The following is a 114814-nucleotide window of genomic DNA, read 5'->3' on the forward strand; positions in this document are numbered from 1 at the left end:
TTATGCTCCTTTGACACCCCAGGTGGGCAGGAAAGGGCACCCCACTACTCTTGTACAGGAATGAGGGTGAGGGTTCTTTACCAGCCTCTACTGATAAGAGTTGGGAATACCAGAGCACCTGACCTGCCTCTTGAGAAACGTATATGCAGGTCAGGAAGCAACAGTTAGAACTGGACATGGAATAACAGACTGGTTCCAAATAGGAAAAGGAGTACGTCAAGGCTGTATCTTGTCACCCTGCTTATTTAACTTATATGCAGAGTACATCATGAGAAACGCTGGGCTGGAAGAAGCACAAACTGGAATCAAGATTGCCGAGAGAAATATCAATAACCTCAGATATGCAGATGACACCACCCTTATGGCAGAAAGTGAAGAGGAACTAAAAAGCCTCTTGATGAAGGTGAAAGTGGAGAGTGAAAAAGTTGAGTTAAAGCTCAACATTCAGAAAACGAAGATCATGGTATCCGGTCCCATCACTTCATGGGAAATAGATGAGGAAACAGTGGAAACAGTGTCAGACTTTATTTTTTTGAGCTCCAAAATCACTGCAGATGGTGACTGCAGCCATGAAATTAAAAGACGCTTACTCCTTGAAAGGAAAGTTATGACCAACCTAGATAGCATATTGAAGAGCAGAGACATTGCTTCGCCAACAAAGGTCTGTAGTCAAGGCTATAGTTTTTCCAGTAGTCATGTATGGATGTGAGAGTTGGACTGTGAAGAAAGCTGAGTGCAGAAGAATTGATGCTTTTGAACTGTGGTGTTAGAGAAGACTCTTGAGAGTCCCTTGGACTGCAAGGAGATCCAACCAGTCCATTCTGAAGGAGATCAGCCCTGGGATTTCTTTGGAAGGAATGATGCTGAAGTGAAACTCCAGTACTTTGGCCACCTCATGGAAAGAGTTGACTCATTGGAAAAGACTCTGATGCTGGGAGGGATTGAGGGCAGGAGAAGGGGACGACAGAGGATGAGATGGCTGGATGGCATCACTGACTCGATGGACATGAGTCTGAGTGAACTCCGGGAGTTGGTGATGGACAGGGAGGCCTGGCGTGCTGCGATTCATGGGGTCGCAAAGAGTCGGACACGACTGAGCAACTGAACTGAACTGATACCACCTGAGTTGGGAGGCAGAAGGGTGCTTCATCATTACTCCACGCAGCCTCCGCTGGAAGAAAGTCAAAATTCTGGCTTCGTGCTCAGTCTTCTCTTACATCATCCTGGAAGAGGGTTGGAGTACCTCTTTATAACCTGGCATGGGTGAAGGCCTAGATTTCCTACTGGGCTATTGCTGACAGAGGTGATAGAACCACCACTTTCCCTGTGATGTTTGCCTGGAGTGTGTCGATTTGTCAGCAGTCTCCAAGAACACTGCTTTGTTCAGTGATTCACCTGAGGACTCACAGACTCAGTTTGTTGTATTCACAGTTGAGATTTACAGCAGCAGGTAACAAGGCAAAACCAGCAAAGGGAAAACCTTCATGGAATGAAGTTCAGAGGAAATCAGGCACAACATTCTAAGAGTTCTGTCTCAGTGGAATGGCCCAGGCTGTGCACAGTTTTTCAATCGTGAATTGTGACAACACGATGATGTGTTTTTTCCCTGGGAAACTCTAAAAACAGTACCCAAGGTTTTTTGGAGGGCTGATCATGTAGGTACTCACTTCCTAATACTAATTGCAGACTCCCAGAAGGAACAGAGGGGAGCATAATAAACCACATGGTTTCCATGAACAATCTAGGCACAATGAGACACTCTTCTCATTTAGGAAAGGTTTAATATCCCTTGTAGGGAACTTCCATGTAAATTCCCATGTAGGGAACTATCGGTGCAGTTCCCAAATGTCAGCAAAGGGCCAACCTTGCAAATAGACTTTCTGCAGACAACAGGCTCAGGCTTTCAGTGTTTACTCTTCTTGCACAGGTGGTTATTAGCTAAATGCTTTCTCCCTTGCTAGGCTCTGGCTTTCCTGGTTCTTTGTCTAGAGAATACAGGCTTTTTTGTCTGAGCCCACTGGCATTTCTGGGTTGCCTGTATCTCTAGCAACCCCATCTGAGAAATATGAAATAGAAAGAAAACTCATAGAACTCACTGCCTTGTCTTTCCAGGTAACTAGCCAATCTGACTTCTCTCCACCTTTCAGTTTTCTTATATTTGTTTTATAATGTCCAGGGTTTTTAGCTGTACTTGGCAGAAGGAATGGGGAGAAATGCAACTACTGTGTCTCATCTTGAAGCAGTAAGTCTCCATTACTTCTATAATTAAGAAAAAGTGATTTAAATTTTTTTTCATTTTGAAAACAAGTTATATATATATACAAACAAAACTCACATGTATGTATACATATATATATTAAAAATAGGTTTAATTTTTAAGTTGAATTAAGAACACTTAACATGAGATGTATCCTCTTAGAAAAATTCTAGGTCAGACAGTACGGTATCCTTGCAGACGGTTACCCATGCAGAGTGTTAACTGTAAAACCTTTGCTTCTGGTTTACAACCAAAGTCATGTGCATAGGAGACCATATCGTCTCAGTCACAGAAGAAATAATTATAAATGTCCCTAACCAACAAATTTTAGACTAATGAACTATTTCTGAGATGAAAAATTTTGTAAGATATACTGCTGTTGCTGCTGCTGCTGCTGCTGCTGCTGCGTCGCTTCAGTCGTGTCCAACTCTGTGAGACCCCATAGATGGCAGCCCACCAGGCTCCCCTGTCCCTGGGATTCTCAAGGCAAGAACACTGGAGTGGGTTGCCATTTCCTTCTCCAGTGCATGAAAGTGAAAAGTGAAAGTGAAGTTGCTCAGTTGTGTCCAACTCTTAGTGACCCCATGGACTGCAGCCTACCAGGCTCCTCCGTCCATGGGATTTTCCAGGCAAGAGTACTGGAGTGGGTTGCCAACTGCTACCTAATAAATATTCAATTTGAAGTCTTAAACAAGAACATCAAATTGTTATTCTGTTGCAATATTTCAAATTATGAGGGCAGTTTGATTTGTTTTTTATATCCACAGTGACTCATAAGTAGATAAATTAATATTTCTCAAACTTGCAATAAATGTTAATGAAATATCTAGGCTGTTGCAATCCAAACATTTACAAGCAAGCTTTGATTACCAGTAAGTTGTAATGAATAGGTTACCATTGTTTTGATCATTATACTTCTAATTGTCAGGAAACATTTCTTTAACCATGTATTTGTGCCCAAAGAGCATTAGTCAGGGTTCTGGAAGCAGGCTTTAAATTATCCTCCTGACTTTGAGGTAATCAATTTCTACTACTTCAATCCCTGTTTACAAAAATGAGCTAATTGAATAACCAAAATATGCTTTTAAATTCTGTATTTTAAATCTTTAGTTTTTAATTCAGTAGTTCTCAAACAGCCACCCATGGACCTATGTGTGTCATGATTTCTATCAATCTTTCACTTTCAAAATTAGAATTATAAGGATCACCTACTGCATTATCATAAAGCTTAATGGAAAAATCATGTTCTTTTTTATTGATAGCTTTTATTACTTCTCTCATGTCTGTTTATCTTTCCTGGAATTTCCAGAACTCCAGTATTCATATTGAAGTAAGTGTCATAGAGTATTTACATTTAGTATTTAAAATTTCATTGATGACATGAAAGTGGTACATTTTTTTCTTGATGGTATATAAATATTACCTCAAGTGATTTGTTTTGAAATCTCATTTATGGTTTTACCTAATAGAAGCCTAATCAGGCTAGCTTGTGCTACAAAAGTGGGGACTGGTGTGGGGAAGAAGCAAAATATTGCAAGGGCGTAGTACCTGACAGAGGGTAGTAATTGAATGTTGCTGAACCAGGTACCAAGGCAAGTTTAAGATCTTTTGCAATAAATTCATGGACCTTTATCCTTAGAGTGTTACTATTCATATAATTTTCAGTCTCTAATATCACTTAGCTTCAAATTCCAAAATCCTGGGATCAGATCTTGATGGCATAACTTAGGTCACATGTCTATCTCTGGACCAGTCAACTCCTTCAGGGGCATCAATTTCTGCCTAAGCCTGCCCCTGGCTACTGGGGAGGGTTCTTAAGGAAAACAGCCTCCCTGTAGGTCAAACAGCCACTCCTGAAGTATCTTCTACACTGATTTTTAAGGGTGTCAGTTCTCCTCCCAACAGGTCTCAATATTGTTCTTTTCCTCTTCTTAACATTCTGGTTAATTTAGTATTCATTTATCTACTCTATTCTTCAGTAATAGTCACATTTTATCAGTAAGCAAATCATTCATTTTCATCTTCTCTATCACCTCTTTGGATATATCTAATTTTATTTTATTTTATTTGAATGAATATTTACATTTTTTAACACCATAAAATTCACCATTTTAAATTACACAATTCAGTGGATTTTAGTATATTCAAAACCATCACCACCATCTAATCTGAAAAACTTCCATCACCCTGAGAAATTTTGGGGTTGGGTTGTTCTGTTTCCCCCTACCTCTAGCCCTCGGCACCCACTGATTTGCTTTCTGTCTCAATGGGTTTGCCTATGATGGACATTTAGTATAAATGGAATTATGCACTGTATGGGCATTTATGTCTGGCTTCTTTCACTTAACAGTGTTTTAAAGGTTTATCCATATACTCATGTGTATTAGTATTTTGTTCCTTTTTATGATTCCATTGTGTGGCTATGCCACTTTTTGTTTATTTATTCATCAATTGATGGACATTTGTGTTGTTTCCATGTGTTGACCATTTAGATAATGCTGCTATAGACATTTGTGTACGTCGTTGTGTGGACATACTTATTTTCAATTCATTTGGGTAGATGCCCAGAAGTGGAATTTTCTGGGTCATATAGTAACTCTATGTTTAACTTTTTGAGGACCTGCCAAACAGGATTTACACAAATTTTAAATTCTACCCCCTGCAAATGTATTTTATGCTATCACTGTTACTAACATAGAAAGAAATATTAAACAGTTCCAAATTAGTTCACAGCTCTCAAATATGGATATATTTTAAATCAACATAAATCTCTCCATTATTTTTTTTTCTTAAAATTGCCCCTCAGAATTTGATTTCATGTGAATAGCTCCAGTTTTGAAGTGAGTCACATTACTATTCTCTTTTTGATGTAGTGAATCTATAACTCTTCTTTCTCTTCATTAGTTTCCCATAATAATATTCCTAATTAGCAATAACAGTGATAACAGCTATTATTTATTCATGTAAACACCTTAGGTACATTATTTCATTTAATTCTCATAACCTTATGGTCAGATTGGGGTTTTTTTGCCCCAAAACAACAAAGAGCAGAATGTATATTCTGCATTTTGCTCATTGTTTGAGAAAATCACTGGCAGCAGTCTGTTTAAAAACACAATTCATTACTTGATGTTCTACATTTAACCACAGTTTAACTCAGTTTTTGCCTCCTCAAAGGCTGGAGAATGAAACCTTAGGACTCCAATAAACAGTCTCAGATGTATCATTAGCATTGCTTTTCAGTCATATTGATTTTTATTTCTAAGCAATGGTCAGCACATCTGACATCTGGTACTATTCCTTCTAGATGTCTTCTGTATCCACTGACTTGAACATGACGCTTTCATGACCATGAGAAATGAATCTTCAAATATTGCTTATAATTGCTCTTTGGTTTTGTTTGTTTGCTTTAATAAGCTGCTCCAATGATCCTTCCATTTCTCAGTTATATCCAATTTCTGAGTCTGTTCTCTGAAGTGCTCACTCTTTGATCATTCTGCTGTTTCCTTTAATATTAAGTTACTCATCACTGACACATGCCCATATCAATATGTCTAAGAAATGCCTTTCCCAGGTTAAGTATTATCATTACCCCTGTTGTGCAGATAAGGAAACGGAGACATAATAATGACACACCAAGGGATTAGTAGATTTGCACACAAGCAGTTTGACTCTAGAGCAGCATTATCCAATAGAAACATACATATTTTGAGCCATATATGCATAGTTTTTAACTTTCCAGTAGTCACATAGAACCAGTAAAAATAGGAAATATCCATTTTAATAGTATTTTTATTCAACCCAGGGTATCCAAAATATTATCATTTCAAATGTAATTAATATAAAAAATTAAAGAGATATTTCTTTTCTTCATACCAAATCTTCATACCATACATGCTTTTCTTCATACCAAGTCTTTGAAATTCATTGTGTCTTTTATACTCAGGGCACATCTCAGTTCTCATTAACCATATTCAAGTGCACAGTAGCCACATGTAGCTCGTGGCTACTGAACTGGACAGCAAAGCTTTGGAGTGTGCCTTTTTAACCTTTTATTCTGCCTCCTCCAGTGTTCTTCTATACTGTTATGTCTTCATTATGAATTTTTAAAGTTTCTTTGTATTTCCTCAAATTTTATCATATTAGAATTGAAATAATCCATAACTTGGGCATGGAAATTTTTTAAATCACACCATTCAGAAGGAAAATTTTAAATACCCCTTCCAAACACTTAGAATGCTATTATTGCATTTATAATTCATTTGTGGGGGGAAATGTAGTTTTTGGTATCTTTTAGTCTTTAAAACATCGTAAAAAATTAATTAGTATCTATGGGTTCAAATTTAGTATCTGTGGCTTTCCTGCTGGTTCATTAGTAAAGAATCCACCTGCAGTGCAGGAGCCGCAGGAGACATAGGTTCGATCCTTGGGTCAGGAAGATTCCCTGGAGGAGGAAATGGCAACCCACTCTAGGAATCTTGCCTGTAAAATCCCATGGACAAAGCAGTTTGGCAAGCTATAGTCCATGGGGTCGCAAAGGGTTGGACACAACTGAAGCAACTGTGCGTGCACGGGTTCAAACTGGAGTTTAACTCACTCAACATCTGTTGGACACCTGCAGTGACACAAACTACCAGTTGGTGGAAGGAAGACAAAGATTCCTTTGAAGGAGGGAATGCATATGGGAGAGATAGAACCTGAGTGTAAGCACATCTGTTGCCTGCTTCTCCCAACTCTCCTGCAGAGGGAAATTCCAATCTTAATTGTCACTGTGCATGGTAAGTCTTTGAAGTACATCGCAGGCAGACATTTTCCCCCTTCATTTTAAAGGTATATTGTGTCTTTAATCAGAAAGTAAAAGAAAACCCAAATCCCCAAGAATCTATTTAGCATAACTGACATAAGAAAATTAAGAATGTAGCTGTTTCCTAGATTACCTCTTGTAAGTCGTACAGAAGAGGAAATTATTTTAGCACAGCTTGTTTTTAGCCAGAATTTGTTTTGATAAGTGCATGAGTCTTTCACTAGAGTAAATTCAGCCACTGGTATAGAAAACTAGACTTTGAATTTCAAATGTCTTTATGTGTTGTAATTATACAACACATAATTGCGTACGTAAAACTCAGTTGTAACTGAGTTTTACATAAGCAATTACAACTACAGTTCATGTTATCAGGGACTTTAAAGTAAACTTGTACAATGGAAATGTCTTCATGCTGTCTAGAGATAGAAAAAAATGGCATTCACTTTTACATAAATTTATAAACACTAATTTTAAAATTATAGTTCTGTTGAACTTTCATTTGTGCAATTGTGTAATCACATAACTATAGCAGAAAAACTAAAGAAAACACTGAAGAATACTTTAGGGGACAAAATTATTGTGTTTTTCAGTATCGATAGAAGAGACTTGTTAAACAGCAACATCAAAAAATAGCATACTTTATGTAGAAATTGGAAAAAAAGGAAGCAATTTACTAATAAAATTCCTATTCATATAATATATATTTCTAAAACATCCTGAGAATTATATCATGCTTCCACATGAGCACTTCTATGCTGCTAAGTCACTTCAGTCGTGTCTGACTCTGTGCGACCCCATAGACAGCAGCCCACCAGGCTCCCCCGTCCCTGGGATTCTCCAGGCAAGAACACTGGAGTGGATTGCCATTTCCTTCTCCAATGCATGAAAGTGAAAGCAATGAAACTAAAAGAGAAATAGTCAAATTATTAATATACTAGATTGAGAGCAAATCACTGTAAACACAAAAACCAGTGGCCAATGAAAAACACATGGAAATATCCAGCTCTTTACTTGGGGCTAAAAGAGATACTCTGAGGATAGATCTAAGCATTAGGAACAAGTTTGACATTACAAGAGAGACTTGATCTTTGAAAAAATGCACCAGAACATATTCATTTGAAAGTAGCTGCAACCAAAACAGCCTTAAAATATACATTTGCTAGTGCATAATTCAAGGCGGCAATAAAAGATGGTTTGGATCAAAGCGCCTATCCTTAGGAAAGCATACCGTACTTTCATGGGAAGCTAAAGAATGAAAAGAAAGAATAAATGAACTTAATAAACAGAAAAAGGTAGAGAGGATGAGAGAATGGGCTGCTGTTATAGAAAAAGAAAACATGGACAGGCTATTGGGACTGAATATAATGAATGCTTCAGACAATGAGACTTCACAGTATATTGACAATTTTTTTTATTGAGGTGAAGTTCAAATAACAAAATTCATTTTAAATATAATTCAGTGTCTTTTACTAATTCACAGTATGGCCCAGCCCATCCTTTGCTGTAACAATAAATATCTCTTAGATAAGTTCTGGATTTTGGTTTTTGTCAACACAACTCGAAAACAGAAGTGATGATGCACCTTCTAATGAGTCTATTTTTGAAGGTCAGAATCATAGAAAAAATGCATCTTTGGCACCCCACTCCAGTACTCTTGCCTGGAAAATCCCATGGACAGAGGAGCCTGGTAGATTGCAGTCCATGGGGTCGCTAGGAGTCAGACATGACTGAGCGACTTCACTTTCACTTTTCACTTTCATGCACTGGAGAAGGAAATGGCAACCCACTCCAGTGTTCTTGCCTGGAGAATCCCAGGGACGGGGAGCCTGGTGGGCTGCCGTTTATGGTGTCGCACAGAGTTGGACACGACTGAAGTGACTTAGCAAAGTAATTTGGATATTTTCTCTTTTAGTATCTTTCCTATTAAGCAGTCATTCTAAGACTCAAATTTAAGATAGAATTATAATAATAATTATAATAATTCTTAAGGTATTGTTTTATAACTTTAGACTATTTAAATATGAAAATGAAGTGTTTACTTTTTAAATTTTACAAATTAAAATTTGTAATTTATAAATTAAAAGTTAATTGATTCCATTTCATTCCTTTTGTTAGGTAGGGTAATTACGGTATTTTTGTTGTTGCCGAGTTCACTAAAACAATCCAGAAACACAGAATTTTACCTTCTAAAATATTGCTATTAATAAAGAAGATTGAAAGCCTCCAAATTCTATCTGAATGAGACTAAGCTTGTAAAAGTATTGATCTTTCTTTTAGGGGTGCAAAAATTCCAATGATCAGTCCTTTGTTTTTAGTTGCATGAAGTTTTATTCTTAATTATTAAAAAATCTATGACTGCAGTTACTGTTGTATCTCACAGCAATTGATGGGGATCTGTGCTCCAGTATGAGAAGCATTGTTGCAGTTAACTTCGTTCTTCAGCAAGCCACTAGGCGCCCTTACCTCAGGTAGGCTTTTATGAATTCACTTAACTCAGGTCCTTGATTATGAATTCCAGAGAAGCACAGTCCTTTCCTTTAGAGATTCACTGTAGTTTGTAATCACCTGCCTATTTCCACCCAGAGGTAGCCATCCTGAATTTTGTGTTAAGAACCCATGCTTTACTTTAGAATACCGTATTTGTGTGCACTTTTGATACAGAGGTAAGCAGTAAAGGACAGGGAAGGGATCTAAGCACTAAACATTCTCAGCATCCTTTAAATATTGGGGTTCCTAGGATTCTGCCCTTGGTCCTCTTTCTATCTCATGTTTCTGGGTGACTTTAGCAGATGATTTCATCCATCTTTATGAGTTTCAACTTCCACTTTAGTAGTGATGATTCACAAATTTATGTCTTTCCTAAACTCCAGACCCACACATATAGCTACTGAGTAGACATTTCCACTTGTTGGTTCCATAATGCTTCAGACTCAGTTTCTCTAAAGCGTAATCACCAAGCGAACTCCTTCTCACGGTATACTTTTTCTGTATTTATTCAGTTGCTCATGGCCAATATTCAGAAATCACCCAACACTATTCCTTTCTTCTGATCCCTTTCCTGATTATAATCAGTCACCCCAAATCCTGGCAATGCTACCTCGTTTACATCTCTCAAAGATGCACTCTAAAAATTTATTAAACATATATTAAAAGTATTAAAGATATGATGTGGGTTGAATTGTGTCCCCTTAAATTTGTATGTTGGTTTTCACATCTGTTATCTAAATGTCACCTTATTAGGAAATAGGGTCATTATAGATGAGGTCGTACAGGAGTAGGGTGGTGGCCTAGTGCAATACGACTTGTGACCTTATAAAAAGGGGAAATTTGGGCATGAACAGGCATGCAGGGAGAGTGCCATGTGGAGATTAACGCCAAGATTGGGGTGACAGAGCAGAAGCCAAGGAACACCAAAGATTGCCAGCAAACAAGCAGAAGCTAGGAGAGAGGCATGAAGCAGATTCTCCCCGTGGTCCCCAGAAGAAATCAAGCCTGCCTTCATCTTGGACTTCAGGCCTCCAGAACCCTGAGACAGTACATTCTCTTGTTTAAACCATTCATGTTGTGATACTTTGTTTCAGCAACCCTAGAAAATGAATGCAGTATGTGTACCTCTGACCAGAATTTTCACACCTGATAGTTGATCATATGCAAATTATTGCACAAGTGAACAAAGGAAAACAATAGTGTTTATAATTGGGTAAAAAGGGAAACTGGAGAAGGAACTGGCAACCCACTCCAATATTCTTGCCTGGAGAGTTCCACGGACAGAGGAGCCTGGTAGGCTACAGTCCATGGGGTCACAAAGAGTCAGACACGACTGAGTGACTTCACTTTCTTTCTTTCTATAGTTTCGTTTGGAGAAGGAAATGGCAACCCACTCCAGTGTTCTTGCCTGGAGAATCCCATGGACATAGGGGCCTGTTGGGCTGCGGTCTATGGGGTTCAAAGAGTCAGACACGACTAAGCAACTAACACACACACACACACAACAAGGGAAACAACCCAAGTGTCTTATAATGGAAACAACGTTCATAAATTATAGCATATTCAAACAGTGGAATACCATGTAGCTCCTAGAATTGCTGATGTGCATATAAAGCCTAAGAGAGAAAGACATTCATAATATAGTTAAGATGCTTGAATGTTGAGGGGCTCCAAAACTATATATAATTTTACGAGGTCATTTTTTGTCATTTATATGTTGTGTGTTATAAATAGGGAAAAGTCTGAAGGTATATCAACATGTTTACAGGAGTGGAATTTCAGGTAATTTATATCTTTCTCTTTTTGCTTATTCATATTTTCTTGAGATGTGGTTAAGAAAGTATTTTTATTTGTTAATATGTGTTTATTTGGCTGTACCGGGTCTTTGGCCCTCGGGGTCTTTGTGGCCGCATGTGGGATCTTTAGTTGTGCCACATGAACCCTAATGCAGCTTTTGTGATCTAGTTCCCTGAATAGAGATCAAACCAGGGTCTCCTGCACTGACAGCGCAGAGTCTTAGCCACTGGACCACCAGGGAGGTTCCAAGAAATTAACCTTTAGTTTTCTATTTCCCGACTACCCTCTCATAAAGAGGTTGCTCTCTTTGCCTGCATAGATTCACAATCCTTCTCTACCTTGGGAGGGAGGAATAAAGAAAAAAGAGGAGGAGATAAAGAAGGAAAGGGAAGTTAAACAAATCTATTAAAGAACTAAGTTAGAAAGATTAGGGAATTTAGAAAGTGAAATATCAGTGCAAACTGTAGGAAAAAACGTTTTGGGTAGGTAGAAGTGTAAATGAGAGGATCCAAAGTACTTCAGGGTGTGAGGAGAATGTAGAACAGAGAAGAGGGCAGAGGAAGAATGTTCCTGGGAGTTAGAAATGGATCCTCTATGAAGATTTTTGAGCAGTGCAACTTAAAGCTCAGAATTTTATTTGCATTCTTTTTAGCTGTTTGCATTGTACTTATTTAAATGAAATATATAGAGAAAAACCCAGTGAGTCTCAGATTTACGAAGTTTATGTTGTTATTTTTCTATAATAATAAACATACAGACTCCATTTTACAGAGTTAAGTATGTAAGAAATGTGACTTTGTTTTTCTATGCTGCTGCTGCTAAGTCACTTCAGTCATGTCCGACTCTGTGCGACCCCAGAGACGGCAGCTCGCCAGACTCCCCTGTCCCTGGAATTCTCCAGGCAAGAACACTGGAGTGGGTTGCCATTTCCTTCTCCAATGCATGAAAGTGAAAAGGGAAAGTGAAGTTGCTCAGTCGTGTCCGATTCTTCGCAACCCCATGGACTGCAGCCTACCAGGCTCCTCTGTCCATGGGATTTTCCAGGCAAGAGTAATAGAGTGGGGTGCCATTGCCTTCTCCATTGTTTTTCTATACCTGGAACTTAATTTTTATTTTTTGTTATTATTCTACCTGGTGACAAAAGCTTAAATAATGTGAGTTTTTCTGAGATTTAAGTGGAGGCAAGGGTTGAGGGCACAGTCTTAAGTAATGTTGAGTCACATGTGAGGCACATCCGGGCCTCACCCCTTGGAATAATGGCATCTTTGAAATGTGCCTCATCCCACCTGGTCTTTGGTCATTATCCAAGACCCTGTCTTTACTGGTCTAGTGAGTCTCTTCGCTGGGCACATGCTGTTTTTAAGTCAAGGGGGACTCTTACTGGGTTCTTGAACCACACTGGCCATGTCTGCTTTACTCTCTTACACACTGGGCTGAGGGTAAACTCTGAGATCTTGTCACCTCCCTAGCTCAGTATGGGACTTGGGTAGCAAAACCACAGATCCACTTAAGCCATACTATGGGAGTCTGTAATTCACAAGTCCTTCTGGGGTTTTGCTGTTGAATTCCAACAGTCTAGCTATCTCATCCCCCAACACAGATACAACGAGTTTGACTTCTTTCCTCAGTTCAATTCAGTTCAGTTGCTCAGTTGTGTCCGACTCTTTGCGACCCCATGAATCTCAGCACGCCAGGCCTCCCTGTCCATCACCAACTCCCAGAGTTCACCCAGACTCATGTCCATCGAGTCAGTGATGCCATCCAGCCATCTCATCCTCTGTCGTCCCCTTCTCCTCCTGCCCCCAATCCCTCCCAGCATCAGTCTTTTCCACTGAGTCAACTCTTCGCATGAGGTGGACAAAGTACTGGAGTTTCAGCTTTAGCACAATTCCTTCCAAAGAAATCCCAGGGCTGATTTCCTTCACAATGGACTGGTTGGATCTCCTTGCAGTACAAGGGACTCTCAAGAGTCTTCTCCAACACCACAGTTCAAAAGCATCAATTCTTCGGCGCTCAGCCTTCTTCACAGTCCAACTCTCACATCCATACATGACCACAGGAAAAACCATAGCCTTGACTAGATGAACCTTTGTTGGCAAAGTAATGTCTCTGCTTTTCAATATGCTATCTAGGTTGGTCATAACTTTCCTTCCAAGGAGTAAGCGTCTTTTAATTTCATGGCTGCAGTCACCATCTGCAGTGATTTTGGAGCCCAAAAAATAAAGTCTGACACTGTTTCCATGTTTCCCTATCTATTTGCCATGAAGTGATAGGACCAGATGCCATGATCTTCGTTTTTGAAGGACACTTGCTAATATTTAACTCTTTGGAATTATCTCAAATTCTCTTTCTCCCCTTGGTCCTGGAAAGTCTTGCCACAATTTTGTGCCATCCAGATTCTTCTTAGGCCTCTGAGTATCCCTTTACTATCTCTTACTTGAACTGTTGTTCCATCTTTTACCTATGAAATATTCAGCTTCCCAGTGTTCCATCTTCAGCCCACTGTCTTTCTCAGTTTTCCCAGGTTACCTCTTCCACTCCCAAAGATTTGACTACCATCTCTAAGCTGCTACTGCCTAGTCACTTCAGTCGTGTCTGACTCTGTGTGACCCCATAGACGGTAGCCCATCAGGCTCCCCCGTCCCTGGGATTCTCCAGGCAAGAACACTGGAGTGGGTTGCCATTTCCTTCTCCAATGCATGAAAGTGAAAAGTGAAAGTGAAGTCGCTCAGTCGTATCCGACTCTTAGCGACCCAATGGACTGCAGCCTACGAGGCTCCTCCATCCATGGGATTTTCCAGGCAAGAGTACTGGAGTGGGGTGCCATTTCCTTCTCCAGAGAATCTTCCCAACCCAGGGATCAAACCTGGGTCTCCCACATTGTAGGCAGATGCTTTACCATCTGAGCCACCAGGGAAGTGGTAATAAAAACCTAACTAGTCCCAAACTCTGTTTGTATCTTCTGGAAGCCTTTCTCCTGCATTTTTGTTTCTTTGTCCCTCTCTCATTCATTTGGTAGACATGATTATAAACTTCTAAAGTTATCAAGGAAAAGTGCTTAATGCTCTGAGAATGTTTACTGGATAGGATGGAGAGTGAAGATATAACAAAAGATCCTCTCACTGAGCTATTTTTGCCACCAGCATCTGGTATCTGCACATACCAGGAAGCTAAGTATGTCATTTCCTGGCCCCAGATTTTCAGGAAAAACATGCAGAATGCGTTCAGTGGAGGTGCCTACCTTGACAGAGGGGAGTGTTTTATTACTGCTTAGAACTGTTGCCAATTTAGTCATTATTGCTTTCAAATACCCGACAGAAAGTACACTCCCTTTTTGCCTGCACCTGGGGCAAAACACTCCAGTTGCCCTCTCCTTAGTATACCATTGAACATTTGGAGGTCTCCAACTTCCTCGCCTTATTCCCTTCTATGATACCTTTCAGGTAAGGACCCGAGTTAGGGGCTACCTTGGTGGTCCAGTGGTTAAGACTGTGCACTCCCAGTGCTGGGGACACAGGTTCCATCCCTGATGGAGTGTCCCTGCTTGGTGCAGCTAAATAAAAAATAAAGCTGAATCACTGTGCCACTTCTCACTTCTGTGTCTTTTGTCATGCTCTCCCTTCTGCCTGAAATTCCCTCACTCCATGCACACACTTCATCTGGTTTCCTGCTATCCATTAAGCTTCAGATTAATATCATTCCCCCAGTAGCTGCCTCTGTTCCTCCAATACTGAGTTGTGTGCCCTCCTTGAATTTCCATAGCATCTTCAAAATACTACTGAATTCTTGCATTGTCCAGTTTGTCCCCTAATCTGTTTTTGACTTTATCTGCCCCAGCTGGTCTTCCCCAGTGGCTCAGAGGTGAAGAATCCACCTTCATTGCAAGAGACACCGTAGCCGTGGGTTTGATCTCTGGGTTGAGAAGATTCCCTGGAAGAGGAAATGGTAACCAACTTCAGGATTCTTGCCAGAGGAGCCTGGCAAGCTATAGTTTGTGAGGTTGCAAAGAGTTGGACACGACTGAGTACACATGCTACCCCAATGACTCTGCCCAAATTATTCATTTTATCTCCAGAATCTAGGGAACTACTTGTCACATAGAATGCCTTCAACAAAGGTTTGCTGAAGAGTGGAAAATAATGAAATCATTATTTTATTTCATTATTTTTTCCCCAGTTCTTTTGAGATATAGTTGACCCACAGTACTAAGTTTAAGGTGTACAGAAGGATGATTTGACTTAAATAATCATGAAATGATGACCACAACAAGTTCAGTGAGCATCCATCATCTCACATAGATGCAAAAGAAAAGAAGAAAAATTCCTTGTGATGAAAACTCTTAGAATTTATTGTTAGCAACTTTAATGTGATGAGCAATGCTCATCATATTAATCACCTTGTGCATTATATCCCTAGTACTTAGCTTATAACTGGAAGTTTGTACCTTTTGACCACCTTCATCCAGTTTCCCTTTTCTCCCTGCCTCTTGTAATATCTTTTTCCGTGAGTTTATGTTTAAAGTATACTTGATCTACCACACTATGTTAGTTTCTGATGTACAACATAGTAATTCAACATTTCTGTACATTACAAAATGATAACCCTGATAAGTCTACTTATCACCTGTCACCATTCAAAGATAATACATTATTATTGACTGTATTCCCCATGCTGTACATTTCATCCCAATGATTCATTTATTTTATAAGTGGAAATTTGTGTCTCTTAATTTCACTCACCTATTTCACTAACCCCCCTTTATACCCGTCTCCTCTGGCTACTACCTGTATGTTCTCTGTATCTATGACTCTGTTTCTGTTTTGTTATGTTTGTTCATTTGTTTTGTAGATTCCACATGGAAGTGAAATATTATATTTGTCTTTCTCTGTCTTATTTTACTTAGGATAATACCCTATGAGATTCATCCATGTTTTTCCGAATGGCAAAGTTTTATTCTCTTTTGTAACTAAGTAATATCACTACAAACAAAGCTAGTGGAGGTGATAGAGTTCCAGTTGAGCTATTCCAAATCCTGAAAGATGATGCTGTGAAAGTGCTGCACTCAATATGCCAGCAAATTTGGAAAACTCAGCAGTGGCCACAGGACTGGAAAAGGTCAGTTTTCATTCCAATCCCAAAGAAAGGCCATGCCAAAGAATGCTCAAACTACTATACAATTGCACTCATCTCACACGCTAGCAAAGCAATGCTCAAAATTCTCCAAGCCAGGCTTCAGCAATATGTGAACCATGAACTTCCAGATGTTCAAGCTGGTTTTAGAAAAGGCAGAGGAACCAGAGATCAAATTGCCAACATCCGCTGGATCATGGAAAAGGCAAGAGAATTCAAGAAAAACATCTATTTCTGCTTTATTGACTATGCCAAAGCCTTTGACTGTGTGGATCACAATCAACTGTGGAAAATTCTGAAAGAGAAGGGAATACCAGACCACCTGACCTGCCTCTTGAGAAATCTGTATGCAGGTCAGGAAGCAACAGTTAGAACTGGACATGGAACAACAGACTGGTTCCAAATAGGAAAAGGAGTACGTCAAGGCTGTATATTGTCACCCTGCTTATTTAACTTATATGCAGAGTACATCATGAGAAATGCTGGACTGGAAGAAGCACAAGCTGGAATCAAGATTGCCGGGAGAAATATCAATAACCTCAGATATGCAGATGACACCACTCTTATGGCAGAAAGTAAAGAGGAACTAAAAAGCCTCTTGATGAAGGTGAAAGTAGGGAGTGAAAAAGTTGGCTTAAAGATCAACATTCAGAAAACGAAGATCATGGCATCCGGTCCCATCACTTCATGGGAAATAGATGGGGAAACAGTGGAAACAGTGTCAGACTTTATTTTTTGGGGCTCCAGAATCACTACAGATGGTGACTGCAGCCATGAAATTAAAAGACGCTTACTCCTTGGAAGGAAAGTTATGACCAACCTAGATAGCATATTCAAAAGCAGAGACATTACTTTGCCAACAAAGGTTCGTCTAGTCAAGGCTATAGTTTTTCCTGTGGTCATGTATGGATGTGAGAGTTGGACTGTGAAGAAGGCTGAGCGCTGAAGAATTGATGCTTTTGAACTGTGGTGTTGGAGAAAACTCTTGAGAGTCCCTTGGACTGCAAGGAGATCCAACCAGTCCATTCTGAAGGAGATCAGCCCTGGGATTTCTTTGGAAGGAATGATGCTAAAGCTGAAACTCCAGTACTTTGTCCACCTCATACGAAGAGTTGACTCAGTGGAAAAGACTCTGATGCTGGGAGGGATTGGGGGCAAGAGGAGAAAGGGACGACAGACGATGAGATGGCTGGATGGCATCACTGACTCGATGGACATGAGTCTGGGTGAACTCTGGGAGTTGGTGATGGACAGGGAGGCCTGGCGTGCTGCAATTCATGGGGTCGTAAAGAGTTGGACACGACTGAGAGACTGATCTGATCTGAATATGTATATACATACATATATGTATGGGCTTCCTATATATGTATATTTTATATATATATATATATAATAGATAAAGGAGATGTGATATATATCCATTCATCTATTGGTGGACACAGTTTACTTTCATATCTTGGCTGTTGTGAATAATGGTGCAATGAACACAGGGATGCGTATCTTTTAGAATTAGCATTTTTGTTTTCTTTGGATAAATACCCAGCAGTGGAATTGCTGGATTGTATGGTCATTCCGTTTTTAATTTTTTGAGGAAACTCCAAGTGTTTTCTATACTGGCTGAGTCAACTTGCATCCCAACAACAGTGTATGAGGATTCCCTTTTCTCCTCATCCTAGCCAACACTTGTTTGTTGTCTTTTTGATAATAGCCATTCTGACAGATATGAGGTGATATTTCATCATGGTTTTGATTTGCATTTTTCTGATGATAAGTGATGTTGAGCATTTGGTGGTCACCTGTGTGTCTTCTTTGGAAAAAATGCCCATTCAGGTCCTCTGCCCATTTTTTAATTGAGCTGTTCGGTTTTTTTAGTATATTGTATGAGTTCTTTATACATTAACCCCTTATCAGATATATCATTTGCAAATATCTACTCCCATACAGTAGGCTGCCTTTTTAGTTTTTTCTTTTTTTGCTTGTTTTTTAATATTTGTTTTTATTTATTTGTTTGGCTGCAGTGGGTCTTAATTGTGGCATGCAGGACCTTCGATCTTCATTGCAGCCTGTGGGATTTTTTATTTGCAGCATGCAAATTTAGTTGTGACATGTGGGGTCTAGTTCCCTAACCAGGAGTTGAACCAGGGTCTCCTGCATTTAGAGTGTGAGTCTTAGCCAGTGGATGCTCAGGGAAGTCCCTGCCTTTTCTTTTTGTGGATAGCTTCCCTCACTGTGTAAAATCTTTTTAATGTGATGCAGTCTCGTATGTTTATTTTGGGTTTTTTTCACCCTTATCTGAGGAGACATATCTAAAAAAATATATAGCTGAGGCTGCTGTCAAAGAATATATTGACTATATATTTTCTTTTAGTTTTATGACTTCAGGTTTTACATCTAAGTCTTCAATCCATTTTGAGTTTGTTTTTTAATTTTTTATATATTTATGCTTTTATGTAATTACCTTTTTAATATTGATTAAGTGTTAAAAGACATTTAGTATTTCTAAATGCTAAATGTATGAGCTTATAATAAAGGGTATTCAGTATTATTCTTGGGACATAAGTTTTCAATCCTACAGACTACTTATTTTCATGTAAAAAAAATATTTGGAGCAGTCCCTCAGTATCTCCTTCTACTTTCTTTCCTGATGCCCTTTAGAAACCCTTCTGGGAACTTATCACATGTCTATTGAAAGCCAGGGTTGGTCTCCACCCAGACTGCCTTGATTCTGCAACGTTCAAAAAGCAGAAGATGTTTTTTAGTTTTAAAGATCTGTCCTTCAGATCTCTGCAGAGCTTTTGTCTTGGCAAGACAGTTATACTCAGTGACTGAGAGTTTGGGATTCAATGATAATTCCATTTATTTAATTCCACTAATAAATAGTGATAGAATTCAGAGCTACAGTAACGTGGAATTTTAAAAACATACTTGAAATCTTTGACAGCTGAAGCAGGAACATTTAAAATACATATGACAGGGAACCAAATTGTGAAATGTTCTCTGTTATCCTCACCAAAGAGATGTGCTCCAGAGATGATTCCTTATTCCAGCAGAGAAAATACAATCTGCTCCTCTCTTCCCATTGCTGCCATTTATAAACCGTCAGGTCCTACAGAGTTTTTTCTTCCCTGTCTCTCTCATAACTGTCTCTTTCATTTTAACTATAACAGCCTAGTGAATGTTCCATAACTTCATACCATATAATTTGCAGCGGTTCTTTAAATAGTATTCTAGAGTTGAAATGTCAAAAAGAGCCAGTACTCTGGTAAATATATCACAACCAACTCTCTGGAGAAAGAAGCTTTCTTTGTAGCACTTGCCAGTTTTCATGGTTTAAATACTCCTACCAAGGCAGATTTCAGACCATTAACTTGGTGTCACTGAATGATGAATTAGGGAGAGGTGCACACGATCAGCTTTTATGAGCCTGAGCATGGTGCTGCAGGTTAGCTCCAGCTTGCTGCTGGCTGGAAGACTGATTCTGCTTGAGCACCATTTAAATCAAGCTGCTCTCAGATTTAGGAATCTACCTGAGCCTCTGCTGCTTACCATGGAAACAGCAAGCATGATCTGTCCGCAAATATTATGCTAGGACACTTGATTGAAGACTGGATTAGCCATTTAAATGATCTCCCTGCTTCCACTCTGGCTATAATTCTTCTCCATGCAGCACCCAGAGTCTTCTTTTAAAAATCTACTTTGGGGACTTCCCGGATGGTCCAGTGGCTAGGGCTTCTCATTCTCAATGCAAGGGGCCCCGGTTCGATCCCTGATCAGGGAACTAGATCCTGCATGACCTGCCACAGCCAAATAAGTAAATATTTTTTTTAAATCTTTAATTTGATTGTGTCATCTGCAGGGAGGCAATGTTATGCCACACTAGGAACTTTGTCAGCAGTGTCTCATGGAGCAATGCAGTGCCCATACTCAGGACCTACGATCTCTCTTTAAAATCCTCAGTGGTTTTCTGTAACACTTAAGAACTTGTGTCATATTTGTATTTGTATAATAGATGACATAATATGACCTCTGGGGGGTTGTATGATCAGACCCAAGCTTCCTCTCCATCCAACCCTATCTGTGCTACTCTCCCTTTGATTCCTTTTGTTCCAGGTATACACTGGACTCCTTCAGTTCCTCTACCGTACGGGCTCTTTTCTGGGATCCTACCTGGAACTCTTCTCTTCCTTCCCTTGTTCTTCCCTTGGTAATGCCTTTTTCTGAACTCTTTGCTCACCAGACACTGTCTTAGAAAAGGTTCCTTAAACCCCTAATCGAAATTAAGTCCCTTCAATTAGTCTCTTTCATGGCATTGTATTCATTGCCTTCAAGGTACTATAGTGGGTACTGTCAATATGAGTTTTTGGTGGCAGTTTTTATGTCTGGGAAAGTTTAGCAATGATTGGTTTTAAAATTTAATACTCTGCCAAATGTTATAATATCAAGAATCTATTCATTCTTAAGTCTATTGACTTAAGAAAAATACACAACCTAAAAGTTGAGAGTTACGTTTTATTTGGGGACCTTCCTGAGAACTACAGCCTGGGTTGACAGCCTCTCAGGTAATTCTGAGGAACTATTCAGAAGACATAAGGGAGGAGCCAGGGTATATAGGAGTTTTGACTGGAAAAAAAGAAATAGTTGCCAAACATCAAAAAATTGCTGCTAATCTTAAAAAACCTCCAGACATTTAAAAAGTTAGTGTTGTATGGGAAGATGCAAGAGTCTGAGCTCAGTGAAATCATTCCTTAGATACTTAGATATGCATCTTAACTGTCTTGGGCTGGTATCCTGTTTATCTCCATTCTGAATTCCCCTCAGGGCATATCAGAGGCAACTACAGTGACTGATGGCTTGACGGTGACAGCATTTGTAGTTTACTGAAATGGCAGACAATATTTTTTATCCACAAGCCTCTGAATCCAAAATAAAAATTACATTGTTCTCTTTATAAGTAGATAACACATTTCACTTTTAAGGAGAACTTCATTAATGCATGAGGCTATTTACAAACTCAATTTTAGTTTCTTAAACATTTAAAATTGCACTTATAAATCTAATGTAATTGTCTTTAAGTTGTCTTAAAAAATTGTCTAACAAAAATAATTTAAGTAACTGTAATATATTAAACACATAAATATGGTGAATATTAGATTCTCTTAAATATGTCAATACTATCTTTAACTTCAGTAAAATAATCTTATTAATTGGACTTAAAATGCAAATCAAGTGATTGTTCAATTTATAGTATAAATTGAAATCACAAGGCAATTCTGTTTGATTCTCCAAAACAAGCACTCCAAACGACAAACATACCTCTATTATTCCTCTACTTAAAGATCCCCTGGAGAAGGAAATGGCAACCCACTCCAATATTCGTGCCTGGAAAATCCCATGGACAGGTGAGCCTGGCAGGCTACTAGTCCATGGGGTTGCAAGAGTAGGACACGACTTAGCGACTAACCCACCACCACAAATATATCAATATTATAAGTTTGAATTAGTTATCATTATTTACTCCATTATCTGTAATCTCAATTGTAAATCTTCTCGGAGTTAAAATGGACAGATGAAGCAGACAGTAATATTAAACCAAACAACTTGGGGTTATCTTTCAAGGCAGATGGCAATGAGGATACACACTGACACGTGATTTGGCTGAAGCTTAGTATTTTGTGTTCTCTCAACACACTAAGGCCTGTTTGTTCATAATAACAGGAATTCCATAGCCAGAAAGGGTCCCATATTTACTGCCCTGCGGCTGCTGCTGCTAAGTCACTTCAGTCGTGTCTTACTCTGTGCGACCGCATAGATGGCAGCCCAATAATTCTAGTCAAATTCACATCTATAATCCTTCACCTAGGTTGTTTAACTTTATAACTGGATTTATTTAATCTCTTAAATTATCTTCTAAGTTAAATTATTTCTAAATTAGCTTATTCTTCCAAGCTGCTCCAGCTCATCTCATATTGATATTTAAATAGCATACAGTTGAATTTTCATGTATCTCTTATAGTTTCTATAGCCCTGTTTAATGACAGAGATGGATCTGAAGCTACAAACTCAGTTCTGCAAAAACTGTTACTTTTTAAAATTATAACTCACCTTAATTAATAATTTGCACCTCCATTCAACCAGAAATTAAAAACAATATTAGAATTGGTACTCACTCTCATTTTCTTCCTGGGGTCCCAGATACTTAGTGCCACGACATTAGGGGAGAGGGAGTATGGTTCTTGATTGTCATTCATTCAAGCTGATGTCTGCTGTGAAGTCCCTTGTCCCCTCAGTTTCCCAGGGACAGCCTACACTGGCCTCTTCTGTCACCTTCTGACTCTCATCTGTAGGACCCTCCAGGTACAGGTCTGCCTTGCTGCTTCCATTTATCTCTTAGGCCGGGGGCAATCCATACTGCTGCTCTTGCACCATGCTGAGCTTTGGACAACCCTATGTGTTTTATAATACAAAACATATATATTTGGTTTTTGTTCTTGATTCCTGGCAGGAATTGTTCCTGGTTCCTATCTACGATAGGAATGTCTTTAAAAAAATCCCCAAACATTATTTCTTTGTACTGTATTTGGCAGCCCTTGGTCTTGGTTGCCGCTCTCAGGCTTTCTCTAATTGCGTCTGAGGGAAGGAGGGGCGCTATTCTTTACTGCAGTGTGAGACCTTCTCATTGTGGTGGCTTCTCTTGTTGTGGAGCATGAACTGTAGAGCATGGGCTTCAGTAATGTGGAGCACCAGCTTCTTGTCTCACAGCATAGGGGATCCTCCCAGGTTTGAACTGTGTCCCCTGCTTTGGCAGGCAAACTCCCAATCACTGGACCACCTGGGGAGTCTAATAATGTCTTTTGTTATTCATAACAAGCCCTTTTCATTCAAACCTGAATTTATGCTAATGAGGTGATTCTTCAGTTCTCAGACAGCTTCAGGAAGGGGGCTGGTCACTAGAGGTACCAACCAGAATTGCTTAGTGGTTCAGTCGTGTCCGACTCTTGTGACCCCGTAGACTGGAGCCTGCCAGGCTCCTCTGTCTATGGGATTCTCTAGGCAAGAATATAGGAGTGGGTTGCCATTTCCTTTTCCAGAGGATCTTCCCGACCCAGGGATCTAACTCAGGTCTCCCGCATTGCAGTCAGACTCTTTACCCACTGAGCTGTGAGGGAAGCCCAACAACAAGATTAGAAGTTTGGAACTTCTAGCCACACCTCCACCTTGGGGAGGGGAGAGGGGCTGTAGATTGAGTTCAGTCACCAATGGCCAGTGATTTTACCAATCACTGTGTAATAAAGCTATGTAATAAAGCTTTAATAAAATCTTCAGAACAGTGAAGTTTGGGGCTCTTCCAGGTTGGTTAACAAATACATCAATCTGTTAGGAGGCTGGTGCACCCACGGATGATATGGAAACTATCTACGCTCCCTACCCAATTGCCTTGTGTATCTCTTTAACTTGGCTATTTCAGAGTTGTAGCTTCATACTAAAACTGTAATGCTAGATATAGCACTTTCCTGAGTTCCATGAGTTGTTATAGTGAATTATTGAACCTAAGGGAGGAGGAATTGTGGGAATTCCCAAATGTGTAGTCAGCTAGGCAGATGCGAGCAGCTTGGGGATCCTGCTTGTGACTGACATGCAAAGTATAGGCATTTTTGTGGGTCTGAGCCACAGACTCTCTTAACTTGTGTGTTGGCACTACTTCCATGTAATAGGATCAAAATTGGTTGAATTGTTGAACACCCTGTTGGTATCAGAGAATTAGAGAATTGGTTGTGGAAAATTATAGACTTGCTGCCTGCAAAACAATACCAAGCATTTTTGGAATTTTACTCCTCTGTGCCCTTGGATCACTTTACACTTTCTTTACCAAAGAGAAGCACTGGTGACTCTGTGGGGCTTCAAAGGTCAAGTGCCTAGACCTATCACAAATCCATGTTTACTCTGAGGCTGGTCGGCTTGCTGGGCTGCATGTGAGAAGCGAGCTCCATTCTCTGCTTTCATGCACCACACGCCTGTCATTCACTGGAGCATGGCCTGGCAAGTGAAAGAGGATAGAGGCTCCTTTTCCCAGAGATCCAGCAGCACCTAAGCTCTAATCACCTCCCTTCTGACGCTCCTCTTCTCCAACCTGGAAATGTGCTAGTCTCTGGGCCGGGAAGATTTGCTCTGACTCATTGGGTATTTTCCAAAAGTTCTCTTCATGCCAGAGTTACATTCTGTACCTCCTGAAGACTGGGATTTTAAAGTCAAGAGCTGGGGCAAGATTCCTATTAGTTATTTACTGGGTTCTGTTGTGTTGTACTTTTCTGAGTCATTACATACAGAATACTAAGCTGAGTGAATAAGTAAGGGCCAGAGGGGGACAGCAAATACTGGAAGCAGAAACCACATTAATTCATGTTACGAGAATATTAACCCAGTACACACTTTGGTTGGAGAAGGAAATGGCAACCCACTCCAGTATTCTTGCCTGGAGAATCCCATGGACAAAGGAGCCTGGTGGAATACAGTCCATGGGGTCGCAAAGAGTTGGACACGACTGAGCGACTAACACACACACACTTTGGTAGTTTGCTTGGCAATTGCAGATTTTTATGGAATGTTATTATTTAATGTCCTTCTTCCACTAGATTGTAAACGCCAAGGGAGCAGAGATTATATCTCTCTTGCTCATATTGTATGAAAAGCACCTAGATTGTACTTGCTGCTGCTGCTGCTAAGTCACTTCAGTCGTGTCCGACTCTGTGTGACCCCATAGACAGCAGCCCACCAGGCTCCTCCATCCATGGGATCCTCCAGGCAAGAGTACTGGAGTGGGGTGCCATTGCCCTCTCCAGTGCATGGAAGTGAAAAATGAAAGTGAAGTCGCTCAGTCGTGTCCGACTCTCAGCGACCCCATGGACTGCAGCCTACCAGGCTCCTCCATCCATGGGATTTTCCAGGCAAGAGTACTCGAGTGGGGTGCCATTGCCTTCTCCGAGATTGTACTTAGCACCCAGTAAAAACTTGATAAATATCTGTTGAAGGTATAAATGAATTTAAACTTCTTAAGTTGACATTCAATATTTTTAACCAAATAATGATGACTCCCTGCTCTGATAAACTAATTGTACTGTGGTATTGACCAAGTTTCCACATCACCTGAATTAGTATAGTTACTGGCGTCTGTCCCTTATTCAAGACTGGATCATCTTGTTGAATATATTCTTTGCTAATGTCTTTTCTCCTCTCTAATAATTTATCATCTCTACTTTCAGACTGTGTCTCCGAACAGCCTTCCATGATTGACTTTACTTGTGTGTTCACTCATTTTCATTCATTCATCTATTAAAAATATATACAGAACAATTGCTATGTATTGGATACTCTAGGCATTGAGGAAATAACTGTAGTTAAGATTGAAGTCTCTGCTCAAATAAACGAATACATAAATAAGGTATTTTCAAACAGTGACAAATGCTATTAAAACACAAACATAGGGCAGTGTGATAGAAAGTGGTTGGGGAACAATATTAAGTATGGGTTCAGGAAAGGAATCTGAGTTGAGACCTGCATAATAAGAAGATGTGAGGGTGGAGCATTTATGACAGCATTTCCAGGTTGAAGACAAACAAGTACAATGGACGGTACAGGCACAAGGTTAGGGTATTCCGGGAAAAGCAGAAGTGAGGTCATGTCCAGAGCTATGTGAGCAAAAAAGGAGAGTGGTAGGAGTGAAGGCAGAGAGGTGAGCAGAGCCAGATCAAGCAGGGACTTGTAGACTAAGAACAAGAGTATGCATTTTATTCTAAATGTAAGCAGGTACTTTGAAGGCTTTGAAACTGGGTGTGTCATTCTGGTTTATGTTTCAAAAAACTCATTTAGCTGCCGGGTTACAGATAAACTACAAAAGAGAAAGCAGAAAGACCAGGTGGAAGGTAATTGCAGTAACTTGAGAGATGATGATAATTCAATGTGAACTAGGAAGGTAGTGAAAATGGAGAGAAATGGTCAGATTGGGGATTTATTAATTTATTAATTGGCTCACTGATGGATTTATTGGGGATGGGAATAGAGGCAAGGATGGATGAAGGAAGAGCAGAATCAAATTTGATTTCTACACATTTTAGTTTGAGCAACTGGGTATTGGTGGTACCACATACAATACTAAGGTATGGAAACAGGAAAGGAAAGATTAAGGTGGTAGTTTAAGATTAAGGGATATTCTATTAGTTCATGTCCAGACATTTCAACATCTAGTTGCAGATATGAAATATGTAGTTGAATATGTGATCCAGGAGCCCAGTAAAAAACCAGAGTATATAGTGGTCAAGAGAGTAGGCTTTGGACCCAGTTTACCCAGTTTCAAATCCTGGCTCCTCTTCACTATGAGGGCTTGAACAATTTATTTAACTTCTTTGTGCTTCAGTTTGTTCATCTGTGAATTAGGGATAAAAACAGAGCTCAGCCTGTAAGCTTGTTGTAAGAATTAAATGAGGTAATACATATAAAGCACTCTCTATGTGGCCTGGCACATGATAAGTATTCAATGAGTGTTAGTTACCATTATCAGTGTGTGGCTAGGATATGGGTGTAGGTGAGGACTGGAGCATAAATTTTGGGAGTCATCAGTGAAATTTCAAAATCACGATACTATTAGATGGTTTTTCCCTCAGGAGATAGTGGGTTTAGGCCCAAATAGATAGGCCCAGAGAGGGCCTGAGGACCCTGAGCCAAACCTTGGGTGGTTGCAACATTTAGAGGGAAGGCAGGGAAAACAAAGGAGCTTCAAAAAGAAGAGAGAGAAGGAGCCAGCCAGGAAACAGGAAGAAAGCCAGCAGTGAGCCATCACAGAAACTGTACTGTGTTGAATAATGTATTTCCCGCTCCCTGGCCCCTACCCGCTGGATTCATGTCTACCTGGAGTCTCAGAATGTGATTATATTTGGAAATAAGGTTTTTGCACATATATTCATTAAATTCAGATGACATCATTACTGGTTTATGGTGTACCCTGGGTCTAAAGACTGATATTCTGTATGGATGCCCTGTGATGATGGATGAATCATCTATAAACCAGGGGACACCAAGGATTTCTGGAAACTGCCAGAAGCTAGAAAGAAGCAGCCTGAGTCTTCCCTAGAGCCTTGAGAGGGAGCATAGCCCTCTTAGTACCTTGATTTTGGACTCTTAGCCTCCTAAACTTAGAAATAAATTTTTGTTGTTTCAGTTCAGTTCAGTCGCTCAGTCCAGTCCGACTCTTTGTGACCCCATGAATCACAGCACCCCAGGCCCCCCTGTCCATCACCAACTCCAGGAGTTCACCCAAACTCATGTCCATTGAGTCAGTGATGCCATCCAACCATCTTGTCCTCTGTTGTCCCCTTCTCCTTCTGCCCTCAGTCTTTCCCAGCATCAGGGTCTTTTCCAATGAGTCAGCTCTTCGCATCAGGTGGCCAAAGTATTGGAGTTTCAGCTTCAACGTCAGTCCTTCCAATGAACACCCAGGACTGATCTTCTTTAGGATGGACTGGTTGGATCTCCTTGCAGTCCAAGGGACTCTCAAGAGTTTTCTCCAGCACCACAGTTCAAAAGCATCAATTCTTCGGTGCTCAGCTTTCTTTATAGTCCAACTCTCACATCCATACATGACCACTGGGAAAACCATAGCCTTGACTAGACGGACCTTTGTTGGCAAAGTAATGTCTCTGCTTTTGAATATGCTGTCTAGGTTGGTCATAACTTTCCTTCCAAGGAGTAAGCATCTTTTAATTTCATGGCTGCCGTCACCATCTGCAGTGATTTTGGAGCCCAAAAAATTAAAGTCTGACACTGTTTCCCCACCTATTTCCCCAAGACCAGATGCCATGATCTTCGTTTTCTGAACATTGGGCTTTAAGCCAACTTTTTCACTCTCCTTTTTCACTTTCATCAAGAGGCTTTTTAGTTCTTCTTCACTTTCTGCCATAAGGGTGGTGTCATCTGCATATCTGAGGTTATTGATGTTTCTCCTGGCAATCTTGACTCCAGCTTGTGCTTCTTCCAGTCCAGCGTTTCTCTTAATGTACTCTGCATATAAGTTAAATAAGCAGGGTGACAATATACAGCCTTGACGTACTCCTTTTCCTATTTGGAACCAGTCTGTTGTTTCATGTCCAGTTCTAACTGTTGCTTCCTGATCTGCATATAGGTTTCTCAAGAGGCAGGTCAGGTGGTCTGGTATTCCCATCTCTTTCAGAATTTTCCAGTTTATTGTGATCCACACAGTCAAAGGCTTTGGCATAGTCAATAAAGCAGAAATAGATGGTTTTCTGGAAGTCTCTTGCTTTTTCCATGATCCAGCGGATGTTGGCACTTTGATCTCTGGTTCCTCTGCCTTTTCTAAAACCAGCTTGAACGTCTGGAAGTTCACAGTTCACATATTGCTGAAGCCTGGCTTGGAGAATTTTGAGCATTACTTTACTAGCATGTGAGATGAGTGCAATTGTGTGGTAGTTTGAGCATTCTTTGGCATTGCCTTTGGGATTGGAATGAAAACTGACCTTTTCCAGTCCTGTGGCCACAGCTGAGTTTTCCAAATTTGCTGGCATACTGAGTGCAGCACTTTCACAGCATCGTCATTAGGATTTGAAATAGCTCAACTGGAATTCCATCACCTCCACTAGCTTTGTTCGTAGTGATGCTTCCTAAGGCCCACTTGACTTTACATTCCAGGTTGTTGTTTAAGCCACCCAATTTGTGGTAATTTGTTACAGCAGGCCTAGGAATTCAGTGCAGAAAACAAGAAATGGAAGTGTTTTATGAAGGAGGTTTAATGGACCCATGGTATGCTGGCTGAGAAGGAGACTAAGGTTAGGACTGACAAGACTTTGATGACCTTTCTGGGAACAGTTTTAGCTGTATATTCGGAATAGAATTCTTATTAGAGTGAATCAGGGCAGGTGGGGGGTGGGGCGGAGAATGAGGAGAAAGGAAGTTGAGGCAGTGGCTATAGACAACTTTTCAGAACATGTTCAGAGTGTAGAGGATGGTTGTGGGGTACGAAGTCAGGGGAAGATTCTTTTTTTTAACGATTACCATCCTAAGTATGTTTAAATGATAGTGGAAGTCATCCAGTAGGGAGAAAAGTTGATGGTACAAAGGAGAAAGGGAATTACTACAGATTCAGGTCTTTGAGAAAGCCAGAGAGGCTGAAATTCAGATCACCCAGTGGAGGATCTGGTCTTTGACAGAAGAAGGGAACTTTCTCCTACTGTACAGGAAGGAAGCCACAGAATATTATTCTAAATACTGTTAGATTCCTGGTGGAAGGAAGAGGAATTTGACAGACTGCTTCTGTTTTCTCAGCTACGCACTTACCTAAAAGTGAGTGGAGGAGAGAGAGGATGGGTGGTATTGGAGGTTGGAGTAGAAAGTAGAGTGAACCACTCTTGGGAATGGAGAACAAACTCATCAGGACAATGCAGTGGGTTTGTGGAGCAGTGCTGAGGGCTAAGCTCTGAGATTTGTGATCAGTTGTGTGGTTTATCCAGCCATATCAGCCTTGCAGGTGCAGGGCAGATACAGGAGAAAGAAAGTTCAGGACATTTACAAGCAAGACATTTAAATGGTAGACTATAGAATCTGTGGGCTTCCCAGGTGGCTCAGTGGTAAAGAATCTGCCTGGCAAGCAGGAGACGTGGGTTTGGTCCATGGGTCAGGAAGATTCCCTAGAAAAGGAAATGGCAACCCATTCTAGTATTCTTGGCTGGGAAATCCCATGGACAGAGAAGCCTGGCAGGCTATAGTCCATGGGATTGCAAAAGAGTTGTACATGACTTAGAGACTACACAACAACAACAATAGAATCTATGGTGGGCAAAGACAGATGTAAAGACCTAAGAGGGATATGTAAAGAATTGATAGGTTCAGTGAATTGGAAGCTTGGTACTGAGAAGAACATGAGTGTGGGCACTATAAAAAACAGAATCAACATATTTGTAGGAGAGACCAGAGAGAAAGATGCTCAAAATAGAAATTTTAAAAGTTGATGTTAAAAGACATTTTGAGAGGTGACTATGGACATAGATGGGTTGGAGGAAAAGATTGTTTAAGTGAGCGGGTTGAACTAGGAGATTGAGGAGGGAAGAATGGGAGACAATTGCTTAATCGGTACAGGATTTCCTTTAGGGTGATGAAAATGTTCTGGAACTAGGGAGAGATTAGTTGTACAACATGGTGAATGTACTACATGCCACTGAATAACTTTAAAATAATTAATTTTATTGTATGTAAATTTCACCTCAGTAATAATAAAGAATAAAAAACACATGAATTTTCTATGTGGTTGCTAAAGTCACCAAGATTGAGGACACAAGCAGAGACAGAGAACTTAGTGAGCCAGGTAGAAGGTTGTTAGTGAACTGGGGAGAGTGACTAAGCATGAAGTCATACCACGCGTACTGTTGCAGCAGTGTGTCATCCTGTACATTTGTTTCTGGCTTGCTCCATGTTCACTCAACCAGATTTTAAAAGACTTAACTATATACAGTATGCTAAACAGAAGGGAATGAAGGTAAGAGGGTAAAAGAAAAATAAACATTGACTCATACCATGAAAGCATTTATAATTAAGCAAAGGAGAAAATACACACAAAGCAGCTTTAAAACAAGGCAGTATAAGTAGTCCATCCATCTAACATCAGAAGAGGTTTGAAGGCAGGAATTATCTGTTTCATTTATATCATACTTAACATCTTCAGAAACTATGTGCTCCGATTCATTTAGCATCTAACATTTATCTAGCATCTAACAAATGCTAATAATGTGCTTTATAAATATTAACTGACATTTAGTCTCTTTGTTATCCTTGAATAGTGAAGTTATAAGCATGGTAAGCCAAAGTAAAAACAGCAATAATAACAATAGGTAATGTTGCTTTTCTTGTGCCCAGAATTGTTCAAAGCAATATGTGTATTGTGTGTGTGTGTGTGTATAAAATGTAATCTATGAGTAAGGTGTTATTACATGGGAAATTAGGCACAGGAAGGTTGAAAAACTTGCTCAAACTCATACACCTAGGAAGTAGCAGGACCAGAGTGTGAACCCAGACAGAGTAACTCCTGGCTCTACTCTTTTAGCTACCATCTCCCTCTTCTATCTAAGAAAAGGAACTTTTCCACACTGTGCTCTGAAGTCTGTGTCCCAAAGCAAACTTTCTCATTTTGTGCAGTCTTGTACAGACATCAAAGAATGCTCACAGGAAATATTTCTGAAGAATTACTCTCCTTCTTGTTTGTATACGTAGTTCAGGGAAAAATAATGACAATGTATTCATTACCAAAGGGAGACCAGTGGAGTTTGAGTTCTAGGCTCTGAGAGGTGGCTGTTTGTACAAACTCATTACCTCTCTGGAATGGTCAGTCTGACAGAGGGCAGGATACAGTAGTCAGGGATGTAACGCAACCAACCCAGATGTGTTTTCGTTTAATCTGAGCTCTGCTCTTGACTAGTTAGTTGTGTGACTTCCGGTAAGTTACTTAACCTCTCTCTACCTCAGTTTCCTCATTTTAAGGATGGAGATAATTATTCTACCTACTTCCTAGGGTTTTTTGTGAGATTAAGTGTGATGATTCATGTAAACCACCTCGTACAGAACCTAGAGCAGAGTGAAGGCCCAATACAAACTACTCTCTTGCACACACTCTTCAGTGCTGCTCCATTTCTTGTTAAAGTCTGAACTCATTAGTATGGCCTGGAAGGTCTTTCCTTAACTCCTAAACCAACTCCAGCTTACCTCATCACTATCCACTTTCCCTCTGTAAATCTGTGTGTATGTGTGTGTGTGTGAATCGCTCAGTCATGTCCAATCTTTTGCGACCCCATGGACTGTAGCTGCTCAGGCTCCTCTGGAGTGGGTTGCCATTCCCTTCTTCAGGGGACTATAAAGCTGAGATCCTATCATAATTGTATGCTTGTCATTCTTGCATGTACTTCATACTCTGGGGGTACCTAGCAATATCCCTAATGTAGTCAAAACACAATCCAATTCTGTCACCCACTAGCCCTTTGCATTTTTATTCAGAACAGGTAATTTTGCCCTGCCCTTCAATGTAAACATGGGAAGATCCCAGGACTTCTTAATTAGTGTGGAGTGCTACTCATTTTATAAGTCACAAATAACAGTCTTGATTTGTAGTAAGAATGTGTATAGTTAAGGAATTGGTTGAATGCCTTCATCTCTGTTCAAAAAGTGAGAGTTCTGTCCATGTGTGAAGGCCTGTGGTCATCTTCTGTTCTCCCCTCACTCCCTCCCTCCCTGTGCAATAGCAGCTGCATCAGACTCTACCTGGGTGGAAGCCACCTGAAGCAGGACAGGTCAGGGAGAGGCTGTTCTTACTTGTTAACATGTCTTCAGTTTCTCTGGATCTGGCAGGTGGCTAAACTTGAATCTTTCTTTTCTAGTGCCTCATGTACATCCTTTTTTTAAAATTATAATTTATTTTTTGGTTTTTAAATAGCAGCTTATTGAAAAGGATATTTGCAAGGGTCCTCAACCTCGGGGATCTAATGACTGATAATCTCAGGTGAAGCTGATGTAAAAATAATAGAAATAGAATGCACAATAAATGTAATGCATTTGAATTGTTCCAAAACCATCCCTCTACCCCAAGTCCATGGAAAAATTATCTTCCACAAATTTTTCTGTCTTCCATAACCAAAAAGGTAGGTGACCACTGGATATATAGCAGAAAGTGATGTAATTGATAGAAGAGGACCCACAATGTCTGATTACTCTAATTCCTCTGAAAACTACTCCATACAGTGACTAGAATAGAGCCCTTATTGCAGAGTGCACAAGCTCCTTCCACACTGGTTACTAGTTTTGTAGAATCTGAACAATCAGCACCCTACTTCAAGTAGTGGAAGCTAGCTGACTTTTTTGTTTTGTTTTTTAATTGACGTATAGTTGATTTACAATGTGTTAATCTCAGGTAAGTGCCTAATGAGCTATGGAATGAGGTTCGTGACATTGTACGGGAGACAGGGATCAAGACCATCACCATGGAAAAGAAATGCAAAAGAGCAAAATGGCTGTCTGGGGAGGCCTTACAAATACCTGTGAAAAGAAGAGAAGCGAAAAGCAAAGGAGAAAAGGAAAGATATAAACATCTGAATGCAGAGTTCCAAAGAATAGCAAGAAGAAATAAGAAAGCCTTCTTCAGCGATCAATGCAAAGAAATAGAGGAAAACAACAGAATGGGTAAGACTAGGGATCTCTTCAAGAAAATCAGAGATACCAAAGGAACATTTCATGCAAAGATGGGCTCAATAAAGGACAGAAATGGTATGGATGGCAAGAATACACAGAAGAACTGTACAAAAAAGATCTTCATGACCCAGATAATCACGATGATGTGATCACTGACCTAGAGCCAGACATCCTGGAATGTGAAGTCAAGTGGGCCTTAGAAAGCATCACTATGAACAAAGCTAGTGGAGGTGATGAAATTCCAGTTGAGCTATTCCAAATCCTGAAAGATGATGCTATGAAAGTGCTGCACTCAATATGCCAGCAAATTTGGAAAACTCAGCAGTGGCCACAGGACTGGAAAAGGTCAGTTTTCATTCCAATCCCAAAGAAAGGCAATGCCAAAGAATGCTCAAACTACCGCACAATTGCACTCATCTCACATGCTAGTAAAGTAATGCTCAAAATTCTCCAAGCCAGGCTTCAGCAATATGTGAACCGTGAACTTCCAGATGTTCAAGCTGGTTTTAGAAAAGGCAGAGAAACCAGAGATCAAATTGCCAACATCCGCTGGATCATGGAAAAAGCAAGCGAGTTCCAGAAAAACATCTATTTCTGCTTTATTGACGATGCCAAAGCCTTTGACTGTGTGGATCACAATAAACTGTGGAAAATTCTGAAAGAGATGGGCATACCAGACCACCTGACCTGCCTCTTGAGAAACCTATATGCAGATCAGGAAGCAACAGTTAGAACTGGACATGGAACAACAGACTGATTCCAAACAGCAAAAGGAGTACATCAAGGCTGTATATTGTCACCCTGCTTATTTAGCTTATATGCAGAGTACATCATGAGAAACGCTGGACTGGCAGAAGCACAAGCTGGAATCAAGATTGCCGGGAGAAATATCAATAACCTCAGATATGCAGATGACACCACCCTTATGGCAGAAAGTGAAGAGGAACTCAAAAGCCTCTTGATGAAAGTGAAAGTGGAGAGTGAAAAAGTTGGCTTAAAGCTCAACATTCAGAAAATGAAGATCATGGCATCCAGTCCCATCACTTCATGGGAAATAGATGGGGAAACAGTGGAAACAGTGTCAGACTTTATTTTTCTGGGCTCCAAAATCACTACAGATGGTGACTGCAGCCATGAAATTAAAAGACGCTTACTCCTTGGAAGGAAAGTTATGACCAACCTAGATAGCATATCGAAAAGCAGAGACATTACTTTGCCAACAAAGGTCCGTCTAGTCAAGGCTATGGTTTTTCCTGTGGTCACGTATGGATGTGAGAGTTGGACTGTGAAGAAGGCTGAGCGCCGAAGAATTGATGCTTTTGAACTGTGGTGTTGGAGAAGACTCTTGAGAGTCCCTTGGACTGCAAGGAGATCCAACCAGTCCATTCTGAAAGAGATCAGCCCTGGGATTTCTTTGGAAGGAATGATGCTAAAGCTGAAAGTCCAGTACTTTGTCCACCTCATGCGAAGAGTTGACTCATTGGAAAAGACTCTGATGCTGGGAGGGATTGGGGGCAAGAGGAGAAGAGGATGACAGAGGATGAGATGGCTGCATGGCATCACTGACTCGATGGACGTGAGTCTGGGTGAACTCCGGGAGTTGGTGATGGACAGGGAGGCCTGGCATGCTGAGATTCATGGGGTCGCAAAGAGTCGAACACGACTGAGCGACTGATCTGATCTGATCTCACTATTGGGTCCTTCTTTCCTTGTGTTTAGTCCTATGGTATAGGACCCTGGACAAGCAGAACCAGCCCCATTTCTCACGTGGCATACATCAGGTCCCTGGGAAATCACACACTGACAAACTCTAGCAATGCTCATGAATCCCAAAGCAGCCACTTCTCTTCTGTAGCCGTGGGTAGCTTTCACTTTCACAGGGGGGCACCAGGCACCAGCCAAATGCAGGGAATACATTTTAGCCTCTGTGAATGGTCCCTTGAAAGATCACGTCATCCCTAGACTAGAGCAGGAAGTATTATCTCCCCCTCCCCCGCCAGAAGACTACTTTCCTCAGAAATACTGACAGCAACAGCTCCCTCCAAAGAAACCTTTCCAAATTTCTATCCCCGCACACCCTTTTACACCATTTGATAACCTTATCTAGCTAAAGGAGCCCAGAAATCTTGGAACTAGTTTGCTCACATTCCTTTTATAAATTATGGCCCCTGGGGAGCTTGCCTTATACAGGTCTCTGAATCAGATTTTTTGGCGCTTCATTTGACACTGAGATTCCATCTTATCATCTGAAATGTGTGTGTGCTCTCCTCCCCTCTGTTTGCTTGCTCCTGACTCACCTAGCTGACCCTTGTCTATTTTCAACACTTGGAATGTCTCTCCCTTCCTCCCACCCTATAACCCCACAAAATGGGTTGATCTCTTCTGTTTGTATTTCCATGGTAACCTTTGCCCACCTTTATCATAACCAGTCCAGTTCATTCTGTATTAAAACCATTTCCATGTTTGTCTGTAACCTCATGGGACTGGAAGTTCTGGAAGACAAGAGATTCTTAAAATTTACTGTTACATCCTCAAAGGCTAACAAAATACAATTTAAATTCCCATTAGCAATAGCATAAAAATCCTCAAATATCTTAGGAATTTATGTAATAAAAAAGATATGCAAGACTTCTATGTCAAAAACTAAAAATCTCAGTGGAGTCTTGGAAAACTCAACAAGCCAAAATTTCAAATCTGATTCCATAATCAATAAGAAAATGCAAAGAACCAGGATCCTCTTGAAGAAAACAAAACAAAAGAGAGAAAACCAGGAGGGGAGACTTGCTCTACCATATATTAAGACTTCTTATTTAGTCAGAGTAACTGAAATTGTTGTTATTGGCACAAGTAAGGACAAACACATCAGTGCTTTGGAATAGAAAGTTCAGGAACAGATCTCCTCACACACATTGATTTATGACAGTGAAGCCACCACAGAGCAGTAGGAAAAACAGGCTGAAAACAACCATTAAACAAAAAACATGAAATTTAAATTATGAAATTATGTTCATCAGAAAAACACTAGAGAATGAAGAGGGAAGCTGTAGAACAAAAGAGTTTCGCAGTATATATAATTTAAAAGGGGTTTGCATTCAGAATATATTGGATTGGTCAAAAAGGTCATTCAGGTTTTTTGGAAATAGGTGTTACAAAAAAAACTGGATGACCTTTTTTGGCCAGCCCAATACTAAGGATTACGAAACAAAAAGCAAAAGGTAAATAAGACAGGAGAAAATTGAGTAACAGACTAGAGCGATTCACAAAAGAGGAAGTACAAAAGGCCACCAAACATGAAAACGTACTTGACCTTGTCAGCAATTAGGGAAATGCCAAGTTAAAAATTCCACAAGAATGGCTAAAATTTAAAGGACTGACAATCTTAATTGCAGGCCAGAATATAGAGCAGTAAGAACTCTGATAGACTGCTAATGGGAGTGTAAATTGGTATAAACATCTTGGAAGACATTTTGGAGTTATCTGAGAAAGTTGAATACAGGCAGACCCTTAGGCCAGCAGTTCTCTTCAAGAGAAATATGTGCACATGTACACCAGGAGACAAGTGCAGAAGTGTTGATATTAGCGTTCATAGTAGCCTCAAACTGGAATTTGGTTTGAACCAAAATTGGAACCAAAACTGGAATTTGTTCATGAACCCAAAGGTTCATAAATAGAAGACTGAATAAATAATAGTGTTATTTTCATAAGATTGAAATCAAGACTGCAGTGAAAATGAACTGCAGTTTCACACAAGAATATAATTGAATCTCAAACACAATATTAAGCAGAAAAAGCTCATCACAACAGGATAGTTACCATATGATTTCATTTATATAAAATTATATAAAATTCAACAACAGGCAAAAGAAAATACAGTATTTAGGGATTCATATTTAGGTGGTCAAACAAGCAAAAAAATAAAACAAGTCACTATATTAAATCAGAAAAATGGTTACCACTGTGGTTAGTGAGACAGTTGTGAATAGGTAAGAGTATGTGGGAGACTTCTGAGAGTATTATCAAACTTTTATTTCTGGATAGTAGTTAAACCAGGGGTCCCTAACCTCTAGGATATAATGCCTAATGATCTGAGGTAGAGCTAATATAATAATAATAGAAATAAATGCAATGTGCTTGAATCATTGCAAAAGCATCTCCCCACCCAGCCTTCCCTGGTCCATGGAAAAATTATCTTCCATAAAACCCAACCCTGGTGCCAAAAAGGGTGGGGACTGCTGAGTTAAATGGTTGTGTTTTATAATAACTTGTTCAGTTGAACAGTTGTGTTTCTTTGTGCTTATCATCGTAATTTTTTTTGTAATTACTTCCTCATCTTCATAACAGCATATTTTACTGACTAGCAAATTTAAAGGATTGAAGGCCTTGGGACTCTTTTAACTGCAGATAACAGAAAATGCAACCCAAACTGGCTTAAGCAAAAAAGGTAATTTTATTGGCTAACATAATTAAATATAGAGTATAGACATGCTAGCTTCAGATGAGGCTTAGATTGGGGCTCATACATGGTGACCAGGTCCTGGTTTCTTTTTATATCTGAGGTTCTTTTACTTCCTTTGGCAAATTTTCAAATTGGCTCTTCCCTTTTGGATCTAGGATGGCCTCCTATAGTCCATGAAATTACAGGAAATAATTAATACATATGACAATCAATAGCCATTTGTTGGGATGGCCAAAAAGTTTGAGTTTTTCTGTAGGATGGTATGGAATAGCTCAAATGAACTTTTTTTTGGCCAATCCAGTATTTAGTTGGATATCATCATGCTTGAAAAGCAACACAGTTTTATTTTACTAACCATCTCAGACTTACTTAGAATCAAGACAAAGAAAGTGACTGGGCAGGACAGAGGGACACCAGTGTAGCTTAAATCTGAAGACAACAACAAAACATTTTTTTCCTTTGCTGATGTGAGAGATTCAAAATAGTCACAGGCACTCAGACTAATTAAAAACAAATAAGACATAACAATAACATAATGAGTGAAACTTGATTGGATTTTGGTTAGGAAAAAAGTTGTCTGTAAAAGATATTTTAAGGAGAATTGGGGAAAATGGAGTATTGGCTGGACAATAAAAAGATTTAGGGAATTACACTTTGTTTTCTTCAGTGTAGTAATAGCATTTGGTAATACTGGAAAAAGCTCTTATTTTTAGAAGAGGCAGGCTAGAGCCTTTAGGGGTGCAACATGTTGATGTCTGCAACTTACTCTCAAATAGCTCAACAAGAGACACACACATAGATAAAGCAAATATTCAAAACTTTAACAAGTGTTGAATGTTGAATGAATCTAGATGGTGAGTACATGAGTGATGATTCTAATATTCTTTTAATTCTTCTATATATTTGAAGCTCTTCAAAATAAAAAGTTGGTGAAATAAAAAATGTTTGGGGGGGAAAGCTAAAAAATGCTGACCAAACAAAAAGCTGACATATTTCTATGTTTTTTCTTCCTGAAGTCTAGGCATTACTTGCACAAGAGGCAGAAAAAGATAAATTTATTTTGGTATTCAAGCACTATACAAGATCTATTGCTTTTCCAATTATCCATGAAAATATTTATTCAACACTAACTATGCATCTCATTGTTAATAGGGAGTTATAATTTTATCTCTGTCTGACTTTATTACAGATTAACTGTTGCCAACCAAATACCAAAGATGGGAGGAAGAAAACTAGAAACGGCAACCCACTCTAGTACTCTTGCCTAGAAAATCCCATGGATGGAGGAGCTTGGTGCAGGCTACTGTCCCTGGGGTCACAAAGAGTCAGGCACAACGGAGTGACTTCACTTTACTTTGAAACATAAACAGTAGCCTACATCATTTATTTATTTTTTGTTATAATCCTGTGAAGTAAATACTGTCATTATCACTGTTTACAGATGGTAGATGGACTCATTTGTATACTTGGCACAGACAGGATCCCTCATCTAACAAGTGGGGGACATCTGAACCTAAGAGTAAATCTCTCATCATACATTGCTGGTTGGAATATAAAATGGAGTGGTCACTTTGGAAAACAGTCTGGCAGTTTCTCAAAAAATTAAATATTGAGTTACCATGTGCATGCATGCTAAGTTGCTTCAGTTGTATCCCATAGATCCTATGAACTGTAGCCTTCCAGGCCCCTCTATCCATGGGATTTTCTAGACAAGAATACTGGAATGGGTTGCCACGCTCTCCTCCTGGGGATCTGCCCGACTCAGGGATCAAACCTGCATCTCCTGTGGCACCTGCACTGCAGGTGGATTCTTTACTGCTGAGCCACTAGAAAAGCCTTTTAGTTACTGTATAACCCGGCAATTTAATTCTAAGTTTATACCCAAGACAAATAAAAATATTTTCACACAAAAGCTCATAGTACATAAATGTTCATAGCAGCACTATTCATAAGAGTAAAAAAGTAGAAAAAACCCAAATATCCATCAGCTGATGAATGGATAGACAAAATGTAATATATTCTTACAATAGGATTCTATTTGGCAATTAAAAGAAATGAAGTACTAATACATGCTACAACATTTTTGAAACTTGAAAACACTATGCTCAGTGAAATAAGCCAGACATGAAAGATCGCATCTTGTATTACTTCATTTATATGAAACATCTAGAATAGGCAAATGTGTAGAGACAGAAGTTGTTGCCTAAGGCTAGAGGAAGGGAAAGTGACTGCTAATGGATACAGGGATTTTTTTCTTTAAAAGGGGGATAGTGATAAAGATGTTCTAAAATTGATGGTTGTACAATTCTGTAAATATACTAAAACCCACTGAATTTTACAATTTAAAATAGGTATAATGTATGGTATGTGAATTATATCTCAATTATATTTCAAAATAGTGACTACTAAACCATGCTGCCTAAGAAAACTATAGATTTTCTCTTAGAATTGGCTTTCAAAATCAAACCATGGAGGTAGCCAGGTTGAATGCGATTTTATATCTCTCAGTTTTCATTCCAATCCCAAAGACAGGCAATGCCAAAGAATGCTCAAACTACCACACAATTGCACTCATCTCACATGCTAGTAAAGTAATGCTCAAAATTCTCCAAGCCAGGCTTCAGCAATACGTGAACCATGAACTTCCAGATGTTCAAGCTGGTTTTAGAAAAGGCAGAGGAACCAGAGATCAAATTGCCAACATCCGCTGGATCATGGAAAAAGCAAGAGACTTCCAGAAAACCATCTATTTCTGCTTTGTTGACTATGCCAAAGCCTTTGACTGTGTGGATCACAATAAACTGTGGGAAATACTGAAAGAGATGGACATACCAGACCACCTGACCTGCCTCTTGAGAAACCTATATGCAGGTCAGGAAGCAACAGTTAGAACTGGACATGGAACAACAGACTGATTCCAAACAGCAAAAGGAGTACGTAAAGGCTGTATATTGTCACCCTGCTTATTTCACTTCTATGCAGAGTACATCATGAGAAACGCTGGACTGGAAGAAGCACAAGCTGGAATCAAGATTGCTGGGAGAAATATCGATAACCTCAGATATGCAGATGACACCACCCTTATGGCAGAAAATGAAGAGGAACTCAAAAGCCTCTTGATGAAAGTGAAAGAGGAGAATGAAAAAGTTGGCTTAAAGCTCAACATTCAGAAAACAAAGATCATGGCATCTGGTCCCATCACTTATGGGAAATAGATGAGGAAACAGTGGAAACAGTGTCAGACTCTATTTTGGGGGGCTCCAAAATCACTGCAGATGGTGATTGCAGCCATGAAATTAAAAGACACTTACTCCTTGGAAGAAAAGTTATGACCAACCTAGATAGCATGTTGAAAAGCAGAGACATTACTTTGCCAACAAAGGTCCATCCAGTCAAGGCTATGGTCTTTCCTGTGGTCATGTATGGATGCAAGAGTTGAACTGTGAAGAAAGCTGAGCGCCAAAGAATTGATGCTTTTGAACTGTGGTGTTGGAGAAGACTCTTGAGAGTCCCTTGGACTGCAAGGAGATCCAACCAGTCCATCCTAAAGGGGATCAGCCCTGGGTGTTCTTTGGTGTTCTTTGGAAGGAATGGTGCTAAAGCTGAAACTCCAGTAGTTTGGCCACTTCATGCAAGGAGCTGACTCATTGGAAAAGACTCTGATGCTGGGAGGGATTGGAGGCAGGAGGAGAAGGGGATGACACAGGATGAGATGGCATCACTGACTCGATGGACATGAGTTTGAGTGAACTCCAGGAGATGGTTCAGTTCAGGACTGAACTGAACTGAAGATTCTTCTGTTCTAGAGAGTTAACTCTTTTTGAATTCAACAGAGAAAACCTTCGAAGTACCCAGAAAATAACTAGGAATGAATAGATAGATGACTGAATAAATGAATTCATGGAAATGCTCCTTTCCCTATATTTCCAATGTTGGCTATCCAGGTTCTTTGGATTTTGGCCCCATTATGTGAAGTCTGGTATATGAGATTTTATCTCTGGATCTAAAATGTGGTACATAACTGGCCACCAGTTATCTGCAGATTTGAAACAAAGGACTGTTTTTATGTGATCATTCAGTTCAGTTCAGGCACTCAGTCATGTCCGACTCTTTGTGACCCCATGAACTGCAGCACGCCAGGCCTCCCTGTCCATCACCGACTTCCGGAGTTTACCCAAACCCATGCCCATTGAGTTGGTGATGCCATCCAACCATCTCATCCTCTGTCATCCCCTTCTCCTCCCGCCTTTAATCTTTTCCAGCATCAGGGTCTTTTCAAATGAGTCAGCTCTTAGAGTTTCAGCTTCAGCATCAGTCCTTCCAATGAATATTCAGGACTGATCTTCCTTAGGATGGACTGGTTGGATCTCCTTGCAGTCCAAGGGACTCTCAAAAGTCTTCTCCAACACCACAGTTCAAAAGCATCAATTCTTCTGCACTCAGCTTTTTTATAGTCCAACTCTCATATCCATATATGACTACTGGAAAAACCATAGCCTCGACTAGATGGACCTTTGTTGGCAAAGTAATGTCTCTGCTTTTCAATATGCTGTCTAGGTTTGTCATAACTTTTCTTCCAAGGAGTAAGTAAGTGTCTTTTAATTTCAAGTCTGCAGGCACCATCTGCAGTGATTTTGGAGCCCCCCAAAATAGTCTGCCACTCTTTTCACTGTTTCTCCATCTATTTCCCATGAAGTGATGGGACCGGATGCCATGATCTTAGTTTTGTGAATGTTGAGCTTTAAGCCAACTTTTCCACTCTCCTCTTTCACTTTCATCAAGAGGCTTTTTAGTTCTTCACTTTCTGCCATAAGGGTGGTGTCATCTGCACATCTGAGGTTATCGATATTTCTCCCGGCAGTCTTGATTCCAGCTTGTGCTTCTTCCAGCCCAGCGTTTCTCCTGAGGTACTCTGCCTAGAAGTGAAATAAGCAGGGTGACAATATACAGCCTTTACGTACTCCTTTTCCTATTTGGAACCAGTCTGTTGTTCCATGTCCAGTTCTAACTGTTGCTTCCTGACCTGCATATAGGTTTCTCAAGAGGCAGGTCAGGTGGTCTGGTATTCCCTTCTCTTTCAGAATTTCCCACAGTTTATTGTGATCCACACAGTCAAAGGCTTTGGCATAGTCAACAAAGCAGAAATAGATGTTTTTCTGGAAGTCTCTTGCTTTCTCCATGATCCAGTGGATGTTGGCAATTTGATCTCTGGTTCCTCTGCCTTTTCTAAAACCAGCTTGAACATCTGGAAGTTCACGGTTCACGTATTGCTGAAGCCTGGCTTGGAGAATTTTGAGCATTACTTTACTAGCATGTGAGATGAGTGCAATTGTGTGGTAGTTTGAGCATTCTTTGGCATTGCCTGTCTTTGGGATTGGAATGAAAACTGACCTTTTCCAGTCCTGTGGCCACTGCTGAGTTTTCCAAATTTGCTGGCATATTGAGTGCAGCACTTTCACAGCATCATCTTTTAGGATCATTCAGTTCAGTTCAGTCCAGTTCAGTCGTTCAGTCGTGTCCGAGTCTATGTGACCCCATAGATGGCAGCCCACCAGGCTCTCCCGTCCCTGGGATTCTCCAGGCAAGAACACTGGACTGGGTTGCCATTTCCTTCTCCAGTGCATGAAAGTGAAAAGGGAAAGTGAAGTTGCTCAGTCGTGTCCAACTCCTAGCGACCCCATGGACTGCAGCCTACAAGGCTCCTCCGTCCATGGGATTTTCCAGGCAAGAGTACTGGAGTGGGGTGCCATTAGCAAGAGTTAATTCTATAAGGAACTCAGAAACTAGCCTTTTGGAATGGCTAGAACTGTAAGAAATATACACTCTTGCAAACTCTGAGCTGACTTCTTCCTCAGTGTTGAATAAGATTAGTGGACAGTAAGATAACCTGATGCCTCAGTAGATAAAGAATTCTCTTGAAATGTAGGAGTCTGCCTGCAAGGCAGGAGACCCAGATTTGATCTCTGGGTGGGGAACATCCCCTGGAGAAGGAAATGACAGCACACTTTAGGATTCTTGCTTGGGAAATCCCTTGGACAGAGGAGCCTGGTGGGTTACAATCCATGCAGTCCCAAAAGAGTCAGACAGGACTGAGTCAGTAAACTGCTACCAAGATAACCTTTAGAATCCTGAACTGCCTGCCATTCCACAAACATAAACACTCCACTTATTTCCTTCTAGCACATTACGTTAATTCCTTTTATGACCAAGATATGGCAGTTGGGTATATCCTTAAGCTTGGTTCCAGGTACTTACCATGTTTTTCTCCTGACCTTTCCCGATTTGTGTGCTTTTGAGTGTTTCTAGAAAGTACTTGCTGTCTTTTATTTGAGATTGTAAAAACAGGAAAAAAGTCACATGAGATTGCCTCATTTATTTGAGCAGTCCTCTCTAATACCCCAACCCCCACCCCACTGCTTTTCTTTTTAGTGTGATTTGGTTACCTGTTTCTGGCTCTTTAGAGCTTTTTCAAAACTGGATTAGCAGCAGTGTAATAGCAGTAACCCTTTAATTACAGGAGTAATTTTCTTTGCTTGTTTTGAACCCCAGCATTCATAGGCAGCTGCTATAAAAACCAAGTGTGACTTTTTTTTCCTGCTTTTACAAGTTCAGGGAACTTACAATAAAGGTTATAGGACTTTGAACCCAATTTTTCCCTTTAAAAAAGGAAAGGTCAGAGCTGAGGTAGACTTTGCTTCCATTTAAACAAAACACAGAAATTCAGTATCAGTACTAAAGTAATACTTTCAAGATTCTGTCATTCACCTGGGAAGAATAAATAAATCCAGTTAGAATCTGTTTATGTAGTTTTGACTTCATGGTAATCTTATTTCTGGCCTTACGTTTTCTTGACTGAGTCAGTAGTAAAATTGTGAAAACAGGAGGAAATCAAAGGAAAGGCCTTGCTGTCCTGGGCAGTTTCCTATTCCAATCATTAGTCATGTGGCCTCTGTAGTTCTGTGTGTGTGTAATTTCTCATTTACCAGGCTATATCGAAAGACTCATAAAACTGCCTCTTTGCCATGTAGCAGGCTTAATGATTATTCTAAAGTAGTCTAAGGCGCAAGGATGAAAGGTGGCCAATCCCCAGAAATTTTAAAAACTTAAATTTCTTTAGGGATATCAAACTGGTGGAAGGGAAGTTACTCTGAATTTGATTGATTGATGCCTCCAGAAATTACATTTTCTAAATGTAGAGCTTGTGTTTACAGTTTTGGCTAGATACAGAGGAAGGCTTGCCAGATGGCAGTAGTGGTAAAGAACCCACCTGCCAATGCAGGAGACATGAGAGATGAGACTTCAATCCCTGGGTCAGGAAGATCCCCTGGAGGAGGGCATGGCAACCCACTCCAGTATTTTTGCCTGGAGAATTCCATGGACAGAGGAGCCTGGTAGGCTACAGTCCACAGGGTCGCAAAAGAATCAGACAGGACTGAAGTGACTTAGCATGCAAAGGTGTCTCAGAATTGGGGATTTACCGTTAAGTGTACCAATGCCAAAGGCTTCAATTTCCAAGGAGGGCCTCCAACACAAATCTAGGTTGAAGGACCTTAATTTCTTTTGTAACAGGCAGTGTGTTTGTTCTCCCACGTGGTCCTGGCAGGTAAGTGTGTTTCTTTTGTAACAATTTCAAGATGATTCAATCTAGTGGCAACATTTTATCTACTACTGAGTGTGTGATCTTCTGTGTGTGTAGGCATTGCCAACCTCAAAGTGACTGTCTAGGAACTAACTAAAGACAAAGGAAGGAACAATGTAGGGCTTTTTTTTTTTTTTTTTTTGGAAGGGGCTGAGGGTGAGGGAATTTGTAGAGGGTCATTAAGGCAAGGAAGTAGATAAAGCCCAGAAGACCAGCAACATTCTTGATTCATTCTGGGTACAAAAAATGTGTTTCAGGTTTTTTACTGTGAGTAAATGGAGAACAGTTCCTGCCCCATAAGGTATGTTAACATAATCTTGGGAAGTGTGATGGTACATTAATCTGTTTTTAACCTTAGACTAAAAGACAGGACACACACGTACCATTTAATTACATACAACAGTAAAATTCTTTGAACAAGTTCTTTAAACCAGAGTTGGAATTCTTAAAGATACTCAATGCATAGTTCCAATTCACTTATTCATATATCCACTCACTTATTCAATAGAAGTTTTATTGGGCCCCTGTTCTGTGCTAGGCAGTGCTGAGCCATCACAGATACTGTCTCTGACGCCAAGGAGTTGACAGTCTAGACCAGTCAGTAGGGAGTTAAAAAAAAAATCTGGCCTCTTTGCTACTGCGGTTCCATCGGGTTAAGGATCAGCCTCTCCAATTCTCCCACGTGGTCCTGGCAGGTAAGTGTGGGTGTGAGCGCGTGTGGCTCCTGGTGTTTGGGGAGTGTGAGAGCGCACGTGTGTCAGAATGGTGAGTGTCACAGTGCGCGTGCAGATGTCTCCATAGCGGCGGGAGCCTGGCTGTGTAGGCTGCGAGAGGCGTGTGTCTCCCACCCGTGTACCGGAGGCGGCGCGGGAACCACCCAGCGGCGCGATTGTGAGTGAGCGCGAGGGCGCGCAGAGGCGCGCCCGTACGGGGGAGGGCCGCGCCGCGCTGGCAGCGCCGCGCGCAGGCGCAGAGCACTGAAGCCGGGCTGCTGCGGCCGCAGAGCGCCGGGGGCGGGAGGAGTGAACGAAGAAGGCCATGGCTGCCGCCGGCTGCTAAGGAGCTCGGCCCGCGAGCGCCTGCCGCCGCGGACGATGGTGACCGCACGGGTTGGGCTGCTGCCGCCTCCGCTGCCGCCGCCTCCCGAGACGCAGCATCCAAGGCCCGGCGCGGAGAAGCCGCCGCTGTGAGCCGCGCGGTCCCGGCCCCTGCTGCCGCCGCCCGAGAAGAGCGGGAGGGCAGGCGAGCGAGAGAGCCGGGGAGTTGCGGAGCCCTTCAGTCCGCCCACGGCGCCTCCCCGTGGGGAGGGAGGCCGCAGCCTGAGGTGAACGAGCCGTCCGCCCGGGTCGGCCCCTTCTTCTCCCGGCGCCCTCGCCCGCATCCTGCATCCTCTCTTCTCCCCCTCCCCCGTCCCTCTTCACTCCCTTCCTCCATCCCGTCGCCCGCTCCTTCCTCTTCTCTCCCTTCGCCCCTTTCCCCGTTCGCCTCCTTCCTCTTCTCCCATCCTCGTCTCCACTTCACCCGCAGCGCCCCCTCCTTCCCAGCCGCCAGCCCCTCCCTCGGCCCTCCTGGCCCCCGCTTCGGCTCTCTTCCGGCTCTGTCCTCCCCTCCCGGGGCCCCGCTTAGAGCCCCCTCTCCCAGCTCCTGGGCTCTGCCCGGCCCCTCTCCAACCCCACCCTCCTGGAGAGAGCCCTCGTCTCCCCAGCATTCCTAAGATGCCCTTGCTCTGAGCGCTGCCCCATCGCCTCCCGAGACCCCATTTAGGGCCTTTTCCAAGCCCCTTCTGAGCTGCCCCTTTTCCAGCTGCTCCTTTCCAGCTCCTTTCCTCCAGTTCCCACTTCCAACTTTCGGTCTTTTGCGTCTTTGTCCACTTGGCTCACGAGGTTCCCTCCCTCTCTTATTTCACCCTACGCTTCTTTGCTTTACGCAGCCCCAAACTCAGCTTCCCCCCTTTCATTCGGTTTGAGGTGGTTTTGGGGTGCAGAAAGGCCTGCCAAGTCATTCTTCAAATGGGGACCCATTTCCACTATATCATGTCTGTCAGCCTTTTTTACAGTATGAGCGGTCCTCATCCTTTCCTTTTTGTTCCCATCGCTGCTACTCTCGTTTGCCAGGCCTTCTGCATCCCTCTCCACTTTTGCTTTTCTCAACCAAGGATCCCAAGACCCTTGCCCGCCCTTTGGGAATAGATCCCCTTTCTGTTCAGGGATGAAGAACTTAGTCCGCGTCTTCTTTCAGAATCTTTTTGGTGCGTGGCGCGGCGGAGCCAACATCCTTGGCCAGAGGGGAGGGGAGCTCCCTGGCACGGGCCTCTTTCCTGGCAGAGTTTTTGTGGACGTAATCCCCTAGCCCCGCGGCGGCAGCGGCCCCGCTGCTGCTGCTGCTCTGCTTGCTTTGCAGCGAGCTGGGCTGGGGTTACTATAGTTCAAACGCGGCTGAGATCAGCAGGCGTGGGGGGCGGGGGAGGCGGTGCGGGGAGAGAGGAAGGGGGCTCTGCTGTGAGAAGGCATCAAAGATTAATGGATGGCTTTGCATCGCAGTCTGCAGTAAACAGGAAACTAGTTTGAAAGGAAAGGAGAGGGACTGTGTGTCTTTTTATTTTTTAAAATACGGACTGAGCAGTTCTGGTGAATCTTGAATCTTGCCCAAAGGATGAGCTGTCGGTGCTGCAGTCGTGACCCAGGCTGAGCGCCCAATGGCAGAGATAGCAGTTTTCTATTTCCTCTGTCTGGCTGCTTAAGTTGAAAGATGGCCCTTGTATTCTGAGTGGATTCCCAGAGTGGATGTTTGCCGATTTGGAGATGACCAGAAACCACAGAATCGCTAGTAGTTTACGTGGAAATAAGGTACATACACAAAGTTAGCTAGCAATGAGTGGGAGTGGGAAGGATCAGCTGTATTTAAAACGTGTGCCAAAGCTTATGTAAGAAGTGGGTTCTTCTCCCCGGTATCTGAATTTTTGGCTGAGTTTACTTATGATTTTAGGCTTTAGCTCTGCCCTCAACATTTTCAGGGCTTACCATCCTAACATCCGGACAGCCAGAAAATGTCTTTCTTATTAAGATTGGCTTTAGCTGATGGTAGAATTCCACCCCCACCCCCACCCCCCCCCCCGCAAATTGGATTGAACAGAGAAAGGAGACTGATGATGAATGATAGTTTTTTGTTTTTCTCCTTATGCTGAGGAGGAAAGGTGTAAAAACTTTCGGAGTTATCTAATATTGTACTGAATAATTTTAAATCGGGTTATAAGGCATTCTTATTTTTGTTTTTTCTAGGAGATGTGAATTCTCTTCCCTTTTTGGGTAAGAACATTTTCATTTCTTATTTTTTAGCATAATTCTTCAGCTGATGAGAAGAGCTCTGACGTTAAAAACTTACATTTTTCATATTGTTGATGATTTGTTTGATTTCTTCATATTCAAAACTAAAATGTAGTATTTTCTGAAAAGTGTAGAATGAGGTCCCTAGTGTATCCTAAACCACAAAAGTGAATGATGAATTGTGCAGCGTTGTGCTGGTACAGGACATTCTTGTGTTCCTAGGTAGCAATTTGCTGCTTCCAAGCCTAGGAATGTCATTTAATGAAATCCTGTGGTCTTGTTTTTGGTTAGCTTTTGTTAAGCCTTTCTTTTTCTGTTACTGGAAAGGGATGGATTTTTTTTTTTTTTATAAAGCTGTTTCACTGTGTAAAGCATCTTTGAATCACATTTAGTTTTCATTACTTTCAGAGACAATTTGTTGGAATGTTACTTTCTCAGTTCTTTCCACATTTCAAGGAGGAAGTTTAAAAATCACGCACAGAAGGTAAAATGTACATAACTGAACAAGGCAGGGAGTATCTTATATATTTGGCTTTAGAGAATGTTAAGCCTTTGAGTTTTCTTTGCCTTCAGCTCTTCTGTTTATTTTTGAGGGTTAGTTGATACTGTTTGGTTTTAGGAGAATTTTGAGCTTCCTCTGACTTAGAATATGTTCCCTAGCTCTGTTTAACAAATCTTAGAAAAAGATAAATTAGGCTTGAACCAAACATCGTCTCTTTACCCCAGGAGAGAAGGCTGCATTTTTATTTATTTCATGTTTTTAATTTAGTCTTTTAGCAGATGTGAGTGATTTGGCACATGTGAGTAATTTCAGGTTTCAGCAAATAAAATATATTTCAACATTTTGTTTAGCTGTTAGTTTAGTGTGTGGAGCTTGAGTGTAGTGTATGGTATTTATTTGTAATGGTCACACCCTATCATGTGGCATTTCTATGAAGAATGGTCCACAATGGTTCCCCCCTCCACCCCCCGCCTTTTTCTTTCCATAGCTCTTGTTGGTAGCATTTTAGATTCAGCTTTCTACGTATTAAATTTGTTTCCTCCACGTCCCTATACATGGCCAGCTTGCCAATGACTTACTGAAATGTCACTCACATACAGAAATAAATGAGACATTTAGTAAGCAATATATTTGTTGTTAAAGGGGATATTTCATTCCATCCAGGCAGTAGAGTTTAGGTGTCTGTCTTGGATGTTCTTCTGTTACCAGTAGGTTTAGGGACCCGATTTTCTTTTTATTCTTGTTCCATTTGTCTTCTGTTCTTGTCCCGTTTGTGTTCTGTTCTTGTCTGTTTGTGAAGTAGTGGTAATTTAAGGGGAAGCATGTACCATTCTGCTAATGGCCTTCTTTTGTAATAGAGATACGGTCCTTTTTAAGAATTAGGGAGTTTTTTCCCTTAGCATTTTGGATCTTGATTTCTGACGTAGGATTGGTTATTTTGTGTAATTTTTTTTTCTTTACCCCTTTAAGAGCTACAATAAATAGTGAAACTGGGCACATTTAAAAACAAGAAAACATTTAAAACATATGAAGGCTCTAAGTCAGATGAATATGGACCACAAATATTAACTCAGTAATTGTCCCCTTTTTTGTTACTTACAAAAGCAGTATTGATTCATATTGGAATATAGAATATGGAAAGGTAGTTACTTTTCCATTACTGAATAAAGCCTGTTAGTGATATTTTTGTCTTGGTACATACCATGGTAATTTTCACACGTGACTGGTGGTTTGTGAGAAAAAAAAAAAATCTATCATTTGTGCACTTTGAAATGAACTCCCAAGAGTGCACTGAGTTACCAGGTTGACCACCACAGTAAGTAGTTACTTCCTGTGTATTTCCTTAAGTTATCTAGATAGCTTAGGCACATTATATTACACTTTTCCTAGTAATATATGGGTATACTGAAACATTTGTCAAACAGAAAAAGATAGAGGGGAATAAAAATCACCCCAGGGCCACTGTTGAAAGGATGTTAATGTGAATATTTCCTAGAATTTTTTTTTTTTTCTTAATAATATCACAAGCTTTGAGAAATGTAGGCTCCTAAATGCCTAAATGGTATAATTTGTAATAAATGTTGATTCGAGATTTTATTTTTCAGTGCCTTTTTTTACCCCCTTAGGACACAGCTATTTGGTTATGATTCTCTGACAATATTCCGTTTAAAAAAATTTTTTTCTTGAAGTAGAGTTGATTTATAATGTGTTAGTTTCAGGTGTACGGCACAGTGAATCAGTTATACATACATATATGTAAATTCATTCTTTTTTTAGATTTTTTTCCCCATATAGGCTGTTAGAGAATATTGAGAATATAGAGTTCCCTGCGCTGTGCAGTAAGTCCATATTAGTTATCTGTTTTATATGTAGCAGTGTGTCAGCCCCAGTCTCCCAGTTTATCCCTCCCCTCCATTTCTTGTGTATGGAAATTATTAAAGCAGTCTTGTTCATTTAAAGTAATCAGAATTACAGTATTTATTTATAAAAAAGTTAATTTTGTATTATTGGTAGGACATACATAACATTTGAGTAGTGGGAATGATATATAATAAATCAGTTTAGTGATGGGAAAACTTGTATTAATGATGTGCCAAACTGAGCAGCATTTCCCCCCCAACTATCTGAGCTAGGAAGCTATGAAAATTAGAGGGTGAAATGGAAATACTGACAAATATTTAACCATAGCATAGCAATCTGTCACTATAATTTTCTTTGGAAATAAATGTTTTCATTTGTCCTGTAATGTCTGAAATTACTGCCAAAGCTAGAAGTGTATTTTGCTTTCTCAGCAAAGTTCTTAAAAGGATATTGTCAGAGCCAACAATCTAGAATTATCGTTACTCCTAAAATTATCCTTTACCACTTCTGTCTTTTTTTCTGTAATTCCTTGGATTAATTTGCAGCTCTATCATATAAAGCAGTATTACACTAAGTTGTCCTTTATATAGTAGATTGGCAGATCGTTCGTTTCCTTCCTTCCTTTTTTTTTTTTTAAGCCCCCCCATTCACCACTGCTAATCAACAGCTAAGCAAAGACAGAGGCTGCAGACTCACAGTGCCTGACTTCTTCCATGTGCCAGCATGTCTGTGTGGCACAGAGAAGAATTTGATGAGCTTTTTCCTACCTTGAAAGCAGATGGTGGGAATTTCAGACTAAGAGGTTTTTTTTCCTTCAAGATTTATAGATTTATTTATTTATTTATTGGGCTCTGTTGGGTCTTGGTTGCTGTGTGCACGATTTCTCTAGTTGCAGTGCATAGGCTTCTCACTGTGGCGGCTTCTCTTGTTGCAGAGCACAGGCTCTAGAGTGCATGGGCTTAGTTGTCCCATGGCATGTGGGATCTTCCTGGACCAGGGATCGAACTGATGTCCCCTGCATTGCAAGGTGGACTCTTAACCACTAGACCACCAGGGAAGCCCTAAAAGTTTAATTTTAATGATACAAAGAAACAGGATTGCAAATCATGTTGCCTTTACCTGTATCTTGAGTTCTCTGCATTGTATCTGTATCATGTAAATTGTTTACTTCAGTTTTGATTTTAAGTAATAAGGAACAGGATAGACTGTGAGATGCTGTATACTCAATGTGCAGTTATTATATTTTTATTAACTTAGGCTTTTTCATGTAATAACTTTAAAATTGGCTCTTTATTAAAAAAGCTACATAACTCTCAAGGAATTTTATAGGAGTGAATTTTCCTTCTCAAGATAATTGGACAAAAGCTACAGTATTCTTATAGGCTGTTCTGTTAAGTGCCTAGATTTGGAATTAGAAGCTTTTTAAAAAACAAATTTTGAGGCCCAAACATTTCCTCAGAGCATTAAAGTTAAGCAGACCCGAGAGTCCATGTGAAAACATAATAGAAAGCTTATTTCCTAAATATCTGGAAGTAGTAGATGCATCTAAGGAGCTTTTTACATTACAACATAGTTTTTGTAGTATGTGATCCATTAGACTCATAAAAGGATATCTAAAAGCTATTTGAGGTGACTTACTCTTGTATATGTATCTCCTGAAGTTTAGGTCTGCTCCAAGAAAAAACATGGCTGCAAAGGAGAAACTGGAGGCGGTGTTGAATGTGGCCCTGCGGGTGCCAAGCATCATGCTGTTGGATGTCCTGTACAGATGGGATGTCAGCTCCTTCTTTCAGCAGATCCAAAGAAGTAGCCTCAATAACAACCCTCTTTTCCAGTACAAGTATTTGGCTCTCAATATGCATTATGTAGGTAAGTGTCTACATCCTGTTTCCTGAGCTTTTAGTGAGTATTCTGATCTATGTCTTTGTATACTCTTTAATTTGGGTAAAATCATGTCCTTTTACATTGAAGTGACAGTGATACAGTCGTTGATAAATGTTTATGAATCATGTTTATAGTCTTATTTGTTTCACAATTGCATATAAATTATTAGGGGTAGAGGAAAATAGACAGAGTTGGATTTATTTTGCTGTGAAATATATTTTGATGAACCCTGGAAAGCAGAAGAAAACATTTGGTTTTTTTTTTTAATTTATTTTTTGCTTCTGGTTTATTAGATGTAATTGACATGTATAAAAGAAAACATGTATTAGATTTTAATAGGTAGAGTTAAATAATGGGAAATAACCTTTCCAGACGTTTGCTGTGCTGTACTCATTCTTGTCCAACTCATTTGGTGACCCCATGGACTGTAGCCTGCCACGTTTCTCTGTCCATGGAATTTTCCAGGCAGGAATACTGGACTGGGTTGCCATTTCCTACTCCAGAGGATCTTCCCGACCCAGGGATCAAACCTGTGTCTCTTGCGTCTCCTGCATTGGCAGTGGATTCTTTACCACTGCGCCACCTGGGAAGCCCTTTCCAGACATTTGGCCTGTTAAAACTTGTCATTAATTTGGGTTTTGGTAGTAATTCAGAATGTAAGGTTTTTTTTAGATTATTTATTTATTTATTTTTGGTTACGCTGTGTCTTCATTGCTGCATTCAGACTTTCTCTAGTTGCACTGAGCAGTGGCTTCTCTGGTTGGGGGCCACAGGCTCTAGGCGCAGAGGCTTCAGTAGTTGTGGCTTGTAGGCTTTAGAGCTTGGGCTCAGTAGTCGTGGCTCATGAGCTTAATTGCTCCTCAGTATGTAGAATCTTCCCAGACTAGGGATTGAACCTGTGTCTCCTGTTTGGCAGCCAGATTCTTATCCATTGTAGTACCAGGGAAGTCCAGAAAGTAAGCAATATTCTTTATCCTTCCAAAACATTAATATCATTTGAAGGTATAGTATTCATTTCAGTTAAATGAAATGTGGAAAATTATAATATTTTTTAAAAATGCTTGAAATATATAATTGATACAATTGTTTTTGAATCAGTGGTAGAAGTAATGTGAAGAGATTTAAGAAATTAAAGTCAAGATATACAGGCAGGGGACTTCCCTGGAGGTCCAGTTGTTAAAGATACTGTATTTCCATTGCAGAGGGCATGGGTTTGATCCCTGGTCAGGGAAGATCCAGTCCATCTAGAATAAAAGTCATTATTCTTAATTTTTAGGTTAATTTTTTTTATATGTAATAATAATGATAGTATAATTTCATTTAACATCAGTAACTCAAGATGTGGCTTGAATGATGTGCTGCAGTGGTTTTATTAATATTTTTGTTGTTAGAATTGCCTATCAACAAGTATATCTTTTTTAAAATTTGAAGATTATCTTTTATAAAATTGTTAAGGGTTGTCCTGTCTCTGAGATTTATTTTTTTTTTATAAAGAACTTTCTAGCCCTGAGAACCCCTTATAGTTCTGAGAGATTTAAGCCGTTGTGGGAAGGAGTATGGTACAGTAGAAAAGACTACACTAGAGACAGAACATCTGAGTACAGTAGATTTATCTCTCTCAGTTGGCACTACCTTGGAAAGCCTCTGAAATGAGAAGGTTCTTTTATGCTACAAAATACTAATTCTCAGCCCTTTAAGGGGTTAACCTGTTAAAGGTTTGTATGTTAGTTTATGGAAAATAATTCCAGTCTGTTGTAGAAGAACAGTTGGGTACTTGGTTTAGATATTTCGCTTAATCCAGCAAAAGTAGTTTGTTCTGTGGTCTTAAAAATGTACTTATCACATATATTATTTCTGAATATATGGAAGTGTTTATTATAAAAAGAGCTACCTAATAACAGAAACATTCATCTTAGAAGTTGTATGGGTTCTCGTACAGTTGCAGTTTGCACTCTTTGGCTTTGGGAACTCAACTGAGCCTTCTTAAATGCACTCATGCTATGGTAGAGTAAGCTCAGTGATTGCACAAGTAGATATTTTCAGCTTGAACAGATTTTTGGTTACAGTAACCTCTGTGTCATAGCATTATGTAGTGTTTATGTAATGTTCCAATTTACAGAATTTCACCCTTAAATGGATTTTAGAAATTGTAATTTATGTTCAGAAACCAAAAAGCATAAAAAGTATACAGTGAAAAGTACCTTCCTCCTGTCTCTGTTCCTCATCTACTGAGTTCTCACTTTGAGTCTCAACAGGTAGCTGTTTTTATTTTCTTGTGCATAATTCTGGTGAAGAAGGCAATGGCAACCCACTCCAGTACTCTTGCCTGGAAAATCCCATGGACGGAGGAGCCTGGTAGGCTGCAGTCCATGGGGTCGCTAGGAGTCAGACACGACTGAGCGACTTCACTTTCACTTTTCACTTTCATGCATTGGAGAAGGAAATGGCAACCCACTCCAATGTTCTTGCCTGGAGAATCCCAGAGACAGGGGAGCCTGGTGGGCTGCCGTCTCCGGGGTCGCACAGAGTCGGACACGACTGAAGCGACTTAGCAGCAGCAGCAGCAGCAGCAGCAGCAGCATAATTCTGGAGATATTTTATGTATGTGTAAGTAAATATAAAGATATTTTGATATATAAATGATAAAAATGTAAATATCTTTCCTCTTTTTTAGTACAGATGATAACATAGTACATTACTCTTTTGAACCTTTTGTTTGTTTTAACTAAATGATGTATCATAGAGCCATGTTATTTTTAGATATTCACTGTTTTTTCATGCTGACACATTCTGATCTGCCAGATCTTAAGATTCTGACGAACTGTTGAGGCCTCACTTTCTTCCCCAGCCCTCCAGTTCTGTTTCGTAGGGGCATAGTACTCTTGTATGACTGTACCATGATTTAGTGCATGAATTACTTCAGTGGAGGACATTTTAGATAGCTTCTGTCTTCTACTGTTTCATTCAGTGTGGTACTAAACAGTTTTGTATAGCTATCATTTCAACAGGTGCAAAGATAGCCATGGGATGAGTTATTAGAAGTGATTCTGCTGGATTAGAGCATACATACATTGGGACTATTGACTGATACTGCTCTCTATAGACTATGTTGTACCTACATAAGCAGTTGTTGACGCTTCCTGAAATCCTACATCCTTATCAAAGCAGTATTATCCAACTTTAGTATCTGGCTGCTTAGTGTGTTTCTCTGATGGTTCAGCAGGTAAAGAGTCCGCCTGCAATGCAGGAGACATGGATTTCATTCCTGGGTTGGGAAGAGATCCCCTGGATGAGGAAAGTGGCAACCCACTCCAGTATTCTTGCCTGAAAAGTCCCATGGACAAAGGAGCCTGGCGGGCTACAGTCCAAAGGGTTGCAGAGTCGGACATGACTGAACTAGTAAACATGACATGGCATGTAGGTGAAAAGTGGTTATTTTAAAATGTAGTTTTCATTTGTGTTTCTCTTATGAATGAGATTGAACTTATTCATGTGTTTAAAAAATTGGTAGTTTCCTCCTTTGAGAGTTGTCAGTACTTGTCCCTTGCTCACTTTTCTATGGGACGTTAGCCTTTTCTTACTAGTTGGTGGGGTTTGATATATGTTAGGGAAATAACCCCTGTGTGATGAGTTGGAATTTTTTCCAATTTCAGTTCTCTTGATTTTGCTAAAGATATTTTTGACACACAAAATTTGTTTTTATTGTGATTGAATTTATCATTTTTTCTTTCATATATCTTCAGGATTTTTAATCAATTAAAAAAGCCTTCTCTGTTCTTAAGTTTATAAAGATGTATGTCATGTTTTATTGCATTCTTTTTGTTGTTTCATTTTTGCATTTAAATCTTTGCTGCATTTAGAATTTATCTGCATTTACAGGGTGTCTTATTCCATTTCTGAACTTTTTTTCTATTCATTTCTTATTATTGAGGATTTAGATTTTATTTTACTATCTGATAGAGTTAGTCTCTTTTTCTTTATTTCCGTCTCTGAGTTTATTTTGGTTGTTGTTGTTAGTTTTCTACATGAACTTCCCAGTTATTTAATCTTCCAAACACAGCCCTGTTGACCTGTTTGCTGGGATTGCTTATTATTAAAAGTTAAGTTAGCATGAAGAGAGAGCTTAAGGGTGCTAACTCTTTAGGAAAGAACACAAGAGACTTAACTATGTTCATGATTTCTTTTGCATCCTTCTGGATGGAGTGTTTTAAAGTTTTCTTTATGTAGCCCTTAGACTTTTATTTTTCACTTCATTCCTAAGTTTGTTTTTTGTTTGTTTTACTGTTGTGAGTTTTTTTCTCCTTTATATCCTCTGTTATTAAGAGCTTAAAAATCAAGGTGGGGAGTGTTAATAATTGTGTTAATGAAGTATAATTGTACCTTTGAAATTAGAAGCTTTCCAGTGTGGGTCCTGTCTGAGGACAGCAGAGAGAGTAACTCTCCAGATGTTAATTATAGAACTGTTTGCAGGGTGTAGGATATATAAAGGAGAAAAGAAATAATATTGAAAAGGAACAATAGGGCCATTTGTGAAAAGCCCTGAATGCAAATGTTAGATATTGTGCTTAAATTGATAGATAGTGGTGGGTCAGTAAGGGATTTAGAGCAGGTGAGCTGCATCTTAAGATTGATTAGGCAGTGTTGAATAGAATAGGATAGTGGATTGGGGAGGGGAGAAACTGGAGGATAGAAGGCCATTTAGGATTTTTGCAACAGGTAATGAGATCAAGAGCTAGCATGGGCTTGTAGCAGTTGCAAAGAAAAGAGTGGATATGAGAATAGTTCTTTTGTAACTATGATCACTAAAATCATTAGTGACCTAAAAGGTAAAACTCAAACTTCATTTGTATCCCTGTTTTGCACACCTTTCCGTGTTTGTGAAACTGTTAACCACGATCTCCTTCTTAAAAATCTTTCTGAATATTTCTAGATTATTAATCATTCCTTCTGAGTCTTTTGCTGTATCTTTGGACTCCTTTAGTGTTGATATTCCTAGGATTTGTGTTTGATTTTCATATTTTGTTGTTGGGGTGGTTTCACATAGTTTTGGCTACAAATCTCTATCTCCACTTTTCACTGCTTTTGACCACTTTAATCTCCATTATTGTTCCTCCTCTTTGATCGCATGGTATCCAGTTCATACCTCCACCATGGTACTTACTGTACTACATTCTAAGGGTCCATAAGCCTAGCTATCTTCCCAACTAGATAGTTAGCTCCCTTAAGGTAGGAATGGTATTGTCTATTATCTCAGTATTATCAGTACCTAACTAGTGCCTGGTGATGAATAAATGATTTCTAACTATCATTAGCTATCTCAACCTAAATATTTTACAAGCACTTCAACTTATCACTTATCTCATCACCTTTACTTAACCTCAAGCCTCTGCCCCCTTAGTAGCAAAGCCATCCTTTCAGTTACCCATGCTGGAGACATCAGAACCATCTTCACTTCCTTTTTCTCAACCATTCACCAGTAGATTACCATTAAGACCTATTTAAGTATATATCTCATAAATGACCCTGCCAACTTCATATCCAAAGCTACTATTTTATTCCATGTCCTCATTTTTTTTTTTCTCCACTACTAAAATAACCCTTTAAATAGCAGAAATTCTTGTATTTCATTAGGAAGGTTCACCAATGTTAATTTAAGCAGATCATTATTTTTAAATGCTGCTAGTCTTGCTTTTTTTAATTACAGATTACTGTTGAGTTAGCTTTATCATGGCGGTGGCAGAGGATGAGATGGTTGGATGGCATCACTGACTCAATGGACACGAGTTTGAGCAAGCTCCTAGAAATAATGAAGGGACAGGGAAGCCTGGTATGGTGCAGTTCATGGGATTGCAAAGTCAGACACGACTTAGCAACTGAACAACAACAAAGCTTCATCATTATCAATTTAGTTTGTTTTGGTTGGTTCAGTTAATCCTATAGTCTGAGTAATGATGCATATTTGCATCAGCAGTAGTTTTGTATTTTTCAACTAATTAGATGATGTATACAGTTGACCCTTGAACTCTGTAGGTTCGGAAGGCTGACTGTAAAGTTATACTCAGGTTTTATACCATGAGGAGAGCTTGGTGTTCCTGATCCCTGCATTGTTTGAGGATCAACTGTTTATTGTAGTTCAGATGATTTAGTCATACAGCTCTTAATACATCAGCATAGGTATTCATAATCTCTCAAAAATCTTCTTGTGCAATATATTTGATCACAGTTATTTTTTCACTGGAATGTGAAAATGGGGATATAGGTGACCATAGGGTTTTTGTTACCGTTTTGTTTTTTGTTTTCTTACCTCATCTATATGTTTTTCATTTTCTTACCTCACCTATATGGTATTTAAAGGATCTGAGAACATAAGCCCAGGCTAAACTCCTTAATTCTTGTTGTTGTTCAGTAACCCAGTCATGTCCGACTCTCTGCGACCCCATGGACTGCAGCACACCAGGCCTCCCTGTCCCTCACCATCTCCTGGAGTTTGCCCAAGTTCATGTTCATTGCATCGTGATGCCATCCAGCCATCTCATCCTAAGTTAGTTAGAGTTAGTCACTCAGTCGTGTCTGACTCTTTGTGACCCCATGGAGTGTAGCCTGCCAGGTTCCTCTATCCATCGAATTCTACAGGTAGGAATACTGGAGTGGGTAGTCATGCCCTTCTCCAGGGGAATCTTCCCGACCCAGAAACCGAACCTGGGTCTCCTGCACTGTAGGTGGTTTCTTTACTGTCTGAGCCACCAGCTCTATCAGCAGCAGCATCTCCCAGTACCCTCCTAATACTCTCTCTACTTACACCAAAATCTAGTGTGGTCTACAGTTTCCTGTCTCCTGAAAATTTCCTTTGTACTTCTGTGGCTGTCAGAGCTGCTGTTGCTGTTCTCTTAGAATGTTTCCCCTTTCTCTTAGCCTGGTAACGATCCATTTACCCTTTGAGGTCCAGGTCAAACAATCACCTAACCATAGCCCTTTTAATTTTTATGAAACTACCAAGGATGTATCACACTTTTGTCCTTGTTTGGTTTTCCACGAGACTGTTATTTCTTTATTTTTTCTTCTTGGATTTTCCATGGCCACGAGTGCATCTGGATCATACTTTACACATACTAATGTTGATTGATTGCATGACTGAATAATTGAAAGAATGAAATGAATATGTTCAGTCTAGAGAATTTGGTAGTTGATTTTATGAGATACACAGGAGAAGGGAAAGATAAGGATATCTGCAAAGGAAAATGATAGTTTATTAAACGTCAGAAAATCTAAGGAAACGTTTCATGCAATAAGTAGACTGATTAGAAAATCCTTCAGCCACAAACAGTGAAAATGCTTGCTAAATATAATAAACATCCTTTTAAATACTTCTTAAGTCCTATGAGAAAGAGATTAACAGAATTAATTGGAGGAAATTATTTTACAAAATGAAAAGCAAATAGAAATATGTATCTCTGGCTTCCCTTGGATGGTTCTTAAAGTTAGGATGTGTGGAAAATACGTAGTGCCTAACACAACTCCTGTTTCTTAAACTTTAAGACACATTAGGTGCTAAGAAGGGATGTCTGTGCCCTAGTGAAGACTCATTCATGAGAGGACAATAAGCCAGGGCCAGATTTTTGCAAGATGTTTAACGTTACACTGAGAGGTTAAAGTGTTAGTCGCTCAGTTGTGTCTAACTCTTTGTGACGCTATGGACTATAGCTCGTCAGGCTCCTGTCTCCATGGAATTCTCCAGGCAAGAATACTGGAGTGGGTAGCTATTCCCTTCTCCAGCGGATCTTCCTGACCCAGGGATTGAACCTGGTCTCCTGCATCGCAGGCAGATTCTTTAAAACTTTTGAAAGTTTTAGAGCGGGAGTTGTCTAAAAGAAAGTGATGGTTTGGGGAATATTACCCTGGTAACAAAGCATAGGATGGATGAGGAGGGGAAGAGACTGAAAGATAAATAACAGTCAGCATATATTATTGTATTACAGAAAGGGCTAGGTAGGGGCATAGCGACTGCAAAGGAGGGGTAACAGATGAGAGACTCAGTGGGACTGGGTGATCACAGGTGACTCAGGTTTGAGTCAGAGTGAATGGAAGAGGACGCCTGTTGAGGGAGGAGGATGGGAGCTCAGTTTGTACTCCTATATGGGAACGTTTAAGTGGACTTTACCTCAGACATTATGAGCTATAATTGTCTACTTAGAATAGGAAATGATTAAGGTTTTTATGCTTATGTAGTAGGTTCTCAGAACTACTGTTGTATCATCGAGAATGGTATATTTGAAGCAGGAAAATAGATTCTTTGAGTTAGATACTTACATAAAGAGTAGAATTTATTCAGAAACTAAATTTCCTATGTTCACTTGAGAAGGGTGAAAAGAAAATAGAGGGGAGAATTATTTAGAGGGTAAATGGAAGTCCATGTCACAAAGCCAAAGAATGATAGATCTGCCGGTGGTTGTTGCTTCGGGTGCTGGGGCAAGGATTTAAATAGGAGTCTTAGATTTGACTTTAAATTTGAGTCTTAGGTTTGACTCCTGTTTAGTAGGTAATTGTTAACTTCCAAGTTTCTTTAGAGAAAGCAAACGGGTTTGTAGAGGATCTAAGATTGTAAAGGGTAAAGAGGGAATAATAGACAGAAATTAGAGACTTTGGTACAGATAGTTTATAACATTTGTCGTTGTAATGAAAGAAAGGTAATAGGAAAAGGAGAAATGAGTGTGGTGACAAGTTTTTCTTTACGACTGGGGAAAAGAGCCCTGCACATTCTTTGAGAAATGAGAATGGTGTCAGGGGAATGATTGAAGACATAGAAGATAGAGGGTCTTTTGGAGTTGGAGAAATAAGATCTGAGTCACACCGGAGGTGCAGGGGTAGAGGGACAGTAAGACCCCCTGTTCCTCCTCTGGGACTAGAGAATGAGGCAGTTGGTGTAGAAGAAACAAGGAGACAAGGAAAGGTAGTTGATGAGAATCCTACTGTACTTTTGTGTGATATATTCAGTTTTAAAGTAGAGAAACCTACAAAGGAAGTGAAAAATGCTTTATATTTTCCATAGAAAAATCAAGTGGTTTTACTGTGCTAAGCTTGCTTTGGTAGTGAAGTAAAAAACCTCAAAGTTGTTGAAACCTAATGAAGATCATGGCATCTGGTCCCATCACTTCAAGGGAAATAGATGGGGAAACGGTGTCAGACTTTATTTTTTGGGGCTCCAAAATCACTGCAGATGGTGACTGCAGCCATGAAATTAAAAGACGCTTACTCCTTGGAAGGAAAGTTATGACCAACCTAGACAGCATATTCAAAAGCAGAGACATTACTTTGCCAACAAAGGTCCGTCTAGTCAAGGCTGTGGTTTTTCCAGTAGTCATGTATGAATGTGAGAGTTGGACTGTGAAGAAAGCTGAGCGCCGAAGAATTGAAGCTTTTGAACTGTGGTGTTGGAGAAGACTCTTGAGAGTCCTTTGGACTGCAAGGAGATCCAGCCAGTCCATTCTAAAGGAGATCAGTCCTGGGTGTTCTTTGGAAGGAATGATGCTAAAGCTGAAACTCCAGTACTTTGGCCACCTCATGCGAAGAGTTGACTCATTGGAAAAGACTCTGATGCTGGGAGGGATTGGGGGCTGGAGGAAAAGGGGACGACAGAGGATGAGATGGCTGGATGGCATCACCGACTCGATGGACGTGGGTTTGAATGAACTCCAGGTGTTGGTGATGGACAGGGAGGCCTGGCATGCTGTGATTCATGGGGTCACAGAGTTGGACAGGACTGAGGCACTGAACTGAACTGAACTGAACTGAATTGGAAAGTAATTTACTTCAAGCTCTTTTTATTAGTGTAATTAACTGGAAGACTAAATTAGAATAGAATTTTATTTATATCTCTCTTCACTTCTACTACAGGTTATATCTTGAGTGTTGTGCTACTAACCTTGCCCAGGCAGCATCTGGTTCAGCTTTATCTATATTTTTTGACGGCCCTGCTCCTCTATGCTGGACATCAAATCTCCAGGTAAGAAGGTGACCCATTTTTGAAATGTATGACTGAATTTAAAGTTTTTCTTTACCAGTAAAATACTTTTCATGAACACTGTTAGGAAGCTGAGGCTTTGATAGGTATCCCAAACATTTTTTTTTTTATTTATACTTGTTTTCTAAATAAACATCATACAGGATTAGTAGCTGGGGTTGTGTCTCAAATTTTATTTCTGCTTTTACAACTGGTCTTACTGTGAAATGGACCATAAGGGTATGTTTACAAAAATACCCATGAGCTTTTCTATATAACCTGAGAAAAGAAATTTCCAAAGACAGGCTTCAGGAACTATAGCAATTATGGATTTCATTGCTTTCATTATTTTAGGAAGTTACTTTATGATGCATGAAAATCAGTGTAAGGTGCGACCTTGTATATAGTCGATGATTGATATAAATTATTTCATGAGGTTAATTGTATAGGTCAGAACGTCTGTTTGTCTTTGTCTGCTTGTCCTAAATTTGAAGACTGGTCTGCCAAAAGAATATGAGCTTCCAATCTTGAAACAATAATAATAAATTACAAGTATACCAAAAGCCCATACCATAAATGTAGTGGGGTATAATAAATTTTGTGGGTATAATATTTCTTTTGTTTTGATTGAAATGTATACCTGTAACAAAATGTACTCCCAGTTATAAGCAGAGTGGCAATTACTTTACATATATAACAGGATGTAATTTTCTAGAGGTTTGAAACACAGATTTTGGTGTAGGCTTGAAATTTAATCTTAGAAATAGCATTTTTATATTACTAGCATTGATTGGTTGACTTTTTAAAAACCTTTTTTCCCCCATGATTATAAAATTACACTCATCGCTGTAGGCAGTTTATACAGAAAATTTAAAGGCAGTAGCAATCACCTGAAATTATATCACCATGTGACAAACCTGTTAGAATTCTGTTATTTTCTTCCAGTTTTTTAATAACCTCCAGTTTTCACCACTTCAGCGGATACAAAAGAGTGAAAATAGTATACTAACAGTCACCGACTCTCAGTCCCTTTTGTTAATGCAAGACCTCCATCTTCCTTCTCTTGAAGGCCCTAGAAACTCAGTCTTCTCACCTCCTTCTCCTGTTCGCATCTGGTTGATTCCCTGCTCAAAATGGTACTTGGAGGTGGGGAGGTCTGCTGCTGTCCTTGCCCAGGGAATGTCCTTGGATGTCAGAATTTCAAAATACGGAGCTGCAAGAGTGGTGCTGCATTTCTGTAATTGTCTCAGTGTTTCAGATCCAGCTCTTCACTCTAAAGTGGAGACGCTGACTTTTCTGATTTTGTATCATGCAAATATTGTCCCTGTGTACTTAGCCTCCTTCACAGGAACAACTTAAGCCTTTTCCCTTAGCATCTTTCTCCATTGAACCTAGACTAGAAGTCCAAGAGCCAGTATTAACTCACACAAGAGGGTCAGTCCTTTCCATTATGGGAAGGACCATTCCACTAGCCCCAAACTGTGACAGAATTTATTCCTATGGTCTTACCTAGACACTTCTGAATCTCAGCTCAAGCTTAAAGTGAAGACACTTCCCTATCTTCATTTATACATTTTTAAAGAAAAATGATATGTATGCAGTATAATGCAGTAGTTAGAGTGTAGGCTCCTGAGTTACCACTGTAGTGTATAAATAAGTTCCTGGGCAGCTAAGAATGCCATTTGGAAAAGTGGATGGGAATTGGATAGATTCAAATCCTCTGTTTCTTATTTACTGCTCTGTAACCTTAGTGTCATTTATCAGAAAGATTCATCTCAGTTTCTTCACCTGTAAAATGCTAATAGTATTTTAAGGAGCTGTTATAAGGATTTATTATCATTAAGCATGTTAAACTCTTAGCACAATTTCTGACATGTTGTAAGGGCTCAGTGGATTTTAACTTACTCTATTATATCTCATTTTTACTATGCAGCAATGTTTTGTAAGTATTTTCCTGTGTTGTTAATCTTTAAAAAATGTTTTTTTCATGGCAGAGTATTCCATGCTGTAGCTGTGTTAACAATAGCTTTTTAGAGTTGATAGGATTTTGATGATCAGTCAGAGAAATCTCAAAGTTGAAGGCAGAGCTATTAAAATTAATTTTATTTGTTATTATAATTCTGGGTGAAAAAGCAATGAACCTGCTCTTTCCCTTTATGGTTTTTTGGTTTCTGTGTGGTTCAGTGATGGCCGAAACCATGTAGCTATATTTTCATCTGCGGTATCATCATCCAGGCTTTTCTAGAGAGGTCATAATTCTATCATGTAGGGATAAAGGGGACCCTGCAGTGTCAGAGATGAAGAAAAGCCTTTTTCTAACCATTCTTCTTGAGCAATTTTGACTTACTACTTTTAGTTTATGGGAATATTTTTAACCAGTATTTAAAGTTTATTTTCATGATCAGAACGTTTATATCTATTTTAAACAGTAAAAAGAATTGTAACAAAATTTTACAGTGTACAAAAACATTTCATATTTTTTAATGTTATTTTGATCCTTACTATAATCCTTTGAGATTTACAGGTGAAAGAACTGAAATGTGCAAACAGCTAGGAGGGGATGATCCCAGACTTTAACTTGAATCCAAGTTTTCTGATTTTTAGTTCAATTTTCTGGAGAGGGCATGGTTAATGGAAAGAAAATTAGTTTTAGAATTAGTAGGATATGAAATAGTTTCCCTACTTAGGAAATATGTTACCATGGCAAGTTATTTCTTTGAAACTATAAAGTAAGACAGTGCCTATCTGATGGAGTTGGTTTTAGTATTAAACTAACAAATTTCAAGTTGTGGCATATTTTAGTGTTTTTCTTCATAGTGTAATTTACACTGTATCATGCTATCTCAAAAATGTTAGCAAAGATGTGTTAATTCTTGAATCATTAATAAAATGTCAGCGTTTAATAAATATTGAGTCTTGGCCAATCTCATAGAATCTTAAGGCTGAATTTTTTAGTTTTAAAAAGCTTAACAGTTCATATTTCCTGTGGCAGCTTCATAAACAAGTATCTTTAAAGAAAATGACTTTATTAAGATATAATTCACATACCTATTTAAAGTATATAGCTCAGTGGTTTTGTATACATTCACAGAACTGTGTAAAGCATCACCACCATTGGTTTTAGAACATTTTCATAACTCCAGAAAGAAGCTCTGTACCCATCAGCAGTCACTCCCAATTTCCTACCAGCCCCTCTCTGCAGCCGTAGGCACGTCAGTCTGTTTTCTATCTTTATGGGTTGGCCCATTCTGGACATTTCATGTACATTGAATTGTACAGTATGTGGTCCTTTATGCCTAACTTCTTTCACTTAGCATGTTTTCAAGGCTCATCCATGCTGTAGTGTGTATCAGGACTTCATTTTTCTGTCCAAATCATATTTTGTGGTATGACATTTTGTTTATCGATTCATTCATTGATGGACGTTTGAATTGTTTCTGTCTTGTTGCCTGTTAGAATAACACTGTCAACATTCATGGTTTTGTGTGGACATACTTACTATAGGGAGGAGTGCTGCTTATACATTGGATTGGGATTGCTGGATCATATAGTATGTTTAAACTTTGAGGAACTACTAGACTGCTTTCTAAAGTGGCTGCACTATTATATTTCTACCAGCAGGGTATGAGGGTTCCAGTTTCTCCACACCCTTGCTGATAATTGTCGATCTCTGTCATTTTCAGTATAGCCATCATAGTAAGTGTGGAGTGGGATTTCGTTGTGGTTTTGATTTGCATTTCACTGATGGCTAATGATGTTGAGCATGTTTCATATGTCCATTAACCCTTTGTGAATTTTCCTCGGAGAGATGTTTATTCAGGTTCTTTACCCATTATTTGATTGGTTGTCTTTTTTTTAAAAAATTGAGTTGTAGGAATTCTTTATGTATTCTAGGTAGAAGTCCCTTATCACTTACATGATTTACAGATATTTTCCATATCACTCTAGTCTAGATATATCAAAGCAGAGTATAGTATGGTCCTGAGAAGGAAAGTCAATACTTGCATATTTTAAATAACTCATTTGATACTTCAAAAATTGGCTGTAGAAAAAGACATTTGCAAATATTAATTCCTTAAACAGAAAATTTCATACTCTTAAAAAGCTGGGTCTCTCTTTTCCTTAATTCATGTACAGGCATACCTTGTTTTGTTAGGCTTCCCTTTGTTGTGATTTGCAGATACTGCGTTTTTTACAAATTGAAGGTTTGTGGCAACCTTGTATCAACCAAATCCATCCTGTCATGTTTCTAACAGGGCTTGCTCACTTCCTGTCCTGGTCAGGTTTTGGAAATTCTTGCAATATTTCAAACTTTTTTCATTATTATTGTATTTGTTATGGTGATCTACGATCAGTGATCTTTGATGTTACTATTGTCATTGTGTTTGGGGCATCACAAACTGCACCTATATAACATGGCAAACTTAACAAAGGCTGTGTGTACTGACTGCTCCACTGACTGGCTGTCCCACATCTCTCTCCTGCTCCCTGGGTCTCCCTATTCCCTGAGACACACTAATATTGAACTTAGACCAGTTAATAACCCTATGGGAAGCGTTCAAGTGAAGAGTCATGTCTCTCGTTTTAAATCAAAAGCTAGAAATGATTTAACTTGAGATTGGCTAAGTGTTAGGCCACTTGTGCAGAACACTTAGCCCAGTTGTGAATATGATGGAAAAGTTCTTGAAGGAAGTTAAAGTACTACTTCAGTGAACACAAGAATGATAAGAAAGCTGAACAGCTTTATTGCTGATGTGGAGAAACTTTTAGTGATCTGGATAGAAGATCAAACCAGCTACAACATTCCCTTAAACCAGGGCCAGAGCAAAGCCCTAATTCTTTTTAATTCCATGAAGGCTGAGAGAGGTGAGGAAGCTGCCTAAGAGAAGTTTGAAGCTAGCAGAGGTTGTTTCATGAGCTTTAAGGAAAGACGCCGTCTTCATCACATAAAAGTACAAGGTACAGCAGAACGTGCTGATGTAGAAGCTGCAGCAAGCAAGTTATCTAGATGATCTAGCTAAGATCATTAATGAAGGTGGCTACAGTAAAGAATTGATGCTTTTGAACTGTGGTGTTGGAGAAGACTCTTGAGAGTCCTTTGGAAAGCAAGAAGATCCAATCAGTCCATCCTAAAGCAACTCAGTCCTAAATATTCATTGGAAGGACTGATGCTGAAGCTGAAACTCCAATACTTTGGCCACCTGATGGGAGGAAATGACTCATTTGAAAAGACCCTGATGCTGGAAATGATTGAAGGCGGGAGGAGAAGGGGATGACAGAGGATGAGATGGTTGGATGGCATCACCGACTCAATGGACATGAGCTTCAGTAAGCTCTGGGAGTTGGTGATGGACAGGGAAGCCTGATGCGCAGTCCATGGGGTCACAAAGAGTCGGACATGACTAGCAACTGAACTGAACACTAAAGAACAGATTTCCAGTATAGACAAAACAGTGTTCTGTTGGCAGAAAATGGACTTTGTACCTAGAGAGGAGAAGTCAGTGCCGGGCTTCAAAGCTTCAAAGGACAGGCTGACTCTGTTTGGGGCTAATGCAGCTGGTGACTTGTTGAAGCCAATGCTCTAGCCATTATGAAAATCCTAAGACCTTAAGAATTATGCTAAGATCTACTCTACCTGTGTGCTGTAAATGGAACAACAAAACCTGGATGACACCATAGCTGTTTTACAACATGGTTTGTTGAATATTTTAAGCTCACTGTTGAGACCTACTTCTCAGGAAAAATGATTTCTTTCAAAATATTACTGCTCATTGACAATGCATTTGGTTGCCCAAGAGCTCTGTCAGATGTATAACAGATTTGAATGTTTTCATGCCTGCTGATACAATATCATTTCTGCAACCCATAGATCAAGGAGTAATTTTGATTTTGATTTTCAAGTCTTATCATTTAAGAAATATATCTCATAAGGCTATAGCTGCTGTAGATAGTGAGTCCTCTGATAGATCTGGGCAAAGTAAATTGAAAACCTTTTGGAAAAGATTCACCATTCTAGATACCACTAAGAACATCTGTGATTCATGGGAAGAAGTCAAAATAGCAATACTAGCAAGAGCTTGGAGGATGATTCTAACTCTCACGGATGAGTTTGAGGGGTTCAAGTCTTCTGTGGAGGGAGTCACTACAAATGTGGTGGAAACAACAAGAGAACTAGAAGTGGAGCCTGAAGATGTGACTGAATTGCTGCCGTGTCACAATAGAAACTTTCTAGCAGATGAGAAGCTGCTTCCTATGGATGAACAAAGAAAGTGGTTTTTTGAGATAGAATCTACTGTTGGTGAAGATGATGTGAAAGGTGTTGAAATGACAACAAAGGATTTAGAATATTATATATTACATAAACTTAACTAATAAAGCTCTGACAGAGTTTGAAAGAACTGACTAATTTTCAAAGAAGTTCTACTATCAGTAAAATGCTTTCAAACAGCATTGCATGCTATGGAGAAATCCTTCAGGAAAGGAAGACTCACTCAGTGTGGCACACTTCTTTGTCATCTTAAGACATTGCCAGTCACCCCAGCCTTGAGCAACCACCAGTGTGATCAGTTAGCAGCTGTCAACATTGAGTCAAAACCCTTTATCAGCAAAAAGATTTCTTTTTTGGCCCTGCAGTGTGTCATGTTGAATCCTAGTTCTCCGCCAGGGATCCAACCCATGCACCCTGCTGTGGGAGTGAAGAGTCTTAACTACTGGACTGCCAGGGAAGTCCCAGCAAAAAGATGATGCCTTTCTGAAGGCTCATATGATGGTAAGCATTTTTAAAATTAAGGTATGCACATATGTTTTAGACATAAGGCTATTGCACTCTGAGGCTACAGTGTAGTGTAACATAACTTTTATATGCACCAAGAAACCCCAAAATTCATGTGATTCACTTTGTTGTGGTATCCACTTTATTGTGATAGTCTGGAACTGAATGCACAGTATCTACAAGGTATGCCTTTAATTCACACAATGAAGCTGATTCTTCTTAATGTTTAGAATATGTCTATAAAATGGTTATAACCTGTATAATACTGATTATATGTGGAATCTAAAAAATTTTACAAATAAACTTATTTGCAAAGGAAAAATAGTCACAGATGTAGAAAACTAACATGATTACCAAGAGGGGAAGGTGTGTGTGGGATTGAATTGGGAGATTGGGACTCACAAATGTACACTACCTTGTATAAAATGGATAATTTATGAAAACCTACTGAATAGCACAGGGAATGCTACTCAGTGCTCTGTGGTTACCTAAATGGGAAGGGACTCTAAGAGAGTGTGTGTGAAGTCAAGTGGGCCTTAGAAAGCATCACTATGAACAAAGCTAGTGGAGGTGATAGAATTCCAGTTGAGCTATTCCAAATCCTGAAAGATGATGCTGTGAAAGTGCTGCACTCAATATGCCAGCAAATTTGGAAAATTCAGCAGTGGCCACAGGACTGGAAAAGGTCAGTTTTCATTCCAATCCCAAAGAAAGGCAGTGCCAAAGAATGCTCAAACTACCGCACAATTGCACTCATCTCACACGCTAGTAAAATAATGCTCAAAATTCTCCAGGCCAGGCTTCAGCAATATGTGAACCGTGAACTTCCTGATGTTCAAGCTGGTTTTAGAAAAGGCAGAGGAACCAGAGATCAAATTGCCAACATCCGCTGAATCATGGAAAAAGCAAGAGACTTCCAGAAAAACATCTATTTCTGCTTTATTGACGATGCCAAAGCCTTTGACTGTGTGGATCACAATAAACTGTGGAAAATTCTGAAAGAGATGTGAAGACCAGACCACCTGATCTGCCTCTTGAGAAATTTGTATGCAGGTCAGGAAGCAACAGTTAGAACTGGACATGGAACAACAGACTGGTTCCAAATAGGAAAAGGAGTACGTCAAGGCTGTATATTGTCACCCTGCTTATTTAACTTCTATGCAGAGTACATCATGAGAAACGCTGGGCTGGAAGAAACACAAGCTGGAATCAAGATTGCCGAGAGAAATATCAATAACCTCAGATATGCAGATGACACCACCCTTATGGCAGAAAGTGAAGAGGAACTCAAAAGCCTCTTGATGAAAGTGAAAGAGGAGAGTGACAAAGTTGGCTTAAAGCTCAACATTCAGAAAACGAAGATCATGGCATCCAGTCCCATCACTTCATGGGAAATAGATGGGAAACAGTGGAAACATTGTCAGACTTTCTTTTTCTGGGCTCCAAAATCACTGCAGATGGTGACTGCAGCCATGAAATTAAAAGACTCTTACTCCTTGGAAGGAAAGTTATGACCAATCTAGATAGCATATTCAAAAGCAGAGACTTTATTTTGCCAACAAAGGTTCGTCTAGTCAAGGCTATGGTTTTTCCTGTGGTCATGTATGGATGTGAGAGTTGGATTATGAAGAAGGCTGAGTGCCAAAGAATTGATGCTTTTGAACTGTGGTGTTGGAGAAGACTCTTGAGAGTCCCTTGGACTGCAAGAAGATCCAACCAGTCCATTCTAAAGGGGATCAGCCCTGGGATTTCTTTGGAAGGAATGATGCTAAAGCTGAAACTCCAGTACTTTGGCCACCTCATGTGAAGAGTTGACTCATTGGAAAAGACTCTGATGCTGGGAGGGATTGGGGGCAAGAGGAGAAGGGGACGACAGAGGATGAGATGGCTGAATGGCATCACTGACTTGATGGACATGAGTCTGAGTGAACTCCGGGAGTTGGTGATGGACAGGGAGGCCTGGCATGCTGCGATTCATGGGGTTGAAGAGAGTCGGACACGACTGAGCAACTGACCTGATATATATATATATATATATATATGTGTATATGTATATATGTATGTATGTATAACTGATTGACTTTACTGTACAGCAGAAACTAACATAACACTGTAAAATAACTACATTCTAATAAAAATGAATAAAAGACAATGGATGTAACTTTCACTTCAGAAAAGTTAAACTTTAGAACATCCCATGGGCTCAGTTAGTATAAAATTTAATATTACTATTCAAATTGAACTTATGAGAATTTGATAAATGTCAGGTTCTTTAATTCTTAAAATTCTAAGCTATGCTTCTCATTTTGAGTGGTCTAAGGCAGGGGTCCCCGACTTCCGGGCTGTGGACCAGCGCCTCCTGTCAGATTAGGGGCAGTGTTAGATTAGAAATACAGTGCACAATAAATGTAATGTGCTTGAATCATCCTGAAATCATCACCCTGCCCCTGGTCCGTGGAAAAAATTGTCTTCCATAAAATCAGTCTCTGGTGTCAAAAAGGTTGGGGACCGCTTTCTAAGGAATATATTTTCCAGTACCAATCCTATTTTAAAATTGAGACTTTCCAGCACTACTGTGGAAAAAGAGAAACTTTACAAACTGATATGATGATTCCTGTGAGGATGTTTTGATGGTTTACCTCCACAGTTAAGTGTTTTTTTCCTAAAACTTTTAAAACTTGATTATTTTTAAATTCCTTGTTTTATTGTTAGGTTTATGAACCAGTGCATCAATTTTGTATGTGTATGACTTTAAGAACCTGTTGGATTCAAACAATAAAAGTTTACTCTCTTTCATCCTTGTCTTCAGTGTATAACTGATTTCAAATGTAAAACTTTCCCAGAAGTTCCTTATATGTCTCATACAGAAACTAGCCCTCCATTTTAGGAAAGCTTGTGTCATTCAAAGCTACAGAGGAGGGTTTCTTTGTATTGGACCTGTTAGCATGTTGGGCTGGGTTACTTGTTGTGAGGCAGTCGTGTGCGTTACAGGATGTTGTCAGTACTGTGTCTCTGCTCACAGATTGCAGAGCACCCCTTCCCCACAATTGTAAAACCAGAAACTATCCCTAATTGCCAAATGTTATAACCTGGGGAATAAAATTTTTCCAGCTGACAACTACTGCTGTTAGATAACAGAACTGAAAAGTGAAGTTTTTCACTATACATTTAACTTTTACTTTTGAAAGGAATACAGTTGACCCATTTCAATGTGTGATATGTTTTCTTCTTTTGGACATTATCAGATCCAGGCAGTAAATATTTAGCAGGTAGTCAGAAGGTGAAGAAAGAAGTAGGGTGGCCTTGTAGCACAGAAGATTTAAATACTAAAGCCCTGGGGAAATGAACTCTTAAATTGCTATTCAGTGCTTAGGGTGTGATAGGTACTCAGATTACAGTGTTTGAACATCTCGGGGTAATTCCTTGGCCATCAAGTGATTAAGTGAGTAGTGCCTTTTGTTTGCACACATTGCGAAAGATAACTCGGAGGGCTCACCGCTTTGTTCTGTGTACACATAGATTAGGTTTCTTTGGAATTATTATTGTTTGGAAGCTTTAAGTGGCCAGAATGTGCAGATTGTTCTCAGTTGTCCAGCGACCCAGCCAGGTTGCTTAAGAGACTTAGAAAGAAAGGTGTTTTGATCTGCTGATGAATTGATAAGCTTGTAGGTTTTGTTGTTATTGTTTTTTATAACTCTTATGCTTCTATTTATAGCAGAAGCTTTTCCACTTGTAAGCCATCCTTGGGGCTCTTGGTATACATCTTGCTGCTGCTGCTGCTAAGTCGCTTCAGTTGTGTCCGACTCTGTTACACATTCCTTATTCCCCAAAACAGTTGTAACCACAAGAAAGAAGGCTACCATGGGGAATGCAGAGAAGTGGGTTTTCAAAGTGTTCAGTTTATTGGTGCTCTGTGTTAATTGTCAGCGTTGCATAAATTGTATAAGTGAAAAAAGTGGTTTAAGAAGGGGAAGATATTATTCAGTTACAAGTAGAAAACAGTAATTCTTGCTTCTGACCAACTTAATACATTCTGTTCTTTAAATTTTTAAATTGGAAAATTCTAATTCTACTTTTGAACTTCTCCTTCGATTCAGTCTTAAAATTTTTAGGTTTAAAATTCTGTTAAAAATCTGAATTTCATGACTCTTGCCTCAGACTAGATTTTGGCCTAAAGTGACTCATGGAATTTTGGATAATTCCTTCTCTGAATCCTTCTTCTTTAGGTTTACCATTGTGTTTTTTAATGTTGTAAGTGACCCACTCTGTTGAGACTGAGTAATAACCAAGAGTTTTCATTGCTAGCATGAGATGTTCTGAAGTTGTATATAACTTAGATGTAGAGATCTTTGTTAATTTTTTTTTTATTATTATTTTTGTTTTATTTCTTCTTCCAGTTTTTTATAATAATAGTTTGGGAGACAGTGCCCAGATTCTTCTCTCAGAAGAGACAGCTCAGTAGTGGCTGCTTGGCAAGACCAGTTTAGTCCCCACCAAAGTCACAGCGCTGGTTCTGGAAAGCCAAGCTCAGCTGTCCCCAAGAGGGACTATGGGCTTTCTGGTCCTGGCTGTCTTTATTGAAGTGGGGCTTATTGATGAGTCAGCCAAACAGAGAGATTCTGAAGGCTGTCTTTGAGAGAGGGGATCTGAGCAAAGGAGAGAGGGTCTAGGGTGCCTAGGGAAGATGTTAATTTCTGGGGTAGGACGATTGCACAAGTCGGGCAGTCCTTGAGGGAGATTGAAGCATTGAGAGAGCTATTCAAGAGGGTGAAGTGGGAGAGCTAGTAGGAAGGGAACTGCTTAACATCAGGGTGGTGGTGTTGTGGCCTGAAGGTGGTGGTTATTCTGAAATGTAGACATCCCTTGTAGTGCTTCCCTGGTGGCTCAGCAGTAAAGAACTCGCCTGCCAGTGCAGGAGACACAGATTCCGTCCCTGGATTGGGAAGATCCCCTAAAGAAGGAAATGGCAACCCACTCCAGTATTGTTGCCTGGGAATCCCTTGGACAGAGAAACCTGGCGGGCTCCAGTCCATGGGGTCACAAGAGTCAGACACAGTTTAGTGACTGAGCACGAGCATGAGACATTCCCTAGGGTCCCCTAATCTCAACAGATCACAGAGTAGTGAAACATAGAAAAAGAGAAAGAACCAAAAAGAAAATCATATAAAAAATTAGAAAGTTGAGAGGAGACTTAAAAAACACCAAAACAACCAAAGGAATACAGAGTAGGTTAAAAGAAAAGGAAACTGTTGCATTAAACCCGTTATAATAATCTTATGAAATAGAATGAGAGATAAAAAGCAAGCTAAATAGAAAGTATAAATCTAGAAGTGAAGATAATAAAAGATAATTTTTTAATAAACAGGGCTGTGACTATAAAAATTAAATTTTAAAAAATCATGACAACATTCAGTATTTTTTTCTTCCAGCGTTTGTCACAATTGTAATTAAATAATTGTTAGGTTAAGTGTTATGTATATCTTCTTTCCTGGCTTGTGTGCTTCATCTTCACAACAACTGTGTTTTTCTTGTCTACTGCAGCATTTTCAAGGCCTGCCAGTGTGCTAGCAACACAGGTATACAGCAGATTCCTTTTGAGTTAAAATAAAAAAGTGTAAAAAATGTTAATTTGCCTTAGAAGTTTTGTTATGTGAAATTAGAATTTTGGATAATGGACTAAGGAAAAACAAAGAGGCTTTTAAAAAGAGGATAAACTGAAGTAGGCTTGGAAATTAAAACAAAAACAATTAGCAAATGTCTCAGCAGTAAGAAATTCTTGATAATGTTGAGTTTGCTGAGTTTTATTATGAAACACCAGTAATATGATGACAAAAGCAAACATGGGAGAAAACATGATAGGGAACCCAACTCTGCCATCTCCTTCCCTCGCCCTCACCAGGAGAGAGCTCCTGGGACTGAGGTCCTCCTGGGCGATCTTCTGGCTTTTCTCCTGCTTGCAGTTCGTGCTCCCACAGGCTCTCCTTTTTTGTAGAGGTGAAATTCATGTAACACATTTAACCTTTTAAAGTGAACAGTTTAGTGGCATATAGTGTGGTCCTAATGTTGTGCAACTGTCACCATTATCTAATTTCAAAACATTTCGTCCCCCTAGAATAAAACCTGCAACTCTTGAGTACTGATTTCCATTCCCCCTCCCCACTTCCCCTCCAGCAGACACCAGTCTGCTTTCTCTTTATGGATTGTCGCTGGTTCTTTTTTTAAACTGGATCTATTTGAGAGAGATATGCTTTGGCCAAAAAGAAATTACTTGACTTTAAAGGCCTAGATCCTACTGGGACTCAAAAGTTGTGTGCTACGTGTTAAGTCACTTCAGTCATGTCCGACTCTTTGCGGCCCTATGTACTGTAGCCCACCAGGCTCCTCTGTCCATGGTATTCTCCAGGCAAGAATACTGGAGTGGGTTGCCATGCCTTCCTCCAGGGAATCTTCCTGACCGAGATGGAACCCACGTCTGTTATATCTCCTTTTACGGTAGGCATGTTCTTTACCACTAGCGCCACCATTGGGACTCAAAGTTAGATCTCTTTTAAATATAAATGTTTCTTTTAATAGCATTTTCAAAGACTTCATAAATGTAAATGGTACTTATATGTGTATTTTATTTAAAATGTCAGAACTTTTCATTCTTTAGCTTTCTATCCTAAAACTGTATTAAAAATACTAATTACATTGATCTCATGATCAGATATTTATATGTAACTTGCACGTGTAGCATTTGTGTCTCTTTACATTAAAACAGGGCTTCAACAACTGACCTTCTGGAGTGGGCAGTTCTTTGTTGTGGGGGCTGTCCTGTAGGATGTTTTGGAGGCATCTTGACTTAGGTGCCAGGAGCACTCCTCCACCCTTTGAAGCTGTGACAACTAAAAATGTTTTCAGACATTGCAGAATATCCCCTCAGGGGCAAACTCACACCTGGTTGACAACCACTGCATTAGAAGCATGCCTCTTGAGGATTTGGTTTTCTCTGTCAGTAGAAAGACTGTTAATACATTATTTGTTAGAAATAATCGTCAAAGAGTAATAGAGGAGAATAGCTAAATCACCCAAGAAGCCTAATCATTCATTGATTTTTATAATTGTTCCCAAAACTGCTTTAAAATTTTTATTTTAGTTGTTTTGATTTTTGGCAGTACTCGCTTGCTGATTATGTAAGGATCATTTCTTGGTTAGCTGTTTTATGCTAAAGGAATTCCACTTGATTGCCTAATAGGAAGTAATTTCATGGAAAAAGTAAATATGAGTTTTTCAGAAATACTTGATGTATTTAACCTGTTTTAAAGTACAGTGAATAAAGTATTCAACAATTGAAGAAAAGGAGAATTTTTTAACACAAATTTTCCTACTTTGATGTCAGAAGAATTTAAGACAACCATGTTCTATTACCACTGAACTTAACTGACAATAAATTCTTCCTTTCTGCCTCTACCCTAAAAGTTCTGTTTTCTCAGAGTGTAAAGTCTCTTTGACCAGTAATTAAATCTTGTTATTTCTCAGTGATCAATGTTAAATGAATTATGTTTTATAAGAAATAATTTAATTTGATTTAAAATTTATCTCAAAATAAATTTGTAGCCTACTTAAATATTCTAATTCTAATTATAAATTTCCTGTAAACTTGAAAATGACATCTTTTAAGGATTGTCGTGCTACAAGCCAGTTTTCTAACTAGTTTGTGTTTTTACCTATAGCTAATTAAGTATAACTGGAGAAAAAACTGGGAAAATAAGATGGGAGGGATAATGGAAGCTAATGAAAAGAGAGGAAATTAATGAAATAGTGTTAGGTGTTATCAGTTAAGTAGTAGGGTTGAGAGGTGGCATCTCAATTGGCTTTTTCCTGGGGTAAATTATATTAATGAGACCGTGGGAAGAAAGAGAATCCAACAAACTGGAGTTTTGGCTGCTTCTCTGCAAGTAAAATTCAGTTTCAGTGAATTCTGTTTTCATCACATGGGCCAAGGAGATGAACGTCATCCCTCTATAATTTTTTGTACCTAAAATTTTCCTTTGTATAGATGTTAAGTGTTATTAACATAATACATTTTTAATAATAATACTGTGCTTAGCTACTTCTCTCTCCTGTATGTACTTAGAATGTATCTAATACATTCTTATCATTTTACTTATTAGGGACTATGTTAGGAGTGAACTGGAGTCTGCCTATGAAGGACCAATGTATTTAGAACCTCTCTCTATGAATCGATTTACCACAGCCTTAATAGGTAAGTATTATAAAAGAATCAAAAGTGTAGGTAGGAACCAACCAAGTATTAATTACTCTTATAAAGTTAGTTCATACTTAGTACAAAAAAGTTGGAAAACTTGAAGTTATTCTTGATGACTCTTTGAAAACACAGTTATTGTTAATGTTACATTTTCTTATTAGTCTTTTTCTCTCTAAATAAGGTGTTTCTTATTTTACATGTTTATAATTATATATAGCCTGTAATTACTTGTGTTTTTTAAGGATAATTTAAGTATTTGGGAAGGTTGGTTTTTAAATAAAGCTAATAATTACTTTGTAAGATTAAAATGAAATATGTAATGTCTTAATATTGGTTACTGGAGAAGGCAGTGGCGCCCCACTCCAGTACTCTTGCCTGGAAAATCCCATGGACAGAGGAGCCTGGTAGGCTGCAGTCCATGGGGTCTCTAGGAGTCGGACACGACTGAGTGACTTCACTTTCACTTTTCACTTTCATGCATTGGGGAAGGAAATGGCAACCCACTCCAGTGTTCTTGCCTGGAGAATCCCAGGAATGGGGGAGCCTGGTGGGCTGCCGTCTCTGGGGTCGCACAGAGTCGGACACGACTGAAGCGACTTAGCAGCAGCAGCAGCAGCAATATTGGTTACTGTTGTTGAAAGCCATTATCCTCTAGTCTACAATAAATTACCAGAAACATTGAGAACTTGAGATGTGATTGAAACGTTCAGGTAGCAGAATGTTTATAATAGAAGGATTGCATAGGACCCCAGAACAACACAGATGCAGCCCAAAGTGAAGTACCAAATCTTACGATTCCAAAATTGCAAAAAGGAAGTGAGAGGAATCTTGTATGTGTTTCTTAAACTCACCCATGTAGAAGGTGTTTATGTTAACACCTTGTAGGTTGTAGGAGAATTTCTTTAGATAGCTGTTTTCTCTGAAATACCTTCCCAGCCCTTCTCATGTAGAGAATTCGGTGGGGGACCATTTGGAGACTCAGAGTTGTTTTGTGTGTGTGGCTTAGGAGGGATCCTGCAGACTCGTGTCTGACCTAGGTGTGCAAAATCTAAAGCTGCACCATCCAAAACAAGCCACAAGTGCCTTATAAGCCCTTGAAATGTGACTAGTCCAAATCAAACTTAGTACAAAAAGGATGCAAAATGTCTTGTTCATTTTTTGGTATAGATTGAATGTCTATATGGTAATATTTAGGATTGTTGTTATTGTTCAGTCACTAAGTCATGTCAGACTCTTTTGTAACCCCATGGACTGTAGCCAACCAGGCTCCTCTGTCCATGGAATTCTCCAGGCAAGAATACTGGAGTGGGTTGCCATTTCTTCTCCAGGGGATTTTCCCAACCCAGGGATCGAACCTGAGTCTCCTACATTGCAGGTTGATTCTTTACCACTGAGCCACCAGGGAAGCCCTAATATTTGTGATGCATTAGGTTAAATAAAATATATTGTTAATCAATTTTACTTTTTTAAACTTCATAAAATGATGCTATCAGAATATTAAACATTACATATATGGCTCATATTATAATTCTAATCTTATAAAGGCCACTAGTGGGCCGGCTGGCTGTTGAGTTTCTGACTGTGAAGTGAAAATGTCTTGTGAGGTTCTCCTGTATCATCTAATCTCTGTAGGCAAAGAATGTTAGTTTCCTGTGGACTAGATGAGGGTCCCAAGAGTCAATGGAGTTTTCTTAGATCCTTCCAAGAGGGCCCTTAAAAAGGTGAGAAGACTCCAACAGGGCCCTTAAAAAGATGAGAAGACTCCAACAGGCATTGTACTTCCAGATTCCCTGGAGCTGAGGAAAGAACCAAAAGCAGCCAGAGGAGGGTATATAACAAGCATGAAAGGTCATGCAGATAAGAGATCCATGATAATGGGAACAATCAGAAAAACACTTAAAAATGCCCAGGAGAAAGAAGATCCATCTTAAATATCTCAACTGCAGAGAGCACCAATACCATATCATTGTAAGAAAATAGTCCAGGAAGAATTTTCTACTTCTCTCCCTTTCCTTTCCTGCCTGCTTCAACTGTGGGTAAGTAAGTCAGGAAGAATGCCACTGTGCTGGCAGAGAAAGAAGCAGCAGCCTGCCGTAAGCTCTCTACTCCGTCTCACAATTGCTGGTTTTCTGTGACCCCAAAGGAGGCCTCTTGCCCACAGTAGTAGATGTAATGGTCATCTGAATTAAATTCACCCATTCCCATTCTTTTTAGTTCACCAATTCCTAAAATATTGATATTCACTCTTGACATCGCCTGTTTGACCAAGCCTAATTTACCTTGATTCATGGACCAAAAGAGTCCAGGTTCCTATCCAGTATTCTTTACAGCATCAGACTTGACTTTCACAACCAGACACATTCACAACTTAGCATCGTTTCTGCTTTGGCCCAGCCTCTTCATTCTTTCTAGAGCTATTTTTCTGCTCTTCTGCAGTAGCATATTGGACATGTACCGACCTAAGGGACTCATCTTCCAGTTATATCTTTTTGCCTTTTCATACTGTTCATGGGGTTCTTGAGGCAAGAATACTGAAGTGGTTTGCCATTCCCTTCTCCAGTAGATCATGTTTTGTCAGAGCTTTCCACCGTGACTCTTTTTCTTGGGTGGCCCTGCATGGTGGGCTCATAGCTTCATTGAGTTACATAGGTCTGGTCCCATCATTTCATGGCAAATAGAAGGGGAAAAAGTGGAAGCAGTGGTAGATTTTATTTTCTTGGGTTCCAAAAGTACTGTGGTTGGTGACTTCAGCCATGAAATTAAAAGATACTTTCTTCTTGGAAAAAAAGCTGTGACAAACCTAGATAGCCTATTAAAAAGCAGAGACATCACTTTGCTGACAAAGATCTGTCTAGTCAAAGCTATGGTTTTTCCATAGCTTTGTCATGTATGGATGTGAAAGTTGGACCATAAAGAAGGCTGAGCACCGAAGAATTGATACTTTTGAACTGTGATGCTGGACAAGACTCGAGGGTCGCTTGGACAGCAAAGAGATCAAAGCAGTCCTGAAGGAAATCAACCCTGAATATTCACTGGAAGGACTGATGCTGAAGCTGAAGCTCCAGTACTTTGGCCACATGATGTGAAGAGCTGACTCATTGGAAAAGACCCTGATGCTGGGAAGGATTGAGGACAGGAGGAGAAGGGGGCAACAGAGAATGAGATGGTTAGACGGCATCGTCAACTCAATGGACATGAGTTTGAGCAAATTCTAGGAGATAGTAAAGCTCAGGGAACCCAGGCGTGCTGCAGTCCATGGGAGAGTCGGACACACAGAGCATCTGAACAACAACAATAGGAGCCTCAGCTGGAGTCAAGGAAAACCTTCAACTTTAAATCAGAATTGTTTGAGTCGACTGAGATTAGATTAGATTGGATTGTGCAAACTATACTAGTTTAGAAGAGTTATGGGACTTGCCTTATAGGGGCAGGAGAACATTTAGCTTCAAAGAGTGGCTTTTTAAGAGAGTAGAACACAAAAATAATGTTGCTTTATGGCCATATCCCATGGCTGTATTCAATAGTGGTAACATCCAAATATTACCACATATTCAATAGTGGTAATATTTTCATCCAAGTATGAAGATATTTGCCTGATTCGAAAACTCAGTGTTTTCTTTCATTCTGTGATGGATGTGATTTAGTGTAAATCTGTATATTTCCCTAAATTTTTCCCATCAGTGCTTATGAAAGTGTGTTCACCCAGCCAAGATTTAATTAACTGGAAATCCATAAATTATTAAGTAGCATTTTTTTCTTTAGACTTTGATTTTAAAGTAGCTTTCTACTCCTTTTCTTCCATTTCACTAATAAACTTTTAATGAAAAACTAAGTAATACGAATATGCCATTCTTAGGGTTATGGACTTCTTGGAGATAGTTCTTAAGGAATCCTGAAATCCAGAGTACATTGTGATTTTGTTTTATTCAGAATTGTCAGTTGGAATAGGTATATCAAGTTGAACAACCTTCTATTCTTCTGGAGCTATCGGAAAGATTTCCACTAACAGTATGACTCCTTTCTTCTTTCACCTAAGAGAAGTGGTCTTCCCTTCAAGAGAATCATAGCATATGAGTCATACTCTTCTCTGAAAGAGGATAATTGAAGCCTCTAACTTCAGAGCTGGGAACTGAATGTGCTGGCCTAGACTTATGGGAACTTTAAGAGCTTAGAGGAAGTTGGCATCATGCGGAACAAGGAACTTTAAATATCATAGCTATGAGTACAGTGAAAGTAAGACATGCCAAAATGAAAATTCCTAAATATTCCTAGTATTAAAGCACTTTCTCTTAAGTATTTTTTCAGAGTTTCAGCTAATTTTTTAATCAAAGAAATATACTTTTAAAAGTCAAGAAATAAACACAATTTTAAAAAATTATTGGGGGTGATACCACAATATTATGATGAAAATCTCTTTCTGCACCACTCCTCTCCTGTCAGGCATCATTCCCCAGAGGCTTCTCTCCTTTCAGCTCACCATAATTTCTTCCCTGCTGTTTTCTCTTTTATCCCTTTCTGGAATTCCTTTTAATTGGATAAGCTTTCTTCCACATTGAACCCCTAACTTTCTTACTGTTTTATTTTTCTTTTCCTCTGTCTCTTTGTTTTTTGTTTGACTTTCTGAGATTTCCCAACTCTTTTTTGTTATATTTTTTTTTAGTATTCTGGGGTTTGTTTTCTTTCTATTGTGACAGTCTGAAGCTTTCTTTTGTTCCTTGCATTCTTTCCATTTTCTCTGAGATTCTTTTTGTTCTGCTCCTTGCCTTACATGGGACAGCAGTAGTTCTTAAGCCTGAATTAGAATCACCTGGTTATTACTTAAATATCCTTCTGTTGTCATTTGTATTAAAGTGAAGTATTAAGTTGCCAGTTGTAATCTCTTTAAGGCATACCAACTGGTGTTTGTCACAGTTGGTGTTCAGGTGGGCCTGACCCTTATTGGGGAGACCCCCTAAGTGTGCATCTTTGTGGTCTTTTCACTGGACTTGGGTTAGTTTCCCAAAGACGAATCTATCTCCTGAAGGAGGGGACTGGTGCCGGGACAAGAGCTGAATGGCAGTAAATGTGGCAGTAGTGTTTGGAGACCTAGAGAGCTGTTATCTTTGTGGATGCAGACTTTTAATCTTCTGTTTTCATTTGGGCACCGCACCTCACCTCTGTCTTGGGTGTGCACAGTGTCCAGGAGCCTGTTTTAGCCTTTCCAAAGAGCAAACTTCAGTCTTCCCGGGGTGGGGAAAGACAGATGGCCTAATCGTTGTTTTCTATCCCCTAAAATTTTGTTGACTTATTAAGTGGCCTGTCTTCTCAGTTTTCTTCATTGTTATGAGTTTTTGTCTTTTTTCATGGCTTTATGAATGTTTTTCTTGTGATTTGAGTATCAGTTCTTTAAAGATTAAAATTAATACTCTGTGGGAGAAAATACCGCATATGTTACATACAGCATAGTAGATTGTTAAGAAATTTTCAGCTTTGTGTAAAAATGGTTGCCACTTTTGTATTCTTCTAATAATAATATGAATAGAACACAAATTAAAATATAAAAATGTTGAATTTAAATCAGCATATTCCAATAAAAAATTTAAAAATGGAATAAAGGATTAATAAGGACTTCACTGGTGGTCCAGTGGTTAAGATTCTGTGCTTCCAGTGCAGGGGGTGTGGGTTCAATCCCTGCCCAGGGAAGTACCACATGCTGTGCAGTGTGGCGTTCCCCACCCCCCCACCCCCACCCCCGCCAAAAAAGCATGAATAAGATGGTAAAAAATATATATTTTGTTTTGCTTTTCATTGGCAAGAAGGAAGAGAATTTGACTAATTCTTAATTTGGAAGATAACATGTTCAAGAATTTCTGAGAAATTCTGAGAGGAGCAGTGAGAGGAGACTTGTCCAGTCAATGAAATGGAATAGTGTGTACAGTCATGAGAGAAGATCACTGAAAAAAAAAAAAGAATAGCAAGTTCCAATGCAGACATAAATACACTGATGATTTTGCAGTATACCAAAATGGCATTTCAAATTAACGAGAAAAGAATTGGTTGATTCCAGTAGCTAGTGTTGAGACAGCTAACTACACATCTGAAAAAATAAAACTTAGAGCTTTGCTTTTTATCTTATTGTAAAACAATTTCCAAATATGTTAGTTTTTTAATTAAAGAAAAAAAGAAAATATAGGTGGTTACTTGTATAACCTTGAGTAGGGGGAGCCATGTAATTAACCATGGCACCAAAGGTAGAAACCGTTAAAAAGGTGGATAGATTTGATTCTTTATAATAAAAATTTCTGTAAGAGAAAAAAGTTACTAAAATATTCCAGTGGCAGGGAAAATATAATTATATGATAAAGAAGGTTAATATCTTGTTCAAACAACAGAATTCTACATATCCTAGTAGAATAGGCAAAGAATGTGAACAAGCATTTTGTCAAAAATTGCAAGTGCTTTTATATACTTACTGGTAATGTTCAGTGCTATTGGTGATGGACAAAAGACAAATTTTTAAAAAATTAGGAAATATTTCTACCCTTTCTTTTCTTAAATTATTTTCACTGTTGGTTGATAGGTGGGAAAAAGGGCACCCTGTACACTGGATGTTTTGTTTCTGTAGAACAGTTGACAGATGTGTCAAAAGCTTTAAAAAAATGTTTCCTCTGACTCAGTCATCCTGCTTATTAGGAATTAGGCTAGAAAACATTCGGAAATGTCCTCCAAGTAGTTTATACACGGATGTCATAAATGTACAAGTTTATTCATAACAAAGCATTTTATACTTGTAAAATATTTGAAGGTAGTCGAGTGCTCATTGTCATATGTGTTCAGTTTTTTTAACTAAAAAAAAAGCCCATATATATTTATACACACACACACACACATATATATTTATTAGTTAGGTATATGCATAATATGTTTTAAATGAAAAAAGCTGATTGTGTGTACATTATAATCTTTATATAAAACATTTGTGTATAATCACATCCATAGAATAAACTGAAAAGGTAATAAATAATATGGATAGCTTTTTTTGAGCACTGCCTAGGATTCAGATAAAATACTACAGCTTTGCACGCAGTGTTTTATATAATAAACCCAAGACCTTAACAGTGCTAACTTGGGTGACAGGATTGTAGGAGATGGATTGTTTTTTTCTTTTCACTTCTCTGTACTTCCTAACTTTCTATAATCATGCACAATCCTCTGTAAGAATTTGTGTTTAAACTTTTTGAGTTTTAATTTTTCATTATTGAGCCATATGGGAAGGCTTGCATGGTCTTATAAAAGCAGTTAAAGATTGAAAACCTCAGAATAAATCTTGTCACAGCATGATTTTAGACAAGTTATTGTATCTCTTGGGTTTTATACTTTCACCTCTAGACTAGAACAGTTAAATATTGAGGGCCTTTGTAAAAGAAGCTAAATACGTTTAGTAGTAACTGAATTATTGTAATATTGAATTAGAAATTTTAAAAAATTTCCATATTATATATGCCATCTGGAATGTGATAAAGACCAGTGGATATTTGTGCTGCTTTTCTCAGATCAGTCCAAGGGAATTGGTGCTCAAAATTCACAGAACATGTAAACATTTAATTATGGTCAAATGAAGTTAAAATCTGATTTAAAATATTATCTAAGAGATCCTAATTAGACTTCTTCAAAAGCTGTGTCATCATCTTTATCAACAGTGTTTTTATTTTGTGGATACCAAATCTCAAATGCCTTCTACCCTTCTCATTTTAGGTCAGCTGGTGGTGTGTACGTTATGCTCCTGTGTCATGAAAACGAAGCAGATTTGGCTCTTCTCAGCTCACATGCTTCCTCTGCTAGCACGCCTCTGCCTTGTTCCTCTGGAGACAATTGTTATCATCAACAAATTTGCTATGATTTTTACTGGTTTGGAAGTTCTCTATTTTCTTGGGTCTAACCTTCTAGTACCTTATAATCTTGCCAAGTCTGCATACAGGGAGTTGGTTCAGGTAAGACTGTAGATAAAATTCTACATAAATGTTAAGTATATTAAAGATTTAATTCACTTTTATTTCACAGTCATGGTTGTGGTAACATTATGTTTGACATTTGGAAAATAGTAACTATTTTCAACATAATTATGAGCATCTGAGATCCTTAAGTTCTGTTGAGAAGCAGTAAAGTGAAGTTCATCTGTATGCAGTCAGTCTGAGTTTTCACTCTGATGCTGCTGTTTACTAGCTGTGTAACCTAGGGTTAGTCACTTACGTTCATTTATCTGAAAGATAGAACTAATAATAACTGTTGTAGCTAACATGTAGGGTAGCCATTAGATTTGAATGAGTTCAGTACCAGGCAGATGATGTTTGGTGGTAACTACCATAACAAAGACAGGAGTGATATAGAATTGAATATGTAGAGGTCAGTTCCTGGTTTTTTCCTAATATAGTCCTACTGTGACTAATGTATTTTCCTTACGTTTATTTATTTAAACCGAGACATTAAGTAGTTCTGGGCCATGATATGACAGATTTCATTTAGATGTGGTGCTTGGACTGATTTTGCCAACATAATGTGCTTCTGTCTTTCCTACTTTTTTCAGTCTTTGTTCTCAAATGGATTATTTCTTGTCACAATCAGTTGGTTTCATACCAACTGAAAGAAATAGTTCTATTTGATTTAATCAATAAGTTTCAGTATATAGAACAGCTCTTAAAATTGACATTGGTATGAAGAGAGTATTAAAATGGGTATTCTCTTCTGCCTCTTTACTGTGTACATGACCTTAAGGTACAGGAAGCTTTCAGACTGACCATACTGATACTACTAAGTGAGTCCTTTCCTTATTGTTGTGGCCCCAAAGGCAGATTTCCCAGAAAAATTCTGTAAGCTCTTGACCTTAGCCTGATTCTCCTGATTTCTTCATCTTCCATAATGATCAACTTGAGCAACTTTTCCTGAAAGTAGATCTTCCAAAGAAGATAAAATCATTTTCATGGTCTCATTAAAGAGGTTCTTCATGGCGAAGTTTTGTTGTATTCAGAATGAAGATGGCACATTTACGTATTTCTTATTTGAATTCAGTCCTATGGTGCTAAGGAGCAGTGGAGATTCAGTGACTATTGCTTGGAGACTCACTGTTTATAATCACCCTAAGGACAAAGCCTCCGTTTTACGGTGTCATGCTTACCTTCTTGTTTGTCATAAGGTTCATGTATCACTAAGCGTCATAGTTGGAAATAAAATACAGGTTATGAAATTCATGACCTAGAAAGAATTGGATAGGCAAGAAATAGAAACTGTCAGATTTTTAGTGGTCTTTTCCTTGAATGGAAAGGAGAAAAAGTACTGTGCCTCTCAGTAATCAGTTTGCTGCTAATAAATAATTTTGCAGCAAGCTAGACAGTTTGTTTTCTTTCAGTATCTTCCAACTAAGGAAAAATAGGGGTTACTCTTGATTCAGTTTTAGAAAAAAGCATTTGATTTACAGATGAAAAAGTTTAAATTTAGAATAATCTACAAGTCAGTGTATTTTCATTTAAGGTGTTTATAGTTATTTGAAACATTCTGGAATCACATTGAGCCTTCTAGCAAGACTGTTGGCCGCTTAGGTTAGATAGAGTTTGTAATCTACCTGGCAGAACTCTGTTGTGTTACCAGGATCTGGTCCCTGTCTTGGTAACTCCAAATACTTGGTAACCATCTGTATTCTTAGGCTGAATCAGGTTATGAGAATTCCTTCTAATTAATCTCATATGAGATTGTTTTATAAACTAGACAACTAATTTATTAACTTATAGTAACTTAGTAAACTTTTTTTAGGTATACCTTTTTTCCTGGTGTTAATGCACTTGGCAAAACAGATCATTTGAGAAATGTTGCTTGATAAATACACAGTACGAGGAAGGGGAATTAATTTGTCTGGGGGAAAAGACTTTCTAAACTGTCTCTGCTGCAAAAGAGAGTAAACTTCTCCAGTGATTAGTCTGTCTTCTGTCAAACTACTTCTCATCCATGACATTCCTGAATACACTCTGGAAGATTCTTGTGTATTTCCCTTCCTCCTAGCCCCTCAAGCAGTATTGTGTTGTTCACACTGTGCTGTTTTCTGTGTTCCATCGCTCAATCGTGTCCAGTTCTTTGCACCCCATGAACTGTAGCCCGCCAGGCTCCTCTGTTCATGGAATCTTCCAAGCAGGAATACTGGACTGGGTTGCCGTTTCCTATTCCAGGGGATCTCCCCAACCCACAGATGGAACCCAAGTCTCTGCTGTCTCCTGTATTGGCAGGCAGATTCTTTAGCACTGTGCCACCTGGGAAGCCCATTGTTCACACTAGTTCTGATCATTTTAATTCGACATAAGTTTGCCAAACCTCTTCAAACTGCCTGTGATGTAGTTTTCCTCCAAATATGACTTTATTTTGACATTATCCCTGAACCGTTAGGGCAGTTTGCTGTTGCTGTTTGATGAGTGTGTGTCAACTGCTAATAATGTAAAATTAGTAGATTAAAAAAGACATGCTATTTTCTAATTGTATGCGGACAGCTAACTTTGAAGGAATTTAGCTTAATATGCAAGAAAAGAAAAGCTATTAAGTTTTTAAGTACTGCGGGTTAAACACTTTTGTGTTTAAATGTGTTTATTGACGTGATAACAGATGTTTTCCTGTCTTATTTTCTTACTCAGGTAGTGGAGGTGTATGGCCTTCTAGCCTTGGGAATGTCCCTGTGGAATCAGCTGGTAGTCCCTGTATTGTTCATGGTTTTCTGGCTCGTCTTATTTGCTCTTCAGATTTACTCCTACTTCAGTACTCGAGATCAGCCTGCCTCACGAGAGAGGCTTCTTTTCCTTTTCCTGACAAGGTAATTAATTAGAGCGTATGATATTATATATAGCCTTAGAAAGAGAAAACTTTGATCCAGGAATAGTAAGTTTTGCAAATTAACTTTTGTCAGTCTTTTTTATAGTGCTTCATGTGTAATTAAAATGGGATTTTCACTCAGCAGATGCCTGGGTCTTGCAGTGCAAGGAAGTGATAATAATACAATAATGGTGGTTTATTTGGCCACACTGTGGACCATAGTACAGCAAATGATTTGTGGAAAGGGACTTTGCAAATTGTAAAAATGTTTTTTCGATTTCATGTTAAACTATTGGAAAAGAAATACATTCTAAAAATAGCTATTACTTTTATTGAGTATTTAATATGTAAATAGACATAGGAATACCAGACCACATTACCTGCCTCCTGAAAAACCTGTATGGAGGACAAGAAGCAACAGTTAGAACTGGACATGGAACAACGGACTGGTTCCAAATTGGGAAAGGAGTATGTCAAGGCTGTATATTGTCACCCTGCTTATTTAACTTATATGCAGGGTACATCATATGAAATGCTGGGCTGGATAACTCAAAGACTGGAATCAAGATTGCTGGGAGGAATATCAACAACCTCAGATGTGCAGATCATACCACTTTAATGGTGGAAAGTGAAGAGGAACTAAAGAACCTCTCCATGAAGGTGAAAGAAGAGAGTGAAAGAGCTGACTTAGAACTCAACATTGAAAAAACGAAGATTATGGCATTGGGGTCCCGTCACTTTATTGCAAATGGATAGGGAAAAAGTGGAAACAGTGTCAGATTTCATTTTCTTGGGCTCCAGAATCAATGCAGATCCATGATATTAAAAGATCTTTGCTCCTTGGAAGAATAGCTATGACAAACCTACACAGTGTTTTAAAAAGCAGAAACATCGCTTTGCTGACAAAGGCCCATATGGTCAAAGCTATGGTTTTTCCAGTGTTCATGTATGGATGTGAGAGTTGGACCGTAAAGAAGGCTGAGCACCGAAGAATTGATGCTTTTGAACTGTGGTGCTGGAAAACACTCTTGAGAGTCCCTTGGACAGCAAGGAGATCCAACCAGTCAATCCTGAATATTCTTTGGAAGGACTGATGCTGAAGCTGAAACCCCAATACTTTGGCCACCTGATGCAAAGAGCTGACTCACTGGAAAAGACCCTGATGCTGAGAAAGATTGAAGGCAGGAGCAGAAGGGGACAACAGAGGATGAGATGGTTGGATGGCATCCCCAACTCGATGGACATGAATTTGAGTAAGCTCTGGGAGCTGGTGATGGACAGGGAAGCCAGGAGTGCTGCAATTCATGGGGTCGCAAAGAATCAGACATGACTTAGCGACTGAACAACAACAGTATGTGCCAGCCACACTATTAAACAGTTACTGATACTGACTTTTATAGCAACCCTTCAAGAAAGGTGCTTTTATTCTCATTACCATTTTAGAGCTGAGGAAACTGTACCAAGAATAACTTGCCCCAGGTGACAGTGCCAGAAGAAGGGGTTTTGACATTCAAACCCCATCTGAGTCCAAATCCTATGACTGTGTATACACTTTCACTATACTCCCTTTTTTTTTTTTTTGGCCACACCGCTCAGCTTGTGGGATCTTGGTTCCCCAACCAGGAAGTGAACCTGCACCCTAGGCAGTGGAAACACAAAATCCTAACTACTGGACCGCCAAGGAATTCCCTGCCCTGTTATTTTTGATGTTTTCCTTCATTATTGAGATAGATTCAAATAATGATAAAATGAGTATATCATAGTACTTTGCTGTTTAATTGAAAGGAATTCTAACATTTGGTTTTTAAGGTAAATTATTATTTTTTTAAATCTTAAGTCTTTAGAATCCATTTTCCACCTGTCTTTGTGAGCTTATCTAGACATTTAGACATTTCTGAATTTTCCATCTCAAGCCCTCAGAATCTGGCAGATGGGTCTACATCTTCGTTCCGTGACTCTTTAAAAGGAAACACTTTAAAAGGCAAGAAAGAAACTCCTCCTGGGAAGTAAATATAGGTGAATACAAGTTTTGAATTTAAGTTAATAGAGCCATTGTTCCCAGCCATCCAAAATGATGCGTACTATGCACTAAGTGGTATAGGGGAGGAGAAGCTTAAGACAGATTTATTCTCTTTAAGGAGCATGTTACTTATTAAGATTGAAAACATTAGGAAGTTAAATGACAATATCGATGACATGGGGTGATACCTATTTTGACAAATAAAATAACTTACTGGTGCTGAGTCATATTTTGTGCTGAGACTTTTCATTAGAAAGTAGCTTCTATAAACATGGAATAAATTGATATCAAATATGTTTTAATGGCCAGCATGTTATTAAGTTGCACTGTTACTTGTTTTTAAGTATTACGGAAATTTTATTCAGAGTTTTTAAATGATCCAAAAAGTAATTGAATTTAAAGGGAAAGAGAGATACACAGTTCTGTGGTTAGGATAACCTAAATGTGGGCTGGGATTGGTCTTGTTTTAAACCAGATTATTATCCATTGCAACCTAGATAGCATATTAAAAAGCAGAGATATTACTTTGCCAACAAAGGTCCGTCTAGTCAAGGGTATGGTTTTTCCAGTGGTCATGTGTGGATGTGAGAGTTGGACTGTGAAGAAAGCTGAGTGCAGAAGAATTGATGCTTTTGAACTGTGGTGTTAGAGAAGACTCTTGAGAGTCCCTTGGACAGCAAGGAGATCCAACCAGTCCATCCTAAAGGAGATCAGTCCTGGGTGTTCATTGGAAGGACTGATGCTGAAGCTGAAACTCCAGTACTTTGGCCACCTGATATGAAGAGTTGACTCATCGTAATAGACCCTGATGCTGGGAGGGATTGGGGGCAGGAGAAGAAGGGGATGACAGAGGATGAGATGGCTGGATGGCATCACTGACTTAATGGACATGAGTTTGGGTAAACTTCAGGAGTTGGTGATGGACAGGGAGACCTGGTGTGCTGCGATTCATGGGGTCCCAAAGAGTCAGACACGACTGAGCGACTGAACTGAACTGAACTGATTATCCATTGTGAAGCATGATCAAATGAAGCATAATACAGTGTGAGAGGCTTAACAAATCAAAAAGCTGTGAATGCTTTTGGGCTCATGGAGTAAGAAAATAATGCTGAGATTTTAGGTAAGGCTTAGACATCTTGCCAAATAATTTTCTTGTCTATTCCTTTTCCATACATGGGATAGATTGCTGCTTCTCAGTGTAAGAAGGTTTTAATTTGTACTGGAGAAGTTCCTGTGTGGTTCTTTCACATGCATCTCTAAGCATTGCTCTTTGTCCTTCTCGATAGTCTTGTGTGACAGTTTGTGTATGTGTGTATGTGTTGCCTTGCCAAAGAACAAGTTAACTTACAAAAAGGATCTCAAGTTTACCACAATACCCTGACTAAAACAAGCCAACAAAACACAGCAAACAAGCTGAAAAGCAAAAAGAAGGGATTTTTTGCAGCCAGGAAATAGAAACTAAAATCAATAAAATGTCTCATTGACAAGAGAAGGGAAGAAAAATTTTATAAATTTCCCGACCTCTTTCACTTCCCCAAAGCTAGGTTGAAACCTTTTGTGTTCTTTATTATACTCTTTTGAAAAATGGCACCACACTCTTTTAAAGTAAGACTGAAAGAATGTGCTCCTCTTGAAAACGTAATTAAATCGTACTGTTTGGGTGTAAAAGATTTCTTTAAATATAGATGGACACAAGAAAAGAGAAACTGTATGACCATACAGTAAAATTTTCAGACTTTTTCAATGGGAATGAAGTAAAATTTTTAGTGTTATTTATAGCCATGATCCTCATATTTTTAAATTACTGGGCAATTTGTTGAAACATGTTATATAATGATTTTTCTGAGAAAAATGTCAAACATTGCAGAAATTAGATGTATAAGAATGCCATAAAATTTTTTATTCTTTAGCTGTGAACTATCATGATCAGCTCCTAAAAACCAAACTTTTTTTTTCCACATCATAATGCACATGGTCTACATGAAATTAGATGTTTTCACATAAAAAGTAACTTTAAAAGCAGTTTAAAGTAGCAGAGGTAAAATAATGGTAAAATGCAAAAGTAGCAGAGGCAAGGAGCTACAGAGTGAAGGGCAGATACTGATTTGCCTGAATGAATTCCTCATCAGTGCAAATGAAATTCTTCATTTAAAACTTGAGATACTATGCTTTGAACCTTTTTTATTAGTTGCTTTGTAAATACTAAATCCAAATTAATGGTATATAATGTTACATATATTTGCAAAATACTTGTTAAATTATTTTCTAATGTGTTCAATGAAAGTATTGACTGTATTTCTATAAAACATGAAAGTATTTTCAAGATTTAGTGTAAGTCCAGTTCTCCTTATTAAAAATTGGTATTAAAATTATTTTTAAATGGTCTTGGGCCTCTTCTTGGACTTAACTTTTGAAATAACCCAGAAAAAGAATGCATTTACCTAAACATAAGTTCAAGTATAAAGCACTTAAAGCCACTGTTGGAGTGAGAGATGTTGGGAGCTGCAGTGTCAACATAGGCCCTGTAACAGTGTGATCAAAGAAGGCATTTTGATGAGTAACCACATTAGCAGTACAGCCTGATCAATTTGAACAGCCAGAACTTTTCAGAAGGAAAAATGGGCAACCATATGAGTTTCCTTTGAATATTATCAGTATGTTAATTAAATATTTCTTAAGCTTTGAACAAGGTTTAGGCCCTTCAAGTTTTACTACCTTTGAAGGAGATGATAGATAAATAAAAATAAAAGACTATTTCGGATTTGGTGCTATATACTAAATATTTGCCAAAGAGAAAATGAGGTTAGGATAATAATGAGAGTGGATTTAAATTAGTGTAACAGAGTGGTTAGGTGATCTCATCTCAGATTTTGAGTGTTTTCATTGAGGGTAAGATCAAACTTCGTGGTTATTTAAAGGCCTAAGATGTTTTAACTTTAGGTTAACAATTTTTATCTGTCAATATCCCCCCCTCCTTTTTTTTTCTAGTATTGCTGAATGCTGCAGCACTCCTTACTCACTTTTGGGTTTGGTCTTCACGGTTTCTTTTGTTGCCTTGGGTGTTCTGACACTTTGCAAGTTTTACTTGCAAGGTTACCGAGCTTTCATGAATGATCCTGCCATGAATCGGTAAGTTCTTTGCTCCGAACAGCTCTAAAAATTTAAATTTTATCTAACTTAAAGAAATAATGATGAATTTCTTTGTTGATGAATTTTAGAGGAAATGGAATTTTGAGGACTTTTTCTGGGGAAATGGTTGCTATATTTGGGTTAACATGCTATTAAAAAAACCCTAAATTTCTATGTATAAAAGATTGTATTTTTATTGTATGTACATAACATGTGTATTAGATACTTTTCCTTTCTTAGATTTATTTAAGAGATTTTTGATAGCTTTTTCCCATTTTGAATTTATGTCACTCTGCTAAAATCAGATTTCTATATTGGGTACTCCCTTAAAGATTTGTATTTTTTATATTTGAACATAATTTTTATACCAATTGAAGTTTCAAAAGACACATTAATGAGGATGCAGAATAGTTATTCCAGTTGTTACTAAATCACTGAGATCTGGTATTAGGAAGCTATCTCTAGAACTTGTCATGATTCCTGTTACCTTAATTAATATAGAGGTTTACTGATTTTATTTAAGTTTACATAACCTCTTGAAGTATTTAAATCTTTATGGGATATTTCAGAAGTAGTAGATGCCGAGTACCTTGTAAATTGAGAGGAAATTTTTATTTTGTTGTATATTAGTTTTTTGAAGACAGAAAAGAAAAAAACATATGCTCCATAATTTTCCTGCCAGTCCCAGCTAACACCTTTATAATGAAAAGAGTGGGTGGGAGCAAGAAAGAAAAATAATTCTTGTTTAAGTTCACAAAATTCATACCATTCAAAGAGCACTAAAGGGAAAATGACAACTTTCTCCTCCTACTTCCCATTTCCCCTGCACAAAGATAACAGCTACAGGTGGTGATTTAAAAAATTTCTTATAGGGAAAAGTATATGTATATATACATATATATATATTCTTTTCCACATACTATACACATTGTTCTGTACCTTAGTTTGTCATGGGTTAGATAGATTTCTTATATTTTGTTTTTATGTCAACACATCAGATACATCTCATTCTTTTTGATGAATGCATATTATTACAAAAATAATGTGTCTCTTTTTTTTTTTGCTATTTAAATAATGGTACTATCAGTATCTTTGTTCACGTCTCTTTTTTAAAACCCTTACATAGGAAAATTTTAAACCAAAAAAGTTGAGAAAATAGTAAAGTGAACCCCCATGTATGTACCCAGCACCCATCTCCAGTGATGTGGCCAGGGTGCTGTGTATCCCATCCATTCCACTTGTTTTGTTCCATAACCTGGCTGCATTTGTTTGAAGCAAATTCCAGATACAGTATTATTTTACCTCTGAATCTTTTAGGAAAAAAACGTAACTACAATAGAGCATTCATTTCTAATAGAAGAATTCCTTGACATCAGATACCCAGTTGGTGTTTGTAGTTCCTTAATTATCTGCCTGAATTGTAAAAAACATTTTGTTTGCTCAATTCAGGATCCAAATAAGGCCCATATTTCAGAGGTTGGGTATGCCTGTCAAGTTTCTTTCAATATTTAGGTCCCTGTTATCTCTATATTTTTTCCCTTTAATTTTATTTGTTGAAGACATCAGATTGTTTGTCCTACTTAATTTTTCATGGATTTTACTGATTATATCCCCATAACACATAACGTGTTCCATTATTCACTTTTTCGTATCTGTATATCCTAAAAATCTTTTTGTACTACATCCATAGGGTAAATTACCAGTAAGATTATTGAATTGAAGGGTATGTAATTTTAAATTTATTAGCAAATTCTTCTCCAGAAATGTTTTACCTATTTATATCTCAACATTAGTTGGCTCATATTTTTTTACATTCCTTGTCAGTACTTTGATCATCAAACTTTGAAATATTTGCTAATTTGTGGATTTGAAAACTGTACCTGTCCTTTGCTCATTTCTCATTTATTTGTCAGATCCTTCAGAATTCAAGTCATTGGGATAAAAAGGTCTTAGGACTTTGTATATATATTCCATAAAGAAATTGAATTTCAAAAAAAGGATTTGTATTTATGTCTCTGGTTCTTATGGACTTCTTAAAGAGACATTTGCTACCCAAAGATTATACAGACATTCACCTAATGGTTCTGTATTTTATAATCAGGAGACAGTTCATAACACACGTGCTATGTCGCTTCAGTCGTGTGCGACTGTTTGAGATCCTGTAGACTGTAGCTGGCCAGGGTCTCTGGAGTGGGTTGTCACTTCCTCCTCCAGGCAGTCTTCCTGACTCAGGGATGGAACCTGTGTCTCCTGCGTCTTCTGCATTGGCAGGCAGCATTAGCACCACCTGAGAAGCCCAGTTCATAATATGAGTGTATATAATTCAGTGGCTAGCTAGGAATGCTAGGGGTATCTGGCTCATTAGCAAAGCCTGGTTAGAGCACTTTTACTTATCTTAGACATTGTTTTAGTTCTCCTCACTGTATGCTGAAATTATAGCTATTATGTTTTGCACATGTAGTGATACATTATGATTATATATTACTACATTGACATTAATATTCTGATCAGATGTTTTGTCTAAGAATAGAACAGAAATATGTAACAATAGTCTAAGCCTCTGGATTATTTTCTCTCAAAATTAAATGTGATTCTGATTACTGTTTTTTTTTCCCGAAAATGTACGCTTTTCCAGGGGCATGACAGAAGGAGTTACGCTGTTAATCCTGGCGGTGCAGACTGGTCTGATAGAACTGCAGGTTGTTCACCGGGCATTCCTGCTCAGTATTATCCTTTTCATTGTTGTAGCTTCTATTCTTCAGTCTATGTTAGAGATTGCAGATCCTATTGTTTTGGCGCTGGGAGCATCTAGAGACAAGTAAGAAACTTCCTAAAAGACATTTTTGTTGTATTCTTTACATGAGTTCATTGCCTGAAGATTTAGATATTGCTTAGATACAGAAGATAATATGAATAATTGGTATTAGCTTATTAACAAATTTATTTTTTTTTATATGTGTTTGACTTTTCTGTTGTTTTTCCTTCAACATTTCTATAGTTAAAAGTCGCATTAAAGGCTAAGTAATTTACACATCAGCTTTTCTTCTTCGGAGAAATGTAACACTTTTTTATATTTACCCAGTTTTGAAATAATATAAAGCATAAAATTTAGTCCAGTAAATGTAACAAATAATATACAGTTTTATTCTGTGTACTAAAGTACTAAGGAGAAGAAACATTGAGGAACTACAAACAAAGAAGAGAAAAATAAAGGTTGTCAAGCATTAATGAAATTTTTACAGTCTTATCTGATGGCTTGTTTGCAACTAACTGAGGTTATAATGGGGATTCTTGACACCTTATGGGACCAACTGGATTCAAATTCATTCATCTCATATTACAAAAATTTTCTGAATGAATAAAAGCCAATTATGATTTAGCTCTTTAAGATACCATTTTGGCTTATGGTAATTTATATAAGGACATGCTCTAAAGAATTGCTTAAATTCAGTGCCACTATTTTTTTCCAGCATCCTTCTGTACATTCTGATTATTGAAATAACCTGATTTAATTGCTTCTTTGGTGGTACATTATGAGTAAGGGAGCAGGCAGCCTTGGTGGAGATAGAATTTTGACAGAAGAGTTTAAAAACACTCCAAATTAGGTTTACCTTTCTATCCCTGTATCCCAGATTGTCAAACATTCTGAAAACTTTCTCAAGTGGTAAAATGGCTGAAAGAGTCAATTTAAATAAACTCTTGGATATGTTTCAGATAATTTAAATCATTATAGTTATTTGAGATTTGGTTTTGAGGTTTAGAATTTCTCAATAGAAGCTTTTAAGATGTTGAATTCAATGGTGAACTCGGTTAAATAGTCATTTAAATTGTTTTGACCAAAGTTCAATTACTCTTCTGTCATCTCTGGCAGTATCCTTTAGTATTATTAACTATACTAGTTAGAAGACTAATACAATACTATAGAAAGTTTGGGAAAGAGGAAAACAGATCATAATTTCAGTGCCATAAGGATCAGTAAATCCAGTTCTGGGTCTTTCCAGGGTGCTGAACTAGCGTCGTTACTGACTTCTTCCCTCTGAGATCAAGTGCAGAGGAAGTTTAGAGGGAAAGGAGCAGGACTGAGAAGCCCTGTGTGTGGGTGTGGAGTGGCAATTTTGGATGGGTGTCACTATACTCTTGTTTGTATATAGCAGCATTATTAGCCTGAGGCAAGTGAAGCTCCTGGCTGTGTGAGGATGAGATGGGAATGAACAATTGGGTTCTGTTCTTTCCCATGAATTAAATGGCAATACGTTTTTGTTGTTGTTTTTTTTTTTTAATGAAATGGAAAAGTTGTGAGAAAAATATAACGTACCAGACCTGACTCAAGAATTGAAAAGCTTGGCTAGTTCTGTAACTGTTACAGAAATGGAAACAAAAGGTAAACATCCTGACCCAGGTGGCTTTACAGGCGAGGCAAGTGCTGCCAGACATCCAAGGAGCAGATATCCATGCTTTAAACAGACTTCCAAATCATAGAAAGAACCTTCCTCCCAGCCCTTCCCCTTCTTTGAAGCCAGTATAAATCCATATTGAAATCAAAACAGACAACTTGAGAAAGATAAAGTTTATTTCACTCACAACAGGAGATACTATGACGTTTTTATAATAATTGACTCAGGTACAGACAACTTGACCAATGGAATGGAGCCCCCAAGCAAGTCCATATGTGTATGGACCTTTGGTGCATGACAGAAGGGGCATGTCAGGTGATGGGGGGCAGGTGGTCGTGTAATGTAGCTGGAAAAAAAATGATTTCTATTTGGAAAAGGATGGAATTGGATTCCTGTCTCATAGCCGTAAACAAAAGAATTAGCTCCAAAATTGTAGAGACTTAAATGTCGAAATAAAAAATTAAATCTGCATAGAGTAGTATATTTTAGACCTTCAAGGAGGAAAAAAATTTGTTAAACTGATGGAGCTGGTTGTGAAAAGACTAAGAATGACGATGATTATGAAAGAAAAGTGATAAATCTAATTATTAAAATTAATAACATTTTCTAAACCTAAAGGTAACTTAAATTAGACATGATGGTTACAAACTGGGAGAAGATATTTATAGTATTCACACTTGCCCAAGAATTAGTATCTAGAATATATAAACAACTCAGATCATTGAGTGAAGTGGCTAAAATCAGGCTTTTAGTGAAAGAGCAAACAATGACTATGAAGAGAGGTTCACTGTTTTTAGTGGTCAAAGAAATGTGAATCAAGACCTCTCTGAGTTACTGTTTTGAATCCATGGAAGTGTCAATGAATAAATAATAGAAAGGAAACAAGAAAGGGGGAGGGACTTGGCGGTAGTCCAGTGTTTAAGACCGTGCGCTACCAAAGCGTGAAGCCTGGGTTCAGTCCCTGGTCAGGGAACTAGATCCCATATGCTGCAACTAAGACACAGAACAGCCAAATAGATAAGTAAACTTTGTTAAAAAATTAAAAAGAAGAGAGAGAGAAGAATGTCAGCTGATATCTAAGGTAGAAGGAAACATAGGTCCTAGGATGTTAGGTTTCTGGTGGGAATGTAAATTAGTGTAATCACTTTGGAAAACTAGCATTTTCTCCTATGTACATACTCAAGACATTTTGCACATGTTCAGGAGGGACATGTAGAAGAATGTTCATAGCACAATTTCACAATACCAAAAACCTGGGAGCAAATCATACACTAATCAGACAGGAAAGGGGGTGAATCAGTGTGATAATAGACACAGTGGAATGTTAAAAGCATTAGTGACACATTAAGCATTATGAATGGTTCATAGCAGTATATAAGTAAATCAAGAAAGATGACAATATAGAATGTCATTTTTATGTTAGAATTTTAAAATACACTCTTTAGGAATACATGTGGATGAAACAGCACTATAGAAAAGGAAGTAATCAAGTGAGTGAAGAGCACAGGATTCATGAAATGGTTTCATTGGGTGAAGGGAGGCAGGTCCTGGAATAGGCCAGCTGCCTCATGCTTAGAGTAGATTATGGTCCAGGCCCTCTCTTTTTTACGGAGAGATGGGTTCAGGAGTGCTTGTTACAGTTTCAGTTCAGTTCAGTCGTTCAGTTGTGTCCAACTTTTTGCGACCCCATGGACTGCAGCATGCCAGGCTTCCCTGTCCATCACCAACTCCCAGAGCTTGCTAAAACTCATGTCCATTGAGTCGGTAATGCCATCTAACCATCTCGTCCTCTGTTGTCCCCTTCTCCTTCCACCTTCAATCTTTCCCAGCATCAGGGTCTTTTCCAGTGAGTCAGTTCTTCACATCAGGTGGCCAAAGTATTGGAGTTTCAGCTTCAGCATCAGTCCTTCAGGTGTAAATACTTCAGGTGTAAATCCTTCAGGTGTAAATACTTAGGGTGTAAATGCCTTTTAAAGTTTAGGTATTTAAAATTGCTGATTGGATTATTATTAATAACTAATAAAAAGGGACTTGCACAGACCAATAAAGATAGTGTATTCTGAATCAAAGATTATGATTAATTCAGTTAACTGCACTGGGGATTGAAAAAGGGAAATGAAGAATGTCCTAAGTCTCCAAGTTAGAAGAACTATTAAAAGATGATACCGAAACACTACTTGTCTCTGTTACAAAGGAGGTAATTATTAGGGGGACATCCTCACGTGTCTTTGGCATTGGTTGGACTAGAGGTAATTTCCAGTGTTTAACTTAAAAAGGTGCCTCAGATAGTTTTAGCTATAGATATAATTGCTACTTTTATCTGTAAATTTGATTATGGTTGTTAGCATGGAATTTTACAACTATAGTTTATTTATTCAAATTATATAGCAGATTTTTAAATGATCAACATTTAAATGAAATGGACTGAGGTGAATTAAAAAAACTATTTTTCACTGTGTAGTACTTAACCTGTTAATGGAACGAATTTCCAGTGTCACTTTATGCTATACTTTTTACTTTTAATTTTAAATTAGATTTTTGTTTAATTTTAACTGAAATAAGGATATATATGTATATAATGTTTGTGTGTGTATAAAACAGAAATTAGACATAGGTTAAAACTGTTAGCATAGTTTTGTATTTATTTTTCTATGTACATGTATAATATGTAAATATATACCTACATTATGTAAGTGGATCATAGCTCGCTTGATTTTGAAAAATACGCTTAAAGTTTTCAGGCAAATTGCCCTATATTATAGCTGTTGTTACAATAATTCCTTTCTGTCTGCTTTTTTTTTTTTTTTTTTTTAAATAAAAGTTTGGAATCTCAAAGCAGAGCTACAGTGGCAGTTTGTTTGTCCCTTAACATCTCATAAGAAACAAGTTTGACAGGAAAAGTTGTAAAACACTTTCCAAAGTACCTCGCTTTAACTTTAACCACAATGATAATTGATGTTCTTCTAATTAGAATTGCTGATGTGGACAGTCCTACACACTACAGTACTTGTGTGCTTTCTTTTCCTCCCCCGCCCTGTGTTATAATAAAGGTAGGGAGGATGATTTATGCTACTACTCTGTCTCCCTTGCAATACTTTGAATGGATCTGAGAACATATCATAGATGCTGATATTTAATTAAAGCAGCATAATTTTGTTGTAGCCATGAACTTTAAATTATTTTGGTTGAAATTCATGTTTTCTTATAATGTTTTTAAATAATCTGGGTTTGTTTTATAGGAAATCATTAAATGATTTAAGTCTCAGTGTTCAGTTTACATAGATTATAATTGTGTTTTGTTTTTAAGAGAGGGGACAGCTGTTTGGGGCTCATGCTGATTTCTAGATTTGTGGTCCTTATGTTACAAAATTACTCCAGCTTTGGCTTTTATTTGTCCCAGTAAGTGGAATTACCCAGAATCTTTTTAAATCCCTTGTTGGAGTAATAAGTCATTCCATCATCAAATGGCTTAATAAATTGAATATATTGGGTTGGCCAGAAAGTTTGTGTTCAGATTTTTCCTTAATGGCATGGAAAAACTGGGCTGAACTTTTTGGCCAACCCAATATAAAGTAAGCAATAAATTTGTAAGAGGTGAAAATCATACCTACCTTTTTTTTTTTTTTGCATAGAGTTTTTCAAAGTTCTGCTTAAGGAAGTTGCTGTTGGAGGGTTGTGTCATTTTTCTTTTAGAAATCGATATACAGTCTGTATTAAATTTGGAATATATTTAAGGAATTATCTATTAGAATATTACAGTGTATGAAGATGTAAACAAAAGAAAAGATTATGTTCCTTTTTTGGTGGTAACCAGGGAGCTCATGCTGTCTATTCCACTATTGATAGTAAGGAGGGTTCAAATGGAACCAAAAGCTGAAATCTAAGGAATCTCTTGATATGTTGTGTGTGTTAAAAGCATAACATTATATGTGTAACTATTCTTGTGTGTAATAATTATGGTAAGCTTTTGTCCTGCTTACATCATAGGGCTTTGCACTTGAGTGGATAGATGGGTAGGTAAGAAAAGGTAGTCATAGATGGAAAGTAGTTTGAAAAATTTCAAGCAGAAATAATTTTCAGGTTTTATTTGGCACTTACTTCAAACATGCCTTTGTGCTCAGGAGCTGGAGTTATCATATTTTTCAAGCAGTTTAAATTTGGACAGTAGGACTTTTTTTTGTTAATGTTCGTACATATATAAAAATATGTTTAATTAAATAATATAAAGTAAAAATATAAATAAAGGTATTTAGATGTATATGATATATAAAATACATATTATATATACATACATATTGAAAGAAACAGTGCTTCAGTTCATTGTATGATTGGTACAGGTGTTAAGAATTCTTAGAGGGTAGGTAATTCCTGGGGAAAAAATTACATTACCTGTATAAATACATTTGTTTAGCTTGAACTGATTGAAAGAGTTTAGAAAACAAGATGGGATGGAGACATTTCTGGTGGGATGTTTAAGACTGTTTGTGTTTTTCTGGGAAGACAATTAGCCATCAGATGTTGATGAGTTTGAGCCAAAAAATTGGGAGTGGAGGCCCTCAGATGCGAGGCTAGGAAGTTTAGAGAAGGTATTGACAGTATTATGCTAGTTGAGCTTTAGGATGATTAATCTATTCAGGAATAGGGGCAAGAAGGGAGGACAATCAGCTAATAGGTCTTAGATTTCCATGGTTCCTAGTTTTTCCTCATCCTCAGCACACGTGAGGGGTAATATGCCTGTTCATCGAGGGCCATTCCTTTCAGTAACACTGCACTTAATGGCCACACAGATGGCCGGAGAGATTTTCATCAAGGGTGTTGCGGGTGAGGAGAGGATGTCATGACTTAAGAAAGCAAATTACTGTCAAACCTGTTAAGGTTTAATGCTGTGAAAGCCTGAAATTGCTTTGAAATTGCTAGGAGTGGGAATGAGACTGAAAGCAAACTATTGAGGGAAAAAAAAAAAAAGAATTGGTAGTACTTGGCAACTGACTGAGTGCCCCAGGTTAAGGGAAAAGAAATCAGTCATGTTCTTGGAAGTACGATGCCTTGGACATGACTTGCCCTGAAATCTAGCCCTGTGACTTGGAGAAGGGTGTGTGGTAAAATGTTGTGAAATTGAAGCATGGCATAAGACCTGTGGGTTATCCTGCTGGGTGACAGACACATTAAAAGAATACTTTTCTTTCTTCAGGAGTTTATGGAAACACTTCCGTGCTGTGAGCCTTTGTTTATTTTTACTGGTATTCCCTGCTTATATGGCTTACATGATTTGCCAGTTTTTCCACATGGATTTTTGGCTTCTTATTATTATTTCTAGCAGCATTCTCACCTCTCTTCAGGTAAGTCCAGGATTAATGAACTTTGTATAATAAATAACTTACTTATTTTTCCTTTCAGAAAAGGAATTACAAACTTTTTAAAAATTAACAATTAGAAGTGGACTTTTTAGGTGATTCCTTCCCATGCTCTTTACTAGAGGTTATTGAAGTACTAGGCCAATCTAAGTCACTGCATTTTTTTAATCAAGATTATTAAACTTTGCAATATCTCTTTTTCAAAATGGTATGGCATAGAACTGTCATGAAAACCTTAAATAGATAAGTAACTATAAAATATTAAGATTTTAGTGCTTGTTTGGAACACATTTTTAAGTAAATGTCTATTTGAAAATATCCATAATTTCATAATGTATATAAATGTATGATATCTGTGTATGTATTACAGAGATATGATGTACACAGACATGATACATAGACATGTACTTTACACACACATATACACACAAACTATTACCATGGAATGGATAAGCTTATTGTAACTTGCAGGTGGAGCTTGGTTGCCTAATCAGTAACAAATAAGAATGCGGCACTGGTGATACAGATTTATTCATTGTTCCTTGTAGAAGTAAAGGTTCTTCGAAAGTTGAGGAACAGGCGTGAATAACAGAATTAGGAAAATTCAGGTAGAATTTTGAGGGCTTGGAGAGCAGGGGAAAGGATAAGTCAGAGAAGACTGATTACTAATCAGAATCATCATTAGGAAAGTTAACTCAGGGTCCTTTTCAGTATCAAAGATCCTGCATTACTGAGATCACCCACATTTTAATTACATCAGTCTCCTCTGCACATTAAATCTAGCATCCTAGAGGTATTAGTAATATGTTATTTTTTTAAGTCTGTGAAAAACTTTTTGTAGTGATTATATGCATACCTTTTTTTTTTTTCCTCCCCAGGTTCTGGGAACACTTTTTATTTATGTCTTATTTATGGTCGAGGAATTCAGAAAGGAGCCAGTAGAAAACATGGATGATGTCATCTACTATGTGAATGGCACTTACCGCCTGCTGGAGTTCCTCGTGGCCCTATGCGTGGTGGCCTATGGCGTCTCAGAGACCATCTTTGGAGAATGGACAGTGATGGGCTCAATGATCATCTTCATCCATTCCTACTATAATGTGTGGCTTCGGGCCCAGCTGGGGTGGAAGAGCTTCCTGCTCCGCAGGGACGCTGTGAATAAGATTAAATCATTACCCATTGCTACGAAGGAGCAGCTGGAGAAGCACAACGATATTTGTGCCATCTGTTATCAGGTAACTCTTGCAGTAAGAAGCCATTTGGGTGGGCCTGCGGGACTTTAACCACATTATCCAAATTCAAGTTAAATTTCCTGGGTGAAAAATAGTGGGCCTCAGAAATTATTAAAAACCTGATAAAATATTTCCAGTTTATTTCAAAAGTAAGTTTTAAATTTAGTCCCTGAAGTTCTAATTTACTGTTATTTTCAACATTATTGCTCACCCATAAATAAAGGAAAAACAGGTCAGGTGTATTTTATATTTACTCCTGAATATATATAAATATATATAGTATATACACACTCACACATATGTATGTACTATCAAATATAGACTAACAATCAGGAGTCAGCAACTTCTGAAAAGTGGTGTGCCAAGATTCTGACTCTTTCCTTTCTGGTATTTCCAGGGTGGGGAATAAATGTTCATTGATACAGTTAGTGTAGGTGGAGAGAGTAGTGCTTCTCTATAGTTGAGGGGTGTCTGAGGTGAGTGCAGGCTCTGTGTGGAAGTGGGGGCAGGAGATACAGTAGAGGCAGCCAGTCGGTGTACATTACAGGTGGCCTCCGTGACGTCTTTGGTACAAGAGCCCTCCGTAGAGGATGACTGCCTTCTATCAGGAATTGAAAGATAGTATTTAAATCAGCTTGGAGATAGAGCAATAACATACAACAGCCCTGGACTTCTCAAGTTAAACCGTACTGTAGGAAATACGGGCAGAAATCCTGGGTGACAACACAAGCTGTTCCTGTACAGTCACTCTTAAAAAAGAGTGTAGGCTGACGGAAGAAAACTATAGATAGTATCAGGGGCTTCCCTCATGGCTCAGATGGTAAATAATCCACCTGCAACGCAAGGGACCTAGGCTCGATCCCTAGGTTAGGAAGATCCCCTGGAGAAGGGAATGGCAACCCACTCTAGTATTCTTGCCTGGAGAATCCCATGGATAGAGGAGCCTGCTGGGCTACAGTAAATGGGGTCACAAAGAGTCGGACACGATTGAGTGACTAACAGTGTCAGTGAGTGTACAGGGGTTGGGACTTGCTCCAAGCTGCTTTATAGCATAGATGTTATGTGCTTGTGTGTTAAGACTGTCAGGAAGAGGAATTTTTCCCAATAGTAAAATTCAGCTGTCACTTTTTGATTGTTACTGGAGCATACTTGGGGTACTAGCAGAATATTTTCCAGGTTGGTTTTGCATTTGAGGGGATGGAGGAGCAGTGTAGATTCCCCCCAGATTAAGTGGCCGTTGTCTTCGTTCTGGCTCCTTTGTGCCCCGTAGCCTTGTAGGATGCAGGACAAAGCACGGCAGAGACAGATTTGAGGCACACTGGCTTCAGCTGCCGATGTCTAAGTATACCGTCTCTGGGACTCGAGAGTCCTCTTTTTGTGTTTCTCGTTGTCACATCACTTTTTTTGAGGTGCCTGGACTACCTGCTGACACCACACAGAAAACGAAACTCGAATCGCTTACCTTCCCAGCTGGCTGCTCTTCCTTGGATGGCTTTCTGCTTAAAAGTCCACTCCCAGGTGTTACTGGTTCTTGGCAAGGAATTTCTGTGATAGCCACAACTCCATGGTTTGGGACTTGAGACAAAATTAATGGTTGATTCACCAAATGTGTATTGTTATAATTTAAATTTCATATCCTCAGCCTTCCCTCCCCAAATATATCTCACACAGGGATTATTAGTGTAAAGTATACCACTGCTTATTCCAGTGGTTATTGAACCTAAATGTGCATGAAAGTCCCATGGGTGGCCTGCTGTACCTGTGGATTTGTGAATGCCATCTTCAGATAGCCAGATCAGAAGGTCTGGGATGGCCCCAGAATGTGCATGGTTAGCAAGCACTCCGGTGGTTCTGATGCATGCCAAGAAACACTGGCTTGTACTGTGGAAACTGGGATGTACATTGTCCCTGACGAAGTTGCCACTTCCTTGCCAATACCCTGGTGTTATGTGACTGATTTTGTCTCCTTGCCAATAATCTCATCATGGAATAATCTTTTGAGCTGTGTAGAAGCGAAAAATGGAGAAAGTCCCATCTTCATCAGACTTCCTGAAGTTCTGATTATACTCGTGGAGACCCAGTAATTGTACTGCTATAGTTTTATACCTTTGTGTTCACACTAAGACAGAACCCAGTTACATAGGTCGTTTCTGCCTCATGTTTGGTTTTTACTTCCTTTTAGAAATTGCTTAGCCAGTGGTTCTTGTTTTGTTTGTATAAAGGGGTCTCTGATGGCAAGAGGATTATTACAAACATACACAGTGAGTTTTATTGTAAGATCTGTGTTACAGATTTTCTATGGAGACTTTGTAGGAAAGGAAAGGAAAGTTGGAACTAGAACACATGCGTAGCGGCAAAGGTTTTAGACAACAGACGTTCATGAGGTATCTCTTTCCCCCCTTTGTAGGACATGAAATCTGCCGTGATCACACCTTGCAGTCACTTCTTCCATGCAGGCTGTCTCAAAAAGTGGCTGTATGTCCAGGAGACCTGCCCTCTGTGCCACTGCCACCTCAAGAACTCCTCGCAGCTGCCTGGGTTAGGCGCTGATCCGGTTCCACAGCCTCCCGCCGGAGCCGAGCAGCACGCACTCCGGGGAGGTACCGAAGCCCCAGGCCAGGAGCTTCCTCAGGGGCCTAGGGCACAAGAAGGTTCTAGGGATAAGGACGTTCCACAGCCTCCCGCTGGAGCTGAGCAGCACGCACTCCAGGGAGGTACTGAAGCCCCAGGCCAGGAGCTACCTCAGGGGCCTGGGGCACAAGAAGGTTCTAGGGATAAGGACGAAGGCATTGCCAGAAGATCAGATAGCCGGGAAGGGACTTGTGATCCCAAGGAAAATCCTCCTGGTGCAGAAGATGAAGCTCTTCCTGTTGAGGTCGGCCTAGAAGAGAAGCAGCAGGAGTAGCACTTCACTCTCCAGAGATGACGTTAACTCATGGTGGGATCTGTGCTCAGATTTGAGAAGCGGATGTATGAGGTGATTAGGCAGGAAGCTTGACATTCCAAGGATCTAATCCAGGAAGTGCTCTCAGTGGAGACCCCCTGCTTTCATCCCCTTGACACTGGGGGAGGAAGTTTTGCAGTGTATGCTAATCAAAATGTATATATCCTATGCTGGTGTTCATCGGTAGAGGTTTGCCAAGAAAATTCAACCTCAGGAACTTCAGAAACAGCCCCTGATTTTTAAGGGATAAATAAAATCAGATTGGAGCATCTGAAAGGGGCTAAAGGAAGGAGGATGGCAAGCATGAGGACGGCACAGGAGGCAGCAGGCAGAGGTGGAACTGACCCTTCATTTTCTACGGAACAGGACCGTTCTTGTTACAGAGTATGAGTGGTGACCAGACCTTTTTCTCCGCCCCCTTTCCCCTCAGTTAATTGGAACTCAGTCAGGTGATTATCTGTACAGCACTGAAATGAAATCAAAGATGTAAAAGCATTGATTGTATTCAAAGATTGAAGCACGCTCATACTTCGTATGTGCTTTGGGGGAGGGGGTGGGTGGGCACGTGGGCCTTGCGGGTGCATTCATGTAATCCGAGACTCTTGAACTTTATGATGGAGTCTTCAATATTTTGATGTATATGAAACTTTTGTTAATACACTGTATACTGTGTTGGCTGTGTGAAGTAAACTAAAACTCTAATGAACACTTTGGAGTCCACATTAGTGTAGGAGACCAAAGTGGGAAGGGCTTTAGGGCACTGAGAAAGGCCCTGAGTGTACTTTCCAATCCTGTGTAATGTTTAATTCTTGGCAACTGAATCAAAGCAGTGTTAAATTATGGCAATATTTGCACTTGGGGAATGAGTACATAACGTATGATCACACTCTGCAAATGCCACTTTTAAAGCTGTTAATAGACTTTGCACCTTTTCTTTGACAAGGATGTGTCATATTTAAATTTTTACATTCATCATGGTTACAGGTAGAACTAGGGAGGGGGGAATGTAATTTTTTATGGGAATTTTGATATGAAAAGAAACTAGTCATTTATTTATACAATAGGCTTGGCTCAAAAAGTGTTTTTCAACTTGGTATTCCTAATGTGGGATGTGACTTTATTTTATTTTTAGTAGCAGATTTGGATGTAGACTGACATAGCTGAATGTCTTAATAAATTTAAATTTGAAGATAACAGTGTTTTATTCCTGTGGTGATTTTTACTGTAAAGTGTCTTGCTGAAATTCTTTTCTTAGGAGGTTTTGCTTATCCAACTGGGCTTCTGATATCTTGATCCCTGTCAGAAAATGCCCGGCAGATGGCAAAACTTTTTGACTGAAAAGGATCAGTTCTTTGCAATCTTCAACACTGCTGGCTGAATGAGTTACAAGCAGGAATCAAGACAGATGGGAGAAACATCAGCAACCTCAGATATGCGGATGATACCACTGTCATGGCAGAAAGTGAAGAGGAACTAAAGAGCCTCTTGATGAGAGTGAAGGAGAGTGAAAGAGCTGGCTTAAGACTAAATATTAAAAAAACTAAGGTCCTGGCGTTCACTTCCATCTTGCATGGCAAATAGAAGGGGAAAAGGTGGAAGTAATGATAGATTTCCTCTTCTTGGGCACCAGAGTCACTGCGGATGGTTACTGCAGCCATGAAATCAGAAGTCGACTGCTTCTTGGCAGGAAAGCAATGACAAACCTAGACTGTTGAAAAGCAGAGACACTACTCTGCTGACAAAGGTCTGTAGAGTCAAGGCTACAGTCTTCCCAGTGGTCATGTATGGCTGTGAGAACTGGACTGTAAAGAAGGCAGAATGCCAAAGAATCGATGCCTTCAAACTGTGGTGCTGGAGAAGACTCCTGAAGTCCCTTGGACAGCAAGGAGATCAAACAAATCAGTCTTCAGTTCAGTTGCTCAGTTGTGTCTGACTCTGTGACTCCATGGATTGCAGCACGCCAGGCTTCCCTGTCTATCACCAACTCCCAGAGCTTGCTCAAACTCATGTCCGTTGAGTCGGTGATGCCATCCAACCATCTCATCCTCTGTCGCCCGCTTCTCCTCCCGCCTTCAATCTTTCCCAGCATCAGGGTCTTTTCCAATGAGTCAGTTCCTCGCATCAGGTGGCCAAAGTATTGGAGCTTCAGCATCAGTCCTTCCAATGAATATTCAGGACTGATTTCTTTTAGGATTGATTGGTTTGATCTCTTTGCAGTCCAAGGCCTCTCAAGAGTCTTCTCTAATGCCACAGTTCAGAAGCGTCCATTCTTACGCGCTCAGCTTTCTTTATAGTCCAACTCTCACATCCATACATGACTACTGGAAAAACCATAGCTTTGACTAGACAGACCTTTGTTGTCTTTGCTTTTTAAAATGCTGTCTAGGTTGGTCATAGCTTTTCTTCCAAGGAGCAAGTATCTTTTAATTTCATGGCTGCAGTCACCATCTGCAGTGATTTTGGAGCCCCCCAAAAATAAAATCTCCCAAATCAGTCTTAAGGGAGATCAACCCTGAATATTCACTGGAAGGACTGATGATGAAGCTCTAGTATTTTGGTCATCTGATTCGAACAGATGACTCATTGGAAAAGTCCCTGATGCTGGGAAAGATTGAGGGCAGGAGAAGAGGACATAGCAACCCACTCCAGTGTTCTTGCCTGGGGAATCCCACAGACAGAGGAGTCTGGTGGGCTACGGTCCATAGAGTAAGACATGACTGAAGTGACTTGGCATGCATCCACAAACTCCACTTCAGGCTTACTGAGTCAACAACCTTTGGGGTACCCGAGAACATGCATTTCATAACTTCCTTCGTGATTCTATCCAACTAGCCTAACACCAGCATGGTTTTACATTTAGAAAGGAAGTGGCTAGACCAAAAGGAATTTCCAGGTGTAGCTGGAAGTTTCTCACTGTCCTGGCGATCCTGGTGAGGCAGAAAACAGAGCAGATGGCTCCCTCTGGTGGTATAGTTAGGCTGTTGAACATAGAGGTGATCTCAAATTTAAACCGGTATCAGCCCTTGTGTAAAAGGTGGCTTCCTGGTGCCTTGTTTGAAGGAATAAGATTGCATATGAAACTAAAATTATTTATGTCACAGTGAACTCGGCCATCCTTTGGCATCAAAGGATGCTGTCATGTAGACATAAAGTTCTCAGGTGTTTTCATGAAAATGGGGACTTCTTTGTCATCAGTTTCACAATACCATACACTTTTTAACCTCCTAAGAGCACAGAGACCTCAGTTCTACTTACCAAGTCACATGAGCCACTCAGTTCAACAGCCTGGTGGACAAATAACACAAATAATAATATCAACAATAATAAATATCAGTGCATATCCTTTGGTTTCAGTTGGGGGAGCAAGATTATGTTGCAGTTTAAAAAAAAAAAAAAACCCTCAAGATATCAGTGCTTCAGAACAAAGGTTTACGACAAACACCGCACAAGTCCTGCACAGGTGAGGTGCTGTGTCTGGTACAGGCGCTCAGGTATTGAGGCTGAAGGAACCATCACGGTCTTGAACCTGCCTGGTGGTGACGGCAAAGTGAAAGGTTCTGGAAGGCTGTCCATGCTCCTCCTGGCAGTGGACCCATGTCTTCTCTGCTTACCACCCCATGGCCACAGCTGTGGTCCCATCCACACAAGACTGTGGAAGTTCAGTCTTCCTCCTGGGCCTGGAAAGAGAAGGCATCAATTGTGCTGACGACTGCCACACCTTGGTTGAAGCAACACTTAATTTCTTATTTACACATTATGTAAAATTTGGGAATACATCTGTGAATGGTTCAAAATATACCCATTGAGAACTTCTCCGACTTAATTTGTTCCTTGTTCTAATATGCTGGGGTAGTGGCACTGTGTGACGCCATCCGCATTTCAAATTTCTATTTTCCAGTCATTTTTTAAATGTGTCTTCAGCGCACAGCCAGACATTTGACTTAGGAAGAAGATATATAGTTTAACCACCTAGATTGTACTGCTGCGGAGAAAACCAGAAAATTAGATTCAATTTCCCTTCTATGATCCTTGATCAGATTAAGTGAGAAAATGGATCTTGTCTGCTTGATTGCCATTGTTTTTTAGACAATGCATGTGTCTTTCCACTCATCTGTTTTCTCTTAATCATGTTATTACCTTATGAACTTTGACATCAAAATTAGTACTACACAACAAACTGTCAAACTAGGTATCAACATATATTTCCACTTTGTGTTGCATTTTGTTTTTTTGTGTGTACAACTGTTGTCCTAATGGTCTAAATCATGCTATTTGCACAGCGTGTCTCTAGAGGCCTGGTTTTCCAACGCTGAACGTGAGGGTCCCTGAAATCACTCATTAAGTCTTCTGTGTTTTCCCTTAAGAACATGCCCTGTTTTCATGAGCCTTTTATGTTGGAAACACTGCTTTCCCAGAAGGTTTTGACATATGTCAAAATGTGAATAGAAATGGTTAATGGAGAAGGAAAAAATTTTTCAGTTTCCAGGTTTAATTGGGAGAGTTTTTTATTTGCCTGTGGTAAAGGAGCAAGAACCTTACAGAGATATAAGTGTTACTACAGAGATTTAAGTATTACTAAATCATGGGCTGGGCCAGGGAGGTGGGGGGATGTTAAAGAAAAAGTTTTACATTCTAGTTGCTTCTTCTCTGGCTTTCATAAAAATAGAATTTTTCCAGTTTTAGAATCCTGGTAAGTTGAAAACAGGAATTAATTATAAGGTTTTGATTGTTTTTTTTTTTTTAAATGCTGCATGATTTAAAAAACCTGTTTCCTTGTTTTTTCAACACTATTTGGAAAGTAAAGAACTTAAAAAGAACAAAAATCACCCATAATCTCACTTTTGGAATTAGTCTCTTCAAAGTTGCCTTTACATTCAGTGATAGCAAAACTAGGGTCATTGACAAACACTGCCTACCCGAGTATCTCTCACTTCTCTTTTTGAAGTCCACTGCCTGTCATTCAGGCTTCTGAAATTAAAATACATTCCAAACAATTTTGTAATTTATCAGCTAAGGCACACCTGTTTCTCCCACCTCTGAAGTACAGAATACCCCTTAAAAAATAGGCTTGTATTTGTAGGTTAGTACTTACTTAGAAAAGAATAAAAAATACTAAGAGCAGTTTATAGAACTAGTGATTGTGGCCACTCAAAGAAGTACTTTCTTCCCTCCAGCAGACTGGGCATTTGATTGCAGTATGGTTGAGAGTGAAAGGTAGCATGTTTGCAGTCAACACAGTAAACCCTGCTGTTAACCATATTCCTGGTGTCCCGTTTCTCTCCCCTGTTCTTACTGACACTAAACTTGGTGTTTTTCTCCTAATCTATTTTTTATAGATTTAGCTCATTGACCCTTAATTTTTATTTCTAAATAGATATAATCAACTCTTTGCATTGCTACTGTGTTATATATTCTAAAGTAAGAGAGAATGGCCTCTGACTTGCAGGAAATAATCAACTCCTTGAAGTTGGATGAAATTCTGAGTCAGTTCTAGATGGAATATTCTATTATTTTCCAAATGACAACTTGCCAAACTGAAGCTCCAGTTGGCATTAAACCTACTAATTTCCTTTGATGATCCTTTATCAGCCCTTCTAGATTTAGGGAAGTATGCAGCAGAAGTGGGGAGAGGAGCCTAGAGTAAAGACAGACGCTCGGGCTTTAATTTTTACTCCATTTCAAGCTGTGTGATTGTTGGCCAGTCTTTTTTTTTTTTCTGGTTTTCAACCTCATCTGAAAGAATCATCATTCTGCTCTTAAAATTTTGCCCATCTGTATTTTTAATCTTTACCACTGATGGAGTGATAAGCTTCATGTATTTTTTTTTTTTAATGTGATGTGCCAAATATTAAACTTTAAGGTTTGGTTGACCACTGTATTCTCAGTGCCTGGCACAGCACAAGAGCCTCGCCATACCCACTGAGTGCACAAAGGAACTTAGTATGTAGCACCTGTATAAGCCCCGTAGCTAAAAAATGGCAGAGAATTCTGTTCAAGAGGCAGAGAGCATTACGTGTCTGCTAGAAGTAATTTCTGCCAGATAATAACTTTTGATTAACTGAATTCAGATATAGAACTCAGAACTTGTAAGACAGAACTTCAGATATTCAGGTGAAATCTGGGCTGATGAATTTTGCTTTTTCGGTTGTTGTTGGGCCACAATGGTGCATTTTTAGATGATGTTTTAAGAAAGCATTTGAATTATTTGCCAATCATTTAAAAATGACAAGACTATACATACAAACTCAATTTCTAGCTTCTTTTGAAAAATCGGAAGAACTGGGGTTCTTCCACCTGGGGTTACACATTCCCACCTGGCGGCAGTTGTCAGAAGTTGAGGTGGGTTGAGTGGGCTTTCTAATCCACCCCAGATACTCTCTCCACCACTATCTGCTCTAGAAAATTATATTGTAATCATCAAACCCCCTCTGTTCACATGAGAGATGCTGTGATGACTGGGCAAGTTTGGCTTCTTCTTTAAGAAAATCACACAGTGCAAATATTCTGCACTGATCAAAGAATCGGGATAAAT

General features: G+C 39.1%; 1 protein-coding gene across 5 annotated transcripts; it reads left to right on the forward strand.

Annotated features, from left to right (window-relative positions):
- The first annotated feature begins 46774 nt into the window (after nucleotides 1-46774).
- On the forward strand, nucleotides 46775-109476 carry RNF145 (ring finger protein 145). Of its 5 annotated transcripts, none has more exons than XM_027545796.1 (12): nucleotides 46775-47123; nucleotides 49078-49104; nucleotides 53146-53353; nucleotides 63260-63368; nucleotides 78291-78382; nucleotides 86120-86355; nucleotides 89035-89210; nucleotides 94218-94358; nucleotides 96994-97176; nucleotides 103944-104091; nucleotides 104985-105341; nucleotides 107746-109476. In XM_027545796.1, the coding sequence occupies exons 3-12, from the start codon at nucleotides 53170-53172 to the stop codon at nucleotides 108241-108243; spliced, it is 2124 nt and encodes a 707-aa protein (XP_027401597.1). In that variant the 5' UTR covers nucleotides 46775-47123; nucleotides 49078-49104; nucleotides 53146-53169; the 3' UTR covers nucleotides 108244-109476. The 5 variants fall into 5 exon arrangements, with proteins under 5 accessions (XP_027401597.1, XP_027401601.1, XP_027401598.1 ...); XM_027545798.1 differs by having other exon boundaries at nucleotides 46828-47123; nucleotides 53151-53353; XM_027545799.1 differs by lacking the exon at nucleotides 46775-47123 and adding an exon at nucleotides 48500-48645.
- The last annotated feature ends 5338 nt before the right edge of the window (nucleotides 109477-114814 follow it).

This window comes from Bos indicus x Bos taurus, chromosome 7, assembly GCF_003369695.1.
Source record: "Bos indicus x Bos taurus breed Angus x Brahman F1 hybrid chromosome 7, Bos_hybrid_MaternalHap_v2.0, whole genome shotgun sequence".
Taxonomy (NCBI): Eukaryota; Metazoa; Chordata; class Mammalia; order Artiodactyla; family Bovidae; genus Bos; species Bos indicus x Bos taurus.

Excerpts from the sequence above, each read along its gene's own strand:
- RNF145 (XM_027545796.1), top strand. The coding sequence starts at position 53,170 with ATGGCTGCAAAGGAGAAACTGGAGGCGGTGTTGAATGTGGCCCTGCGG. Across the intron at positions 78,383-86,119 it reads ATTTACCACAGCCTTAATAG|GTCAGCTGGTGGTGTGTACG; the intron begins GTAAGTATTATA and ends TTCTCATTTTAG. Across the intron at positions 89,211-94,217 it reads CTTTTCCTTTTCCTGACAAG|TATTGCTGAATGCTGCAGCA; the intron begins GTAATTAATTAG and ends TTTTTTTTCTAG.